Source organism: Diceros bicornis, chromosome 4 (genome assembly GCF_020826845.1).
Source record: "Diceros bicornis minor isolate mBicDic1 chromosome 4, mDicBic1.mat.cur, whole genome shotgun sequence".
Taxonomy (NCBI): Eukaryota; Metazoa; Chordata; class Mammalia; order Perissodactyla; family Rhinocerotidae; genus Diceros; species Diceros bicornis.
Window position 1 is genome coordinate 18,062,287 of NC_080743.1, and position 144,179 is coordinate 18,206,465.

The 144,179-nt window shown below is 36.1% G+C and overlaps 1 long non-coding RNA gene across 6 annotated transcripts; it reads right to left on the reverse strand.

Moving 5' to 3' along the window:
- Positions 1–32,734: 32,734 nt before the first annotated feature.
- Positions 32,735–105,739, reverse strand: LOC131404095 (uncharacterized). 6 transcript variants are annotated; one of them, XR_009219725.1, is made up of 8 exons: positions 105,595–105,739; positions 105,406–105,504; positions 103,892–103,981; positions 93,904–94,059; positions 73,448–73,530; positions 73,237–73,349; positions 38,348–38,420; positions 32,735–32,823 (listed from the first exon to the last, which is right to left on the reverse strand). It is a non-coding gene; the product is annotated as an uncharacterized LOC131404095 (long non-coding RNA). The 6 variants fall into 6 exon arrangements; XR_009219723.1 differs by adding an exon at positions 74,070–74,148 and having other exon boundaries at positions 105,406–105,739; XR_009219722.1 differs by having other exon boundaries at positions 105,406–105,739.
- Between the last annotated feature and the right edge of the window lie 38,440 nt (positions 105,740–144,179).

The following is a 144,179-nucleotide window of genomic DNA, read 5'->3' on the forward strand; positions in this document are numbered from 1 at the left end:
GTACCTGGAATATTAGGTGCTTAATAAATATCTGTGAATGAATGTGATGCCACTGATGACAGTCTAGCATTTTTTTGCAAGTAGTATTAAAACAAGGCACACAGGCTGAGGTTTTCTTCCTTTCTATAATTATGTTTTTACATAGCTTCTCCCATGATACAGGTCCTTTGTTTCATTATTTTTGATTAAAGATGAATGATCCCATACTTTGTTTCTTGTACATCAGATTGACCTCACTGATCTCATTTTCAGGTGGTTTTTACCAATGTTACACGGCTTGAAGTTGTGCTGTCGATTTCATTGAGTTTTTTCTGCCCATTGTGCTTGGGTAACCCAGCGATTATTCATACTCCACAAGAGCCAGTCCAGTGGATGTGTTTTAATCTGAATTATAGTGCATATTGCCTTAAATAGCGTGGTCAAGTACCACCTACTTAGTGCTGGGAAACTTGTGCAGCAACGTAGAGAAATACTGGGATGCTGATGAAAATGTCTGAAAGACTGGGTGTTAATGTCTGTGACCCTGCCAATACACCAGCAGTACTGAAGGATGGAAACTACCACTGCTCAGTGAACTATTCACTTAATATTTTAGAAGTGGTCTATTAATGAATCAGAAATGAATTATCTTATATTCAGCCTTTGTTCCTCTTGCCTCAATCAGAATATTACATTCCATTTTGTGAAACAATATTTGATTAGTAGTATTTCTGAAGAGATATGAGGTATTAATCCAGCGGATTGAGGTTCAAATTTTTTTTGCAAACTACTTGTAAAATTGCCTTCCATTGCAAACTCTCATCTATACTCCTTTTACAACTATATTTGAAAATTAATGCTAATTTGTAAATGGCATCATAAAAAATATATAATTTACCTCCAAAAGTAAAAAAGATATAAAATAATTTTCAGAAACGCTTTCCAAAAAAAAAACTACAAAAGATTTTTTTGCTGGCAGTTATAAATTGCCAATACTGCGTTATAGTCTCGTCGGCTTTAAAGGAATGGAGGGAATAATAGAACTTGTTTATCAACTGTGATTTACACTTAGGTTAGGAACCAAACTATATTTTAAAAGTGTGTGCATTCCACAAATTTTACTTTCACTAAACCCTTTCCTCCCTTTATGCATCAGGATAAATCTGACTTTTACCCTGAAGGGAAGCTTTACATTTCACAAAAAAGAGGAAATCAGCTGAAAACAAGCATTCTCCACACAACAAAGGAGTCTATATGTCTGAGGATTTTTACTTTTTTCAACGACTTTCTTACTAAGAAGGGAAAATTTACTGTCAGGGTGGGGGTTTTGTAGATATTTTTTAGTCCATATTTATTACACTTTTATTAGCCTCAAAAATAGTTACCATGGTAATAGCTCCATTTATATCTAATCTTAGAGCTGAATTATAGAAAACCTTCCCACTGGGTAGTATACAATGCCATTTGACAGTTTCATCTAGCCTATTATTTAAAGTAGGAATTATTTTAAATACTATCAAGTTGTTACATTCTATTCAAGACATCTCTTTGGTAACTCGCAAGTTAGGGAAATCCTTTGGTGTGTAATTTTGGAAGAACTGTGTTTAATTTCAATACGTATTCTTTAATAATTTTTTATTCCTCTTCCTTTTATGAATGCTTTATAAGCTTAGACATACATGATAGTTTATTTTCTTTCATAATTTAAAGCTCAAAGCAGTAATCAAAAAAACACAATTATTTTTGCATAAAATTTCGTGTTAAATCATAATATTAGCAACTTCCAAGGACCCTCAGATATAAAGGATCACTTTCTTTAGAAGGTAATCATAGCTTACGAACAAGAGTCATTTATAAATGAAACATGACCATAGATCCACAGGCTTTAAAAGAACTTTGAGAGGCCATACAGTTTTTTCTTCTAACTTTAGTCTGAACAGAAACGTAATCATCTAATACCACTCTTTTCTAGAGAACACTGTAAAGATGACATTTCTACCTTCCCTGATAATATATTCAATTTTTTACAACCCTTATTTTGCAGAAATCCTTCCCAGTATTTAAATGAGGTGCATCCTGTGTCAGGTTTAACTACACCTTCCCTGGCTCTGTACTGTATTTGCTCCGTGACTTCAACAAAATAATCCTTGGCAAGTCTCTACTATACTTTAAATTGAAATTTTGTTAACAATAGCAACCTGAAAATGAGGAAATGTAAAGATACAATGCACTGGCAATATGGGGTTACTAGGAAAACAAGGATAAATCTACCTCCTGCATAACCATAATATTGGTTAAAAAGACGTCTTACAAGTGTTGAAAAGCCGTATGATACATTGTAAGAGAAAGGAGACTATCACATTGCAGCGTAGTATGATTATAACCAGATTTACAAACATGTCAATATAGAAACAGAACGAGATAAATAAAATGATAATTGCTCTGCTAAGATATTGAAATGTGAGTTATTTTTAATATTCCACTTGCCAATTTTTGGCAATTTTTTTATTATTTTATACTTTTTTTAAAAGGGGAAGGAATAAAATTAATGGGGTAAGCATTATGTGAAGCTAACTCAACACCCATTTCCAACTTTTCCTCTCTTTGTTGCCTTCCCTTTAGAGGCTGAAGGAACCAAACACAACCAACACCTTCTCCTCCAGCCTCCTCAACAGAGAGTGATGACCATACAACAGAGTCTGGATAATGAGATATAAACAGACGTCTGCCGGGATATGTCTGAGAAAACACGTGCCTTCCTGCTAAAAATGACAGATGGCTATAGGTAGTCCTTCATCTCCTACTCACTCACCTATTATTCCAGGCTTGAATGGAGATTTCATGTCTAAACTGGAGCTTCTATCTAATAACCATGACAGAAAGTCTAATGCTGGTCTTAACATCATTTAGCTACTCCATCAATGCCAGCAATTTTGAGACTCTTGACGCGAAAGGAAAAAAAAACCTCTATTTCAGCCACTACTGCACAGATTTTCTGTTTCTTTCACCCAAAATAATTTCTCTTTGATCCAATATGGCACATACAATTTCAATATCACCATGAGTTTGATATCTTTGTCTCTATATAAGAAACCTTTTAAGAAATTTAATCCTGCTCCCCAAATTCTTGGATTACACAGTAACTTGAACATTTGTATTTAAATCTACTAAAGATTTGTTATTAGCTATTGTTACATTAAAAAAAAATTAAAGGAAAATAAAGATTTTCAATTGAAAAAATTAGTGTTGTCATTAGATATGAATTACATTTTACAAAGACTTTGATGATGAGAGAATAAATGAATCTCAAGTCAATGATTATCTACTACACAGTTGTACATATTCAAAGAAACAGACTTGGCAAAATGCAATTTTGATTTACCAAAACAAAGTCACTTGCATTTGAGTTTTTCTAGCTATCGATTAATCTTTAAAAAGTTTCCAAGTCTGAAATCATCAGCAAGCATGCTTTCTAAAAGAAATTTGAGTAAGTAGTAGACTATTGTTTTCGGCATTTACATTGAAAAAGTTCTTTCAGAATACACATCTCTTATAGAGTACTGGATCATGTTATCAAGTTAGCTAATGCTAACTTTAAGAATAAAATAATTAAGAGATTTTGTGCTTTCATTGATGGATCAAAAGCAGAAAGAGAACATAAGCCAAGGAAATGAGCCAAGCCTCATTTTGACACAGTCCCTTTGAACTATATTAATATTTGAGATTGCTATTTTTATTTTAACAAGTAGAAGGAGATGCTGTCAGAATGGAGATAAAACTAGGGCCCTATAACAAATGAAGTATTTTTGACTCCCAGTTCCTGTTCCTTTCTTTCTGCCAGAGAAGTAGCCAAGATACCACCCACACTGCTTGCCTTAGTGTTTTTCTGAAGGTCATTCAGGCAAAGGCTTTCCAATGGAATTCTCTCTAATATGAATCTATCTGCAACCATAGTGTTTTTCCTGGTGAAATCCAAGGGTTGTGTTTCTTCATGAGGGACACTACTGTTCACTTTTCCACATTTGTGCATCACAAAAGCAACATTTTCCTCTCCTTTTGCATCTAGCACCCATGACAATGCTGAAATCCACAATCTCTGGAAATGTTTAGAAGTTAGATCTAAATGCTTCAAAGACAAGAATCTGAGTTAAAAGCCTGTTGGTACACAGCATGTTTCCATTGGTATTTTTTGAAAATCATTTTAATACTCCTTTTACGCCATCTTTTCTTTTACAAAAGAACATATTTTTCTTCTCTCTATGCAAATGTTTCTGGAAAACCACTTGTCTTTCCATGGGAGTTCACCATTGAAGAGTAGTTTCTCAGCCTGGATGAAAAAAGCTTATCACAAGAGAAGAAAAAGGAAATACTGGGTGGACTTTGAATTTATGCTCATGGTTATACTATACAGTATTTAAAATATTTTCAACATTAAAACTACCAGCATTTTAAAATATTATTTTATAGTTACATATTTATGATCTTATTTTTATTATAAAAAATTCAGTTTGGCTGCCAAGGTCTATGAAAATCATCTTTGACTCCACTGCTATTCTCAAGGTTTCTCATAAAAAAATAAAACCAACAAAAAAGCACCATCAAGGGAGGTGTCTGAGAAGAAATGCTTCACATTTTAATATTGCCTATTTAGGTATCAAATTTTTTTTTCCAATTACAAGAGATTTCATCAATAGCATCTTCAAAGATGTTTAATGATCAAGTAGTTCATATATGATTTGAAACTCTCCTTTGTTCCTTAGTCTTTGATACAGAAAGTTTCTGCAATAGTTTCTAACCTACTGAAATGTTGATGCCATAGTAAGTATGAAAAGGCTCACATATTAATGTTTGAATTCCAGTAGACATTAACAAGCCAAACAGATTCTCAGTGTTAATAAAAGTAGAAAATATTTTATAAACTTGGCACAGGTAATTCTAGCTCAATAAGATAATAAATAATCTTATATGTTCTTATGAACAGACAGTTGGTGATATTTCACAGAAACAAATTAAGTTATAACAAGTAGTATAATTATTTCTATCAGAAAATCCTTAATCTCATCCATGTAATGGAAATAAATGCTCTCCTATAACAGGAAAAGGGAGTGAGAGGGCTAAATATTAAGATGACTTTCAGCAAGAAAAAGAATTTTAGCACTGGGCCAGCCCCGTGGCTTAGCGGTTAAGCACGCGCGCTCTGCTACTGGCAGCCCAGGTTCGGATCCCGGGCGCACACCGACGCACCGCTTCTCCGGCCATGCTGAGGCCGCGTCCCACATACAGCAACTAGAAGGATGTGCAGCTATGACATACAACTATCTACTGGGGCTTTGGGGAGAAAAAGGAGAAGGATGGGCAATAGATGTTAGCTTGGAGCTGGTCTTCCTCAGCAAAAAGAGGAGGATTAGCATGAATGTTAGCTCAGGGCTGATCTTCCTCACCAAAAAAAAAAAAAAAAAAAAAGAATTTTAACACTTGAGTCATCTACGGAATTTTTTTTCATGCTAGTCACTGGCATAAACTGGGGAGTGGGGATGCAGTGGAAGGAAGAGCACTTCAGTATATTCTAAATTCTCATTACCATGACTGGAAAGATTGTGAAGTTTAAGATAGGTCAAATGCAGAACTCTGATAAAAGGTTGCTTCTTTTGTGTGTGAAAGAAATAAAACAGCATCGGGTGAAATGGACTTTGCTATGTTTGCAAACTTTGCTAGAAATTAGCTGTTTCTAGGGAGCTAAAACATTTCAACTGGAGCCAAGAGTGCAGAAGGGAGGAGCCTTTGTATTTTGAAAGAATAATGAAACCAAAGAGTTGCAGCCAAATTTTGAAGGGGCATCTAAATGCTGTTTGGGGAAAAGATGACTGAATGAATTACCAGTGGCTGTTTGGCACCTCCCAAAGCTCTGCTGCAGAAAGACAGTACTGAATAGCTTTTATAATCTCTTTTTCTTATCCTTTCCTTTCAAATCAAGTCAAGTACAATATAGTTAAAGGCTTGATTTTCACTGAAATCTTCCCTGTGAAGTTGGACCTTCTGAATCCAACTTTTCCCAGCTGTCTTTTTTTTTTTTTAAACAGTAAGTAATCAGTGTTTAATTACTTGACTTTTACATGGTACAACCTTTGAGACTTTGCTGACTTACTGAGGCTTCAAGGTGCATTGTTCAAAATGTTCAACGACCCTGGATGTCTTGTTAGTACTAACAGTGCCAAGATTAGAATTAGGGAAAGTGGGCTGTAACACGTTCTTCTAGTATACCATTGCACACACTCTGAAAGCCTTAGATTATTTAATTTTTGATGTGATCGGACATAAGGTAGAAATGGAAAGATAATTCCATGCTTATGTTTTTACTTCTGATTGCAGTTTCATTACTGATGACAGGAGCTTGAGGCTTTCAAATAAGAGAGACTGTTTTGTGACTACAAAACAGAAAATGAAGAGAAGGGTTGGAAGAAGTCCTTCTATTCTATCAGAACAGACAAATATGTAATTCAGAACCAAAATATGTGCTTTAGCCATTAGTTTATTTATAATCCACATGTTTAGGTTAACTGTATTTTCTCTTTTATTTGAAGTTTTGCAGATGTAGGTTATGGTGAAAAATTTTTAACTGACCCAAATTTAAACTCACTACTTTCAAAATTGTTTTACAAGCTCTACCTATGTAAAAAAATCACAATATTAATATACGGTTCATTTCTTATTTTTTAATCAAATATCAAGAAATCAATTAAGCCAATTTAAGGGAGGAAATTATGGTGTGCTCTACCTTTAAATACCAGTAATGAATCAAAGATTTGTCTGTAATTTATGGAAAAATGAATCAAGAAGACATTGCGTGGTTTTAAGTATATGTAATTTCTACTCTACCCACATCAAGAAAAATTTTTTGAGATTCATTACACGCAAGCACACATATAATAAAACACATATATAATAAAAGGTCAAATAGACATTAAAAAATCAAAAAATCTTGGAAATTATGACTTTGCCTTTTATAAGGCAAAGCCTTATAAATATGGAGTTATTGGTCAGTTATTTTGATCTTTCATGTTTGATTATTACTTGTGATGAGTATGACCTGTTTCTGGTGTTTTCTTTTTATTTTTTTTTAATTTATTTATTTTTTTCCCCCCAAAGCCCCAGTAGATAGTTGTATGTCATAGATGCACATCCTTCTAGTTGTTGTACGTGGGACGCGGCCTCAGCATGGCTGGAGAAGCGGTGCGTCGGTGTGCGCCCGGGGTCCAAACCCGGGCCGCCAGCAGCGGAGCGCGCGCACTTAAAGGCTAAGCCATGCGGCCGGCCCTCTGGTGTTTTCTCTTCCAAAAAAATTTGACTCCTAGTGGGACATGGTAGTGCCACACTCTCCCATCTTAAGCATCTCTCACAACTCCACATAGACAGAGAGTCAATACACAATATTTTACAAATATTTTTCTCCATATCTTAATTTATATGTCTTGATTCAAATCTTTCTAGAATAAGTCTGAGAAAACTTTACCTTGAAATTTCTTTTCCTCAGCAATTGCAACTAGACTGTAGACTCTTTAGATGGGAAAACCATGCTATCTTGTTCATTGTTCTATCCTCAGTGACTAGGCCAGTGCGAAGTACAGTGCAGGTACACTTATGTGTTGAATAAAAAAGTTAAAAAATTAGTAGGGATTGACCACATACACAGTAAGTGGACAATGTTGGTACTTTCTTTTTTGAAGATAAACTATTCATTTTCTTCTTAGCCTTCACCTATACATACAAAGTCAAAGAGAGTAAATACACATTAGTTGTTCCTGGTTGTTGTCATATTATCATTTTGCTTTCCTATATTTTCTGATTTTTTGCAATGACTACATATAGCTTTATCATCAAAAAAAAAAAAAATGCAACAAACATGATTTAAATAATTGCTAGAACAATGTTGAAAGGAAAAAATCCAGAGAAGATAAATATGTTTTTACCTAGAATGAAGGTTGTTTATATGGACTGAGAAATTTAAAGAGAAAAAAAGTGCAAATCTACTCTTAACTAACCAAGAGGATTTGGCCACTCACATTCCAATTTTTTAGGGTACTTTTTACAGTACAAAAGATTGCCATAGTAATAGCTATTTCATAGGGTTGCCCTGAGGTTCAAATTACATAAGATGAATGCACTTAGCAGTGTGCTTGATGAGATTGAGCATCTGAAGGGAGGATGAGGAGGAAGAGAGGGATGAGGCAAAGGAGGAGGAACAGGAGAAGAAGACAAAGAGCAAGACAAGGAAGAAGATGAAGAGGAGGATGTGGAGGAGGAAGAAGGAAAAGAAGAGGAGGGGAGGAGGAAATGAAGGGGGAGGAAGAGGAGGAGAGGGAGGGGAATGATAGGAACGTGGGTAAGAGGAGGGTGGAGGAGGAGAAGGGAGACAAGGAGGGGAGGAGGAAGAGATGGACAAGGAGAAGGAGAGAGGAGGGGATAAGAGAGAGGAGGAGAGGAGGAGGAGGGAGAGGGGAAGAGGGAGGAGGATGAGGAAGAATCCTATGCTATTGCAGATATTGCTGCTTCTCTTTTCCCTTGCAGCTGTAAATTGTGCATCTGAATTATCTGTGTAATTTGGGGTGTTTTATACTTTTTATATACTCCTACTGTTTATGGATGTCTCAGATACCAAATTAGGCCTTTTACGTAGAAAGAATTTCATTTAATCATTGCAAGTGTCCTGTGAGATGGATACTTTCTCCATTTCAAAGATGAAGAAACAAATGCACAGAGTTTAACTAATTTGCCTCAACTGACACAAAGAAGAGGCTCAAACAGAATTTAAATGTCAATCTGTTTATGTTTATGACTTTTAAAATCTTAAAATAATTTGTGTTTAACTTAAAATCTCTTTTCTGCTGTTCTAAGAGATAGATAAATTAAAATCTTAAAAACACGGGGGCTGGCCCCATGGCCTAGTGATTAAGTTTGGCTTGTTCCGCTTTGGTGGCCCAGGTTTGGTTCCTGGGCATGGACCTATGTCACTCGGCGGCAGCCATGCTGTGGTGGCGAGCCACATACAAAATAGAGGAAGCCTGGCACAGATGTTAGTTTAGAGTGAATCTTCCTCAGCAAAAAAAAAGTATATTTGAGGATGTAATCTGAGCAGCAGCATAAAATTTAATTTCAAACTAGTTCTTTTCAGGTTACAGTACAGATTATTGCTTAAATTCAAAAGAAGCAATGAATCTCTTTGTAATGATTTCAGCTAAAATAAGAAACAATATTGTTTTAGCTTCACTCACTTCAAATATAACTCTCCTCTATTAGAAAATTCCTTTTAATTCTTGCCAAAAAGATTATTCTAGATTATTCCATTGTTGGTTTTGAAATGTAAACAAAATCAGGAAAATAATGAGCAAAATATTCTACATTTTTTAATTCAGAGTTTGTTAGTTTTATTAAATTCATATCAGATATACCCTTCTTCATTATATTGGAAAAATAATTCTTTTTTTTTCGGACCCTCCTTTTTCTATACCCCAAAGAATTTTTTTGGCTACCTAATTTATTTGCACTTGATGGACAGAAGCAAAAATAGTCTTTAATTTGTCTTTCAACAAAGTCATGAGTAAAATACCATTTGACCAATAAAAATTTTTAAATTATTGGACAACTTTCCCATACTATAAAAATTATTTTCACTTAATTTTAGTTATCTTTAAATTAATATAAAGTATTTTCCCAATAAAAATATACACTTTATATTATTTTATTATCTCTAATAGTTTTGTAGCTATCTGATAATTGGTTGGTCACCAAATTTGTAAAATTGCCATTTTCTCTGGGCTCTTTCCCTTTTTCAAACAAACAAACCTAAGTGACTGATATATTTTCTTGCTTTAGTCTAGTTTGAAGCTTGAAATAACTTGGAGGTAAACAACTGAGCTAACTATGTACACAGTTAAGGTATTTAACAAACAACATATGAAGTCGGCCTTGCTTGACTACAAAATAGAAGCACGAAGCTATGTTCTCGTGCTCGTGTAGAAATTAAAGCACTGAGAAGCGCTCCTTCAATTTGCATTTCTTTTCTTTAAAATGGTTAGCTTTTGGCTTCCTGATTTTGGGGGGCTTTTGTGTGTGTGTGCTTTTTCTTTTGGTTTTCAGGGAGAATGAAATTTCTTCTTGGGGTGGGGAGAGAATGGCTAGGGAGACAGCAGAGGAGGGGATATATTTACATGAAGAACAAAAAAGGAAATAATCTTTTCTTTCAGGACTACATTATAGGAATAGATATATATCAGTGACTTGAGGTGCCCCACCTGAGTGACCACAAATAAAAGTTACCTGTATCTTTGGGCTGCCAGGCTATGATAAACTATAAAGGGTTGCTGTTCAAAGATGATTTAATACCGTTAACAGGGAAAGAAGTCAGCAGGGCATATCCTTTGGAGACTAATATTCCCCATATCTGAAATTCAGCTTTGGGTAAGGACTCCAAAAGAGACTTTAGAGATTGGGAACCCGCATGTTTCTGTAGTGGAATTTGACAAGCATGGCATTTCCTGCATATCAAGCATGTCAGGTACCATGCATCAGAGAATCCTAGCTGCTGCGGTCTCTGATAAATTATAAGTTATGTTAAAATACACAATTGTCTTCAGATTTCAATTTGGAATTTGTTTTAAAGTATGCACGTGGGTATGTGTGGGGAAGGGGAGTTGGATTACAAATTGAACACTGTGAAGACAAAAAGCAGGAAGCTTTCCTCTTTTTTCTCCAAAACAGATTTTAAAAGTTAATTAAAATATTCTTCTTTTTTAACTTTACTGAGGAAACTGACAAATATAATTGTATATATTTAAAGAGTACAACAGGGGCCAGCCCGGTGGCACAAGCAGTTAAGTGTGTGGGCTCCGCTGCGGTGGCCCGGGGTTCGCCGGTTCGGATCCCGGGTGCACACCAACACAGCACTTGGCAAGCCATGCTGTGGCGGCGTCCCATATAAAGTTGAGGAAGATGGGTACGGATGTTAGCCCAGGGCCAGTCTTCCTCAGCAAAAAAAGAGGAGGATTGGCAGATGTTAGCACAGGGCTGATCTTCCTCACAAAAGAAATAAATAAATAAAAATATAAAGTGTACAACATAATGATTTAATAAACATATACAATGTGGAATGATTACCAAGATCAAGATAAGTAACACGTCCCTCACTCACATAGCTGGTTTTGTGTGTGTGTGTGGTTTTTTTTTAAGATCTGCTCTCAACAACTTTCAAGTATGCCATACTGTATCATTATTAACTCCAGTCACCATGCTGTACATGAGATCCTCAGAACTTATTCTTATAACAGAAAATTTGTACCTTTTGACCTACATCACCCCATTTCTCCCTCTCCTCAACTCCTTGCAACCACCATTATTCTAATTCTATTCTGTTTCTATGAAATCAGTTTTTTGTTTGTTTGTTTTAGATTCGACATATAAATGATATCATACAGCATTGGTCTTTCTCTGTGTGGCTTATTTCACTTAGCATATTGCCTTTCCAGATTCTTTTATGTCACAAATGGTAGGATTTCCTATTTTTTTATGGCTGAATAATGTTTTATGGCTGAATAATACCACATTTTCTTTATCCATTCGTCAGTCTAAGAACATTTAGGTTGTTTCCATATCTTGGCTTCTGAATAATGCTGCAGTGAACATGATGCGCAGCTATCTCTTCCAGATATTGATTTCAATTCCTTCAGATACATGCTCAGAAGTAGAATTGCTGGATTAGTTGGTTGTTTAATTTTTGATTTTTTTGGAACCGCCATAATGTTTTCCATAGCGACTGTAACAATTTACATTCCTACCAACTGTGTGAGTTCCTTCTTCTACACATCCCACCAACATTTGCTATCTCTTGTCTTTTTTTTTTTTTTATCTTTTGACCCCCTTCACTTGTTTCTCCCACGCACCCCCACTCTGCCTCTGGCAACCACCAATCTATTCTCCGTAGCTATTAGCTTGTTTTTTTTAGATTCCACATATAAGAGAAATCATATGGTATTTCTCTTTCTCTGTCTGATTTGTTTCACTTAGCATAATGCCTTTGAGGTTTATCCATGTTGTTGCAAATGGCAGGATTTCATTTTTTATAGCTAAGTAATATTCCATTGTATATATATATACTACAATTTCTTTATCCATTCATCCATCAGTGGACACTTAGGTTGTTTCCATATCTTGGCTATTGTAAATACTGCTGCAATGAATATGGGAGTGCATGTATCTTTTCTAGTTAGTGTTTTTGTTTTCTTCGAATGAATACCCAGAAGTGGAATCGCTGGATCATATGGTAGTTCTATTTTTAATTTTTTGAGAAACCTCTATATTTTTTTCTGTAGTGGCTGCACCAATTTCATTCTCACCAACAGTTCCCAAGGATTCTCTTTTCTCCACACCCTCACCAATACTTGTTTTTCTTGTCTTTTTGGTAACAGCCATTATAACAGATGTGAGGTGATAGTTCATTGTGGTTTTGATTTGCATTTCCCTGATGATTAACGATGTCGAGCATCTTTTCATGTATGTGTTAGCCATCTGTATGTTTTCTTTAGAAAAATGTCTATTTAGATCTTCTGTCCATTTTTTAATCAATTGTTTGGGTTTTTTTGCTATTGAGTTGTATGAGTTCTTTATATTTTTGGATATTAACCCCTTATCAGATATATGATTCTCCCATTCAGTAGGTTGACTTTTCATTTTGTTGATGGTTTCCTTTTCTGTGCAGAAGCTTTTTAGTTTGATGTAGTCACACTTGTTTTTTCTTGTTTTTGTTGCTTTTGCTCTTGATGTCAGAGTCAAAAAATCATTGCCAAGTTCCATGTCAAGGAGCTTATTGCCTATGTTTTCTTGTAGGAATTTTATGTTTTCAGGTATTATGTTCAAGTCTTTAATCCATTTTGAGCTAGTTTTTTGTGTATAGTACAAAACAGTGGTCCAGTTTTGTTCTTTTGCATGTCACTGTCCAGTTTTCCCAACATCATTTATTGAAGAGACTGTCCTTTCCTCTTTGTATATTCTTGGCTCCTTTGTCATAAATTAGTTGACCATGTATGCGTGGGTTTATGTCTTGTCTCTCTATTCTGTTTCAGTGGTCCATATGCCTATTTTTATTCCAGTCCCATACTATTTTGATTACTATAGCTTTGTAGCATAGCTTGGAATCAGGAAGTGTGATGCCTCTGGCTTTATTCTTCTCTTTCAGGATTGCTTTGGCTATTTGGGGTCTTTTGTGCTTCCATACAAATTTTAGGACAGTTTTTTTCTATTTTTGTGAAAATGTCCTTGGAATTTTCATAGATATTGCATTGAATCTGTATCACTTTGGGTATTACGGCCATTTTGACAATATTAATTCTTCCAATCCAAGAACATGAGATAGCTTTCCATTTATTTGTGTTTTCTTCGGTCTCTCTCATCAGTGTCTTATGGTTTTCAGTGTACAGGTCTTTCACCTCCTTGGTTAAATTTATTCCCAAATATTTTGTTGTTTTTGGTGTTATTGTAATAGGATTGCCTTCTTAATTTCTTTCAGATAATTTGTTGTTAATATATAGAAATGCAACTGATCTCTGTATATTAATTTTGTATCCTGCAACTTTACTGAATTCATTGATTAGTTCTAACAGTTTTTTAGTGGAATCTTTAGGGTTTTTTTATATATAAGACATACCATATGCAAACAGAGATAATTTGACTTCTTTTCCAATTCAGATACCTTTGTTTATTTTTCTTGCCTAATTGCTATGGCTAGGACTTCCAGTACTATATTGAATAGAAATGGCTATTATATATAAGTATCCTTGTCTTGTTCCTGATCTTAGAGAAAAGGCTTTAACTTTTCACCATTGAGTATGATGTTAGCTGTGGACTTGCCATATACGGCCTTTATTACGTTGAGGAACATTCCTTCTATACCTAATTTGTTGAGAGTTTTTATCATGAAAAGATGTTGAACTTTGTCAAATGCTCTTTCTGCATCTATTAAAATAATCATAAGATTTTTATTCTTCATTTTGTTAATGTGGTGTATCACATTTATTGATTTGTGGATGTTGAATCATTCTTGCATCTGAGAGATGAATCCCACTTTACCATGGTGTCTGATCTTTTTAATGCACTCTTGAATTCAGTTTGCAAGCATTTTGTTGAGGATTTTTGCATCTATGTTCATCAGGGATATTGGCCTATAATTTTCTTTTCTTATAGTGTCCTTGTCTGGCTTTGATAGCAGAGTAATGCTAGCCTCATAAAATGAATTTGAAAGTATTCACCTTCCTCTTCAATTTTTTGGAAAATTTTGAGAAGGATTAGTATTAATTCTTCTTTAAATGTTTGGTAGAACTCACCTGTGAAGCCACCTCGTCCTGGACTTTGATTTGTTGGGAGATTTTTGATTACTGAGTCAACCTCCTTGCTCATTATTGGACTGTTCACATTTTCTATTACTTCATCATTCCATCTTGGTAAGTTGTGTGTTTCTAGGAATTTATCCATTTCTTCTAAGTTATCTAATTTGTTGGCATATAGTTGTTTACAGTAGTCTTATGACCCTTTCTAATTCTGTGATATCACTTATAGTGTCTCCTCTTTCATTTATAATTTTGTTAATTTGAATCATCTCTCTTTTTTTCTTAGTCTAAAGATGTCAATTTTGTTTTAGTTTCATTAATCTTTTCTATTGGCTTTCTAGTCTCTATTTTATTTATTTCTGCTCTAGTCTTTATTATCTCTTTCCTTCTGCTAACTTTGGGCTTAGTTTGTTTTTCCTTTTCTAGTTCCTTGGGGGTAATTAAAATATTCTTAAATCCTTACAGTAGTACTAATAAGTTTTGAGTATCTGTCACATAATGAAGCTTTCTTTCTCCTCAAGATAAATTTCCAAAACTCTTTTTTTAGAATATACTGTTTTGAGCTTCCTAATTTCCTTCCACATGGATGGGAAATTTGAACTCAGAGCAGTTCAGCTTCAGTAGTTAGCATCTATTGACATTTGTATTGATCTAGACTACTTATATTATTAAAATCTTATATGTAATATACATATGTGTGTATATATATTATATGCAATATCAATCTTAATTCTATTTGTTAAGAATGGATTTTCCTAAATGATATACGAAAAGAAAATAATACATGGTGTAAAATAAATCAGTTTTCAAAACACAATGTAACTCTTTGGGAATAAAAAAATTGAAGCTGTACTATATCAAAAGATGACTTTCTAAATAAGTCCTTTAAGTAGCATAAAAATATTACTTAATTTTGCCCCAATTACCTACAAGTAAAAGGGGAAGAAATCACTTCTCATGGAGTTAGTACAAATGCAGATATGTCTATATTTTAAAACATTAAAATAAAAAATAATCATTTCATACCCATGTAATATAAAAATACAACATCCTATAGGGAGATACAAATATGAATGTAAAAAAAAAAAAAACAAAAAAAATTCTTTCTGCTTATAAATTGACAATCTGGAAGGAACTATTTTTCCTTCCAGAAGTGCACATATGAATAGGTAAAACCAGTAGAATTAAGGGCAATTTTCAAAAGTGTTTCTTAGCTGAATATCTTTAAACCTTTGCTTTCTTTTCCAGAGGCGAAATAAATGTTACTGGACATACATGAGACAAAATGCCCTGCTGAAATGTCTATTAACAGACTATACAAAATAGAATTATTCTGTAAATTGTCTGCATGCCAGCAAAGAAACATCCTGTATTAACACTTCTTCTGGACATGGAAAAAACAAATCTGATTTAGTAATCATTTAACACAACATTATATTTGGCTAATCATCTTGTGACATAAAACAATACCATTCAAATCAGAAGTTATTTTGTCTTTTTGTAAAGTATGTCTTGCAGTTCAGGCCAGTTTTGTTTGTTGTTCAGGTTTTGGTCTAAGCGTAAGTGCTTAGAGTATTCATCATGGAGGCATAAAATGATCAGCATCCGTACCTAGACTCTTCTGCTTCCAAACGGAATAAACTCAGACAGGTGCTTTATCCTAGTATAAAGATCTCCAACTTCCCTGAACCTCAGTAACAGTATCTTCTTCACAAGGTGTTTTTTTCTTTAAAGGAATTAAATAAGTTAATATACATGGAGTTTGTTAGTTTGCCTAGGACATACTAAACACTATATGAATATTAGCTATTTTATCTGGAGGCATTGATCTTTACAAGTGGTAAACACTAACATCTAATTAAATTACTATTTATGCTTAGTACTTGAAACATAATCCATTTAATAACATTTGTCTTATTGAATACATTTATTCCATATAATAAAAAGAAATATTTCTTGGCTATTATTTAAGACCTGTGCATTAATGAATTATAAGACTCAATGGTTAAGGTTTGGCCAATTTTGGTTCCATTCCCTATTCATCTTTCCTGCTCATTTTTCTCTCCTTTTTAACTATGGAAGGAAAGAGTCAATAACTTTTACCATCTCTCTGTCTGTCCATCTATTATTTATCACTCTATTTCTGGCATGTCTCTTGTTCTACTGATGTTCTATCTAGTGCATATTGCAAACTTCACAGGAGCAGGCGCGGAGAGGGAATTTGCAGAAGGCAGATCCAAAGGGAAAGAATTTTCAGGCACAAGGGGCTTTGTTGTCTAGTGAGATAACAGGACAAAGAAAACATATAGAGGATGAGCCAAGAGAGTTCTGAGAAATAGGAAAAAAATAAGATATTTAAGTAGTGCTGTCAAATTTCTGAGAGCAGGAAGAAAATTAATGACACTTCCGCAAACCAGGTTGTTTCCCAAAGAAGTTGCCTCTAATCAAATCTTTACTGGCTTCAAAGTTTTCTTTCAAAGCAATATTTTTCCATTGGTGAAGGTGTTTTATACCATATATTTATAAAATACATTTTTTGAAAGGCCCACATTTGGGAGATTTCATAGAGATGCTTTTTACCTGAACATTTTCTATAGGAAGATATAGGTTCATTGGATTAATAGAAGGATTATAAAGCAAAGATGTGACTCTCATAAAATTAGCTTAACAAATATTTTACATACTTATTGATCAGATCATTGACAAAAAATTGTATGAATTAGTTACTATTATAATGAATGAATGAACCCAGTTAACTGAGGTTCATGGAGCTTAGATAACAGGGCTGAGGGTCACAGCTAATCTACGTGCCAGAGGTGGGATTCAAGTGCAGATGTGGGGAGATAAGTGAAGAACAAGTTACACCGAAACTACAAGGTATATATGTGTGTGTGCTCAGGGGGAGGGGAGAGGGAGTTGGAGGAAAATCCAAACAGACAGACACAACCCCGGGGTAAAAAGAAGGTGGTGAACTTTTGAACCCTGCTGGTACACAAAGCATACAATGATACCCACCCACCCCACTCTGCAGGTAATACAATCACAGCTCTCAGAGTAAACAAGGCCTAATCCCACCAGTGTGTACTTCAAATAAAAGCTGTGTTTCAGTGGTATTAGTTCCTTATTTTTTCAGTTGTTTCTCAGTCCTTCAAATATTTGCATCATCAGTATTGCCCTGGGTTTCTATGCTTTTAAAGATAAGGACCAATAGTTTGATTTTGCAATGAAAAGCACCTAGTAATATACCAAGAATATAGAATTGCCTAATATATGTTTTTTAATTATAACTGCATTTTCTGCAGTTCGAATTAATTTAATTTAATGTTCATTGAATAATTTTGGTATGACAAAAATTGAATAAAACAATTCTTTTTAGGGATTAAAAACTACATTGTTACACCCTTTTACTTCACACAGCTCTGTTCAGAGAAGAGAGAAACAAACTTACCGCTTTGTCCTTCTAATATGTTTTGGTCTATCTACTGTAATTCACATGTTCACTGAGTTTTATCATTATTGTAATCTTTAGTACTATTCAAATTTGGCAACTTGTACCAAAAAGGAAGATAATCATTCTCAGAGAAACTATGAGTTAAAGAACATCTATTGTTCATCCTCTTGTCTTTGTCCAAAATATTACCAAAGTGAGAACAAAAATAGCATATGAGATATTATGATGATGAAAACCACGTACATGTGCTCAAAATGGGTAACACCACCAGCTCATAACGCTAATGTTTACCAATTGCTTCCCTGCTTACCAGCATTTGCTGTGGATTACTTAATTTCTCCTCCTCGTATCCTTTTGAGTGGTGCTATTATAACCTTTCCCCTTTACAAGTGAGAAAAAAAGAGGCAAAGAGAAGTCATGTGTCCAAGATGACACAACTAGTAACTGTTAGAGCAAAGAGGCTTACCCTCGACGTTAACTCAACATTGCCTTCCTCTGTGGAAAGTCATCCTTTGTGATTTAAACAAATAAAAAGTGTATTTCTTATTTAATGCTCTTGGTTTTCTGCTTAAGTTATTCAAAAATCAAAAATAACAGTAAACAAAACTATTAAACTGTTATACAATAAATTAAAGGATTTCTCTATACTGCATAGGATTTGCTTTTTATCACACAATCTGACTACAATGTCAGATTTACACGTATTTGTAAAATTTAATTGAAAGTACAATATGCATTGCAAAGTTGACAACTATAATTTAGAGCTGAAACAAACATAGATAATGTCTATATGGCATAAGACTTTATGCTGTATGTAGCTCAAAAATATTAACATTTAATGCACTGGCATCAATATTGAACAAATTTTATATTTCAAGTTATTAAGAAATAAAATTTGAAGAATCATGTGAAACAAATTCATTCTTCTAGATTACCAGTGTAAATTAATTACTTAGCATACAAAACAGTGCAAAGCAATTTGTGAAAGAATTTGTTATATTTCTGAAAAGTTTATTGCTGCTTTCATACACACATACACATCTAATATCTCATCCTATATAATATGTATTATTTATTTATGATACAGATAAATGTACAAATACTTTGTATACATATATTACCACTATATAATTTGATTTATATATTTTAACTATATAATAAATGCATATAGTATAAAATGAAGAGCACATTTTGTTAAATTGTGAGTTGCTTTGTTACTTTTTCATATATGTACGATACATATCACATATATGTATCATAATATATGATGGTCATAATTAAATCGATTTTATCACATAATTTTTTTTTAATTACAATAAACAATTGGCCATTTGGCATCTTTACTGGCAATATTTGTTATCTCCAAGTGTCAGAGGAAGATTTAAAAATAGTCTAAAAACCAATCAAAATGCATTTAGGGTTATCTTTAGTTGGTGGGAAAAGAGAAAGATTTTATCCACAACACTACAAATTTAATCTTTGTGGGATTACTTTTAGTAACCCCTATGTCACTGTTTGAGTTTGCAGAATTAACTCAAGTTTGTTCAGCTAATACCTAGCCATTGTAAAACAGTACAGGTCCTTCTGACTTCCACTTAACTTCTTAATTTAGTGACCTTCACTGGTGAATTCCAAAGATCAGGTTATATCATAAGTGAACCTTTTGATCTTCACTTCTAAGCACTGTACATCTTTTTGCTACGTCATAAAAAATAAAGTATGAAATAAAAAATAAAAGTTAAATAAATAGCTTTTTGGAAATTGTCAGATGTAGTATAAAAAATCTTTATCAACTATAAACCTTTATACATGTATCTTAGTCCCTAACACAGTGCCTACTTATAAATATATAATAAATATGTACTGAATAAATATCTTATGTGGATATTAATTTCGTTGGAATCTAGATGCACAGAAAAATCTGTAGGCAGAATGTCACTGTTGCTCCTTTGTAATTTTAAATATGGTTTGATAAAGAAAAGGCAAAATTTTAGAAGTGAAGCAAGCAAATAACATTTCTTAATAAGCTTCTCATTTAAAAACTTCTAAATTAGTTAATAAATCAATTAGGAACAGTTTCAAGAAGTTCAGCCCCTTTGTAGCTAAGTTTAAACCAAACTAGCTCCCATGAGAGACATCAAAGAATAATTCCCAAGAAAATCACTGTCCTTGAAAGGTAAAATCAAGGTTCTGAGTAACATATTCCATTAACACACATTTTTCTCCTCTCTTAAATCTATGAAATGTTATTCACCACTCCTTTATTTTGTATAATATTTTCTCAAGAAATTCCAAAAGTCAATTCTGCATCTCTGTAAATTCTCCTTTAATTCCATAATAAAAACCAATAAATATTTAGAATCAATATAATCCTTTAGAGTCAAATTTCTTCAACCTTTGGACATTTGTAACCTAAATGTCTGTACTTGTACAGGTCCTGTTGCCAAATAGAACGTGCTTTTTTTATTGCCAAGGACATGAAAGCCAGGAGCAATTTTCTAGGTTTCATGTTAAGTCTTTGACTTAATCCAGACATTATGTACAACTGGTAAAAATCAAAAAGGAGCTGGTGTTTTGAGTGGGGCAAAGTTAATACATTTAGCTAGAATTCTATTTGTATTGCAAACTGTATTCACTACCTGTTTTTTCCCTTTACTGTGGGCAAAGGAATATTCTCTTCATATATCTTAGAACAAATTATATTTTCTACATAACAAAACTCTATTTAAATTTTGTGCATCTCATATTTTGCAGTTGGATTCCAAATTCCAACATAAATTTCTAATCACAGACCCACAAATTACCTCACAAAAATAGGATGCTAATTAATGAAGTAGTTAAAAGTTCTTCTTTCTGTAGACAGTAGTCACTGGTTTTGCTCCATATCTCCTTTTCCAATACTATTTTTCAAAGATAATATTATTAATGTTCTTCCTCATTATGTCTTAGAGTATATTATCTTTTATTCAGATATCTTGTGTCTCAAGATTTTTTTTTTGTTTTGAAAGTTCTGATATTTAACACTTCATTGAGATTTTTAAAATTTGGTAAAATAACAACACATTCAAAACTGAACATGCTAATAATTTGCACAATGTTATGATTATTAAACTGTATGCTACTTCTTCCAAGAGAAGTAAAATGATAAAAGTTCTCTAACATTTTATTTAAAATCACCCACCAACCACAGTAGTGACATATTGTCCTTGACAGTTGATGGGTAATTTATATTTTCAAGTGAAGGAGATATCCAATCAACACAAATAAAGAGCATTACTTTTCAGAAGAGAAAGTAAATCAAGGTGATCCTTTTAGAGTCAGATTTCTACAATCATCTGGTATTTATGAACCCAAATATCTATGCTTGTGTCTATGCCATTGCTGAATGGGATATTATTTTCTTATTGCAAGAGACATGAAAGTCAGGACTGATTACCAACTTTTCATGTTGAGTCTCTGACTTAATCCAGACATTAGATTCGTCTTTTTGTCTTACCTTCTTACTAAATTTAAAAATCAATACTTTTCCAGATATATTGTTACCTTCCACAAGTTGTTGAGGTTATTTTCTGAAGTATTCTGTACTGACAGATAATAAAAATGTTCGGAAAAAAACCAAACAGTTGCATGCAAATTTACTTCTCTGGCTCTCTGGATATTTTTCATAACTTTCAGGAATGAGGCTATAAAGTACCAATTTTAAAGTAGTGCTTTTAATGAATGTCGTTGGATTTTCATTGCCATTGTTTAGATTAACCATTCTAGGAGACTTGGGATTGTAAAATGTTAATACAAATCAAAGGAAATGTAAGAATCAATAAAATGCAGCAATGACTGATATAAACAACAACAAATAAAATTCTGAAAAGTTGAAGGACTCCACAAACTGAAGGTTGGTCACCTTAATAAGCTAACATTCCTTTTATCTTGTTCTTTCATGACTGTTTTAGTTTACGTCTGGTATAAACTAAAGCAAATAAGACCTATCTAATAGTTGACTGTCTCTGGCTGTAGTTGTCTCTACAGAAGACTGTTCCAGAACAGACATTTCAACACTGTTTACATAGCTTCTCACGTATCTGACAAACTGACTGTCCCAGTCAATTTTCATGCCACCTCCACTCTTCAATAAACCTTTCTGAGATGTGACTTTATATTTTACTGTGACTCTTTCTATTAAATTAAGGGTTAAAATATTGGCTGGAAAAGTATGTATTTAGGAAAACCAGTTTAAACTTTTTGTCTAGCCTTCTTATAAAGTTGTGTTCAACTTCTTATATTCTTGTGTCATGTTTTCAAAGTCTCTAATTATTTTTCACATACAAAAAAAAAAATTGTTCCCAAAGTATTTATTTAACTCCTTGAAAATGTAAATGTTATTATTAAAATACATTACTATTTACAAAACATAGTACTTTACAAACTTTGGTCTTAGGCAAGACAAGTTATTTTCAGAATAAAATCCAAACTTAATAGCATGATCCAGAAACCCTTAGTGATTTGGATTTTCTTTCGTCTTTAGGCTTATCTCTCCTGGCTTCATCTTGAACTGCATTCTGTTCATTGTCCGGAACGATGCCTCCTCACTTCCAGTGTTTGAGAATGCTGTTTTCTCTGCATGGAACAGTACGGACTACCTCACCCCACCCATGTCCACACACTGCCTTCACTTGGCTGATTCCACCACACTCTGTGTAAGCTGACCACCCACTTTCTCCACAAAAAAGGACATTGACATTAAAAAAATGGGTTAGTCTCCTCCAAATATATCAAAATACAGAGAAGGGTATAATGAACCCTCATGTAACTGTCAACTAGATGAACAGTTATCATTCTGCCATTCTTCATATCATGGTTTTTATCAAACTATATTTTAATTGACTGTATATTGTCTGTATTATCCCTGGACTCTAACTTCAGTGGTGGGCAGGACCAAGTCTGTCTAATTCACTACTTATGCCTATTGCCCAGGAGCCCAGTGTCTGGCACAGGGCACGTTCTCTAGATACTTTATGAATTCGGAGTCTTACATTCTCAATAAGAACAGCCTACAGAATATATTTTTGATATAATTAATATTCAAAAAAATTTACAGTGCCCAACCTGCTTTTAATTAGTGACTAATTTATATTATTTATCCCCTTAAAATAATTTAAGTATATATACATATGTGTGTGTGTGTGCTTGATCAGATACAAACACACAGGCATTTGAGACAGGAGGTAAGCTTTCTCAAAAATGCATATACATATTTAATAATTATATATAATTATATTTATAAATATGTAATGTAATAGTATATAAATATCATATATTAAATTATTAAATATATATAATACAAAAAATATATATATTTTTGAGATCACTTACCTAAAAGATATCTAAAATAATTGAAGTCCATGAATCAGGAAAGAGAGCAATATGCTAAGAATGTGGCTAATATAGGTACTTTGAATGAACACCATAATTAGTTCTAAGCGTCTTGATAGCCACAGCACAAAGGAGTTCCATATGATATATACTTCTAATTATCAGAAAGAAAGATTCCAGTTTCTCAAGAAAGATAAATTTGGAAGGGGGTGGGGAGAGTCTTAAACTATAAATGTGATTTAGCTCACAAACTTTATACAGAAAATATTTGATTAACAATATTTTCAAAAGTGTGTATATTATGATTTATTATTATTGCCTATCAAAGTCAATTATGTATATTAAGAATACCATATATACCCGTATATCCATGATATGAACATTTTCTTTTGTAACAAGAATAAAGGAGGTAAGCATAAAGATACAGATTTTGATTTTAAATAAATTAAGGGACATATTTATTTTAATACATAGACTATCCTATATGATATTTAATAATATTGGACAGTTCCATATGCCACATATTTTAGGTTTTGATCTCTCTGATTAACTTGTCTATAAAAGTTGCTCTAATTACCCAAGACTGATAATTGGCATTCAAAAAGGTAGCGGAATGCACCTGCCACTCTAACCACTGCTGACCTTCACCATGAATTAACTGAAAAATCCATGTCAGGCAGCTAATTGAATGAAGCTGTAGACTTGTAAGTGGTAATTGTTATGATTAGTGTGTAACATACCACATAACAGTAATGATGTAATCTGGGTCTCAATAGACCTCAAATTGAAGTCTTAGGAGTCATATTTTAATGAAAGGGAGAATAAATGACAAGAAGAAAACTTTAAATGGACAGACAGAGCTCCCTTGCTCCTGTCTTCAAAAAGAGAAATACTCAATGGGATTTGAAAGGTTGGTGGGTTTTAGGCTGCGCTCTTGTACTTGATGGCTTGTTAAGGTAGATAGGCCTGTCAGCACTGCTTTCATTTAGGTCTGAGGAGTTATTCTTCATTTGCAGCAGGGAGTGAGGAGTCAAATTGGCACTGCTGACTGCTGCCTTTCTTAGCAGCCGGTGAATTACACGTTTCAATGAGGTGCATGCTGAGCATGGCATGTGTCTGTGTAGTGGCTTCCCAGTTACTTTTTTGTTACATGTTTTCAGAGCTATTACAGTAATGAGATTAGAGATGCACAAGCTGATCCTGCTTCTTTAGACATTACACTTGGTATACAAATGACAAATATGAAGTGAGCAGCCAGAAAATGTCATTTGGTAAGAAAGCCCGATGTGTGGGTGTTCCGGCTAAGCACACACTGTGTGCAGGATGGCAGAGCCTTTGTGGGCTAGATGAATCCTGCTGGGCTCTCGGCCTTAGTGCTCAAAGATGAAAAGGAACGCTTGTCCTGTGTGAAATTTGCTCCTGACTCCAGAGTCTATCCCAGGCTTGTTAGAATATGACATCTTGTAAATATCCTCGGCAAGACGTGTTGCCGAACCTCTAAATGAGAAAAATGAAGCTTTTCATAGCAAATGTATCAGCCCAGTGACCAGCTTACTCATGAGCAGAAATTGAACATGTGTCCAGAAATGCAAAGTGAGGCTTCAGAATGTGCTGTCAGTCCAGGATATTCTAAATGTGGTTGATGCTTCTGTGATTTAACAGTTTCCTGTGGTGTGTAAATGGGTATCTTTTCTATAGATTCATATATTTACTGCGTAAATGATACTTGAAATTAATGGTGACTAGGAAACGGCTTAATGGAACTCAAGAGCAGATCTGAGAAATGGCATCGGTCTACCAACAGAGCTATTAGAATGGTCACAGATTTGCATCACAGATGCTACATTAACCTTGCAAGTGCATCAACTGATTCCATAAAGCCTGGTGTGTTTATACCGTATCCTGTCAGTAGGTTTGCAAGCTGTCTGCAATAAAACCGAAGTCATGGTATGGGACCATTAGGGGTGCAGCATATGTCTACTATGTGTAACCAGTGTGAAAGGTGGATGTAATGTTCTTTTTCTTCCATAGGTGCAAAAGTTAAGCAGAGAAATATGTTTTCAGTATGAGTAGAGATATTGATGAACAAGGAAATTCAAGATCCTGAATTAGAGGATTAGGACTACACACAATAAGGGAAAAATGGAAAGAAACATGATTAAAGAAAATACCGTGAGTTCAAGGGTAATCTCGTCAACTCAAAATGCCCAAGTTTGTCTTTGTCTTTGAGGACATTGTTTTCACAATGTGAGTTTGAATTCATATTAAATGTTTTTGAATTTAGTAACAGGCAGCCGATTCAAACCAGAGATTTATCCAGTATCTGAAATTAAAAAAAAAAGAAAGGTCGTGGCCTGAAAATTATCTTAAAATATTGCTTGAGAATAATTTCCTGGAATTTATGCTTGGTATTGTAATTATTGATTCTAACCCAATGAATGAAGCAGATTTTTTTAAATGACAGACTTCTCTATGTCTTTAAGTAAGGTATTAGGGTGAGGTTTACATGGAAAATTGTGTATATACAAAATTTCTCTTCTAACACAGTGTTGTTTAAGTTACCTATTACTCATTTGATCAAAAATACTGAGAAATAAGATGTTTTTCACTAAAAAAGAAAATATCTTGAATCGGTATTTTACTTTCTAAGATTCTGAAATCAGAATTTATAGGAATGTCCTCAAATATTATTGACATTAATTTTACCTCATATTTTTTCTTTGTTCTGAATTCATATAACACATCTCTATACTCTGGCACATACATATATACATATACATATATATTTAATGTTATTGGTCTTTAGGATAAAGTTGTAGATAATAAATGCAAGCCAAAATTGAATAAATATTGTAATCTAATATTTCAAAAAAATATTAGCTTTTTCATTATAGTAGATATTTGTCAATATTTCAAACAATTCATAGGAGAGTTAAGTGGACGATCTTATGTATAAGAAATCAATCAGACCTTTATGATGGTTTGCAATGTTATTGATCAATATGATATAAACTGAGCTAGATGTTTGGGAAGAAAATATCGTGTTAACTGTCCATGAATTTAGATCTTTCCAGTTGTCTTTCAAACTGACAGAGACAATAAATGTAGTTTTGAAAATTGCCAAAATATATTTACTATTGCATTTAACATAAAATTTAGCATCCTTTTAAGCTCTATTATAACACACCTAAAGAAAGTCAATATATATTTAAACCTGGTTAATCCAATTATTAATTCTACTTTACCTAAGAATTTCAGAAACCTACATATGCATCCCTGGGTAATCACACCAATTGAGCCACAATATATCTTGTATAGAGTAATGCATTAAAAATGAAAAAATTGTCAGCTATACATTCTAACTTGCTTATTTGTCAGTATTTAGTTATTCTTAACGGTTTTGAGGGAGGGGAAGAACGTGCATATAAAGGCCCACAACAAAGCAGTTTTAAATGGACAGGATGGGGGTAGGAAGTACTAAAAATCCAAAAGAATTTTTAAAACAAAGCATGATATTATAAAGTTTGTATAACTTTATATCACTTAAGTTAAAGAAAAAGAAAACCAGTTTTTTAAAGGCATGGCTACAATCAGTATTAACTGTAATAAGGGTAAAAAAAAAAAAAATCAGTAAATCCAATAAAATCTGAAAACCTTCCTAACCAAACACGCTTATCTTCTTATGCTTGCTCTATTTTCTCTTGGCAGATTAATTCAAATTTAAGGTCAAAAGAGTAATAACTTTTATATTAAATGTTAGAGGATGAAAAGCAAAACCTTCTCCTTTGTAAAGATCACTTCAAGGAAAACACCTTATTTCTGAAAAAAATTGATAAAAACAACTCTATAAAGGAATATTCCAAGAGTATAAATGCCTACTGTGTTAGGAATGATTTTAAAAGTCATATCAGGCTTTAGGAATATACTTCTATAACTTGGATAGAAATCTTTTTAAAAACATTTCTCATCATTTTTAAGTTTGAAAGTTCTTAAAAAAGTTGAGTGGGTAAAAATAACTTTGTTCTTACTTAGCAGAGTCTTTGTATATTCTTAGGTGTTTGTAGTATTAATTTAATTTTGTTAGCGTTTTATGCACTAAGAATGAAAACATCAGACGTTCTTCAGAACTCATGAATGTAAAACATTAGAAAACATAAGGAAGTCATAGAAAAGAATCCACTTAAGTTATTACCATGCACCTAATCAAAAGAACAAGAAACCACAGTCACATGCTAGGGCCTGGTTGTCCACAATCCCATCTGCATGAGGGAGAGAAGTGCATTGATGTATTGTAGTGACCAAATTCCTAGATGAGACGTATCTGGCCTATGACAAATTTGGTTCCACTTCAGATCATTCATGACAAAACAACGATGTTAGTAAAAGATTGTTTACTGACAGGTTCAATATCTACCATAGCATTACTCCATTACTGTTATAATCAATTTAAATCAAATTACATGCATAAATCTAATGAGCTACTAATTTTTATAGAAACCTGTCTTTAAAGCCAAAAAACAAAAGAGCAAAGTACAATCGTAGTTTTCACGTGGGAAAATATCAACTTGAAAACCCAGGATTGTCACATGTTTGCACTTTAAATTTTTAATTTGAAGAAATTGGAAATCTTGTGGGAAATATTATTTAGTGTACTCTAAAAGAATTAAGTGATCTTTTTTAATTTTAGCATTCAGTCTGTGTCTACTCAAAATGAAAGAAATTATTTATTTGGTGAAAAAAATACCCCACCAAATTGATCATCTCTCAAGTGATTAAAAAATAGATGTTTCATTTTATTATCCAAAGCTAGAGAAACAATGTGGCTACACCTACTTGCTGCAGACCATAGATAAAAATAGAATAAAATATTCAGGCAATTGTCTATATTTTGTAAATACTTAAATTTCTGACGGGAATAATTAGTTCTTATTTCTAAATATAATGATGTTATAAAAAGATATACTAAAGATTATTTTTTCATATTTAGTTAAATATTTAAAATCTGTTTAATCCACATTAAACAAATTGAAAGAAACTCCTACATTATCTATTCTTTTGATGGCAACTTGCTTTTTAAAAAGTTTCTTTTTCTTATTTTTCCTCTTATTTTAATGTATTAGATTGCATTTCAGACTCCTTAACTAAGACTTCTTGTTGGGTAAGGTAATTTTAAACTGAAGCTTATGTTCTTCCTGTATTTTCATTTGATCTCATCCAAATTTTTACACATTTTGCTCTGTTCTCTGAGAATAATACTGTGGATAACAAGTGCAAAGAAAATTATCAGTTTATTACAACTAGAGTGTATATATTTAAAGTTCAATGTATGACTATAAAAAAAGGAAGAATCATTTTGATTTTATTTCTCCCAAAGTATAAGTATATAGAGTTGTTATATATGGTTAGTGTAAATTGTTGAAGTGAAATACATTCACCTAGCTTGCTGAATTAGTTTTGTCTTTCTTTTGGTTTTGTTTTTATTTTTGTTGTTATTGTTGTTTACTTAGCTGATAAAGCTACTTTATGTTTTAAAAAAATACCTTTCTGTAAATTTCACTCATTACATATCTCAAGGAGGTCTTTTAATAAAACTGGCCAATCTTTTCCTTTTGGTTTTCTGAATGCAGGCAGTATATGAGCTACCATTCAATTCACAAATCCAGAAAAAATTCTATTTCATGTATTTACTCAAGGTGCCTAAAACTGACACGGTACGTTTCATTTATATTATTCTCAGTTCTTTTGGGTTTGGGCCAAATCTTGCAAATTAGTTTGTCATAGCAAAACTCTAAAATAGATCTCCCTTCATGCCCGCATTTTAACTCATTCCCTGCCTTACGTCTTCAGCCTGACATTGAGGTAAACACGACATATTACTCTTAAACACTTATGTGGATGTTAACAAAACGAAATAGAGCCTTGCTCCAAAAAGAACCTTCTCTATAATGCTGCTAGCAAGGCCTTATCTTTATGACACTAACGATAATCCCCTGTGTAATTAACTGTAGAGTGGTTATGCATGCAGCATGCAGCCCATGACAAGCCTCATAGAAAATACATCAGTATTAGCCACAGGTGAATTCGTTTGGAAAGATTAATGACTGCACCTGAATTTTAATGTCTGAAAAGGGATGGAACACTGAATCCTTAATTAAAAAGCTGAATGACTGGTATGGTTTGTTTAACATCACAAATTTCAACGGGAGGGTTTTGTATTCAAATGAAGTATGCAAAAGGAAACTTTCCTCAGAAAGTGGTGAAGCCAGGGTGAAAAGCAAGAATGTTTTATGTGCTTTACTTTATGTAAATCGATACATGGATCAGTTGCTTTGATATGGATCAAATGTGGTGTAATTGTGGCTCTTTTCTGTTTACACCGAATGTGAAGCAAAGAATTCTTACAGAAGATGAGCTGGCATTACCCTCAAACCAAGAGAAAGTTCGAGTAGGGGAGCAGTAAAACCGACAAGCAATCTTATTCTTTCCTTAATGGGAAGCAGTTTTTCTTCATTATTTTACAAAGTTTTTAATGAAGAGAAAGTAACCTTGAAAAACAACTTGGCAGTGCCATTCCCAGAAGAGACTTAACTCTGCTTTGCAAACTTTTACTGAGTATGTTAAAGCTTGTCACAGACAGAAGAGTTTTCAATGACAATTTTAATCTTTTTTAAGACTTAGAAGGGGACAAGGGGAAGGATGACTTGGGTATGCTTCTATCTGGAAGAGAAAGAAACAACTCAGATAAATCATTTGTCCTTCAGGTAAGAATAGCTAAAAGCAGATGTCTTAAGAATAATCTAAAGTATTATTTTGGCCGCTGGGTTTACAATTTTTAAATTTTTCTTGTTATTTTTTAATTAGTCACAGAATCCAGTTAATAGGTTCTGGAGCTTTAACAAAATCTGATTTGGCAGAAAGAAAGGAAGGAAGAGAGAAGAAAAGAAAAGGAAAAGAAAAGAAAAGACTGACATAATATCATTGGTCTATCCAGAGTTGACAATTGACATATTTAGAGTAGATGCATGTCTAAATTACTTTTTCTTTAAAAAAAACACAGTTTTTATTGCCATAATGTGGGATTTTAAAAAAATGAAACCAAAAATATATCTGGTGGCTTTGTACTGACATAGTTTATACAATTGTCTGCATTTTCTGTTTGTTCTTTGCTTCAAAATAGGAATTCCACTGAAATTACAGTTTAGAAGATATCAAAGCACATGTAAAATTCCTTTGCCTTTTCATTTTCTAGGTCAGAATGCTGCTCACATCCATGGCAAAGTAGATTTTGATGCTCCTTAGCTTCACACATTGCCGGCTGTACCACTTTTTCTGCCAAGTAAAAGCATGGCTTTTAGTTCTGTCCGCTTTCCAAGGGAACACATTTTTAATGAAATGTCATTTAGGAGTATTTGTTACTTCCTGTAAAAGCTTCTTTCATGGTTTTGTGTGTGTGTGAAGAAAAAAAAATCAGCTTCTTAAAATGTTGTAGTTGTAACTGTTCCCAGTACTCAGAACACTAGAGAGGGGGGAGAAAAGAAACCCCAGTTCTCACAGATGTATCAGATGTTTGTAATAATGGACTGAAAAAGCATGTGTTCCCTGTCCTGCTAGTGTCTCGGAGATTATTATAAAGCATGTTTATCACTGCCGATTTCCATTAGTTATAATTACCTGTGCCATCGTTATTGGCACATGAACTATAAATATTTTTCAGAGATTGGATTTAGTTTTAAAGTAAACATTGACATCTTAGCATGAAGCCAAAACTGAAATGTAAAGAAATGCTAATGCTTTGGCAGCTCTCGTCTGCTGAATTCAGTTAATCCATTAGGAGTCAATCTGTGGGATAAGGTTTGAGGGGGCTTAAAGATCCGTGTGATTAATACCAGTTAAAATAATTTACAAAGGTGTCCATTAAACCTGTCAGCAAAGTATGACAAACAAAAATAGGTTGAGTCTGGATGCGCCCAGAGCTATTCACCTTAAATGTCAGTTAATAATGTCAATTATAATTTTAGTAAGTAAATTTCTGAAAGTTCAGTATATGGCTATCTCCCAGTCATGTACCTAAATCTTTTTCCAAACTTGTTTAAATCTGCATCACTAAAAGTTAAGCATAGTCTCAATGGCTTCATAAGCATTGCTTGGAGAGTCCTGGAATTTTCTGAAACTCCAGGGGGTCGTTTTCCATCTTAAACTAATTAAATCAGAAAGAATAAGCAAATTTCAAACTTAAAAACAATTAAAGGATAAAACCAATAAATTTTTAAAGTTGTCTCTTAAGTATTTTATGGCTATTAATTTAAAACAGTCATTCAGAGTGATTGTTAAAGGAGAAATTGGTGTTATTTATTGAAAAACTGTATTTGGACCAAAATGTGAAATAAGACTAAAACTCATATTCATAATAAGTCTTAGTAAAAAAAATATATATATCTATATATATACCCACACACAAAGTAAGCCTTTGTTATAGATATAGATATATAGATACAGATATATACACATATATATATTCCTAAGTTTACTAGATCCTGATAACTCAGAAAGGGAGACTACAACTCTCACGATACATGGAAATTCGGTAAATTCTCACATCTGTGGAATCGTACCCTGTTCATAAACCTACCACCTGTAGTGCCTTAGTAGATAGAACTTGAACTATTTTCCTTGCTGAATGAAAGGCTAATGTGCTTGTATGTGAGTCTCTGTCCCTCTCTCTCTCCCCGAAGTGCAACACTAATTTTTGACATTGCATCCTAATATATGTACTACTTCTAAACATAGTTTAGAGCTTTTGTAATATTTATAGTCTAAATGGAAGGTATACCTATATATTTTGATGAAATAATTTAAACATACATTTATATCTGTATATACAACCCATATAGTTAGTTATTTTTTAGAAATACAGTATAATTACACCAAATTGTCACTTTATATGAAAAATAAGGAAAATAGCACTGGGGAAACCAATACTAATATTTATTAATTATTTATTATTTGACATTCACTATATTACAGGCTTCAGGTGTTATCTCATTTTGACCTGAAAATATGTTTGTGATGAGTATTGTATTAGACCCATTCTGAAGAAAACAAAACTTAGGTTTAATGGCTCTTTTGGATTTAAAGTGCTGTGCTGTGCCAAATATGCGATCAAAGACTTATCTTTATATTTGCCATTTCTCTGCCCACTCTAGCTATCAATCACTGGCTAAATTAAGAGCTGTTAAGTCTTCACTCTAGAATTCTAGAATATTTGTCCTGGAGTTTGTTTGGAGACTTGTTATGCATCTTGTAGACAAACCTGTGGCAGCAAATGCACAAATAAGCAGTGGAAGAAAACCAGAACTCCTTTTGGGCCGTGATTGTGATAGAACTAGAGGTCAAGTTTGCAGCACTTGAAGCCATTCTTAAAGGGCGGCTCCTGGAAGATACCAGTAGCTGTTGACAACAGTTATGGAAACAAAGGAAATTAGTCAAATAATCAGGTAACACCTATTTTTATTGAAGAGCATGTATGGAGTGTTTGTGTTTCTTTGGTTTGGGTTTGGGGTTCCTTCAGGTAGACAAGACACACATATCACTTCCTGTCAAGCTGTCATTCTGGTTCTCTCCAAGCCTCTTTTTTCACTCCAAGTCTGAAGTCTGCAGAGAACCAGGAAAAAATATAAATGACACTTTTCTTCCTGTAGAAGGAGTCTCTTTTATTACATACTTTGCATTTCTGTAAAATGATTAAGGAATGATTAAGGAATAAGAAGCATAATTTTCTTACGTGTAAAAAGCTTAAGATACAATATAGTAAAAAGTCGATTGTAGAATCTAAGTAGTGGGTATGGGAGTGTTTACTGTACAATACTCTAAACTTTTCTTTATGTTTGAAAATTTTCATAATAAAATGTTAGGTAGTGAGAGCTTTAAATACAATTAAGTACAATCTAGAAATTACACACCAAACTACGAACAGTGGTTATCACTGTGAAGGTTAGGAACTAATAAGAGACTTTCACTTCCTCTGAATGGTTTGTATTTTACACAAAAGCTGTGTTATCTATTAGGAAAATAATTTCCATTTCATATATAAAATAAAATTTGTAGAAAAGTTACCAGTAAAACAGAAAATAGATCACTGGACTGCTTTAAAATTCTGTATCCTTTTGATGGAGAGTGAAAAGGAAAATGATGTCACTCGTGTTGGAGGGTTCTTTCTCCCCATGGGTTGTGCTAGAGGAATTACTTTTTAAATTTCATTAGGAACCAAATAATAGAAAAGTCAGGAAACAATCACAAACAGAGTATGTTGACACTCTATTATGTGCAGTACATTGTTGGAAACATAGAAATATATATATATATATATATATAACTTTTCCCTGTCTTCAAATTGCATATGATTTAGCTGAAGAGACAAAACTGACATAATGAAGGAAAAGACAATTTAAAACCAAATTCTCATCAAACAGAAATCCAGAGAAAAGGACTTGAATCAAGCGATCAGGCAGAATTAATTTAACTGAGGAAAACTACAGGGGAGAGTCTGGGGATTGAAAAATCCCCCAAACGTTTAGATGGGTCATAATCAATGATAAGATATATTCCTTTCTAGGTTTTTTTCTATGTAAAAAAAATTATACAGGGACCGCCCGGTGGTGTAGTAGTTAAGTGCGCATGCTCTGCTTAGGTGGCCCAGGGTTCGCAGGTTTGGATCCCAGGCGTGCACCGCCACACTGCTTGTCAAGCCATGCTGTGGCGGTGTCCCATATAAAGTAGAAGACAGGCACGGATGTTAGACCAGGTCCAATCTTCCTCGACAAAAAGAGGAGGATTGGCATCAGCTCAGGGCTGATCTTCCTCATAAAAAAAAAAAAAAAATTATATGTGTATATATAGGGATCATACTGTATAAGTCATTATATGTATATGTCAGGATTATACTGCATAAGCGATTTTTGAATCCATTTTCATAAATATAATATACCACAAGAACTTGCACATATCAGTAATTACTTGTCTAGCTATGACTTGAAATTGCTGCCTGGAATTTCATCATTTGGGCATATATTATTTTATCAGTCCTTATTTTGTAGACAGTCATGTTTGGTCGGTATTGAACTAATATTCTAAATAATGTTGAAGAATATCCCTATATCGAATATTTTGATATTTTCATATAACCAAATACACCACTCTTTTCCTGAATTTTTGGTTCTTTCTTTGCTTTTTTCTTTGAGGTCTGGGATAATGGGTGATTTTTATACCATAGATGAGGTATAGTAACAGGTGCTCTGATTTAAGAAAAGTCACACAGGAAAATCAATTTCTACAAGAGATAAAACTGTGAACAAGTTCTTCATTTTATATAAATGGTTTTCCATAAGGTTTCTAACTACAGATGTGCTTAAAGCATCCTTCTACTTATAGCGTTGTAATTTATATGCCTTAGTGCATAATTTTGTGTTGATACGTACATTGAGTTTGTTTCACTATAATTTAGATACATTTTTTAAAGGTAAAAATTGATACAAATACCATAAACTTTATTTTTAAGTACTTTTTAAATTGATTTTCTTAAGAATAAGCTGCAGTGTATTCCATACCAACATTAATCTGAAAACTATTTGAATATCATCCACAAGCTAGACTATTTGTATCCAGCATATCAGAAATTCAGATGTTAAGCTTTTATTGGAAAATAAATTTTTCTTATAAATGCAGAAATTAAGTAAGTATTTCCAGAATGAAAATGTTCCTCCGGCAGTGTAAGTATTCTGTTTCCTTTAAAGGTTTAATATTTTGCCAAATGTGGCTGTCTGAAGTAGCTCAAGTACAGCCCTTCCTGCGGAACCGTTTGTCATGTACCTACATTCACTGTGTTTACTGTCCTCCGTGTATTGCTAAACTTCACTTTTAACAGGAGAAAATAGGCCTTAAAAGGGAAGCAGCATTTTACTGCTGAGCAAGGAAGCTATTTGTATTCCTTTTTCAAAGCCTGCCTAGGAGCATGTAGAATGCCTCTTGACCAAAGGAGATGGTATGAATATTCATGTGTTTTCTGAATCACAGAGTTGAGGCCGTATGGTTTTCCCATTTATCAATTACTGGTTTAGGATTATCCAGCCGAAGAGTTGAACTGATTAACAACGCTCTTTTTGTTTGCTCTGTGTTGAGGTGGAGCAGCCCAGTGACAACTGTATTATTTCTTGCCTCTTCAGCTGTCCACACTTGTGCAATAAGCTTAACATCCTGTCAGGTTTCATCATGTAGCCTCTTTATTACCACATTGTGAGAATTTGTATAGTTGTAAATCAGAACGACTTTTTAAAGTTTAATTTCTCATTGCAGTCAAGACCCCATGGTTACTCTGCCTAACAAGCATGGCTAATCGTGCCCGTCATAAGTGAGCTCAGGTATGCCTGGCATCTGACTGGAAAATTAAAGTTTTAAAAGTTAATGCCACGGGCAGTTGCGAAATGCAGCTGCAGTGAGAACCGGACTGTGGTAGAGAAGTTGCAGTAATTCAGACAAACTCACCTTTGATGGACCAAATTAGCATATTTGTTTTGGTTTTGTTTTACATTTGTTGTTGGTTTTCTTTCTCTTTTTCTCTCATCTTCTATCTTAGTTCCTATTTCAACTGTCACGAGGAGATTTTTTCTAGGACTACTACTACTGTTATTAAAATTAGAAAAAAACAACAGTGAATTCTTTAGTGGTTTGAGAACTCCGTTTTTCAGAAACTCAAAATTCTAAACTCTTTTTGAAAAAGGAAAAAAGTAGTTAGTAACCTAGAGGTTGGTGTCCTTTCCCTCTCTCTACCTCTCTCTCTGCCTTTCTCTCAACCCCCCTCAACTCCCCCCTTGGTCTCCTCTTTTCCCCTCCTTCGTGTTTACTTTCATTAGTATGCAACGGTACGTTTTAATGGGACAGCGTGAAAATAGTCAAAGCCTAAGGGGCTTTCTTGAGTATATTCTCACTTTAAATGCTGAAGTAGTGATTTCTTTTTCAAGAGAACAATGAAACTGCTCAACCAGTATTTAGCAGCTTAGATTTAAATCCAAACTTTTCTTTTTGCCCTGTTCCATATTGATTCCCGCTTTATCCCCTTTTCTGTTTCTTTGTGGTTTAGTTTGCTATCTTTGACTGGGGTCATCTATTTCAGTTTGTGTGGGTATAAACATCCCCATGCTTTGTTCTCTTCTTCAGTGATGGGCAGCCAGTTTCAAATCTACAGAAGACTATTTTTACATATATATTTTGAATTATTTCTTACATTCCTCTATTATTGTGAAGGAAATCAGGCTGCCTCTACAATCTACTGACTATTCCCGTGCAGTCTGAACTAGCTGTCATTTCGTTCTTTCTTCCTGTGCACAACTTTTACTGCTAACCTGTTTGAAAAGGAGCAGGGGAGGAGAGAGAGAGACTGCCCTGCACTTTAGTTGAGTAGAGCTAACCCCTTTGCTTAGAGTGGGAGAATCTGATTTTCTCTGTGTTTCAGGGAGTAGGCAAGAGGCAAGTTAGCACCTTCCAGCCCTTAGGAATCTCTCAAACAGCTCTTGCTGACAAAGAGTCTCCAAGTGATTGACTCACTTACCCTACAAAACAAACCTGATACAAACAAGTAACTGCATATTTTAAGTGGGTATAAAAGAATTCTATAGTTTGGGAAAACAAATTAAAGTTTTTTTTGGAAAAAATATCCCTTTGCCATGTAGGACTCTATCACATCAAGACAGATTGTGTCAGTGCTGCTGAATTGCTTCTCTCAGATCCAAGCACATCATTCTGTGCAGAGTACGAGGCTCTGGCTGTCTGGGATTCTGAAAATTCTGTTTGTGAAGCAATAAACAGTGTCAAATTCTTTGTTCATCATTCTGAACACCAAGCCTCGCATTGTGAATTCTGTTTTTCTGGTTTCTAAATCCTGAGTGGTTGCATGCAATATACATGTGGAGTGGAGATTAAAAAGATTCTGTCTGTATAAGTTCTTACTCCTTCTAAAGCCTGTGCTTTATTTGGTGAGTGCGACTAGAGTAGATTCACGCTCATTTTTTTTTTCTGAAGAGTGAGTTAGATTGTTTGATTTCCATTTTATCAAATGTACTTTCAACATTATACACGCTAAGGCTGTAACACTGTGTCTCATTTCTGATTTAGATTTAGTGTCTTCCAGATCACTATATGGCCAAAAAAGATTATGTATTCATTAACAAAATAATAAATAAAACACAGGGCCGCGAAATGAACACTTAAGAAAGAGAAAAATAACCAACTGTCTTCAGTGTTGAGTTTGTTTTTCAATAAAGTTGACCTCTCACTTATTCTAGTGTCCTCCTTTCTGATACATTTTTCTCTTCCGTTCATTTCGTTCCCATATTACAGTACATAAATAAAAATATCAAAAGTAAGAATTTTATATTTCTACACTGCCATCTTTGTAATTCAAAATCTTTCTAATTACAGTCATTCATTCAGCTGTTTAGGCTGAAAAATCAAGTATAATGTTCTTACAACTTTCTGCATGGTGATTACAACTTCAGAGAAAGCTGCTTTCAGCAAACAACATTGGAAAAAGTTGGCTTAAGACTTTCAAATTCACTAATAAGTTCACCATAAACAATAAATGATGGCAAATATAAAGTCAACCTGAAACATAAAAGCAAATCTCTAAAAAAAATGCAAATATGTCATCTCCATTTATGTAAGCGGTGTGTTACTTTTTCCCCCTCCTTTTTAAATAGACTTTATTTTTTAGAGCAGTTTTAAGTTCACAGCCAAGTTGAGCAGAAAGTACAGAGAGTTCCCACTCACACTTTACGCCCACACACTCACAGCCTCCCCCACTATCAACATCACACAACGGGGTGGTACATTTCTTGTAATTTACTTTTTTATTTGTTAGTGAAATGAGACAACTCTCAGGTGTTGAATCTGTTGATACTCTGGGTAAAAAAGTTACATTTTTAGCTCAGTTTCAAGCCTTGCTGAAGTGCATTATTCCAAGGCACAAATAATACTCTGAGTGCTGCTCAATTTATGATACTAAATGAGTTACTGAGGACATACTGTGTTCAGTGTGTGACATAGAAGGGACTAAAAGTAACAGCTTGGAAAAGTTGTCAATAGATTCACGAGTTGGTTTGGAGATGTAAAGTGACAAATGCCTCACCAGAGATGAACCCTGGGGACGCAGTACAGCCATCCTTGAGACTTCTCCTCCTGCTGTTGGCAGGTGCTTCCCTCTGTGGGTGGACAAAATTCCAGATGTAATCATTCAACACTCAAGCCCTGCTTCCGCAATCGGCTTCCTAGTGGGGCTATTAAAATTGAAGCTCTACAGAGAAATTAAAATAGCAGTTGTCGTATCATCTTAGGAAGAAAAACACTAATTTTTAATCCAAAGAAACCCAATATACGAGAGCAACAAAATAAAGAACAGACTTAATAGCAGACTAAATCATCTGAAAGAGATGGTAATTAGAAATAATACATTCTTGGATAACCTGGGTTTTTTTGGGGTATCGTAAGATTATAAACATGCTTTGTCTGTAAAGACAAATGGTGGATCTTCCTAATAGCAATTCCAGTATGAAGACGGATTCTGAGCAATGAATACAATGTGCTGCAGGCACTTGCTATAAACCCACAAATCAGTAAGATATCTATCCTCTTTGGCCATCCAGGTCTAGAATATTAAATAGGAAAGCCTTAAAAACCTGGGTTCCATAAGCTTTCATTATATTGGAGACAGATGTATCTTTTTTAAGGATTCAGGACTATGAGTATTGATTCTATCAAAGAGTTCTGGGGACATGAACAGAAAAGAGATTCTCATGACTTCATGACCCTCAATATAATGTGTGCATATAATCCATGTGAGCCATGTATATTTTATAAAATTATTGATGAGAAAAGGGATCCCTTTAAGCCTTTACTCTTTACATGATGTTTCTCCACCATCCTCTTATCTTGTTGCTTTGAGGCTTTTCTAAGTGGTTGCTGGTTCGTGTCTCTACTCAGCTTTTCCACCAGCATCTTCTGTGCTTCAATAATTGTCCCAGGGGCCGGCCCCGTGGCGTAGCGGTTAAGTGCGCGCGCTCCGCTGCTGGCGGCCTGGGTTCGGATCCCGGGCGCCCACCGACGCACCCCTTGTCAGGCCATGCTGTGGCGGCGTCCCATATAAAGCAGAGGAAGATGGGCACGAATGTTAGCCCAGGGCCAGTCTTCCTCAGCAAAAAGAGGAGGATTGGCATGGATGTTAGCTCAGGGCTGATCTTCCTCACAAAAAAAAAAAGAATTGTCCCAGGGGGTGTGTCCTACACGCCTGGTGGCATAGTGGTTAACTTCACACATTCTGCTTTGGCAGCCCAGCATTCACAGGTTCGGATCCCAGGCATAGACCTACACACCACTCACCAAACCATGCTGTGCCAGTGCCCCACATACAAAATAGAAGAAGATGAGCACAGATGTTAGCTCAGGGACAATTTTCCTCAGCAAAAAGAGGAAGATTGGCAACGAATGTTAGCTTATGGCCAATCTTCCTCACCAAAAAAAAAAAAAAAAAAAAAGCGTTGTCCTAAAGCTTGCAGCCAGTTTGTATTGTCATTGCTCTGGATACTTTTGCCTCTATACCCCTTCCCATCTTACCCTAGTCCCGCAAACCATTTACAAATAATTGCTATTTAAGAGTCAATTAAGCATTCACAGTGCTCCTGTTTTGCAGGAAAATTGGCAGTGAACCAGAAAAGCTGATGCCATCATCAAATTATTATAACACTTCTGAATGGAACTTTCAATTTCAAGGCCAAAAATAAATTGTTATTTTTTTTACTTCATGAAACTGCTTTATCATCGCTCAATATTTATTGAGTACCGGTGGTATTTAAGTCATTTCTCATAACAATAACTTATATCTATCCATTTTTATCTTAATCATTTTTTAAAATTTTGGATAAAGAAGACCATTTACATATTAACCCTGACATATAAAAAATGCTCTATGAATATTTATTGTTTGAATGAATGAGGAAAACTTTTCATTTGGTATTTGAGGTTTTATTTTCACAAATAAAGTGCTTAAAGAAATAAGTATGGAAAAGCATTACCAAATTCATGGATATACATACCACAAAATACTTGGGTTAGACTATTTCTTTAGGCCTTAGATATATATATTTTTTCTCCAGTGTATATGAGACAGTAACAGGTCTTTTATAATGGCATAATGTCAAAAATAAAAGGCTGTGGACAAGAAAAGGGGGCCTTTTTCTGTAGCTGTGCTCTGACAGAAAGAAGGGAGTGGTGGTTTCAATCTGTGAGTTACACGATTGAAGGCAGTTACTCAGGGCTCATTATGTGTGGTTTGAAAGGCTAAGGATAGATATGTTCAAAGCATAGATGTCAATGTCTTGAAAGCCACTCATGGGTTAGACAACAGCTTCTTCTTTAAGCCACTTAATTTTTTGTCTCAAATTAATATTTGATTATTCCTTGGAGCACTTGACATGGTCTTTATGGTTTGAAGATGTATAGCAACCACCATACAAACTAATATTAAGCTGTGTCTTCAAAACCCATAGAGAGAAGGTGCTACAACTAAATGCTTTAGCACCTAACTGAAGTAATTAACTATAGTAGACAGATTTAATGCTATGATGGTTTATTTTAACCAAGGACAAAGGTAGAGAGAGGCAGAGGAGGAGAAGAAACGGATACAGTGGGAAAGTAAAAACTTAAATGTCAGTGTTGTCCATGTCACGAACAGTGGCTTTTGCTACTTTCTGAACTATCATGTTCAAAGCTGTTGATTTAAGCTCTTGCTGGTAAACATGCTTTTTATAACCTCAACTCATCCATATTTCACACCAGAGACTTCATAAAAGAGACAGATTTATAATTTTCTGTCACTGAATTCAAGATTACCAATTATTTCTTTATTGAAATTTTTGCATTCTTTACTAGAATAGGTATTCATAGCTTTATAGACCTTTTCTTTTTTCTCAGTCACTCAATTTAGATTTATGAAACCTAAGAGTTTTCTCCTGCAGCAACTCACAAAAACATTCCACTTCAAATTCACAGTGCCTCAATCAATGTAATTATTTCCAGGACCAAGCCACGAGTTTTAGAATTTATATGCTTTAATAATTCTATATTCTTGAATTATGTAATGATTTTACATGAATGGAAAATAAGGATTTTTTGAGGACAGAATATGTGGGAATATTTAAAGATCTCTTTGTAGAATAATTGGGCATTCATACTTAAAATTTTAATTTCTCTCTGTGTACAATCCAAGATTTAGAACTTTCCAAATCATATCAATAGAATACTTTCAGAATACTAATTATGTTGAAGTTTGCAGAAATAGCAGAGAATTTCAACCCAAATAATATACAGTGAAACTGCAAAAATGAGGATGGGGGTTTATGAAATGTGTGTGATCTTTTGAGCCTGAGAGCTTAAGGTCATTGTCCACAAAAGGATGAACAACACACCCTATCATCTTCTACAGGCACTATGCTCTCTTATTGAGAGAGTTTTGTCTCTGGTGCAGTTGTAATATGTGTGGAGTCTGTGGCGTGTTTGAAAAATATGATCAGCCAAATTTCCTGAATTATAGTCTGAGAAATGGTTAGGACCTAGAAAAAAACTATCTAAAATATGTCCTGAAGAATCTGACATTTCTTAGAGGGCTAAGAATGATCCTATTCCACGTGAAGAGATGAGTGACGATCCCAAAGGAAGAGACGCAGGGTTATCCGGTACTTAGGATTTTGAAGACTGGAAAAAGGAGCCCCCGGCTCGAAGCAGACACAGCACCTCTTGCCAAGGCCTATGCCTGAAGAGCAGAGACGAGGCTGGACTTCATCCCTCCCGCACAGGCACCTAGTGTTGACACCCCTTACACAGCCGCATGTTACAGCCCTTGATTAGGCCCCAAGTAGTCCAACACGGAGGGCTGGTACAGAAAGTGAGACCCAGACACCTCTTCTTTCCAGACATCTCACCTGAAATGTTCCCTATTAACACCTCGACCATACACTCATCACTCAGAATGGGAATTTCAATAAAGGTTTGAAGAATAAATAAATAAAATAGAAGTGGGTGTCTACAAAAGCTGAAGAGCTGCAAGTTACTCTCTAAGAACGAAGGATTATTTGGATCTAATACTATGTGTCTAGCTAAATACTGCTTATATAAACTATATATGCTTGTTTATAGTTTATATAATGTTTATGGTGATCTTCCCAATAACTCTGTGAGATAGACAGAGCTCAATATTTTTAGGCAGATTTTTTCATTAAGGAACTGTATACTGTTCAGGGAGGTTAAGTGGCTTGCCAAAAGCTACATGTCGTGTTAGGTAGTGCCACAAGTAGAACTCACCTTCTGAATGCAAAGGAGACAGTAAGTGCTATTGAGATTCACGTGAGAGAAACAGAATATTTTGAATTTTGAGAAGATTTTATGAAATGATTGTTTTCAGCTTTTGCTGAATATTGATGAAGGTAGCGTTCATGGAAAATATGGAGAAGGTCATCCACAGCTGTGTTAGTACAGTAGTCCCCCCTTATCCACCGGGGATATGCTTTAGGACCCCCAGTGGATGCCTGAAACTGTGGGTAGTACTGAACCCTATATGTCTTATGTTTTTTCCTATACATTCATACCTATGATAAAGTCCAATTTATAAATTAGGCACAGTAAGAGATTAACAACAATAACTAATAATAAAATAGAACAATTATAACAATATACTGTAATAAAAGTTACCATAGAGCTTAGCAACCTCAGCATATCATTTTTTTTTCTTTGCTTATTAAGTCAAGAACTTTCACCTTTTCACTTAAAGGAAGCACTTTACGGATTCTCTTTGGCATATCTGAATTGCCAGCATCACTATTATTGCCCGTTGAGGCCATCACTAAGTAAAATAAGGGTTACTTAAACACAAGCACTGCAATGCTGCCATAGTTGATCTGATAACTAAGACAACTACCAAGTGACTAACAGGGAGAGAATATACAGCGTGGATCCCCTGGACAAAGGGATGATTCACATCCCCAGCAGGACCGAGCAAGATGGCTAAAAGTTTCATCACACGACTCAGAACCACATGCAATTTAAAACTTAGGAATTGTTTATTTCTAGAATTTTCCATTTAATATTTTCAGACTGTGGTTGATCACCAGTAACTGAAACCGGAAATCGAAATTGTGGATAACGGGGGGGGGCTACCGTAGCTCTATTTATAGTTTTTGACTTTTTTAAAAATCTTTCAGACATTTTTAAAAATATACAGCAACTCACGTTAATTTTGGCATGTTTCTCAATTTGTTTTTTAGTGTGTGAATGTGTCTGTGTGTTGGTATGTGTATAATTTGATATTGGATGCAGGAATAACTACAACCCATTAAAGGAGGTCCAAAATAGAAGACAAGGGTAAAGAGTTAAAAAGAGATATTTTTGGTGGAAGTTACTAGTAGAGATTATTATAAGAAATGTTATAAGTAATACTATAGAATCATTTCTGATCATTCTCATAGATAGGCAAGTTTTCATAAAGTACTCTTCAAAAAACCAAAAAGCAATAAGCATCCCACATGTAAATGACTCCTCATTAAGTCATTTTGTTCTCTTGTCTTTGTCCAGAATTTTTTAAATTACATGAAAATCCAAGGTTAGGTTAGGTGGCTATTAAGGCTACATATTTTCTTGGGATGTCATGAAGTGCAAATGTTAAAAATTTTGGGATTCTAGAGCTAGGACAAGAATTGTAAATATTCTGTTTTATGAGTGATATAAGTGCACTATATATAATGTTGAACAAGTCACATTGCAAATGAGTTGCAATTGTGCAATTCGGAGTTTTTGTTTATCCTCCAGGGTATATTGTTTTTATATTTTAAAAACATAAATATAACAAAGGACAGTATCAGAGGCCCTTTGTAGAGTCACGTTTAGTGGTGCAAACTCCAAGTTGCTACAATGTCAAAAACACAGTATAGGTGACGTCAGCATCATGGCGGAGTGAGCTTTCCCGTGAATTCTTCCCCCACAAAATACAACAAAAGTAACAGCCACAGACCAACAACGGAATCCCAGACAGTCAAAAGCTGGAGCGGAGGGATCCACACTGCCGCACATCTGAGAGCGGAACGTGCTGGGCCCCCGGAGGAAGTGGGGAGAGGTAAGGAGAACTCCGCTCCCTCCCCATCAGATCAGCGATCCGGTCCGCGCGGCTCCCAGAGAGGGGGGAGGGGCGGCCCTCGGCGGGAAACTGTAGCTCTTCGGGCGCTCTCAGCCAGTGGGAAACTCCCGCACAGAGGGCTCAGAGGAGCCACAGGGCTACCATCAACATCTGAGCAACCCAGAGAGCGGATAAAGAGGGGCAAACGAGAAGCCTCCCACGTCAGGGGCCCAGAGGGCAAAAGAGAGCTCCCCCCTCCCCGCAACCCGGAGTCTGCAGCTCGACCAGATCTAGCGGTCCGAGGCAGACCTGAATAAACTGGACTGGACCCGTGGATCGCAGTGGGGAAAAGAAACAAAACAAAACAAAACAAAACTGCGGATCGCAGCAGAAAAACTGGGGCAGAGCGCAGGGGGCTTAGACTACACAGCCCTTTACCACCACACAGTGGCGGCAGGTGGAAATTGCAACCAGAGACTTCCAGGATGAGGAAAATCAAAACCAACACAGGAACCACAATGCAAAAATATATGAAATCACCAGACCAGAAACAAAATGACAAGCGCCCAGAAATCAACCCCGAAGACACAGAAATCCATAAACTAAATGACAGAGATTTCAAAATAGCTATCATAAAAACACTCAACGAAATACGAGACAACACAGACAAACAATTAAATGAGATTAGGAGTTTCTTCACAAAAGAGATTGAAATCATAAAGAAAAACCTATCAGGGCTGATGGAGATGAAGAACACAATGGAGGAGATAAAGGAGAATCTGGAATCTTTAAAGAACAGAGCTGACAATATGGAGGAAAGAATTAGTACTTTAGAGGATAGGAATACAGATATACTCCAGATGGAAGAAGAGAGAGAACTAAGACTAAAAAGAAATGAAGAAAGACTCCGAGAAATATCGGACTCTATTAGAAAATGTAACATAAGAATTATAGGTATTCCTGAGGGAGAGGAGAGGGAAAGAGGAACAGAGAGCCTATTCAAGGAAATAATAGCTGAAAATTTCCCAAATCTGGGGAAGGAGCAGGAAATACCAGTAAGCGAAGCCAACAGGACTCCTATATATATTAACAGACAAAGGCCTTCACCACGACACCTAGTGGTAAGGCTAGCCAGGGTCAACGACAAAGAAACAATATTAAGGGCAGCTAGACAAAAACAAAAAATAACGTACAAAGGAACTCCCATCAGGCTCTCAGCGGATTTCTCAACAGAAACTTTTCAGGCTAGAAGAGACTGGAATGATATATTCAAAATACTAAAAGACAAAAACTTTCAGCCAAGAATACTCTATCCAGCAAAAATATCCTTCAAATATGATGGAGAAATAGTAACTCTCCCAGATAAACAAAAGCTAAGGGAGTTCATGGCCACGAGACCACCACTACAAGAAATACTCAAGAAGGCCCTCAGGCCTGAAAACAAGAAGAGAAAGGGAACACAAAGCTTGGAGTAAGGAGAAAAGTAGGTAGACAAAATCAGAGAAATAGTAGATCTTTACCGGAATAGGTTAGCAACCACTTAAATACTAAACTCAAAGATCAAAGGAAGAAATTCACCAAAAATAAATTTAACCTCATCACTGTAAACACACAGCCACAACACAAGATAGAATAAGGTATAACAAGAGCAACTTAGAAGGGGAAGAGGAAAGTGACTGAATTGGCTTAGTATAAGGAAATAGGAGGCTATCAGATAATGGACTATCTCATACAGAAGATTTTTCGCCCAAACCTCAAGGTAACCACTAAACAAATAATCAAATTAAAACCACATATGATAAACAAAGAGAAAACTAGAAGAATCATAAGACAGAACAACCAAACTGAATTGGCAGTCCAAAACAAATGGGACAAGAAACAAAGGAAATGCAAAAGAACCAGAAAATAAGTGACAAAGCAGCAACATTCAACCCTCATATTTCAATAATTACCCTAAATGTAAATGGATTGAACTCTCCAATCAAAAGATACAGAGTGGCAGGATGGATTAAAAAGCAAGACCCAACAATATGCTGCCTTCAGGAAACACATCTTAGCACTAAAGACAAGCACAGGCTCAGAGTGAAAGGATGGAAGACAATACTCCAAGCTAATGGCAAACAAAAGAAAGCAGGTGTTGCCATACTCATATCAGACAAAGTAGACTTCAAGATAAAACAGGTTAAGAAAGACAAAGAAGGGAAATATATAATGATAAAAGGGACACTCCATCAAGAAGACATATCACTTATAAATATATATGCACCCAACATAGGAGCACCAATGTACATAAAACAACTATTAACAAACCTAAAAGGAGAAATCAACAACAACACAATAATAGTAGGGGATCTTAACACCCCACTTACAGCAATGGATAGATCATCCAGACAAAAAGTTAATAAAGAAATATTAGACTTAAATGAAAAACTGGACGAGATGGACCTAGTAGACATATACAGAGCACTCCACCCAAAAACAGCTGACTACACATTCTTCTCAAGCGCGCATGGAACATTCTCTAGGATAGACCATATGTTGGGAAACAAAGCAAGCCTCAATAAATTTAAGAAGATTGAAATCATAACAAGCATCTTTTCAGACCATAAGGCTATGAAACTGGAAATGAACCATGAAAAAAAAACTGGGAAAGTGACAAAAATGTGGAGATTAAACAACATGCTACTGAACAACCAATGGATCATTGATGAAATTAAAGGAGAAATCAAAAACTATCTGGAAACAAACGAAAATGATAACATGCCATATCAAACCATATGGGACGCAGCAAAAGCGGTCCTGAGAGGGAAACTCATAGCGATACAAGCCCACCTTAACAAACAAGAAAAAGCCCTAATAGGCAACCTTAAATTACACCTAACAGAACTAGAAAAAGAAGAACAAACAAAGCCCAAAGCCAGCAGAAGGAGAGAAATAATAAAAATCAGAGCAGAAATAAATGATATTGAGACCAAAAAAACAGTAGAAAGGATTAATGAAACAAAGAGTTGGTTCTTCGAGAAGATAAACAAAATAGACAAACCCTTAGCCAGGCTAACTAAGAAAAAAAGAGAAAAGGCTCAAGTAAATAAAATTAGAAATGAAAGAGGAGAAATTACAACGGATACCATGGAAATACAGAAGATTATAAGAGAATACTATGAGAAATTATATGCCAACAAATTGGACAATCTAGAAGAAATGGATAAATTCTTAGACTTATACAACCTCCCAAAATTGAACCAAGAAGAAATGGAGAATCTGAATAGACCAATCACAAGTAAAGAGATTGAAATAGTAATCAAAAACCTCCCAAAAAATAAAAGTCCAGGACCAGATGGCTTCTCCAGTGAATTTTACCAAACATTCAAAGAAGATTTAATACCCATCCTCCTCAAACTATTCCAAAAAATAGAGGAAGATGGAACACTTCCTGAATCATTCTATGAGGCCAACATCACCCTGATACCGAAACCAAACAAAGACAATACAAAGAAAGAAAATTACAGGCCAATATCGCTGATGAACATTGATGCAAAAATCCTCAACAAAATATTGGCAAACCGAATACAACAATATATTAAAAAGATCATACACCATGATCAAGTGGGATTTATACCAGAGACGCAGGGATGGTTCAACATCCGCAAATCAATCAACGTGATACATCACATCAACAAAACAAAGAATAAAAACCACATGATCATCTCAATAGACGCAGAGAAGGCATTTGACAAGATACAACATCCATTTATGATAAAAACTCTCAATAAAATGGGAATAGAAGGAAAGTACCTCAACATAATAAAGGCCATATATGACAAACCCACAGCTAACATCATACTCAACGGGGAAAGACTGAAAGCCATTCCTCTGAGAACAGGAACGAGGCAGGGCTGCCCACTCTCACCACTCCTGTTCAACATAGTACTGGAGGTTTTGGCCAGAGCAATTAGGCAAGAAAAAGGAATAAAAGGAATCCAAATAGGTAACGAAGAAGTGAAACTCTCACTATTTGCAGATGACATGATTGTATATATAGAAAACCCTAAAGAATCTGTTGGAAAACTGTTAGAAACAATCAACAACTACAGCAAAGTTGCAGGGTACAAAATCAATCTACAAAAATCAGTTGCATTTCTATATGCTAATAATGAACTAACAGAAAGAGAGCTCAAAAAGATAATACCATTTACAATTGCATCAAAAAGAATAAAATACCTAGGAATAAATCTTACCAAGGAGGTGAAGGACCTATACAATGAGAACTACAAGACATTATTGAGGGAAATCTACGATGACATAAAGAAATGGAAAGATATCCCATGCACGTGGATTGGAAGAATAAACATAGTTAAAATGTCTATATTACCTAAAGCAATCTACAGATTCAATGCAATCCCAATCAGAATCCCAATGACATTCTTCACAGAAATAGAAAAAAGAATACTAAAATTTATATGGGGCAACAAAAGACCCCGAATAGCTAAAGAAATCCTAAAGAAAAAGAACAAAGCAGGAGGCATCACAATTCCTGACTTCAAAACATACTACAAAGCAATAGTAATCAAAACAGCATGGTACTGGTACAAAAACAGACACACAGATCAATGGAACAGAATTGAAAGCCCAGAAATAAAACCACACATATACGGACAGCTAATTTTCGACAAAGGTGCTAAGGACATGCAATGGAGAAAGGAAAGTCTCTTCAATAAATGGTGTTGGGAAAACTGGACATCCACATGCAAAAGAATGAAAGTGGACCATGTGCTATCGCCATTCACAAAAATTAACTCAAAATGGATCAAAGACCTGAAGGTGAGACCTGAAACTATAAAACTCATAGAAGAAAATATAGGCAACACACTATTTGACATTGGTTTTAAAGGAATCTTCTCGGATGACATGCCTACCCAGACTAGGGAAACTAAAGAAAAAATAAACAAGTGGGACTTTATCAGACTAAAGAGCTTTTATAAGACAAATGAAAACAGAATCAAGATGAACAAACAACCAACCAGCTGGGAGAGAATATTTGCAAAACATACATCTGACAAGGGGTTGATCTCCATAATATATAAAGAACTCACACAATTGAACAACAAAAAAACAAACAACCCGATCAAAAAATGGGCAGAGGAAATGAACAGACACTTCTCCAAGGAAGATATACAGATGGCCAATAGGCACATGAAAAGATGCTCAACATCACTAATCATCAGGGAAATGCAAATCAAAACAACACTAAGATACCACCTCACGCCCGTTAGAATGGCTATAATCACCAAGACAAAAAACAACAAATGTTGGAGAGGATGTGGAGAAACAGGAACCCTCATACACAGCTGGTGGGAATGCAAATTGGTGCAGCCTCTATGGAAAACGGTATGGAGATTCCTCAAAGAATTAAAAATAGAGATGCCCTATGATCCAGCCATCCCACTACTGGGAATCTATCCAACGCACCTGAAATCAACAATCCAAAGAGGCTTATGCACCCCTATGTTCATTGCAGCATTATTCACCATAGCCAAGAAGTGGAAGCAACCTAAGTGTCCCTCGACTGACGATTGGATTAAGAAAATGTGGTATATATATACAATGGAATACTACTCAGCCATAAAAAAAGACAAAATCGTCCCATTTGCAACAACATGGATGGGCCTGGAGCGTATTATGTTAAGTGAAATAAGCCAGAAAGAGAAAGACAAACACTGTATGATCTCACTCATATGTGGAATATAAACCAACACATGGACAGAGAAAACTGGACTGTGGTTACCCGGGAAGTGGGGGTGGGGGGTGGGCACAAGGGGTGAAGGGAGTCATATATGGGGTGATGGACAAACAAAAATGTACAACCCAAAATTTCACAATGTTAGAAACCATTAAAATATCAATAAAAAAAAAAAAAAAAAACACAGTATACCTTGAAGGTAACAAAACAGAAAACTAAGGCAAGAAAAAAAACCCTTGCATTTTATGTAAAATATTTTGGCTTTATCCTAAAAAGGGCAAAAAAGTATGGAACTGTAACATTCACATATGGCTTATGAACATACTAACAGCAAGATTTGGGATTCAAAAAACCCATCCATTCTTTTTTCATCAGTATTTCTGTCCTTTATCCTCTAAACAATATGCTGAAAAGAGAAGACCTATAATCAGTGAAATTTTCAAGACACATTTTGATAGAAATAAAATCAAGTAAACTTGCTTACATTTACTGGTAAACCACACCATATTGTATTCTAGCTTCTCTTAATGCATTGATTTTATCACTTGTTTGTGTGGGATCCCTTTAAAGAAAAAATTTTGCAACTGCTTTCAAAGTACGAAAATTTTACATCTCAATTTTCGTCTGTTTTTGTGGCTTAAGAATATGCAGCAATTTTTAAGAACTGTTGAAATGAGACAGACCATAATGTAAAATGAACAATGAAAGAGAAACCTTTGTAGTAAGAGTCTGAAATGTCCATAGATTAAGAACTCTCTGGTTTCTAATGCTGCATTTTCAGACTTCTTTTTGAGGAGAAATCTCCTTTTACTTTCTTTCTTTCTTTTTTTCATAAGATTTAAGAAATCCTCCCAAGATTTTGCAAGCTCCTTTGGAGGCTCTCCATACTGACGGCTGCAGGCTGTTCCTTCAGGTGACTGTGAAATCTTCTTCATAGAAGTCAGTTGAAATTATGCTCGTAGTAATCATGCTGAGTTTACACCAAGAATAGATAGAGCAAATAAATATGTATAGGATCAATTTTTACATTCAATTAAATATTTGCATTTTACTCAAATAATTAACATGAGGATGAAAATGATCTTGTGAAGCACATTATACACATTTATATAGCATGCATTACTTTACCAGGGTTAAAATATTATCATTATGCCTGATATGCACATGTGAAAGCAGATCCTGGGAATGAAGCATTTATAGTAAACATCCATATGTTTTAGTAAACACAATTACACACTTTCCAGAGTAAGCAAATGTGTGAATTCCTTAAATGGTATTGAAGAATTAAAATAGTCACTCTTTTTATATCCCTAAAAGAAAAAAAAAAAAGACACTAAGTAGAATGCTTTGAGATTGTGACAAAATATCATGATGAAAATAGTAGCAACAAGAACCTATTTTGATTTAATACATATTATATATATATATATATGTATATATCCATCGTACTAAGTCTACAATTTAGGCTCTATCGTCCTCATATTTTACCAAAGGCTGACCTTAGACAGACAGGCAATTTAGTAATTTTCAGATGATAACTGACTTAGTAAAACTTAAGATCTAGTCTTAAAGAACTAGTCAGTTATAATAAAGCCAATGTTTACATAGTATTTACAAATTTGAGGCACTAGACACTTTTCTAAGTACTTTCCATATATTGATTCATATAATCTACCTTATTTGGTTGATTCTATTATGGTCTTCATTTTACTGATGAGGAAACTGAGACACAGAGTGATTAAATACCTTTCCGAAGGTCACACAACTAGTTGATGACCGCAAGAATTGAAATGCAGCCATTCTAGCTCTGAAGTATGTCTTAACCATGCTTTTGGCTTAGATGCAGTTTTGTTAGCTTTTACATGGTTCAAGATTGATCTGATTCTGATAATTCTTAAAGCCTTAACTTATAAATATCCAAAAGCATTAAATGTCTTCTTTTTGCTTTGCCTCCCTCTCTGTAGTAGCATATTGGGATTCCCAGTAGCAATAAGAGTGGTGGCACTCCCCCCTCTTTCAATTAGGGACATCATTGTCTTGAGCCCCTTCACATTTTCAGCACTTCACAATCTCATGACTCGGGGAGAAATTTCTACTCTTCATTAAAAGTTTACTGTTGGGGTAGCTGCCCCTAAGTAAGGTAATACTTTTAGGCTGTCTGTTAGGTTGTCTCTTCAAGAGAGATACATAGGAAATAGGTGGCATATGAAAAACATTACTATGAAGAGTAATGAAAGTACTTATATGAAAACGTCATAGGAAATGAGCTATGGTTAAAGCAAGGAAAAAGGAACTACATAAACTCATCCGCTTCTTAAGTATCCTCCCAGTGTCTTTCTGTTGCATTCCCAGGCTAGGAATCAGGGCCATCAGGACTCAGGCAGAAATTCAGAAATGTACTGTTAGAACTCCACTGATGCCCTTTCTGACCCTCTGTGAGCAGCGTGGTGAGGACGCAGGTCATATTCTAAACATTCACCCAATAAGAAAGGCTCATGAAACCAACCAGTTTAGGTATGACTGGGACTCATTTTCCATGAGTGTGACTACATTTATCACAGCTGTGGGGAAAAAAATTTCCTACCTCTTGCGTGTTTTCTTATCTGAAACAAAGGGCCAGAAGAAAGAAAATAACGTTTTTATACTAATGGCCAAGTGTCTTAAAACTAACCATCAGAGCCCAAGCTCTTTGTCCCTGGGTTGGGTTTCATCTACAACTTCCAGCTTATGGTTTTTGAAATGCATTTGACAACTAGCCTCACAAATCCTAGACTTGGTTCCTGATATAATCATTTCTCGATACCCCAAAACTTCTCGTTTTCACGGAAATTCTATAGTATGTTGAGCACCTTTCAGACTTATTAAAATAAGATACTAACTTTTTTATTAGTCACCCAATTTTCAGCATCAAAGAGTGATGTTTCACCAACAAATATGTGAGCCCCCCATATAAGAGCAGCACTACGTGGCGTGTTTAAAACTCTCAGGCTTATTCACTCACGCACAAATTTGTGTTAACACTGTGTGTCTTATTTAAACCTTGCCCACATTTTCAGGCTTTCCAGTTAGTGAAACAACTGCTTAGGTATTACCATTGGGATTTCCCTTTATCATCCCATTACCACACCTGTACTGATTTAGTAACTAAGCCATTTCGGGGGGAGAGGAGGCATGTGGGGTATTTGACAATCCAGGATACAGAGTACGAAGAAATAATGTGAGAGGAAAGCCATGGTCCAATTTCCTGAGAGGATTTAGCAGGGCTGGGGGAGTTGGAGAAAAACTGGACCCAGCAATAGTAAGAGTCAAGGCAATGAAATGCCATTTGCCGACTGGGACCTCTTCCCTCGTCTCTTCCCTCCTAGTCCCGCTTTAAAATTCCTTGTTACCTTGAAAGTTCCTAATAAAATGGAAAGTATTGTGTAAATATTAATAATAATCAGTCTTTATGCGCTAGGACTTAGGGAGAAATAATCTCTGTTCCATTTCTTTGTTTTCTTTCCCTTCTTCTATGCACTTTACCAGATCCACACACCCACCCCCCAGCATACCTCCACACCCCGTCTTGACAGGGAGTTTTTTCACGGTGGCCCTGTATTTCTTCACTGACTGTTGCTCATAGTCCTTCTATTTGGGGAGCAAAATTTGGTTTCCAGAATTTCTTACTATTGGCTAGTTTTTAACAAAATTAGCTGGCAGTTATCAGATAATTGCTAGATCTGTCAAAATTAATTTTTATCTCTTTTGCTTAAATAAGGGGAAAATAACCATTTGAATCAATGTGTGACTAGGATATGCTAACAGACTCATTTAGCCTTAACCATTTATATCTCCAGAAGTGAATAGATTTTACTCCACTTGAATAGACATATTCTTGATGCTAAGTTTCATCTTTAGCCATAATACATTCACTTATATGAAAGGAGTCTCTGTAATTAGTTTTAACCTGTAAATGGAAAGATAGTCTACAATATGTTTTTCTACATCAGATCAATTTTTCACTAATTCTTTTTTTTTTTGGTGAGGAAGATTTTCCCTGAGCTAACATCTGTTGCCAATCTTCCTCTTTTTGCTTGAGGAAGATTCGCCCTGAGATAACATCTGTGCCGATCTTCCTCTATTTCGTATGTGGGACACCACGACAGCGCGATTTGGTGAGCAGTGTGTAGGTCCACGCCCAGGATCCAAACCTGCAAAGCCCAGGGCCACCAAAGCAGAGCAGGAGAACTTAACCACTACACCACTGGGCTGGCCCTATTTCACTCATTAACATCCAAAAGTGATAGTTTTGATAACAAAATCCAATCTGTCAATCTCACTAAAGTTATTCTATTAGCATTTGACCAGAATAATTTTTAAAATCATTTATCGTTCCAGTCATCATGCTATAAATATTGGCTAATATGGTTATCATTATCTTCTTATTGATATGTTTACAAAGCACTTCAAATAGTGCCTGATCTATAATAAAGTTCATATGTTCCATCATCATTATCTCATTGAATCCTCTCAATAGCCTAATAAAGTAGAAAATATTATGATCCCAATTTATAGATGAAAAAATTGAGGCTATGAAGTTAGGAAACTTGTCAATGATCAAACAGCTAGTAATTAGTGTAGCCAGATCTTAATTGCAGACCTATCTGACTCTAAATAAAGCACATGGAAGATTCCCTAAATTTTGAACATCTTTCTATTCACTTGTCTTTGTACATCTGGTAACTTGCAGAAGAAAAACATATAAAAATCATCACTAAAGTGTCTCATGATAAAAGATGAAAAGTTAGAAGAAACAAAGATTTGTGTGTATACCAACAGGTAGCACTATTTCATCTAAACTGTCAACTATTTGATCATAGCAAAGACTCGATAATTCACATTCCCTACCTTTTCATTTCTTCCAGTGGACAATGAATAATGATAACAATAAAATGTCATTGCCTAAGCAAGTGGAAGGATGAGAGAGGGAAATTATGTAGACATCTGTTTTAGCAATAGGGGGTATAGATGATTCATATTCAAATCACAGTACATTGGGATTCAATGCTCTGGGGATATTACAATCTAAAAATACTATCAGATCAAATATACGTGACTACACACTGCAAGCTTAGCGAAACATCCCATAAGAAACTAAAGTGATAATGATTAAGCTAAACTAAAAATTAATTTATAATTAAAAAGCAAGGATAACAGCAATTAAAATCCTGGCCAACTGTAGACATTTCTGCTTCACCTATAACAAATTGTCCTCCCCTAAAACTGAGGGAATAGTTTCAAGAATTGTCAACACTTCTGAGTATAAAATTAAATTAGTCTTCAGGAAGCTCTAACAACTTGATATTTTTGGTATATATATACCAAATGTTAACATCATAGGTTACTAGTACAACAAAACAAAACAAAAACCTCTTAGTTATAGATACAGATAAGATAGGTCTACAGAATAAAGCCTGATTTTTCATTAATGATGAGAACGACAAGTTGTACATTTTGATCAGTTTGAGGATCTTTGGGAGATCAGTTAAAGCCTACCAATTCTTCTAGAACATTCTTCCAGAATCACTGAGATAGAAAATATTTATGTTCATCTCAAGGGAGTAAAGTTAAATGGTCTATTTCAATTTTATCTCAAATTACACTATTTTTTTAAACAATAGAAATTGTTTTTTGTGTCTTAGAAGTGTTGTGAACTTTAGAATTCTTACTCATTTGTAGTATACTTAATGTTTCCAGAGGCTTCCTGAGACCCAATGACCATATTCCAATCTAGGGTGAAAGGAGGAGAGTGGCAGGGCTGAATTCAGTTTCTCCCATTCATAGCTAACTGGACATTTAGCGTTCCAGATTTAATCTTTTGTTTAAAAAAAAAGAACCATCTCCTCACAATTTCCCCACCCCGGTGCCACTTTCAGACATCTGAACCTCCAACCAATGGCCCCTATTCATAATTCGGAATGACCACTATTGTAACCACACTCCTCCCCCTAATCTTGCTCTTCCTGGGGAAGAAAAATAAAAATGTTTAAGAGCCTAAAACTTTAACAAGCCTTTGCCTTTATTTCATATGACACTTTGACTTGCTAGCTAGAAAGATTGCAAATTGGAGCTGAATTATATTTTAAATGAGCTAACTATGTTCCAATAGGGGAAAAATATTTAAAGGACATATCCTGGCAATATCATGCAAATCTAATCCAATAAGAACTTTTCAACTTTACAAAATAGAAGAGATTGGATTTTTTTTTTAAGATCCATAACTACAGTTATAATAATTTTACTGAAAATAGTTGAATAATTAATGTCAGAATATGATGTCATAATAATTGGAAACATGATGTAGGAAATACGGATATTTTATATTATTATATTAGTTACAAAAATAACAAGGAAAATAATAACTATAATCCCATGTGATAGGCAATGTTACAAGCACTTTATAATCACTCTTCAAACCTGAGGCAAGCAGCATTGTCTCTTGCATAGATTATTGCAATAGCTTCCTACCTGGTCTACCTGCTAATGCCCTTGACACCTACAACCTATTTTTGGTATGGCTGTCCAATGATGCTTTAAAGAATAAGTCATGCCTTACCCCTTTCTTGCTCAAAACCTTTCAATGGCTTTCCACTTGTCTTAAAGTAACATGCAAAACGCTTACCCTGTCCTACTTGTTCCTATATAAGGCGGCCCCCAGGACTTCCTTGATATTATCTCCTCCTTGCTCACACTGGCTTCCATGATTCTCCTTAAACCTTCCAGGTGTGTTCCTTCCCCAGGGTCTTTGCATTTGATATTCCCTCTACCTGGAACACTTCCTCCAGATGTCAGCATGACTTCTTACTTTTCCTCCTTCACGTCTTTGCTCAAATGTCATCTTCGCAGTGGCACTTACTCTGAGCAGACAATTTAAAATTGTAGTCCCCACCTCAACATGCTTCTTTCCTCAGGTGTCTTCCGTAACAGCACTTATCACCATCCTACGTATTATAGACATTTACCCACTAATTTCCTTTCAGCCTCTACTCACTAGAATACAAGCTCCATAGAAGGCTTTTTGTCTCTTTCACTCTTCTAACTCCAGTCCTTAGAACATGCTTAGTACATGAAAGCAAGTAAATGTTTGTTTAAAAAGTAAGTATGCTAAACAACAACGAGATACCATTGCCTATCTATTAGTATGGATAAAATCCAAAACACTGACATGACAACTCCAAATGCTGGCAAGGATGTGAAGCAATAGGAACTGCAATTTATTGCTGGTGGGAATGCAAAATGGTACAGCCACTTTAGAAGACAGTTTGGCACTTTCTTACAAAGCTAAATATAGTCTTACCATATGATCCAGCAATTGTGCTGTTACTCAAATGAGCTGAAAACATGTCCACACAAAAACTTATACACGAATGTTTATAGCCGCTTTAGTCATAATCACTAAAGCTGGAAGCAACCAAAATGTCCTTCAATAGGTGAATGAATAAACAAACTATAGTAGATCCAAGCAATGGAATATTATTCAGTGATAGAAAGTCATGAGTATCAAGTCATGAAAAGTCATGGAGGAACCTTAAATATATGTTGCTAAGTGAGCGAAGCAAGTGTGAAAAGGCTACATACTGTATGATTCCAACTATATGATATCCTGGAAAAGGCAAAACTAAGGAGGCAGTAAAAAGATCAGTGGGTGCCAGGGCTTTGGGGGAGGGAGGGAGGGATGAATAGGTGGAACACAGAGAATTTTTAGGGCAGTGAAACGATTCTGTATGATACTGCATTGGTGAATATATGACATTATGCATTTGTCAAAACCCATAGAACTATATACACAAATAGTGAATCCTAATGTAAACTATGGACTTTAGATAAAAATAATGTTTCAATATTGGTTTATCAATCATAACAAATGTACCACACTAATGAACTATGTTAATAACGGGGGAAATTGGAGGTGGGGAGTACATGGGAACTCTCCATACTTCCTGCCCAATTTTTCTGTAAACCTAAAACTGCTCAAAAAAATAAAGTCTATTAAGTTAAATAAATAAGTACATTTAGTTGGTAATTTGGTAATAGATAAATGTATTAACTTTTTAATCCTCACAATGTCACTTTGATGTAGTTTCTATTATTATCTCCATTTTGAAGGTGGGGAGACAGACTCCCCAAGTTATGTGACTCTTGTCCAAGCTCACACAGCCAGTTCTTGGGAGTGGTAGGTGTGTAACCCACAATGGATCATCTCCAGAAGCAGCACTCTGAACTCTACTCTCACCAAAGGCATTAAATACACAAGAGAAATACAGTGACAAAAGAAGAGCTATAGCATGAATGCAGGCCTAAATACTTTTTTTGTCACGTGTGCAGAGGCGGCCCACGCCATGTGGTCAGAGAGTGAAGGCCTCTGTATGTAGTAGTTGTGCTCAGAAGAAAAGTACCATTCCAGAAGGAAGCTTGATAGTTTGAGGGTTTTGTTTGTTGTCATTGTTTCTTATCTTTGCTGTTGCCTTTGAAAACAATTTGATCACTGTTGACATGCATAGTCTTTTGGTGAAAATATGAACATTTTCTACATTACTGCCTTGATCTCAGTATGGATAGATTCAGAGACATCTTTTCTATGTTGCTTCTTAAACCATTTGTGGGGCTAATATGTGTGAGGCTAATACGTGCTATAGAGCGAAGGACGGGTTGTCTAATTTTTGTAAAGGATTTTTCAATATACCTGAGGTGGCATTTACGTAAAATCAGAGATATGGCAGGACAGGTCATTGAGTGTGAAACAGAATTCCAGTCGACTGATGAGCCCCCCAGGCACATCACCAAGGGCTTTATGGTTTTCTTCTTTAAAGTCGTTTTGAGATTTCCTGTTATCATGACAATCCTTCTCAAAGTCTGAATCTTCAAAGTGACGTTTTCCCTGCATTGCCCGAAATAGAAATTTCACTCCATCTCTGCCTGTGGCAGTAATAAAACAACCGTAATATTCAGCCTCTTTCCAGATTATACAGTCTGTAATAGGATATCATTATAACTTCTTTCCAAAGTATAACATCTATCCAATTAACCTTGAATATTTTTTAAGAAAGCTCACAATAGAAAAGATAATTGCATGGTTGTCAAAAATTATGACTAACTAGGTACAATAGAGCCCCGTAAAATAATTCCTATCAAAAGATTAACATTTACCATGTTCACTGATGAAACATATTGTGAGAGATTTAAAAATAAATAACTGGAAAAATAGTAAATAGTTATTGCATGCAAAATATACCACCGAAATGAACTAAAAAGGCTAGAAAAATACATTAAACACAGTAAAAAAATACATTTTCTGCACTTAACATAGGAATATGCCCCACCATATAGAAATTATTCTCTCCATATACTTGTTAAAGAAAGAGCAGATGAAATAAAATGTTTTTCTTGCCCCTTTGTGGTGTCAAGCGGGTATTCTATGAACAGGTTTCTACTGTAGCTCCTTACTAAAAGTCAAAGCCTTTAAGGTATAGTCCCTGGTAAGAAATAGCAGGGAAAACCTTTCACACATATAGAAATGGAGAAAATTGCTAAAGAAAGGAAAAAAAGCCCCCTTGACAGATAAGCCATAGCTCTGCTTACACAGTAATTTATGGTAACATCAGAAAGCTTTTGATAAAATTTCACACATATTGCAGGGTAGGACATTGGAGAAGATAAAGGACTCAAAGAGATAGGGGAAAATTAAACCATTTATAAGAGGGGGAAGTATTTTGTAAAAAAAATTTGGCAATTGGTTTTGATAGTCATAACAATTTATGTAATTTCTGTGTGCGTTAGGCACCTGCTGTCTGAAAAAGTGGCAGCCTAACATTTCCTGCATTGCTATAAAAAGTCATTTTTGAGAACAATAAATATGGGAAAGTTTTAAAAATACATATACACAAAATTATTATAACACATCCAGTAATGTTTGTGAGCTAAATTTCTATCATTTGACTAGTTTAGACCTTTATCTTTATTTTATTTGATAGCAAATCAATTTTCCAATAAAATAATTTTGCCTTTGGGGTTTATAATGAAAAAGCAATTTAAAATATATTTCTATAAATACTGAAAAGTACTGTCGTACTAGATATGCAGTAAATAAATGAAGAAATATTCACACAAGTTGCTACTTCCTTTCTTGTTATCTGGAAAATAATGAGCCTTAGTTTACATATTTCTCCATCAACCCCTGAAGCTCTTAAGGTCAAAGCTTGAATATAATATATTTGTTATTCTACAGAATTTTATATTTTGAATTTTAAAGTACTATTTGATGCTCTGATTTCACTTTCAATGTTAAAAAATATAAGTGGCATCAATGAAGAGCTTTTAAATGAGTTTTTTTTATATTCTGCAATGACCATTTTCAATAAAGTGGCTCTAGCTTCCTCTGAGCTTCAATATATCTTTGTCATTGTCATTCTTACTCACTGATTTCTCAACTCAGTTTCTGACCGCAGCCGCTATGGAGATCTTCACTTTAGGAAACATAAAAAATTCCTGTCATTCAAAAAAAGCATATTATGAGGACTCTTGTTACTTGTTTTTAAAAAATACTAACAGGAAAATTTGGAATAAGAAATACCAGTCTGTCTTTGTTCTCCCTAACAAATTTTTCCTGAGGCACAGCTTTGATGAGTAGTTCTGGAAACTTCTCAAAGAATATGTGTCACTGACCAGGAGGGCTGACCCTTTCAAGCTGGCTGATGCTATTCAATAAAGATATTATCAGATTCTGAAGTAACTGGTTTGAGTTTCTCAAGTATTTTGAGGAGATATTTTGTGAGAGTGGGAAGCGTATTTTAATGCCCTTCATATGTTTTCCTGAGAGTGAAAGCTGATCCACAGGGGCATTGAAAGCATTACAGGCTAACTTCACTGCAGTTTCATGGGTTGGGAGGGAGGTTGGGAGAACCAGGAGTTGGGTAGGGGTTCAAGAACACTGAGGTGAACACTGTTGACCCATTGGAAAATCACTAAGTGCTGGACCCTGTTCTGGAAGGCTCATGTTTTGAGCCTTCACAGCCATTGTGCAGCTCTCTTGAAAATTTACACTGTCATTTTATTTATAGCAGATGTCTCTTAAAGCAAACATTTTTACTTTATACTATACAAATCTTACGGAAAATTGCAAACATAATGTTCAGTTTTGGTCATGCTGTAGAAATCTACAATATTTTCTATAATGGATTATGAGCAAGGGGGAAAACCTGATACTGATCTAAGGCTGAAGGATAAAAGGTAATCAAAACAAAGCTTCTGCAGATGCTTTTACGAAACTTGTTTTAAAAGAAAAGGCAAAAGTTGAAATTTTGGATTAAACCGCCTAAATTAATCATCTTGTCTTCAAAATACATTCTACACTTCAGAATCAAATGACCAGAGCCAGCATGAGCCTTAAGAAATGCGCTCAGTTACTTGGACAATTCCACTGTCTCGGCTATAGAAAAAAAAAAAGTAAAGGTTTTTCTAAGTAAAACTTGTATTTGTTTCTTGTGTATATCCAGTGAAAAAGAAAATCTAAAAATGCATTTCATTTTTCGAGCTAGTTCTGAATTGTAGTTTTCTTGTAACTCAATTTTGGATACAGTAACTTAAATACATGTCCTGTGGCTGCTCAGCAATTGCTGAACTGCCTGACAGAGAAGTTGTAGCCTCTGAAATTCAGCTCTTACAATAAAAATATAATGTGCAATTAAATGAGAAAGTAAATTCTATCTAGAAAGTCACACCAGGAAATATAAATAGGAAGAAAAAATATATATTATAATTTTACAGAGGTGAACGTCAGCAACTTTAATTTTCCAAGGAATAGTTCATCCAGCTACAAATACTTACTCCCATATTTGTTTTTCTGATTAGAAGAGTTTAAAAATAGAGAATTATATAAATTTTGGAAATTGAAATCCAGATAAGTAAAACCTACTTTTCTGAGAATTCACTGTTCATTATGCATAGTTTGTAACAATACACATTTCAAAAAGTAACTCAAAAAGTAATGTGGCTATTATGTTTTCACAGCCTTTGTGAGAGTTTAACCAATACAGCAGCATAATCTCTATGGACGTTAAAAACAAATCCATGACAAGGACATGAAATTGATGGAAGTTGTAATCATATATTTTTTACTTACGTAATAAATTTATCATTTCAAGGGCATTGTTCAAAATGACCCTACGGAGTTACAATGTGTGGATTCCCATGCAGTTTTGCATTAATATGTGCAGAAAATTTTTACACTCTTAATAATCTGCTGTTGGTTTTTCAGTGGATTACTTATTATTATAATTCTGGTCACAGGTGAGGGTTAAAATATCTCTAACCTTTACAAATGTACTATGTGGCACCATTGACATAGCTTTTATTGCAGATAAAATCTATGACAAATTTTCTGTATGACAGAAGAACATGATTTCATATTAAATTCTGATGATAGAAATATATTTCTCTGCTTGTACTTTTGAAATGTTTTGGATATAGTAACAACGGGCAATACTTCTTCTTCCATTACACCAATAAAATCTCAAAATCCACTTCATTTTTATGGGTCCAGAGCTTCAGTAAATATTTCTTAAGCAGAACCGAAAAGCAGGGCAAAAAGTGTTCAGAATTCAGCTCGCTTCTAACCTTGCTGATCAAAACAGACAAAACACTTAGCTAATTAGACATAATGAGAAGCAGAAAGAGGAAGCCACAAAAGAGCCTAGACATTGAGTGTTACCATGAAGGTGTATAAGAACTCCAGCAACATTTTCTCAAATATAAGTGTCAAGATAATGGTAGGTCCCTCTGACAGTCATTTAAAAGAAAGAATAAAGCCTATTATAGTAACTTCATAGAGTTATAAAGGCACTTGAGTTTCAGAGAGCTACAGACTTGTAAAATGTTTTTGACATTCCATCAAAAACTTGGTATTATGACATTGTCATAATACATAATCATATAGTAAAGGAAGAATTGGAAGTAAATCCATAATAGATTTTTTTAAAACAAATTTCACATTGCATTCCAGACATCTTCTTTCTCCCTTCTTCTCTTAGATTTAATGATCAAGAAAAATGTAGATAGAGAAGTACATTATTTCCCCTGATCCCTTTTCTAAACAGTCTTTTGGAAAAGATGAGAATCCTGGTTGATCTATATTTTTTTCAGGTTTTGGATTGTGAAGAGCCTCAAATAAGCCCATGTCTGATGATCTAAACTGTCTAATATTGTACTGAACACCTCTCCAAGGTTGCCTACTCAGGAGAATGTGTCTCTTTAAATTGCCAGGATGCCTCACAGCTATATCAAGGGCTGCATGGATTGTGTTTAAGATTCTTGAGGATCTGCTATACTTGAGTCTCCATCCATTGCTTTCTCTGATGTCACTAGACACTGACCTAGACTATTTAGGGAATAGGCTTTTAATCATAAGATTACCTGAAACTAGACTCGAGCTTCACGTATGGAGTAGCCAACAGTCACATAAATATGGCTCCCCCCCAAAAGTAACATGTGGCTTTAATTTTATTTAATTTATTTATTCTTTCAATTTTTAAAAAAAAATTCTCGCCCATTGCCTAAGCCTTTGGGCACATGTGCATAATAAAAAACATTGCTGAGCATAAATAATGTATATTAACTCTGTCTATTAAGATTTTCCCAAAAAGTCCATCAAAATGACTTATTTTATAGTCAAAAGTCTCAATTGAAAATCTATTAGTGAAATAATTCTATTAAATTGTATGATATTTCTAACATTAATTAATTACATTTATATCCAGCTCTATAGTGTAATGACTGTAATATTAATTTTGATTTTAATTTAGGAAGAGAATTTGTAAGTTTGCCTCAAGATTTAGTATTTAATGGTTTTTCCGCGTTTAGACTGTGTCCACAAATTGAGACTTTTTCATTTTTCTAGTTGACCAATTAGTATTTCAAACCTTATCTTTACAATTATTTTTTTTTTCTGAGTTGACTAACTTAATTTGCTTTGGGGCAGTAGAGAAACTCCGTAAAATAGACAATTAAGCTAAAAGTTACTACAGAATAATGTTTCTTTTTGGCCATATACTGTTCACATTTGGCCATATGACCAGTTACATATTTTCAAAAATATTGGAATTGAAGTTTCCTGTGGCTACAGATAGAGAAATCCAATAACCTGATTTTAAAATAGAATATGTCATACCTGACATTAGTGAGTAAAACCAACTAGGATGTTTATACCGGGTCAGCACAAAATTGGTCCTTTCCCACAATCAACAAATTTTATATCTGGTCATTTCAACCAAGCAAGAAAACTGGCTTCAAGATTACCTGGGTCTGGATCTCAGTTCCTCCCTAAGGAAGTCACATACTTCTCTATGACTCTTGTTTCTTCATTTATAAGACAAAGATGGATGATGAAATGAGGTAGCAGATATAAAGTGCTTAGAACAGAGTCTCACACAAGTAATCAATAAATGTTTGCTATTATTATTACTACATTCAGTCTGATATTGTTATTCAAGCTTTTCACTTTTAACATATTATACTCCTTGCCTGAAAATGATCTCCTCTTTGTATCTTGTTGTTATAAATTCAGCTTTTATTCATGGCTCAACTGAACACCAGTCCAAGGTGACTGATCTCTCTTGTCCTGGAACTCATGTTGACCCTTTATCCCAAATCACAGTTTAAGACGTGTGTCCTTCTCTAAACATTTCTTACATCCACAAAAAAAGTACAAGGTGCTTTAAGAAGGGAACGCTTGCTATATTTCTTGGGCCCAGATTTGACATGTAATACATGCTCTACAAATGTGTCACAATCAATGCTGCACAGAATCCAAAGAGTTAACTAGCCACTGTTTATGACGTCCTTTATTCTTCCTGGTCAAGTTAGAGAACCACATTGTTTCAACAGAGATCTAGTTTGTTTTTGTTTAAAAACAATAACTCATCTTCCTTTAATGGTGACTCCATATCTGCCTTTGGATTTAAAACACATTTTTATGCACTAAATTTCTTTGGGTTGAGCCTAACAAAGTCCAGGATTATATAAAGTTTCCCTCTATTATGCAGAGCTTCCAAAACAAGTTATATGTCTTGATGTTGCATTACAGAATACAAATACAGATTCTTGGATATGTCTGTCAGGCTCCTTCAATTCCCTGAAGCCAAAACAGAGATGTCCACTATTATTGACACAATTAAGGGTTACAAATGTTGGGCATAGTATCTACATACATGCAATTCTCATTATCAACAATGGGAGTTCAAGTATTTAAGATTTATATATGAATTTCATTTGAGCCCATTAAATAGGTGTCTTGGATAAAGGGAAGGTAGTTGTTTGAATGATTAGATGCCTAGAAGATGATTATTTTGATGTTTTAATTGCCTCATATTAGTAAAAAAATCTGCTTGCATATTAAAATGAAACCTCTCGAAATCTAAATTTTATTGCTTATTTTGTTTTGTTACTTTGCTAAAAACATAGCTCTTACCTAGTTATGATTCCTTTCTTCTCATCATAAACCAGAGTTCTTTAATTCTTCCACTGTGTCATAAAAGATTCAATAAATTCTGATTTGCATTTCAAATTCAGCTCTTATTTAGAAGGGCATCAGATTCAATAACAATTACATCACTAGTCTCTTCAGCACTGACAGTGGGAAGCCACACTCAAGCTCCTCTGACTGAAGTCCCAGAGGTGGAAGGTCATGCAGTGTTCCTCTTTATCAATGAGTGATTTATGTGTGTGTCAATTCTTCATTTAATTTTTATTAATCAATATGTGCTCATTTAAACCATTTGCTTTGGTTAGGTATTTCATACTATTTGTCTTCTTCTCCTTCCTTTAAGAAATATGTATCTTATTATTTTTACTGCAGAAAGAGGCAACGTTTCAGTGTTATTGGCCACAGTAATATTATCTTTGTTATTTTGTTCTTTTAGAAATATTACTTGAGGAAATTATTTTCATATAATTTTGGAGAGGTATTTTTCCATTTTGTTTTTGCTATTGTCTAAACAATTGAAATGACCAAAATGTTAAGTACTCATATATGAGTATACATGTGTTTACACATGTGTCTGTGTAAATGACATATATAAATATTTTGACATTTAGTGCAGGGGAGAAAAATAAATCTAGCTCTTGAATAAATGTTCTGTGATTTAATCATTGCTATTCTAGATTCTATATAATTTTTTCCTCTACTTTCAAAGATTGTCACAGTTACATTTTATTTATGTTGCAGAAACTATACACAGTTACAGAAGTTATATTTCTGATAATTAATAAATTTTGCTGACTCTCTAAAGAAATAAGCAATATAAATTCACATGGAAGTCATTATAACAATTTAGTATAGATTAATAAAATGACTATCAAATATTGTGTTATGCAGATGATATGAGCAACAAACAGAAACTAAAGAGAGGAATTTTTAAAAGGAAGTAGTATAAATTTCCAAACTCTTTAGTTATGTTATATGCAAGCAAAATAATTTTATTTTCTGTGTAGAGTGGAGATTTTAATGTATGAAATTTTCTGATTTTAGTTTATCAAATTATTTGAAATCCTAATTATTGTATTTGATTCAAAATTTTAAGATGTTAGAGTTATCCAGACAAAAGCTATTAACGAATAATTATTTTTAAATTTTAAATTTTCAACAAAAAAGATATTGTATAAAAAGTTTACCTTAGAAAGCATAAGGGTAAGGTTGAGTGGAGAAGTACAACCAGATCACAAAAAACAAAAATTTGTCATTTCTATATTTTTAAATCAATATATCAGCTTTGACGGCACTAAACCTTCTAGTTAATCCAAATAGCTAGATGTACACATATTGCTTCATCGTACTTAAAATGGGGACTTAATAAACATTTGTTAAATTAGATTAAGAGGAGAAAAGTCAATAAATTATTTAACTTATTGTGGCAAAAAAATTCCATTATTAAAACAGAATAATCTGGTAAAACTAGCCCAAAGAATTGTTTGATTTGATCATCATTTTAATTCTATATAATGGTGAGTGTGTGTGTAGACACAAGTTCAGAAAATTTTAGAAACAGTACCAAAAAGAAATCCAAATAAAAAACAGATTCCACAATGCAACTTGGAAATATTTCCAGGCAAATGTAGCGTAAAATGTCTGCTCAAGTTAAGGACTGTGTAAATACTTCAGAAGTTAAGAAGGAAGGAAGGAAATTTAAAAATTGATTAAACAAACAAGTAAATATTCATTTGTCAAAAATAGTGTGCTGAGGGGCCTGCCCAGTGGCGCAGGCGGTTGAGTGCCCGCACTTCGCTTCCGTGGCCTGGAGTTCGCAGGTTCGGATCCCTGGCGCGCACCAGCGCACTGCTTGTCAAGCCATGCTGTGGCAGCATCCCATATGAAGCAGAGGAAGGTGAGCACGGATGTTAGCCCAGGGCCAGTCTTCCTCAGCAAAAAGAGGAGAATTGGCAACGGATGTTAGCTCAGGGCTGATCTTCCTCACAGGAAAAGAAAAAAAATAGTATGCTGATATCAATGATGTAATAAATTAATTCTTATATTCACACCAACATAAGATTAGGTGAATGTTTCTTTTGTCCCTCCTTTTCCTGTCTAAATCCTTTATTTTGAACATTTTATAAAACAATAAAAAATAAATGTTTCAGTTACTATTTGTTCATATATTGCTGCATGAGAAAATGAAATAAATTTTTGTTTGTTAAAACTGAATTCTATGAATTGTGTGTGTTACTTCATATATATGTAGGTATATATATAAAGACCTATTGATTAAGCGACATATAGAATTAAAATGAACTTGTGTGGTGAACTGAAACTAACATTATTATTTCTCAGAATCAGTCTGATTATGGAAAAATATAGGCAATGAGTTCACAGTGCATAATTACTCTCTAGGTGTTAAAAGCACCCACAAAGCTGTGTCTAATGAACCCAGAACAGCTAAATGAAAAAAAAAAGATATCTGTATCATTATCTAAACAATACCCACTCATTCAGATATTAACAAACAGTTGTTTGATATCTTCCAAATAAAAAATATCCAAATGTTTGGTGTCTTGTTGACAAAACAACTCAATGATTTGACTTAATTTTCCAGCAGGTGGTTTGGGTATTATGTATACACAATAATGAATTACTGTACTTTTAAGAGACCTGGATAAATTCCAGGAAGTCATTTGTATGCACAAAGACAATGCAGTTATATATGACTTTGTTACTGTATGTGATGGGAAGAAATTTAAGTCTGGGGGAGATTAAAATTTTTCTAACTTTCTGGGAAAAAATATATAAATACATTTTTGTTCCAAATTGTCTCCTTTCCTTCAATGTATGTAGCCACTGAAAGAGATCAGAAAATGTCTCCTAGTAGAAAAATAGACCAATGGGAGGACATAGTTGGGAAGCAATAGAAGAGATGGTTGACAGGGCATAAACGGAAAAGACCCCAGAGGCAAAAATTGTGTGGGAACAGCTAGTCAAGGATGAAGAAGTATGTAGGGATTATGCAAACTTGGAGAAGACAGAACTGTACTGAAAACAGACCACATCTAGTTCTCAGATCTCAAATCCAAACATTCACTTGTCCTGGTGTCCTAGAATTTCAATATTCTAGACATAGCTATTACCATGCTGTTCTGAAAAAGTGCAGAGAGATAAAGCAGAGTATGAGTTTCATTCACTGAATTAATCAGAAAGCTTTTCCTAAATAACTAGCATTATGAGTTTAAGAAAACATCATTTCAGACGTATCTACTTAGGTAGAGGCAAAAATGAAGAAGTAAAGGTTTAATTAAGATGCCACAGAGTCAAAAAACTATATTAATGCAACTCCAGCTACTCAATTTGTAATTTTTATGTACATGTAGATTTAGACAGAAAAAATAAGCAACTAGGCAAAGAGAAACCCATCAGTTGTGTCTTCAAGAGAATTTGAGAAATTAGACTCAGAAATAGATTTGTATAGCCAGACTATCTTGGTAATTCCTGTTTTTCCAAGGAAGAGTGTTGGAATTATATATGTCACTATCCACGTCATCTGTTTCACTCTGTAGAAAGATATAAGCAATAAAAGCCATTTTTTAAAAACCAGAGCTTTTACAAATCTTGCCATCATCAACTAACCACTAGGTTTTTTTCCAAAAGTACTGCCATTGATTTGTCCTTACCAAAGACTATTATATATCTCATAGGCAAGACATACATAATTTACATACATAATTGTATGTAAATAATAAAGAAACACAATGAAAACATGAAATGAAATACAATATGACAAAGTTCTATTAGGCTACCCATAACCCCCAGTAACTTGCTTTAAAAAAAAATTTAAGCCTTTCCCTTATTGTCTTACATTCATAATTTTGTGCTTAAGACACTTAGGGAAATTGGTAGACAATTGAATGTCTTAACTCAGAGAGCAGGAAATATGTGGGACCCTATTTTAGAAAGGTGCCCGACAAAATTCTGAGACATGTGGTTTATTACAGTGCTCAACAGCGTTAAATTAGATAAATTAGTTAGACAAATAATAATAACACTGAACATGGTAAACTGATTTTAGTATAACAGTTTCAAATGTTTTCAGCCAGGGACTTCTCTGACATTCAACTAAATTTCACAGATTTTGCTTTTTGTTTCATTTGCCTTTCATACTCCAAGGCCAATGCTTAAAATAACTCCAGACTCAGGTTCCCTATATCCTCCTCGTCTGTGTTCCACAACACATTTCTCCTATCCTCTATTCTACCTACATCCCTCATCCATCAAAAGAACTGTCCATCTCGTTTCCATTTGCACTATATTCTCACTATGTTATCCTTAAAATCCATTCCATGGGACCATGTTCAATGTGAAAGTGTTATAATTAGATCCTTCTGGTTTATTTGGTAGTAAACCCATCTGGATTTCATCCAACGTGTACTAGTTTTATACCAAATCTGACCTATTATGGCTAGAATTACACTAAGGGTCCATTCCACGCTCTCTCTTATTCGAATTGTGAGCAGTCATTCAAGGATTTTAAGCAGCAAACTATGAAAACTACGTTTACATAACAATAATTTAGTGAAAGAGCTCATTATTAGGTGTGACTTTCCTAGAGGAGTGCCATGGACAAAGATAACCTGCTTTGGGGTCTCCTGTGAATTAGAATAGTAGCGCTCAAACTATTTTGACCCGCACCCATTTCAACATGGCAAATAGCCCTGAAACTCACTTACCTTGCCTGTTCTTAATTTCCATTGGAAATATTACTCCATGATAGTAATCAGATGTCACTCACTGTACAATTAAATTTGAGGGAGGTGGTTAGGTTTAGGTTACATGGATGATTCATATATGATTCACAATACATGTCTTAGAGTCAAGTTATTATAAGAGTAAAGGACAGAAAATTAGTGGTAAAATTATGCCTTGTTACTCACTATAGAGTAGAGTTAAATCAACAATACACAACAAAGTGACGCTAAACTGGAAGAAACTTATAAATAAAAGCCAAGAATAATCATTGAAAATCATCACCAACGCAAGACAAGCTCTACAACATTGACACAAGCAGCCTTCCTGAGGGTGGTGGAAGTGCCACGCATCTCTAGAAGCTTCTCAGAATCGCCAAGTGCTGTGTGGCAGCCAGACTACATAGTGAAGAAAGAAAGACAGCCAGCAAATCCAGGATTATACACATTTTGGCATATAAACACTAAATCATGGTAACTATGAATAAACTACATAGCGTTTTATCGGTAACTAGGCTTTAATTGCACATGAAGATGAAATTCTATAGAATTGCTTGTCATTGCTCCAAAAGAACAAAGAAAAAACTTATCTTTGCAGCAGTTCGCAGCCCATCAGTGGACCAACGAACTTAATTTTTTTAAAAATCTGCTGAAGTTCTGAGCTCCTAAAAACCTAGATGTATGTTTGGTGTGGTAACCTAAGAACTCATCAGTAATCGTATTGTGGATCATCTGGATGACAACTCTATAACCAAATACTATAACTCACTTTTCGCTCCCAAATACACAGTTGTGTTCAAGATGTCACTGGATCAAGCTGCTGTCATTAGGTTGTGAGCAGCAGTTTAATTTCCACAAAACACCTTCATCTGTCCATTAAATTAATGATCTTCATTTAAATTTTATTAGTTTTATAGTTTTTATTGACTTGAACTTGCAAAATAGTTTCTCTTATACATAGTTATATAAAGCCGATAAGCACACAGAGTTTATACCTATTTTATGTTTAAAAATGTTTAACTAGGGCCGGCCCCGTGGCTTGGTGGTTAAGTGCGCGCGCTCCGATGCTGGTGGCCCGGGTTCGGATCCCGGGCGCGCACCGAGGCACCACTTCTCCGTCCATCCTGAGGCCGAGTCCCACACACAGCAACTAAAAGGATGTGCAGCTATGACATACAACTATCTACTGGGGCTTTGGGGAGAAAAAAATAAATAAAATCTTTAAAAAAAAAAAAATGTTTAACTAATACTATAATAAGAATAATTAAGTCAAAGCTTAGGGTCATTAAGAAACTTTGCTCTTAAAAGGGCATGTACAATAGTGCCCTGGTTTGTGGTAGAGAGAAGCAGCTATTTGGCCTAGTCACAGTTTGTCACAGCTAATCCCCAAGAGAACAAAGCATACGATGAATGGAGCAGGCTGAACCTAGGGAGAAAATGGGCACAGAGATTAGGAAACATCTCTGTAGTCAGCTGGGAGGATTATAGCAGGACCTGCTGAACAAAAAGCTTCCCCATGCCCTTTGAAGATTTCTAGAATATTATCTCCAGGGAAACCCAGGCAACTGGCACTTTCTAGTTCTTCTAAAGAATTCTATAAAGGCCCCAAAACATCTTTCTTAAACTATAAGAGATATTGCATTTTGCCAATTTTCATTAGTCCTCACAGCACATCAAATGTGTGTCCTCACAGCACATCTCCTACTGAGAACTCAGAAGTTGGAAGGCCTTTCAGAGATGTCCTCCATCTAGGCAGAGGAGCCAGGCAGGACTTTGTACCTCCGTATTGACCAGTCACTGGAAGCAGGCTGCCCTGGAAATGTGACAGCCTTTGGAAAGGCAGCTTTCTTAGGCTGAGGGGAAGAGAGATAGACGTAGCTAGCTATGAACGGTCACTGGCCAACAATCAGGCAGATCCTAAAAGCAGACCTGCATAGCATAACACACCCACTTCAGGTGACCCCTTGTGCCACTCAGGTCTATTTGCTTCATAGAGCAGGTTCACCCTACCTGGGAAAAACTCCTGAATCCTGGTTGGTCTCTTTTCCTGGGGCAACTCAGAAGAAGAAGGTTAGTGGGACAAAGTAGAGCCCAAGACTACATCTGATACTCATTATCCTTCCTCCAAGATCTACTGTAGATTCCCCAAGCCCTAGTCTAGCACCTCTGCTGGTTTAAGTAGATTACCATGTTGGGTGAACTAGATCCTAACCTCTGAAAAGTCTGGTCCCCTGGTCACCATAAATTTCTCAGACCATGACTGCTCTACCTTTTCCTTTTACCATCAAATTGCATAGGGAGCACCAAGAAATGTCCCAGTGAATCACCTGGGCACCCACTCTTTGTGTAATAGCAGCACTATCTCCCCTGATTATAAGGATCAATTAGCCTATAAGGTCACTACCGCTCTCCTTGCCTGTTGGTCTCCTGGCAAAAAGAATCTGATCTGACTAGGTGGGAGCTATCACAAAATGGAACTCATGAGACATCCTCTGGGGAACTTAGAAGTTCCCTCTCCAAGAACTAGCATTTCTAGACATATAGAGCTTAGAGTTACAGATGTGAGAAGTACAAACTTCCCAAGTAAGTCACTGCAAAAGATGGAAAGTGAAGCTACATATACTTTTACCATTTGATTCCCAGACTTATGATTCCCAGACTTATGTATTCCACCTATTGAGGATTTAGCATCCTATAATGGTCATTTATTTAACTGAATATTGCATGCCATGGGATGGAACCACACTGGGTATGATCAGCAAATTGGTACCTGCGTTGTACCTTCAAGAGACTATTCAACCAGCAACCAGGGGTGGTGCAGTATGTGATAGGACAAGTATACCCCATGACCATGTGCCCACTGTCCTACCTCCTTTGCTGTAAAGTGGCTTCTTTGATCCAAGAAAATGTCAAGCAGGATTCTATGTTGGTGGATCAAACACTCTCAGGAGGTGGTTGAGAGGCAGGCTGAGGTTCTGCAAGCTAAAAGTGGAAATCCATATAAGGAATACATCATGATATCAATCAGCATCAATCACAGTCCCTTCCAGAATAAAAGGAACTCTGTGAAATCTACTCACCATCAAGGTGGTGGTTGATCCCCTCAAGGGCTGGTGCCATATCAGGGGCTCATCGTTCGTTCCCATTACTGACATGTTGGACTCTAAGCAGCAACAGTAGTTAGATCAGTCTTGGTAAGCAGGTGCATACGTGTTGGAGCTCCACCCTTTCTTTCCACTATGGCTACTCTGTTCACAAGCCTATTTTGGCAGCACTTGAGTGGCTGGTGACAAAAGGCTGACTGATGTCAACTGGCTGAATGAAGCTGTCTACTTGCTTCTTTAGTAACTTTTCCATAGTGGATGCTCTCTGGTAGAAATCAACATGCAATGCAAAGATCACCACACTTTGTGCCCACTCACATATGTCTATTCACATGTCTCGTCTCTACACCTCCTTATTATGAATATTCCTTTCTTTCTCTTTTCAAGCCACCTAACCAATGAGCTGGGTCATTTGACACTGTCCACAAGCGCATACATATTCTTAGCTGGGACCACTTCTCTTTTGACATAAAGTGCTAACCTAGGTGCACTAACCAAAGCTGTGCTTAGTGGGAGAATTTCTCCTTAACACACTCGGTTGGGACCATCCCTGAGTGGAGCTCTAGTACACTTGTACCCACATTCCAAGCCAACCCACCTGTGAAACACATTCAGCCTTTTTTCTCTCCCATCAACTGGTCATAAGGGACATTCCTTCATGTAGTCACAGGTTTGAGCTAAGAAAAAGGTGACAATGCAACTGTGATAGATGACGTGGGATCCTGGGCAACTTGTTCAAGCCTCTTACTTGTACCCCATGGCTCTACTCACACCCCATCCCAGATGAATCACTTCCATCTTATGATGGTCTGTGACTGGGCCTGCCCAACCTTATGACTCAGTGGGTCTGCCAGAACCCAGCTCACAAAGGGCATCTCTGGCCCCATGAACATTTGATGTTTCATGGTCAGATTCTCCATATCGACCAGAGCTCAGCAGCACACAAGGAGTTTTTTGTTTGAATAGTGTATATCTCTATGCTGCAGATGGCATGACTGGCTCCAGATCGCTGCATGTCTATATTGTGATTCTCTTTTGGAGTTTTACTCACCATAGATACGTATAATACCAGAGGGTAGGCCAGATTGTATAGCCCAAGTGGCAAGGCTACTTGAATTGCAGCCTGGATTGCACAGAGCATATTTCTTAAAAGGGGCAGCCTTCCATGTTACTCAGTAAATGGGTTGATGCAATAATCCTAATATGGAATATGCTGCCTCCAGAACCTGAAGAAACCTAACAGATACCGTATTTACTTCATAGTGGTAGGAGTATGAGATGCAATCATTTGTCTTTACTTTGGAAGGGATGTCTTATCATGCACTGGACACCTAAAAATTTCACCGATGAGTCAGTTGTCTAAATCTTTGTAGGGTTTATCTCCAATCCTTCTGAGCGCACATACTTGCTAAGGCCTTTGATGTACTTGCCACTTTTTGTTCGTCTCGTCTGATTAATATGTCACCAATATAGTAGTCCAATGTGATAGTATGTGGCATCTGTAGATGGTCTAGATCCCTTCTGATTATATTTTGATAGAGAGCAGAAGCTATGGAGCAAGACAGTAAATAAATACTCTTGTCCATCTAACAAGAATTCAATTTGCTTCTGGTCCTCCCTGATGGAGACGGAAAAGAGTACATGCTCCAATTAATGTAATGTAATGTTAAGAGTTCAGAGGCCATGTTAATCTTTCTAGCAAAGATAGTACATGTGGCATAACAGCTTCAATTGGTGTTACTACTTGGTTGAGTCTGCAGAAGTCTGTTGTCATCTTCCAGGCTCCATCTGCGTTTCTGTAGAAACTAGGATGATGAATTAAATGGAAGATATTATGGGAACCATCATCTCTGCACCCTTGAAGTCTTTAATAGTGGCACCAATTTCTGCTATTCTTTCCAGGATGCAGTATTATTATTATTTCTTTTTAATTGTATTTATTTTTTCCCCCAAAGCCCCAGTAGATAGTTGTATGCCATAGCTGCACCTCCCTCTAGCCGCTGCATGCAGGACGCGGCCCCAGCATGGCCGGAGAAGCAGTGTGCCAGCGGTGCCCAGGACCTGAACCCAGGCCGCCAGCAGCGGAGCGCGCGCACCCAACCGCCAAGCCACGGGGCCGGCCCTGCAGTACTATTTTTGATCAACTATCTTGACTAGAGTTTTAAGAGAGCAGTTTCAGAGGCTGCTGTTTGGCCTTCCCTGTGATAGCTCTTACTCCATGTGGTGAAGGAATCAATGTGAGGGTTTTGCCAACTACCAAGATATCTCTTTCTCTTCTCGGACTTCATACACTCTACTCCAACAAGTACCCTGGATATCAAGATCAACTGAGACCCTGTATCCGACAGCCCTCAAAAATGTCTCAGTAATCCTCTTTTCCCAGTGTACAATGGCATAGGTACAATAGGTAGAAGAACTAAAAGATTATTTATCCTAATTATTAATTTCTTTAAAGTTGCATAGATTAACAATACCCTTGACGTCTACCCATTAACCTAGAAATAACATGTTCTATTAATCATCTCCATTGCTCTGAGCAAGTCAACATCTTCCCATATCCTGCTTACCACTCCAACATTGTTTGCATCACATCTTATCTTGCTTCCAAAGTGCCTATTATTTTGGGATGCTGCCACCCCCATTGTTATCAGGGTATAGTTCTTTTCCCCAATTAGCAAACTCAGCACTTATCCAGTGAATTTATTATTGCTATTTGACGCTATTTATTGGTCTGTTGGCCAGGAGGGAAAGTAGAATTAGATCCACAGTGTATGGATGCTGTCTTGCAAAGCAGAGACCTCTGCATCATCTTCAAGCAATAGCCTTTAAGTGGGAGCGGTGGCCCACGTTTGTAGTCCCAGGGAGTTCAGAGAATCTAAGGATTCGAGAATTTTAGAACATAAACTTAGAAGTCCTTAACCCATTTCTCACCCTGACATAGCAAATTTGCTAAAATGGAGAATTCAACTTCTTCTTGAGATTTGTTACTCTATAATTACGCCCTGGGCTGACTCAGCTTCTTCTGCCTTCCAACTAGATGAATCTTTTTTATACTGTCCAAGGAATAATTGATGATTACTCTCAGCCCTCCATTGGCTTACTCCAATGTATAGATTCCCTCAAGCAATAGCCATCCAATGCCATGACACTTATAATTTCCCTCAAACCTCTCAAATACCTGAGATATTGTGCCCACTAGTGCATTCCCTTCCACCAATGTTCTGTCCCAAGTCCAATTCACCACTGGTGAAAGTTTTAACAATTGGCCTGCTATAGCATGTCAGGAGCTATCCATACTCCAATCACCACCAATCTTCATTGCCATCTGGTCTGTCGTTCTACAAAATTCCATTTTACGGTTCATTTTCTAGCCACTCCCAGTACTGACTGATTCAAGTTGGGTTCCCCAGTTAACAGAGATTCTGAGAAACTGAGATTCTGAGACTCATATGCAGAGCTACTGAGAATAATTGTGAAGGAAGAGAAAGGGAAGAAGAATTGGGCAGGAAGGGGAGGTTGAAATGTGATATAATTGCAAGTGTGGTTTCCACTTAACCCCTTGGAAGCTCTGAAACTGAGATGATCCTTCAGAGATTACCTCAATCCAGGGAGGAGGGCCACATGTTTGTAATGTCGCATTAACTAGTCCCTGGTTGAGGGCTCCCCCTGGGAGGAGGTGTAAAATTGGAAGTGACATGGTCCTTTCAGTCAAAAGCAATTACTGAAGAGGGACAGGGCTATGAGCTCTTAGCACCAAATACTCAGAGAATCTCAGGGAATGAGTATCTTGATCAGGAAGAGAGATTTTGTTGGTACAACACAGAATTCACTACACTATCTCTGGAAGCCTACATCAAATTCCATTCTTGTTCTTCCAAAATGGAAATATTCTCATTTTTCCTCTGAACTCTCACTGAACTTTGCTGTATATTTCACATGACACTTTCTGTCTTCTCCTATATTTAAGGATAAATCTACTCTTATCTTTTATATTTAAAATTCCTTAGGTGCAGAATTTGGGTCTGATTTGTCTTTGAGTTCCTTACTAAAGCTATTTCTGTACTTTCTCGTTGTGTGATCAATATTTGTTTTATCTTGCAAACTTCTACTCTTCTTCAGATCTCAGCTTACAAATCATTTCTTCAAGAAACCTTCCTTAACCTCCCAGACTCAGGAAGGTTATTGGTGTTCACAACAACTTGTAGATGTCTATCATTGCATTAATTACAATTACACCAAATTTGCCACAGAAGTAGTTGCTGGTAGAAAAAAAAATCATGAAGGCAAGATCTATGCCTCTTTTGTTCCTCATTTTATCTACAGAAACTGGCACAGTGCCTAGTGCATAACTGGTTGCTAAATAAATAGTTATTGATGAGTGAAAAGATGAATGAATTAATGAGTGAAGAGGAGAATCCCCTTCAGATGAAAGTCACTTGATAAAGAATGGAAATTAACAGTCATTCCTGAATTGGTTCATGAGTTTGCTTTCCTCCTAAGACCTTGCCAGGATCAGTAGCACCAAAGGGCTGCTTTGATGAGGAAATGAAAGGATCAAAGTATTTCAGGCATTTTGATTGCAGGGTAGAGCTGAGTGAAAGACTCCAGAGAGATTGGTCATCTGGAAGACAACATGAGAACCTTGAGCCTCTGAAGTTAAAGATAAGATAAAGAGGTCTAAGGTACGAATGAGGGATGTGGGGAGGAAAATAATACTGTTGAAGCCAAACAGTCTTATTTGCTGTTTGACCACATCCCTCCACCAATGATCAGAGGACTGCATTTGAGTCATCTCAAAACTCTTATAGCTAAGCCACCTCACTCTGCCTTTAGAAAACAAGACCAAGAGGAGTAATGGCCCCATAGGCTTTTTATTTTAAGTTCCTTGCCCAAGTTGCACTGTAGACAGTAAGGATCATAAGTACTTTCCTTTCTAGCCCCATCATGATCAGGACTGACTTATGTGTGTGTTTGTGTGTGTGTATAATATGTATATTATATATAGTATGTATATCATGTATATTGTATGAATATATGTATGTGTATATATATATTATGTTTATTTAATTTACCTATTTATGGATAAACAGACACAGTCCATGTGTCAATGTGCCAATATGTATTTCATTTTAATATTTTTTAACTTATTATTATAGAGGATGGGCTTTGGCATCAGAGTATCTAGGTTCAAATCCTGCATAAACTATTTGTAAAATGAGCTGTCTTTGAAAACTCACTTTGGCTCCGTTTCTCCATCTATAAAACTAAAGTTAATCAGAAAAGATATCTCAGAGTTATTGTAAGGAACAAATTAAGAAATCAATGCAAGGGCACTTTGTAGGTGTGAAGTCACCACCCCTCTGATTAGCTCTAATAGTGACAGACCAGGCTCAATAAAGAATTTTGTCAAGGCATTTATCGATAAGGTTATGAGCTGCTTCTTGTTGATATTTTATTTGGAGCAATAAAAAATGCTACCATAATCTAAATGATTATTTTAAGTAATAAAAGTGCCTTAGAAGGAAACACCTAGTAATAGCAGGGTACTAGCACAGGCACTCACTCGGTGACTGTCTGCTGACTGACTGGTTGATGCTCACGACAATTAGGCCAGAAATTTGGAGGGTGCTTTCAGTTGTTGTAAAGCCGGGTCATTACCAAACATCACAATGCCTCCTTTTTACATTGTGTATTGAGATTTAGGAAAACAATTGGCTTTCTTCTCCAGGTCAAACTATACATTCAGACCTAGTCTTAGTCTTCTAATAGAGAAATATAATCTTCATGTTTATGTCATTTATTTATGAAGAAATTCTTGGAGTCCACAGGTCCAATTATGTTTCTGATGAGGAATCCTCTGAGTAAGTTTATGACCACGGGGAGCGCTTGCCTTTCTGTCAGGATGACTGAGTATAGAGCACAGGCCGGGCATCAGCCCAGCTCTCCTCCAGCCTTAATTCTTCTAAGTGGCACTATGAGTTTGGACGTGCCCAGGTGTGCCTGTGTTCTCATCTGAAAAATTAGGAATTTTGACTAACATTTATCGAGTCCTACTACAGTCAAGGAACTCTGCAGAGGACAGACGATGATTCCAGGATGTCTTCGACAGTAGCACAGAACCTAAGACCAGTGTTCTGTTTTTGGAATGTTGAGAATACTTCCTTCTACTCTCAACCCATTTTCTGCACATTTTTCCTCCTTCCATTCACTCCCTTGTAATGTATGTGTACATATCTTGTTTCGCACTCAAGTAAAAGTTCCTTAGAGTGCAGTGACTCTACTATCTTTTTATTCTTTTTTCCTCCTGTTCTTATCCTTAGCATTTGACGATGCAGTTACACATAGTAGGCACTAGATGAAATTTTAAGTATATAAAAATATTAATATACACACATGAGAAAGAACATATCCTAGAGAGAAGGATTGGAAAAGATTTCCTGAAAGTGGTGATGTTTGAGATAGAGCTTGAGATTAGATAGGATTCTAAAGAGAGATGAGACAGACACATGTCCATCAAAGGGAATAATAGAGATCAGAAGTTAGGAAGCTTGGTGTATGATTGGGGAACTAGTGATCCAGGTCAGCTCTAGGTCATAGTGTGTGAATAGTAATCAAAAAATATTATGATAGTAATACGATGCAAAATTATTTATTTATATGCTTTTGCTATTTTAAAAACGTGTATATCAAATTACGTTATGCTCAAAGGACTTCCCATTTCATTCAGAGTAAATCCAAGACCATTTCCACATGACCCCAAGACTGCCACACTGAACTCAGTAGCTACCATTCCTTCTCTTTTTTACTCAATTCCATCATACTAGCTTTCTTGCTACTTGTTCAACCCACCAAGGCCTCACTTCAGTGTGTCTACATTGGCGTTTTCTGGGTCTAGAAATTTCTTTCCATAGACAGTTCTATTATTTTCTCTCTAGATGCATTCCAGTTTCAGTTCAACAGTCATCTCCTTAAAGGTTGACTTGCCTAGTCATACTATCTGAAACAACAGCCCCTTTCATTCTACAACCATTTATCTAGCCTATTTTTCTTCCTATTACCTGTCTCTACCCAACATTAAAGTCATTGTCAAGGTCATCAAAAACAAGGAGCATCTGAAAAAATGTCACAGCCAGGAATTGCCTAAGGAGATATGACAGCTAAATGTAACATAGTATCTTGAATGGGATCCTGGGACATTAGGTAAAAACTAAGAAAATCTGAATAAACTGTGAACTTAAGGTTAATAATATATCAATATAAGATGTTAATAATAGGAAAAAATGAGTGTGAGGGCGGCTCTTTGTACTATCTTTATAATTTTTCTGTAAATCTAAAACTAATCTAAAATTGAAAGTTTATTTTAAAAAAGTTTGTGTGTGTGTGTGTCCACTGTTTGTTTGATTATTGTCCATCTCCCTAGAAACTCTTGTTCCCTGATTTATCACCAGTCTTAGAACAATGCCTGGCACATAACAGACATTTGGTAAATATTTGATTAATCAATTAATCAATTAATTGTGTCATTTATACCTCACACAAACCCTATGGTGGGCTTCAAGATCTTAAGTAATATTTGCTAGATTATACAAAGAGCGAGAGTTAGAACCAAGATTCAAACTCAATTTGATCAAATTCCAAAGTTTGTGTGTTTAACTAGAATTTAGGACTGCAAAGGGAAATTGGAGTACTGAATTTGTACTTAGTGTAGGTGCAGTAGGGAACCATGGACAGTTTTGAGCAGCGATAGTAGCAAAGTAGACCTTCAAAGTGAAGAATGGATTAAGAGGGGCAGAACCAGTGACGAGAAGGCCAATTTGAAGGTTATGACAATGATACAGATGAAAAGAAATGAGACTTAAGGCAGTGGGAATATAAAGAAATAGATAGGTGTAAGAGATATTTTGGTCTGGACTATACAGGACTAACAAGTGGTTCAAGGCAGTGAACAAGGAGAAAAAATAGAGATTAAACTGAAGTTATGAATCTGGATGACTAGAAGAATGTTAATATCATCGACTGGAACGAGGAATAGTAATTCCTCTCCGACCTCCATAGGCAGTAAATGAAACATAAATACAGAAAAATAGCAGATTCTTTGAAAAAGTTAAAAACGTTAGACAAAATCTAAATTATTTTCAAAATAATTTTTATTCATAAGATTCCTAAGTGAAAAGCTAAAACAGTAGAGTTTGTTATGCCATCTTCTATATGCTTTGCTTTACCTGACAAAACATTAGGAAAGGTTTTAATTTTTTAACATCTCAGGTGTGAAACTTTGGGAACGAAAAAAAAGCATGTTGAGACCTCTGCTCTCCACATCAGTCTTGGAGTTATTAAATGATAATTATTACCATTACTTAATTTCTATCTGACATGAACATACATACAATGTACAGGACAAATGAAAGGTGTTACCGTGGGGCAAAGTAATTTTTTATGATCAATAGTCTATCGTTAGCATAATGTTTATTTTATGCATTTGCAGACTTTTTATCACCTGAATTGTGGTTTATAAATATTAACCTATTGATCTTTGCTGGTCTTCCATCCGCCACAAGAGTTTCTGATAAACACCATCACTTCTTTTTTTGCAGGTGAAGGACAAAACAATAAAGCAAACCTCTAGATATCTGATGACTGGACATAGTTATAGAAAAATTCAGAATTCAATGTTGTTTAACCACATAAATCCCTCAAGCTATCCTAAATTTAGGCTTACATTCCAGCTTATCCATAAAATCCAAGCTGATAATACGTTCTTTTAAATAAAAATGTAGAAGGAGTACAACAACATAACATATATATTTTACCCAGCATTATGACTTGTGACTTACACATGCCTTATAAATTATCAAATAACATGCTGAAAATGTACTTGGTTTGTTTCACAAAGACCTACTGCCATTTATTTTCTTTTATATTTTCTTTTTCAAGTTTCACTAGCAATTTATTAAGCATGATTTACTGAATTCTTCCCTGGAAACATTTCTTTCCACTCTTTTCGGAGTTCATTACACAAGATAGCAATCTGATTTCATTCAGGGAGTGAAGATAAGCTCTTTGAATGACCAAAATAACGCAGCCTTAAAAATAATAAAAGAATACGTTTAGAGGAATCTAAGAAATCCATTACTTTTTCTAAACTTTTTTTTAACTCAATTTGTGTGGATTTCCTGATAGAAAGCTTTATTTGGTCCATTATTTCTCTAATTTATTTTGCTAAAGTAAACCTTACACAAGACTGAGGCCTAGGACCAGGATTTGAATTATATTTAATGAAAATTTAGCACACAAAAGCACTTCAATTATTCCTATTTCTTGATTTATACTGAAAAATGGGTGCACAAATGTGTGTTCCTTTGATAGAGTTCAAATTAGCAGTAAGCTTTTGAAATTCCGTCCTCAGTAACTTCAACCAATGTCTTTTTACCAGCTTATCTTGAGCAAAACAGAGACTTTCAAACCAAACTTCTATTTCATCTATTTCTTTCTTTATTGCTGAAATGAATAAAGTAATTTTATATGGAAACTTAAATGCTTATCAAAATTGGGAAGCAATGAGTACAACAATAAAACCACTTGTTAGAAGCCTCATATATTATTATATTATATTATATTATTAAGACTGGAGTGATACATTTGTCTTTTCATAGGGAGTTATGTGGATTTCTTAAACTAGGAAACCAGACATGTAGTGTCTGTATGAGGCAAAGGACCAAAAAAAGTCCAGTGGAACTCAACAAAATTTGTTTATACAAAGGAACTTAAGAACTAGGAATTAACAGCCCCCATTTCACCACTTGCAACACAGACAAGACTCTCGGTAACAGGTTTGATGAACCCACGTTCAGCTCCATATGGTCATTTATCCTCCCTATGTCTTTGAAAGTAAAATACTGTGAAGGCGGCATTTGAGTTTTTGGTGACAAATTACTTTTCTGAATGGAATCAAAGGCTGTGGCCATCTGCAATGAAATAGATGAGCCACAGCTGGCTTTCATAATAATTAATCCTGATTGCAACAGGACTATGGCACTTCTGGATTGATTGGGAGGACCTGCTGTGACAAATAATACTGACCAGTTCAGTCACGTTGACAGCCAGTTATTTCTCATGTTTCGATACAGACTCTACCCCATGTCATCAGAGGGAAGGGAAGAGATGGAGATCATCTAACACACTTGGTGAATAGCGGAAACCTGAAAATTCGGAAATCTTTAATCTAGATTTGGAGACCTAAACTATCTACACGATATGCCAATACTGAGACTACAGCTACAGTATATCAGTAAGATGGGGAACCACAGTTTACTAGGGACTTCTGTCATTGCCTCCTTAACCCACACATGCATCCCTAAGGGAACTGCCTTACCCACAACTCCTGCTATGTGAACAGTAAGCTACTTGATTCCATATTTTCTCTTATGTCCCCTGGGCGTAGCTGATTTGGCCAGAGGAGGACACCAATGAAAAGGCAGGCAGTTCACAAGCGTAATAGTGACTTTGACCTAAACCAATCAAATTCCTCTTTTGGAAATTTGGAATTGGGCATCTAAGACACTGAGTTAGTTAACTGTGGAGAATTAAGCTTAAAAGTTATGTAATCTCTAAGGCTGGGTAAGCTGTTACAGGTCAAACGTTAGTGGCAGAAAAGAAAAAGTAACAATGGCTAAGAAACGTTGAATACTCACTCTATGCCAAATGCTATGCTAACTATTTATCATCCACTATCTATTTTAAACCTCGCATCACTATTAAACCCATTGATAGATGCTGTTTTTGTCCCTGTATATAATTGATGGAAAATCTGAAATTTGGAGAGATTAACTTAATTCCTCCTGTCACATAGACGTAAAATAAAGACAGAACCAAAGCCTGATTCTGTTGGACCCCTCTTGAGTATTCAGCTATAGAACTGGGAATCTATGGGAGGGCGGTGGAGAAAAAGAGAAACAAAGACAAAGCAGATAACAGCAGAAATGACCTGACTATTTAACCCTGAGATACTGGCCTTCTCTCCTCATAGCTTCTGAGCTGCAGTTCCCATAGGTGTAAATCTTCATTGATTTCTCTCCTCAGGTTCTCATGCAACCCCACTGTGTCTCTAGATTGGTGTACAGTATACAATACTTTGGTTACAGCTATTGAGATAAAGCAAAGATAATTTTTGTCCTCATTTCTTCATATATTCATTTCAATGTTTGATAATTCACTTTGATTTCAGACATTTGACTTCAGCAACATGTGTTTTTCTGAATATAGGATATGCAACTATCTAGTGACTATGAGTAAATGTGAAATTTGGATTTTTTCAGCGATTTTCTACTTTACAATTTATAAAGAATACCCAAGACCAAATCAGAAAAGACTTTTATTTTTTATTAATAGTCTACATGATATGTAAATATACATGCACTTTTTCTCTTCCTTCTGGAATAATTTTCATATTGTGAGATTTTAAATCTGTTCCAAATGAGCAGGTCAACAGCAGCTTCAGCCCGTTATAATGTTTCAATCCAGTAAACAAATCTCTGATTTGGGGACAGCAGAGCCAGTTCCTTTCCCCACTCTTTAGTAACTAGTTCAACTGTTACTTTAAGGATGAGGCATTGGGGGATTTATAACCAACCTTCTCTTCTCAAAGCCGGAATAAAATTGGAAAAGACGAAGAAGGCCTGGATGATTCAGATAGCGTCAAATTTCTGAAGAATTTTGCTTTCTTATGCAGGAGTGACATTCAAAGGGGAACAAAAATTCTGTGTTATTTACAGCTTACGTTATTTGTGTATTTCAGTGCCCTAGATTTTGTTTTCCCAGGCTTTGTTTGAGGGTCGGAGTTTTAACTCCATTGCCAAGTTGGGAAAATTCAAGTTTCAACTGTTCAAAGGCAAGATTCTCCAAGGGCTCCATCACTAGTCATGTGGCTCAGTCTGAGCAGGGCCTCTATACTGTCTGGAGTCCATCAGCATTTGTTTGTTCCATGTTCCACGGGCGGACAGTACAAGCAGTGTTTCTTTTTCAGAGTCACCTACTGCTATGTGTGGCAGTAGTTAACTGTTTAAGCAAATCTAGGATACTGGAACAGCAATTTAAGATGTATAATGAGACACAGAAACGGTTCCTTAGCATTTTCCATTACTTTCAAAATGCTTCACTATCATTCTCTAAAATTATTCCTCTTTGTTTTTAAAGGGAGAAGGGAAGAAAAAGTTATTTATTGCAAAAATGTAAAGACTCCTTTATTCTCTTTGGTATTGTTCACAAATTCTGTGTCATTACAGACAAATTGTTGAGAAGATTTGCAGATAATCTTGTCTCAATTGCCTTAAACTCATTCCACCATATTTTTCCCTTAGAATAATGCCCTCACTATAATGGAATTTCAAATATATTAGCAGATACTGCCATTGATCTTTCTTCATGTTAAATAACTATTAAATCTATATGTTGTATTCATATAAATAAAATTTATTTAAATACTTATTTTTAAGGGTTAGTGATCCATTTTGCATTTCTTTGAGTTGTAGAGCTTTCACTACACCAAAAAGAAAAAAAAAAAGCCTACCTTTTTAATGTGATGCAAATATAATATATGAATTTTACATTGAATATACGTGTAGTGGAACGTTAAGTATGACATTCTCTTTTTTCTTAGCGTTTTATCCAAGATTCCAAAGTCTAAGATCAACAGATGCTAGAACATCTATGTAGGCCAGGTTAAAAGGATGTGAAACTAGTTTAGCAACTATACCTTGAGGGTGTATAGATATAAGTCAGCAGATTGATAGAGACAAGACTTCTTTGAGTGTAGTTGTAGATGGTATCAAATGAAAGAACTTCTCAACAGCTATTCAAAATTTCTGACATATGTCTCGTGGAGTTTGAAAGTAAGGCATGAGAAATCTAAAGAGAAGAGGTTGACTTAGCAGAGCAGGAAGAGGAGCAGTGCCTTCAGAGGGAGATAGTGGCTCTTGCACCAAAGAATGTGGGGGAGGGCACAGCGAAGGGCAAGAATAAAGGAGTTTTCCTCTGGGTCAAGTAGACCCATCGAGGGTAGCTGGTCTTGAGTCAATTTGAGAAGGACCTAAAGGGAAATTCAAGAAGGTGGAGTTGTACCACTGAATGCAGAAGCTGATGGGTGATTTTTTGGCACTCAGGCAGAGCTAAGGAATAGTCCAGCAGGAGATGCCCAGAGGGAGGACTTCTGAAGAATCCACAAAACTTCCCCCTAAAGAAAGAGCAAATATTTGGGTATCTACCATACCCAGAGGGCACCTTTTCCAGTTTACAGTGGCACCTGCAAACATTACCTCAATCACTCCTTATCTCACTCTGATTTGAGGAAGAGCAGGAGTGGTATGGAACAGTAAGACAGGGAAAAGGTGAAGACGCCAGCCATGACTCTCTTCCTCACTGCAGGTTACTCTGAGTCAGGCCCAAACCGATGGTTCAGAAGTTTTAAATTAGAGAAGAAAATGAACTGGATTTTAAAACTGGGGACAAAATTATGTGTTATTTAAAGAGAGTGACCTGGAATGTAAGGAGATATGCCAAAGAGCTCATATTGGTGCAGGGAAAAACAATTTGACAGAGTACGTTTAAAGAGAAACTGAGGAAAAGAATAAAATTGTGTACTACTTAAAACCCTGCAAAGTCCAGGTCCTTTAGTACACACAAACATTGACATGTCTAATCAGGATTAAATCAAGGTATGCTGGAAAAAAAAATACACACACACGCACACATACACATTTAAGAAAATGTGTCTACTGAAGTAATACTGTCTATTCACTTCAAATGTTTTCAGAAATAGTAAAATGTCTGCTTGTGATAAACACTATAAAGATAAGAGAGAATAAGAGGGCTAAAGAGTGATGGCAGCAGAGTGCTGTCATGCTATCAGGGACAGCATCTATAACACGGCGTAGTTAGAGTATAGACCTGCCAAGCTGACAAGAGTGCACGTTGAGTTTGGGGGAAGATCATACCAGGCAGAGGATACAACATGTACAAAGGCCTGAGACCCAGACATGCTGGTTGTATACAAGGAGCAGTGAAGAGGGCTGGGGGCTGGGGGCTGGAATAGCTGGAAACAGAAGGTGGTGGTGAGAGGTGTGGTCAGAGAAGTACCAGGTCAAAGTAGGACCTCACAGGCAACGGAAGGGCTTTGCATTCTACTCTGGGAGAGAGGGGAGGATGCTGGTGGATTCTAGCAGAGGAGTGACATGATCTGATGTACTTTCCTAAAGGCTCACTCTCTCATGTTTTGTTTTCTTAATTATTGTGTATGTTTTGAGGTCGGGCAGGGCATGCACTATTCAGTTGGCTGTGGTTCACTGTGCTTGCTCCACTGTCTAACGCTAGGCCCGCTTCACGCATTCACCTTACCTTCTTGGATCCTGATGGCACTTGAGTTTGTAACCCTTATTCCAGGCTCTTACAATTTCTGCCTTTCACCACACAATAGGAAAACACTTTTAAAACATAAGGTCAAGCTGCTACCCTTCCTGTTTCATTTTTTCTTTTGATGCACCAAGTCTCCTCAGACACTGCCGTGTTCACATTCTGAATCGTAAAGCAGCTCTAAAATTTCTGTCTTCTGGGACTTGCTGTGGCCTTCAGAATAGTTTAAACTTAAGAAACTAGATACACCAGAGGTCTTCAGCTTGTTGGAGACCATGTTAGTTCTAGAGATGCTTTTAATGTCTCCTGAAGAAGAACCAGGCAAAACTGGAACAGGACTCATGTCTAGACAAGTTCGTCCCTGGGGAATAAGGAGGCCAGCCACAGCACATCGCAAAATGTACTCCCTGACTCCAAAACGTATTGTTATAGAAATGAAATCAGTTGAAAATTCACCTCCAAGACAGACTTGAAGAGGGAAAGAAATCTCCAATGAGCAGCCTAAATAGGTTTAGAAGTGGAGAGAAAACAGTACCTATTTGTTCCGGTAATGGCATGTGTAAGAGTGGAGTTGAGGGGAGAAAAAAGACCTCAGGTTTCTTTTTCTTACAACATCCTCTCCCTCCAGCTGCCTCCTTGGGTATCAAGCATGGCAGGGGAGTTCAGAACTCTTACTATCAAGCACAGGACCTACTAGACACCTCAATTTAACATTGCATGGAAGATTAAATATGTCATATTTTGGCATTTAGTTTATCCTCCTATGGAATTCCCAGCACTGGCTCAACAATACTCCGGGATTGAACTCATATAGAGTCTGTAAAATTTCCCAAGCAAATTTAATTACTATTTGCTCTGCTAAATATGCATTACTAGCTAGATTTATTGAGCATGTACTATGTGTTGAGCACTCTGGGCCCTGGATATTAGGCCTTGGGTATAACGAGATTAATAAGAACTCTTCCAGCCTTGAGGAATGCATATTCTAGAAGAGTAGACAGAACTATGAATAGATAAATGGGGATGTAGTCAGTTAAGTGTTATTACTGAGGTAAAAATAAAGTGTGAATACACGGAGGACACTATCTTGCTGGAGAGAGATCACATACAGAGTGACCACCTTGCTTTTCAGTTGTCATTTTACATTTTAACTCATATTAGAATCCAAGAAAAAATAATTTCTTGTATCACAAATCGTATAAGGTTGTAAAGGTAAGACAGTAGAAGGGCCTTAACCACATCTTAAAGACCTTGGCCTGCATGCTATAGCAATGGGAATCCACTGAGCGTGTTTAAGCAGAGCGTGTTTAAGAAATGGAATTGTAATTCCATTTCCCCATTGACATCCCTAGACCAGGCTTCTCTGAGCACCTGATACCTATATCCAACAGACTACATTCTATACATCTCCACTTGGGGGTATCATGGGTCTCACAAACATAGTACGTTCAAAATTCTTCATTTCCTTCCAGTCTAATTCTTCCCCTAATCCTCACCATCTCTGACAGTGAGTGACATGGCCATCTACCCACAGCTAAAGCCAGAAACTTAAAAATCTGTCTTGAGTCTTTCTTTCTTCTCATCCCCATCACCAAATCTTTTTATTTTCCTACCTCCAGGTTGTATTTTGGATCTGTCCATTCCTATTTATTTCCATTACTACCACTCTAATGCACACCACCCTCGTGACCCGTCTTTATAATGGCTATGACCTCCTCCTTGTTTTCCCCATTTCCACTGGTGCCTTGCTCCAAGCCATTCTCTACAGCAGCCAAGGGTGATCTCGAAATGGAAACTAGATGAGTTCACTCCACCTTAGCCCTGCTCCACCCTGAGGCAACATGCAAACTCCTCCAAGGTCTTCATATTATACACAGAATAGAGGCTTTGAGTCCCAGAATGTTCTGGCTGTCTTACCTCTCCAAATATACTTCCTGTCTCTCTCTTCCTCACTCCAACTTTCAGCTGCAGCTCTCTTTTTGTTCTTAAATACGTCAAACATTTTTCCCATATGAAGGTATTGCATATGATGCTTCCCCTCCCTGCAATGTTCTTTTCCCCATCCCTCATCTGGAGACTTTTTCTTACTCTTCTGTTTTCTTTTTAAATCTGAAGTTTTCCTTGACCACTCTCTGTAATACTTTCTGGTCCCCCTTTCATTTATATCACAGTGTCTAATTTGCATCCTTCATAAAACATATTGCAGCCTGTAATTAGAAGGGTGATGATGATACATAGAAAGATAGATAGATAGACAGATAGATAGATAGAGAGACAGACAGACAGCTATTATTTGTTTACTTGATGTTTGCCTCCCTCGTTAGATCATTACACTGCAACCTCCAAGGGGTCTGTTTTGTCCACTGTAGCCTCAACATCAAAGTGCTCAATAAATTTTTACTGAATGAATGAAATATACCTTTCTCTTTGTTAATCACTTTTCTTTGAATGTATGTAACTAAAATTTGCATGTATTTCCAAGTTATTTTACTTAGATGTCTAAAAATTCCTTCCCCTGACCACTTTCTACTAGAAGCAAAGAAGAATGGAAGAGATAACATCTCTTCCACCCTCTTTTCAGTGCAAAACACTAAGAAAACAATATTGCAGGATATTTTCAAACGTGAGAATGTGTTTTTTAACTCCCATTGACCACTGAATTTCTTATATTCCCACATACGACCAATTTCTAGATTTCTTGGAATTTTTATTTAAATACATACCCGTTTATTATTTTCTGTCATCAAAATGAAGCAGATATTTAAGTCTGCTTCTCTATTGTTTGTGTCTTGAGGAAAAGAAAAAAAGAAAAACAATTCCACTCAAACCTTGTTTTAATATATGAAGTAGTATAGGTAACTTTTCATAGCAAGTACACATAAACATATGTCTTGTGTTATTTCACTCCCAGCTTCCAGCCAAAACATAAAAAAAAAAAAACTATTCTTGCAATCTTTGCAGATTTTCAAGCCTTAGTCAAAGAAGAAAGTCCCAAAAATCTTTTCAGAAATCCTGTTTGGGCGCTATTCCCAGCCTAATTTTTGCAGACCAAGATGTTTGGGCAGTCCTGGTGTGCTGGGGATAAGCAGTTGAGGATTTTATCTGAATCAAACCCAAACTCCAATCCTAATTAAAATACCACAACATTGTTAACTCCTTGACTACGTTAGACATCAGTTTAGTTGAACTAATTCCACTTCTGGAATACAGCCTCTCATTTATGTTCCTGCCGGTTGCTTATATTTTCATTTCAGCTCTCCCATTGCTTTTCAGAAGATAGAAGTATTGTCTCACTTTTGGTTGCTGTGCAAACATCTCTGGAGTTACATAAAGAAAGTAAAATTACTAAAGCCAGATAACACAGATATAGTGACAGAAGCTTCTGGAGCTTTCTGTTTTATCCGTTTTTCCCCCTCTGATGACTAAGGATGGTGCAAAAGATATCTTGTGACACTTTTTTATATTCTCATACATTTTGAAGAAAGGAATATTGATATATATATAATTATATATATATAATTTTAATTGACAAATGCATTTGATGTTGCAAAGTTCATAGTCCCCTATGTAGGAAGAGTGAAGATTAGCGCAAACTCTGTATGTGTTTATACAACCAAGTATATATGTAATCGATGCTTAGAAGCTACCAGTCTGTAAAAATATGCCCTAAATTCTTTGAAATCCCATCAAAGAAAATCAGCAAAGGACACATGTTCTCTGTCCCTCAGCCTAAGACTGCTTTACATGCAATCACCGTTTGATCCTGTTGCCTCCAAACCTTCTTTAAGCTCCTAAATTTCAACTTGCATTACCTGTTGCTAACACTGCTGCTATTCCCTCATCACTATTTCACACAGAGTTCTGGAGCCTAGTATGAAGTCAAATGTAAAGTGACAAGTGAAAACCAAGGGGCTTCAAAGTACAAATTGTATATGATCTTCTTGCCATAACAGAATAGTGTCACTGTCCTGTAAAATTAGAGCATCTATGGTCTTCTGCTCCAAAAAATTAGCAACAACACGGATTGCATTTGACAGCTAATGGGAATTCTGGAGAGATTTGGAAATGTTCCTCAGAAGTAGCAGAAGTAGGGAGTTCCCAGATTCCTCATGTAAATACTTTCCTCAAATGATAAACATATCATTTATTAAATTGAACGATTATTTACTGGATATGTCTCCTAAATTCCGGGCATAAAGCAATAACGAAAACTGAAAAATCTCTCTCTCATGGAGCTCATGTTCTAATTGGGAAGACAGTTAACAAACAAATGAGTAAGCACAATATATGTTAGGTCAGAGGGTGATAAGTGCTGTAGAGAGAAGTAAGGTAAGGAAGGAGGACACTGGGTTGGGGACGGGGGTGTTGGCCAGTGGATTGAAATTTAATAGAGTGATCAGGGAAGTCTTTACTTCATGAAAAACATTTCAGAAAAATCCTGGAAGAGTACGCAGGTAGGATATCTGGGGGAAGGGCATGCTAGTCAGAGGGAACAGAGAATGCAAAGGCCTTGAAGATGGTGTATGCCTTATGCGTTGGAGGAACAGTGAGAAGACCAGAGAGGCTCAAGTGGAGAAAGTAAGGGAGAATGTGTAGGATATGAGGTCACAGGGGTCAGGAGAAGGGGGAAGGGAGTCAGGTAGGGCCTTGTAGGGCAGTGTAAGGACTTGGGCAGTTATGCTTTACTCTGAAGGAGACAAGAAGCCATTGGGGGTATATTCATTTCCTACGCCTGTCTTAAGAAAGTACCACAAACCAAGTGGCTTAAAACAACAGATATTTATTATATTTCAGTTCTGGAGGTCAAAAGTCCAAAATCAAGGTGTTGGCAGCGCCATGCTACTTCCAAAGATGCTAAGAGAGATTCCTTCCTTCTCTCTTCCTGCTTTTGGTGGCTCCAGGCATTCCTTAGCTTGGGGCTGCAGCACTCCCATCTCTGCCTTCATGTTCACATGGCCTTCCTTTTTGTGTCACTATGTCTTCTCCTCTTCTATCTCTTATAAGGACACTCGTTATTGGATTTAGAGCCCATCCAAATAATCCAGCATGACCTCATCTTGAGATCTTTAACTTAATTACATCTGCAAAGACGCTTTCTTCCAAATAAAGTCAGATTCACGGGTCCTGGAGGTTAGAATATGGACATATCTTTGGGGGTCACCATTCAAGCTATTACAGAGAGTTTTGAGTAGAGGAGTGGCAAGATCCAACTTGTACTTAGTAAGTTCATTCTAGTTCCTGTGGTGAAAATAGACTGTAGGAAAGCAAGAAGACTGTACAGCAGAATCCAAGAGACCATAAGATGCAAAGCAATAATTCAGATGAGTATGTGGCCTGTACCTGAACAGTAGTGATGGAGGTGGTGAGAAACGGCTGGATTCTAGATACATTTTAAAGGTAGAGATGACAGAATTTACAGAAGATTTTATATAAGATGCAAAAGAAAGAGTGGAATTAACAGTAAATCCAAGGTTTGGGGCCTAAATATCTGTGAGTTACTTTTGATGTGTATGGTAGCATCATTTAATATAATTCCTTATTTTGGTGTCTCTCTTCCCTGCTAGCTACCCCACAAGCAGGGAAACCAATCCTTCTTTATTCACAATTGTATCCCCAGACAGTAAACATTGAATACATATTTGTTAAAGAAATGAATGAGTGAAAGAACGAATGAGAGAATCAATCGGTAGACAAACTAAAACACCGCTCAGCCTACAAATGTCATGGTCACTTGGTCTGCCTCTATTCTCCTGAGTTCTGCATCAGAATCTTCATACAATCAATATCTATAACCTGTATTTGCAAGTGGGGTAAGTTATTGCTTCAAATCAAAGATCTGAATTAACATGGGCATATGCAAGAAATGGCCAAAATAAGCATTATTTATTATTTTTTTAAACATAAATATTTGGGATAACTTTTTAAGGGAGCTAAATACTCATTTGCTTTATATTAACTTAGAACAATGAATTATTTTAGTTTTTTTTGGAATAGCTGTATTTGTATATGCAAGTTAGCAATATACTTACCTCTTGAGTTGTAACAGTCATTATGTAGACCCATTTTTCTTTAAGGTTCAGAGTTCTTCTTTGCATAAGTCACTTGGGTCTCTTTAGGAATGCCTTGCAGAAACCAAAGTTTTTCAAAAGGATTCTTTTCTTCCTTACCGATGTTCATCTTAGAATCTAAAATACAAAGGATTCATGAATGGCGATATGCCTTTATTGTTAAGCAACGCTATTGTCTGGGAAACTTCCAGTGTTTTACAAATGGACTACAGCAGCAAGTTCTCCTTTTTGCAGTGGAAACATATAAGTGCCTTAGTGATAGAGATAAGAATTGAATTTAAAATCCCTGTGCCTAATCATTTTCCCTAATGACTTCATTCCTGAAGCTCCATCCATTTTTCTCTGTTACACCATACACCACGAAGAATTTACACGACCTACAAGTAAGCTCCTTTTAGACTCTCTTACATCGTTCAAACACTCCTTAATGTGAACTTCTTTCAGCACTGAACCTGAATGTCTTCCAGCCTTACTGATCTCAGTACGTCAACGTGTTATTTGTGCTGCTTGCCTGTCTGTTGCAGTACGTCTAATAAGTCTGTTGGACTTTTCCATACTGTGTTTGGTAGTGTGCCTATGTTTTGTACTCAGTACACCAGAGGTATGGACACAAAGTAGTAATCTGAGAAGCAATTCAGTGAGAGCAACTCCTGGAGAACCTTTACCTCTCTGAAGAATCATTTATTGTTCCAAAAACAAGAACATCTGGGAAGCAGAAACATAATGGGGAGCTATCTGGGAGTCCTATGGATATATGAAGAGCAAGAGCTCAGTTTTCTGGACAGCAAAGGGCAGGAACAAGAAAGAAGAAAGAAAACTTGGTTCCACATCAAGTAAATATTGTTGACTGTTATAAACTTGTGTCTGCTAGGAAGCAAACACTGAGAGGAGTTAGGGGTCTAAGTATCTTATCAAGGACCTAAGCCTACGAAAGTCAAATGATTGAAGAGGCAGTGCTGGGCAGGGAAAGCCTCAGAGGAGTCCTGCACTGGGCAGAAACAGATGGGCCTTATGAGCCCCATTATACTCAGTCATTGTCAAAGGGCTGCCTGAGTAGGGGAACGTGAAGATGCTGATGGATGGAGGCTGTCAGCTCACTTCCCTCCTTCTGCAGAACCACAAGGTTTTTCCTGAAAGGAGATCCAAATGGCACACCTCCTTGGCTGCCACAGAACTTGGAGTAGTTTTAAAATACTTTAGAAAGAGCTCAACGTTGAACTAAACTGTGCTCTTTCCACCTCCATTGGGTGGGTGGTAGTGGGGGGAGAAGGACTGCAGTCAAAAGATAATTTAACAGAATCCTAATGTATTCAGTCCTTCTGTTAATCAGCATAATTTTTTAATCATTTGTGGTTTGGGTGCCCTTTTTGGAGGTTTTACTTGTCATTGTGTTTATGGGAAATTGACAGTTATTAATTGTTTCTAAGCTTGAACCAGTCCTTATTAGAATTCAAATATATTTCCCACTACTGGGTCCAATATCTATATAATCATTTATCTTACAGTGAATTTTACTGTAAGTGTAATATTTACAAGAAGCAATTTGTCATTCTTGGGTTAAGTATAGAAACTTCAATATTTTCTGGATAAATATGTCAAAATAACTAAGATTCAAGCAATGGAAGAGAGCAGGAAGCTTATAATACAGCATTTTGTATTAGAGTTGGGAGGTTTGCTATCTGGTTTGACTCTATCTTGATTGTTTTTATAAATATGATTTTCCAATTATTAACCATCATTAGTATTAATGGCATTAATGCTGGTAATCTGTCTCACTAAGGATTTCAAAGTGCTGTATTTTTTAAATGCTAAATGCGTTCCAGGGCTCTGGCAGTGATTCCCACCCCGATTTGCTATATCCCAAAGTCTCCAGACACAATTAATTTTAATTCGTATATGAATATGCCAATCAGCACTTTAGGTCAGCGAATGGGGTGGCAGGCCCTCGCAAACAATCTTGGAATACTTCAACTCCCTAAACTTAAACCTCTAATCTAATTGGCAATGCATCCCTCTTTTCTCACAACATCGTCCTATGCATGTGTTGTCTGGGCTGGGGAGCCCAGATGAACACATGCACAAGGCATACAGAGGCAGAGGAAGGACAAAGGTCCAGAGGTACAAAGGACCTGTCGTGCTTCTGCCCTATGCCTCCTTTCTGTGACCTGCTCCTCACTTCTTCCCTCGCATTCCAGTCACATCTCTCCGTTTCCCACACATCCTTCTATTCTGGGCTCTGAGCATCCTTGATTGATTGTCTCTCTCATGCTACCCTGCTCTTGTACCCCTGTTCGCTGGATCTGGAACACACCCGCAGCCTTCTCCTTCCCCGCTTACTTGCCTGAACAGCTCCCACTCTGCCTTCAAGAGCCATATCAAGCGTTGCCCAGTTTGTAAGGGCCTTCTTAATCACCCCAACTGCACTCTACCTACCTGGCCTTCTTTCCTCTGGACTCTTTCCCTTTGTACAGATGTCCAATGTTAGAATCAATCTGTTTTCATATCTGTTTCCATCATCCCCATTAGAAATGAGAACAAGGACTAGGTATTTTCACATACGTAGCCCAGGTTTTTGCTAACAAAATATTCAATGTATTTTTGTTGAGTGAAGGAAGGAATCCTCGTTCCTCATCCCAGTGCACCAGGAGCCTGCAGCTCCACGTTGCTCTCTGAGTGCCTCCTGCAGGACCCCTCACATACTGGCAGAATCAAGTGCACACAAGCACAGGGACGGCACCATCATTGCTAGGACTTCATCCTCACACACTCTTATATACCACTTGAGCCTTCTCTGCACCTTCATTGAAATCTGGCTTTTCCTTGTCATTGCTGATCTTCAGCTAGTTACTAGAAGAAAGTATCTCTGATAGAATAATTAAAACTATCAATTCATGTGTTACTCTAAGCGTAAACTTGTTAATGTGTTAATTCTGCCAGTAGTATGTGCATTGAAAAGGAGAATAGGAAGCCAGTAAAAGATAGAAATGAACCCCTAATGGTGGCATTTCAGGAAATAGGAGAGGACAGATGGGAAGATATTTCTGGACTGGGAGCTTCTGGGTGCCCTTCACATTGTACCACACAAGCCATTTCCTATTCCTTTACAGAAGGTTGGATCTGCTGCTACAACACTCTCTAGCTCTCCTGAGAATAGTATTTCTATTTCTGTCTTTTATAAAAAGGTAGAGGCACCAGTCCTTCTGGTTGTCAAGGCCCAGGAAGGAGCCCTTCTCATAAAAATGGCCAGGGAAAGCCAAGAACAAAGAAGTCATCTTTTTTCTACATTCAATAAACACCGTAAGAGCACTTCCCTGTTCAGAGAGAGACAATGAGTTCAACAGAAAGAGACTTACAATAACTATAACAATACTTTACATTGATTAAGTGTTTACCCAGGCACTATGCTAAGCTTTTTCCTTTATTCCTTACACCAACTGTATAATAAACATCATTTTCTTATCCCCATTTTACAAACAAGTTAAGCAACTTGCCCATGGTCACAAAACTAGTCATTATCCCAGTCAACGCTGGCACCAAGAGAGTTGTGACTCAAATCCTAAACATACCTTCTGGAAGGGACTCCCTGGTCTAAGGAAGGGGGTACCTAATTACTCTTCCATATCAATATACAACCCAGCACTACTGGTACTGGTATTACGATCCTATATATGGCAAGACATTCACATCATATTTATTTTATTTCCTTTTATTTCATGAGGGTATGGAAGAGATTATAATTTCTGAATCCAATTTTTACATTCAACAACTGGTATAAAGAATATAAATGCTTTGCTATTATTTCCAATATCTTTTCACAAAAAAAATTTATAAAACATCTAAAAAATATGTAAAGGACACTTTCAAAGTATTTGGGAAGATATTTTAAAGGATATTATATGGTCCCTGATTCCAACGAGTTTACAACTTGAAAGGTAATATTAAGACCTCAATAACATTCCAACTCCAACCTGTGTACAAGCTGTGTCCAAATTGACGTAAAAAACCTGAGAACCCACCCATCCACTCAGAAAGCAATCAGACTATTGGATGTCAGAGACGTAAAATAACCATTGTCGTCACCCTTTTACTTCCAAGCAATTGTTTCCTAAACACTGTTATAGTCACTAAGTCTGTACACTTCAGAAATTCCCGATCTTCACTAAATCTCATGGAAATGTGTGTTGGCATTTTCCTTGAGCTTTCTTTTAAAGTATCACTTCTGTCCATCAAATCAGAGTTCCTATAAGTATAGTGTGTTTAAATTCTTTATCTTTCCTGACAGGCTGTAGATTTCCAACAGCAGCAAAAATCTAACTGGTCTTCTTAGCACTCTCTGCAAATATCGCTCACATGTTTATGGCGAGATTTTAATGTCATTTGTTGAAACATAGTTAACCGATGGCATTTGGTTCACACCAAGTTAATACTGGCTTCCGCAAGGCTATGATCAGTTCAGTCAACCAAGTGGTTTGACTGATTTTTCCTTGGAATTGACCTAATTGCCTAGCTGTTTGGGCACCTGCAGACACCTTTACACAAAGAGACGGCAGGCTTCACGTTAACTTGTTAAATGAGGGTTATTCTTTTCTTCTCAGATCTGCCACGGACTTACTGAGTGACTGTTGGCATGTGTTACAATCATATTCCCACTCTTCTTATTCTCATTTTTAAAATGAGAATACAAATATATAAAACTCTGAAGATGTTAAATGGAAAAGCAAAGAATTATTGCATATTTAAAGATACATCTGTATTGTGTAGAAAGAGGGATTTCTTCTATTCTGAAATGCCAGCCAGAAACAATATGAAGGAAAAAAAACAATTAGCAACTTAGATTAAAAAAAAACACAAAAACTCCCTTCAGTTGTACATTTGGGTTCTTTCAGATAATTAATCATTAATAAATATCCAAATACTATTTTCTTTTTACATTACAGTATATACCACTAGCTCTTTAAAAGTTAACAAGAATCAATTTTCTTTCAAAATAAATATTCTACTTAAAAAAATTGTCTAGTTTCCTTCACTGACATGTATGCCAATCAACCGAAAGCTCATTCAAAACTCCGAGTTTTATGCAAGCTTGTTTACCCGGCTACTAGTAAAACATTTTCAATGTGCTATCTAAAATCCTGATGACAAAACAGAAAGAGTCATAAAATGTTCATAAAAATCAGATCAGATGGAACGTCAGCTAATCTGAGGATATTTTTCCCTACGATTAACCAGTTCTTAATGACAACATTTCTTATCTTACAACTGTGACATGAAGAGGGAGCTGTAGCTCTTCTGAGACACAGTTCTGCAAGAACCAGCTTATCCACGCTCTCCGATCTCGTGTCTGTCTCTCTTTCTCTCTCCCTCTCTTGCGCGTCCGTCCCTCACTCATTCACTCTTCCATCGTTTTGCCATTGTGCCAGCTCAATTTAAATGTATCTGCTCTGTATCTGTTCAAGTGGAGATAATCCATGCAAATCAGGAGCAGTGGCTTTCAGTGCTTGGTTCACAGAGAGGACTCAGCTTGAGGAGGTCACTCGTTCACAGCCGCTCCTCCCATTATATTTTTGCCCTTATTGCAGGACTGCTGTCTGTATACAGTGCCTGAAAGGACTCAATTTACTGCAACTGCTGCCTGGTTTTACTTACAACTTTTTTTTTATAAAGGAACTTACCTCCATCTGTCTTTTCAAGGTAGGAAGTCTGATTCTTCTAAAGACGTGTGTAATGCCTCCACTGTCTGCTCATTATCAAATGTCACTTGAATGCTTTATATTGTTGCTGGCATTAGGCACAAATGCTGTGATTCCAGGTGCCTCACGCTTTTGTTACTTAACCGTATAGGTACAATTGTTTAAGTGCCGGGTATTGTAATGTTTATTTTCCCTGCAGTCTGCTTCAGTTTTACAGTGCCAGAAAGACTATAGTGTCCACTCTCTAATCTAAAAATGCAATTGTCTATCAAGTTTTCCCCTGAAAAAAATAATCTCTCAGTATGTTTTAACTTACCATGTATCCTGGCCAATAACAGCCAAGTGTAAAAATCAACCGTGTTAAGATTTTTTTTTTAACCTGGAATCTGCCTGCAGCATTTTCTGTGAAAAAGAACTAACTGTTGAAATGTTTTTAACAACAGCGAGAAAAGGATAGATTTTACTTCATTCTGCTGCAAAGCAAGAAGCTGAGGCCTTATTGCTAACAGGCCTGTCAAATAGATTTATTCTTGACAATTCATAAATTGTTACTAGGCTATGCAGAAGTATTACAATTAGTTAGCATTCAGTTACTGTCATTATACATGTTGTTATTTATTGTTTTGAGATTGAAATTGCATTATGCAAAAGTTTAATGTAGCAAGGCTAAAAAAAAGGCTTATGTTTGTGTAACACTGTTTGATATCATTTTTTAAGCCTTATTTCAATAGCCAAATGGTTACGTTTGGATTAAAAATGCATGTAAGAGGCTAACAGATTTGACGATATACGTGCTGATTTATGAAGGCAATTCCTGGGCTTAAATTACTTCATGTGTGTTTCCTTGAAGTTACTTGTAATAATATGTTAATCATTCCTCAGTCATTTCAATTTTAAAACATAATAAATGTCATAAAATTACAGACTCAAAAATCTCTTTTTGATTAGTACAAATATAATTATAACATTCCAGTTACAATTTAGATTTCAATAAATGTAATATGTCTTTGAAAGCACATCTTACCAATATAATCTTGCCTTTATTACCTTATTTTTCTAAGAAAGTTTGGCATGTGGCTATGATAAGACTATTTAATCTCTTATACAGTATAAAATTGAATATAAAGAGTAAACAAAGTTGACAGTCCTGAAAAGAAGAAAAAATGATCTTCTGGTATATTGAATAGTTCTGATGACATAAATCTTAGATTTCATCTTCTAGGTAGATACTTGTAGTTAGTGGAGTTCAAGGGAAAAAATTTATTATCCACATAAAATATCTCAGTGCCAAAAATGTGCAGTTCTTTTTCTTTTTGATACAGAGTCTTCTATTGAAAAAAAATGCACTCTGATTTTTGACTACAGTACAAGGCATGAAGCCCTGTCATTGTTAGCATAAAGAAGACATCTACACAAGTATTACTGTGCAGAGGGCAATCTTTCTGTCTCTGGCATTTGTTAGGTTACTGTACATAGAATTTAACAGATAAATATGTTCTGCTTCATGGCATTTTAGTGATCCTATTGGTATGCAGGCTATTCTGCTAGGATATGAACAGAAAAAAAAAAGATATGTTTTATAGCAGTGGGTAATAAAAGTCCTTCACAGTGAGAGAAGAGGAATTTGACTTATTTCTTACACAGTAATTAGAATTTCTTTAAAACTCTTTGAAATACTGAGTGGTAAACTAAACTGAGGCTTCCCAGGAAGGGCTAATTGAATTTATCTATTCGAATCTTGTAGTTGCCCATGAATATCTTCTTCCCAGACACTGCCACTGGAGGATTCTATCCACATCTTCAGTATTACAGGGAAAGAAAAGAATTCGTCACTAATGGAAGAGGGTGATTCTCTCATATTTAAAACGAGTTTGAGAAGAGCACTCAACACAGGAAAACCATAACAGATGGAAAGGTGTATGGGATTGCCTGGTTGTGTGAACTTGAGACTAGTGTGAAACTAAAGGATGCCCTTTCAGAACAAAGGAATGCCATGTAATACTCTGTCAGCAGTCAAGCTGAGGAGAGACGTAAAAAGTGGCCAGGGAGATCTTTTGGGGACAGAGAAAATGCAAACAACTAGGCATTCTTTTTTCAACCACATTACGAGTATTTGATAGGTATGATGGTATTTCCCCATGGAATCTCAAACCATATTTTCACAGAGTTATTTCAAAAGCACATATTTTATAGACTTTCACATTTGTTTGCAAACCTCCTAGGAAACTCTCCAAAGACCTAACTTGTATGCCTTAAGTTAGGTTTCACTGTGCATCCTAAATAAAAGGGTCACGACCTTCAAATCCTGTGGGGTTTTTTTTTGCTTCATCTGTAAACTTGCCATTCCTCTGGTAACTCATTCAAGCAACTATTCAAGATAAGTTACATTTTACTCCATTTTAGTGTGCCTTCCAGCAGAATCTATACAACTGGTAAACCATGTAGCTATAAATAATACCATGTTGTTATTCTCCTCTGGTTCTTTTCTGCTGGTTTTATTGAATACACTTAAAAAGATAAATTATCATCTTAAAAGGATGCCATGGAGGGTGCTAATAAGTTCTCTGTAACTTCAGGAGTGTTCAGTGGGGCCAGAGAAACTTGCAGTCCTGCAACCCTGCTTGAGGGAAAATGATGTGCTTTATCAGCCGACATTCAACGCCCATATTAACTGTAGACAAGCAAAATGTCTCAAGGAGGATTGTCTCATACTACATATATTTTTTAAATCATGAAACTAGTTGCTGTGTATGGATTGATTATAATATTAAGTGAAATCTCAGCAGATACTAATTGCTTTATCTGTATTAATTTAATCTGCACAACACTATCAGGTCGATGGAACCATCATCCCCATTCCATAGATAATGACATTGAGGTACAGACAGGTTCAGTAACTTAGCCAAGGCTACACAGTTGTGTTAGAACCAAGATTTGAACCCATTTGTTCTGATACTGGCTTTGAAACATCACACCATAATGCCTTCCTGGTTAATTAGCTCAGATGCCTAAATACAACCAGGACATCCCCCGCCCATAGCAAAAATTTCTATTTACCCACTTATAGTCTTGATTTGAATATCTGATTCTGATTTTTTAACTCTTTTCAAAGCTCCTCACTTCCACCTGTGTTAGCATTATAGCAGAGTTTTTTAAAGTTGTTTCATTTAATGCATGCCAGGAATGGTTACTCTTGCAGAACATTTGTCTTTTACCTCAAGGAGTTAAGAACTAAATCAGATATGTAATTGACTGACTTGTCTACTGACAGCCTTTGAAGCGCTGCCCCCCCCACATACCTTTTTTTTTCTGTCTGAAGAAGAAGATTGACGTCTCTTTATGTGTTTGGAATTTTTCAGTGGTGTAAAGTGCTTGGTAATGATGGAAATTAACCTGAGGCTTTATCTAGCTACCTTTCCTTGCAACTCCATTGAAGTTCTGGTAACAATTAAAATTTTCATGCAAACAACTGTTCCCATCAGAAAAAATATATTCTTCTGTCTTGTCATATCTTTCTTCAAAATCTCCTGGGTAGTGAAAGGAAGCCCTTTACCTTGCCTTTCTTTCCATTGGGAGCATCTGAATGAAAATTTCCCCAGTTGAAATATAATAGCACATTAGAAAAACATATGAAGAAAACAAATGAAGTGAAAATGCATCTTTAAATGATCAGACTCTGAATCACTAAATATAACTATTTGTCCTTGTGTCAGAAGGTGTTATCTCCTTAAGGAGAAATGAGCAAGAACAGGTCCATACAGGGAAGCGTTTGTGGCTCTATTTCTGCTTATTTGGGATAGCTTGAACTGTCCCCCACTGTTTTTCCTCCCAGTGTGAGAAGATGAACGATTATACATGTAACTCGTAGGAATCTGATTCAAGGACTGTGTTCATTTGACCTTTGAATATCAAATATGTAATGTAAACAAAAATCTAAACAGCATCAACACATAATCAAGTGGCAGAAATGTGGGGAACATGGGTCAGCAGCAATTGAGCAAGCTACACATTTCTCGAGGAATGAATAAAAAACAATTTTGATGCCATTCTGTGATACTAGCATTCTTTTTAGATCTTATTTGAAGTATGAGGCAGATGGACTGCCCTATATATCCAGAACCCCTATCTGCTGGCAGGCAGAAGGGCTGAGAACCTATCTTTAAAGTTATTTTAATATATCAGTTTTGCCCAGGTTAGCTAAATTCGGCTTCGACCATTGGTACAGGAAAGGTTGGGAATTAATTTAAATTTGAGCTTACTCTTCCGTCATCTCTTGCTGAGTGAGTTCCTTAGCCTGTGAGACATTCCTTTCAGATTTGATTTCTCCATTACTTGGTTGATATTCCTACCTTGAAAGAAAAAAAGGGGCAGGAGGAGAAGAAGGCATGATGGCTGTGAGCTGTGTTGATATAAACATTCAAAGGAGTTAAAACTGACCTAAGACCATTTGAAGAATGTGTCCCACCTTGCTCAATTCTTCAGCTGCATAGCTGAATTTCCTATCTAAAAAAATGTCAATTTCCTGAAATTAAGAATGAAATCAAAAGATTGTACTCACTGTGGAAAGCTTGTGGTAGGAGCAAAAAATATTCAGATAACTTAATTCTCAAATGTATTAGCCATCGGTTCAGACTGAACAGTTATCAACATTCACCGCAAAGATAAAACTTCACTAGCTAATAAAGTCCACGGTTTGGAAAGCAAAGCCAAAATTTGTAAAAAGTCTTAACCCAGGATTGGAAATTCCTTTTGTTTGTTTGTTTATGGCTGTTGTTATATATATTACTTTCCTACCGATGCTACCAATCATCTCCCAGAAAAATTAATCCAGTGCCCTTCCCACAGTCTTTGAGACTTTTTGCTTACAGTTTACACCACACAAGTCAGCTTCTAATTGCATTTTTCTTCTCGTATTTCCCCGGTTGTTTTATGGGTCATATTTTTGTATCCCAAATAGCTTGTAAACTACTTGAGGGTAAAAATCATACTTGCTCTGTGTCCTTCACAGACCTTAGCTCAGTGTGGAGGCCAGAGACTATTCTTGATTAGTATTTGAATGATTGATTGAATTTTTTAAAAATCTAGTTAGCTTAGATCATATATTTTTAAAAATTTGTTTCAAGGGCAAAGAGAGGACCACCTATCTATTCAAAACATTACTTAAGACCTAGCTATATTCCAGACCCTGGGCCTATTCTCTGACAGCATATGAAAGTTGACACATGCTCAATTTTAAATATAGCAACCGGAAAGGAGATTATCTCAATAGATAAAATAATATATATATATGACTTCTCATTTTGGAAGTTAAAGGGAGAGGCACCTGGTGAATGAACTGAAGTGAAAAATGAGAGCAGAAGGAGAACGAAAGAGACCAAGAGAAAATAGGGCAGTTGGAGGAATGGGGGTGGAGGTGGTGGAGGAATGGGGAAAAGAGATACCTTGAGAGATGAGGAGAAAAGAGTTTAGAAGATGTGGAAGAATTCAGACCTTGGCATTTCTTATTAACCACAGTTTACAGCTTTTTAACTTCTATCATTAAATCTTCATACACTATAAACGGAATAGAAATAGTAATTAATCTCCAAGAGAGAGTATTCCTTGGCCTGAAGCTTCGAGCAGCGTTGGGGTCCTAAGTAAGGACGAAAGCAAAGAGGAAATAAGGGGGCTTTTAAGGCAAGCTATAAAATAGTCAATCCAATAAGAAATCCCACAGAGAGAGCCTACAGCCATAAATCAAATTCTAAAAGGAATTTGGCAAAACCAGTCTTACCCAGGCAGACATCAACATCTAAGCAGGGTGGAGATGGAGTCAGTCAGAGGGGTGGGTTTCAGGACAGCTTCAAAGGGACGACTGTCCGCCAAGGTGCTCCTGGAAAAAGGCCGGGATGTGTGGACTAAGACACGGGCTTCAGGAAGCAGTGCTGGCAGGAGCAAGAAAAACAGTTTAAGGCTCACCAACCTGGGTAGAACGCAGGGCCCGCCATCTATCCCCTTCTGGGCCAGGGCCCAGGGGAAACAAAAATCTCCCAGTTCCTCAGAAGATTCAGAGTAAAGGCACTATACATATGGCTGCCCCTCCCCGTTGGGGTGCTCTGGCCTCAGGCTAGAGGCATTTGGCTGTCTCAGCTCTCAGTCATTTCATTTTTCGGCCCTTAGCCATGGAGATGTTAAAGACTATTTGTGAAATCCTTCTGATTAGCAAGTGAAAAGCCATTGCAGATTGGCTACTGGGATTTCGCTGGATTCAGAGAGGGACAGAGCAGCCTGCAGGTGACTGTGAATGCTGATTTCTAATTTATCAAAAGAGATATAGGACCATCGTTTAAAGTCTGCATCCTTGATTGGAAAACAAAAATCAAAGGCATTTAAAATCGTGTGAACTGAATTTATAGAGGAAGCATAATGAAACAGAAAGAACACTAGCTTCAGTCACACAGAGCTGGGGCGGAATCCCAGCTGTGGGGAATATTATTTAATCTCTCTGAGTTTTCAGCTTCCTCATCTGCAAACTGGCACTAGAAATATTCGCTTCTCAGTTTTAAAATAAAAAATGAAGTAATATCTGTTATATGCCCCAAACAGTGCTGAGCTCATGAAGACCTTTGACAGTATTCCTCATATTCATTTTGTTTTCCTTCCAAAATTAAATTTACGTGACTCTGGATCCCACTCATAGACATACGTATTTAGATGTTTCATGGCTTAATTTTAATTTGTAGCTAAGAAAAGAAAAGAGATTCACGGGACAACAAAGCACTGATGTTTTATTACTATTACTAACATAGTATCCGAGGACAGTCAGATCCTTAAAATTAAAATTCTTAGGTCTTCTCATATGGCAGTGAGGCAGATCATAGCCATGAATAGCAAATCCTTAAAGAAAGATGCTTCCTATGCTGGGGGTTATATTTATAATTTTGATTAAAATTAATATTTTTACCTACCTCTGCTTCTCAGGTCCTGATTTAACATCCTTAAGGCCTGATACCTAATGGCCAACATGTGTTAATTTCTACAGCTCTTAAAATGGCACGCCTGTCAATGCTCCCAGGCACTTGGGTTGAGGGGTGTTATCTGCAGAGCTTGCTGAATTTCCTTCCAAATAGGATCTGTGCACACCACTAGAGCTTCCAGTACCCAAGTTCCAATGCCAGATTGAGGACTTTTGGAATAGTTGACTATGAATTAGTCAAATATAAAATCCATCCTCAGAGAACCCTTTTTTGGAGCTTTTTCGGTGTATGAGGTGAGCACATATCAGAAGAAAAGAAGCATCAGGACGTGAGAAAGTCAGGAGAGTATTTCACGGCTTTGTAGGATTTTTCTGATTTCTTTGGAAACTATGTAAATGAATTCCTTAAACACAGACTGTCATTGATTTTCTCCGATGTTCATTGATTCCCTCGTCATTGCTTCATGTATGTGTTCTCCCCAAACATCTAGTGTGGATATTTCTCTCCCTCAACTCTGTCCCCAATCCATTATAAGTATATCATTAAAACCTGTTTAATTTCCTATGAAAGATTATATTAAGTGCACTTTTAGTGTAATTATGTCAATAGTGGAAGATAAACATGTATTAGGCAGTGCAAAATGCTGATTATCTGTCAGGGTAAATCTGTTTATTTCAGATATAGCAATCTGACAACCCCCTGGTGTTAATCGGGAGAGTACATACTCATGCCAGGTACAGTTTGGTGGGGTTCTGACAGTGAAATGCTCTCAATGGCCTCCTGCTGTGACATAATCTTCATCACATATAAACCCGGATACATGTGTATCTGTGTAATAAAAAGCAGACGTGTGGATCATGTGTTTTAGGCATACGTAATAAACTTACATTTTGGTGTTTTTGTACATGACAGAAAATGAAGTAGAATTTGAGAAGCACCAAGGTCCAGTTTGCATCAAAGGCTCTGTGTGGGATGGAATGGCTTGAGAAAGAGGAGAATGAATTACAGGATTAGGCTGCATTTTAGTTTGTGCCCAGGGCTGGGTTTGCCCTCAGTAATGTCAGCTCAGAGCCATTTGTATTAATCCACAGAAAAAGGAAAGAGCCAATGCAAAAAAATAGAATCAAGAGAGGTAAGTCTGAGACAGGATGTCCATCTGTTTCTCAAAGCAAACATGCTTCTTTTATTCTTTTAACTTTTTTCCTTGAGATAGTAGTTTCTAAATATATCCTAGAAACACTACTGACTGCCAGCCGCTATTGGGCACAAAGTTCCTCGTTAATGAGATAAAACAGTATCAGGAAGTCAACATGCCACACGTGCCGTGGCTGAATTTCACCAGGTTGCTGTGCAGCAGAAAATGAATAGAAATGAAAATGACTTGAATATTCAGGCACAGTTTGCCAACCCCTCTGAAAAATAATTTTGTCTGACTTTATTACATTGTGATCATTTCCTGAATGCTGTAAAATGCTGAGTAGAATAGTAAAAATTGATATGTATATTGACATTTCAGTTTTCTAAATAGAAGCTGAGAAAGTATAAACAGCATTTGGTCTTTGCAACCCTTCCGACCAACCACCCGAGTGCTGACTAATTCACTTACTCTCGAATACCTCATTCGGCCTTAATATAAATGTCTTCTGAAATAATTTCTCCCCAGTAGATTATGCACATCTTCAGTTTGATTCAGAATTTACATGTGTAGTTTGCATATTTTTGCATCAGAGTGTCTGCTTTAAATTAGATAAAGGTCACTGTCATTCATAATCAAGAAGAAGGTGGATTAAAGGTCACAATTCAATAAAAAAAATCTGATTAGATGTAGAGGTTTGTTCATGTGATTCAATATCATTGGATAAGTGGAAATCATGAGTCAACAAACTAACCTTAGTATAATGGGTGGTGACTTGCTTCACTGTGATCAAAAATATTCACAGGTTTTTTTTTTCCCAATGTATAACTTGTTTGTCTTTACGTAGTAGTGACAGTTACTTCTGTTTATACTTTTACCACTAGGTGTCTTTTATAATGTCATTTGATTTTAGGAGTGACATAAATGACAATTTTATCTCCAAAATAAGGTAGTAAGTTATAATGAAATAATAACAGACAGATGTGTATTAGAATGTCCCTGAGGACTCGTGGTTACTTCTCCCATTTTTTCCCCTGAGGTGCTTCCTAGCTCTTCCTCTCTTTTTAAAAGATGGAGCTGTCACAGCACATTTCTTTTCTTACATAACTATTTTATACTTCTCTGGGACACTCAAGAGCCTCTATAAACCCTCCGGAATCTTGACATCTATTCGGTATTTCTGTCTGTGATTAGAATGGATAAGTATAAAATAAATGTAGCCAGTGGCAGACAATTAGACTTTTTCAATTTGTTGAACTTTTTAAGGTATGTTTGACAATGACTTGAATAAATGGAAAGTCGTTGAAAACAAACAAATGCTAAGTTGCCATATATATTTATTTTGTCCATAAATCAATCTGAATACCTGAAGGTAAATAATTGAGACACTTTTCGTTTGTGTTTGGAGGTTTGGCATAAGTACTGGGGTGCTTACTGTAACAGAACTCACTGTCACTACTGAAAAATAAAGTGGTATTTCCTTATCTTATATTTCTTTTCCAGTTCTCATGTGCTGCTGATGAAGAGAAATTCTACTTTCTCTCTTTAATTGTTTGCCTACTCTATTTGCTACATTGGCATCTTAGCATAGGATCACCCACCAAAAAAAAAAAGAAAGAAAGATAGATGAGGAGGCACCAGCTTTTTAAAATACATTGTTTATCTTTCCAAAGAAAATCAAACATTTTTATAGGAACTATAAAGGTTAAATGGTTTAAGCAGATTATAATTAGTTAATTTTGTTAAACATATACTGGATCAATTTTACATTATTTTAATTACCTTTTGGAATAAATGGTTTGGTGAACAAATTCACTTGATGTTCAGGATCAAACAAAATCACCTTTCCTCTGGGTAGGCTTAAGTTTCACAAAATGATTTGGAAATGACCTCCTTTGCTTTCATCTAAAAACATCTTCGGATTTAGAAAATGATTAAAGTTGGATATATTGTGTTTTAAACCAATCATACTTTATCATTTTCATAGCTTGTTCTTTCTTTAAAGAAGAATATAATGAAACTTCCTAAATAAATGTTTCCCCTTTAAAGAGACTCTTGGAATTCATGAGGTATCATGGTATTTGTAAGGCTGATTCAACTCTTATTTCTGCCAGAAGATATATATTGTATTTTGGTAATCGTATGAAGTTTTTTTCTGATAAGACATAGGAATGAAAGCTAGATAATCATTAAATATCATGGTCAATTAGAGATGTTCTGATTTATATATCTGCAGTGTATGTGTGTGTGTATGTACCTATATTAATACCTATAGATAGGCGATCCCTGAATTGTAAATACTAGATCCCAGATAGTTGAGTAGTACATGAGAAAACCACCTAACTGTGTCTCACCCACGCCAATTTGGGTCATCTAAGGAGCAACTTGGAAGAACGCGAATATGATTTGCCCTTTGTTGTCAATGTGAAGTTAGCAAGTTAATCTAGTGCTCAGAGATAGCTCTCTCTCTTTTTGCATACAGAAGTAGTTCTCAGTTAGGGGTGATTTTGCTTCCCAGGGGACATTTGGTAATATCTGGAGACATTTTTGATTTGAGTTGGGGCAGAGGTGGGGGCAGGTGTTGGTACTACTGACATCTAGTGGGTGGAGGTCAGGCATGCTACTACATGCACAGAACAGCCTCTGGAAACAAAGAATTATCCTGCCCAAAATGTCCATCGCCCCGAGGATGGAAAACCCTCTCTTATAGGAAAGATGGAGATGTTTCTTCATGATGTGTTTCAACTCTCTAGTACTTCTCTCTCCACACTCTAACTCCACATCATCCTGATGTGCATCTGGCTAACTTCTCTTCACCCCTCAGAACCCTCAGGGCACTCATCACCTCATTCTGGAAAGCTCTGCTGGTTTGTCGTCTAATTATGATGACACACTTTCCTGTTACCACACCACTGTATGCCTCTGAACTCTAATGATTGATGTGCTTTTCTGTATCCTACACTAGACTATAAATCTCCTGAGAATTGTAGTTTGTCTTGCTAACATCTAGCATAGTTTGTGGGACATAAATGTCGTATTACGATTTGTTGTTGAATGAAATCAAACTCATCTCTAGAAACAATACTGTACACGGTGTTTGATTTAGCTTAGATAGCACTTAAGACCTACTCCAGGCCTCGTGGATTAAATATATAAATTGTAGTTGCTGGCCTAAAAACATAACTATTTTTTAAAAAATTTGAAACACAACCATTTGTAAGTAGGGGGTCTGTCTACATGTTTACTTATATTTATAAACTGGATGTGTTTTAAAATTTAGTCATGTATTTGTAAAACATGGCATGATTGCATGTGTGTATATATATATATATTTTCAAGAAGGTGTAAATTTTAATGAATATACTCCAAAATAGTATCATGAATATATACACATATCTAAAGGAAGCACATTTTCACATTTACAACATTAAATTTTTCAAACTCTAATGACTGTTTATACTTAATATGTCAGGTATTACATTTGCAATAAAATAGAGAAAAGCACTCTCCACTTCTAAAGAGCATAGATGCCTGTAATGAAATCACTGTTATTTCTATGTTTTATGTTTTCTTGATCTCTGTGTTTTGGGTTATGAATACAGTCAATAACAGTATCAAATTATGAAAATACATCTGTACAATTGAATAATAAGTGATAGGCTAGCTTATTGATTGATAATGAGAGTCCAGGACTACTTTTTACATCAGTTGTTATACCTTTCAATAGTGACATTGATAACTCCGTTTTGGCAATACTGTGCCCCTTTATTATTCCACAAAGAGAAAGAAGGAAGTCCAAATCTGACATGTCCCTGATTAATAAATGTTAACGTAAGCAGCTAATTTGGGTAAATAACAAAAAATCTACTTCAATAGAGCTTAAAGATTAAGGCACAGTTTCAGAACTGGAAAGATTTATGTTCCATTTCTAGCTCTGCCATTTAGAAGCTATAAGACTTTAAGCACGTTGTTTGACCCTCTAAGCCTCAGGTTTGGCTGTAAAATGGGGACAATACTGATGTCTACTAATATTTACCTCATATGGCTGTTGTATAGATAAATGAAATGACATTAAATAAAAGAATTTTTTTCTGTGTCCATAGAATGGGCATAAGTTAGTTCAATAAATGGTGTCAGTTACTAACCTAGTAGTTGCAGAAGTAACCGTGTTAGTAATCATAGCAGTGGTAGGGCACTATAAATCCAGGGTTTCTTTTATAATCTGGGAAATATACCAAATAACATTCCTATAAATTAAAATTGGATTTATATTAGAAAAAAAATTTACAAAAGAAATTCTCTTATACGTTTTCTTCTTACTCCAGTCATAATATCCAGCATCATTCGTGCTCTTAACTACTCTAATTCTCTCTGTCTTCTTTCTCCTACTTCCATCCTTCTGTTGCATGTAATATTCATTTTATCCTCCATCAATTTTATGGTGTTGTTTGCAAGTTTGTTTGAAAGAATTTTTTTTTTTGAGGACGATTGTCCCTGAGCTAACATCTGTTGCCAATCTTCCTCTTTTTGCTTGAGGAAGATTGCCCCCGAGAAAACATCAGTGCCAGTCTTCCTCTATTTTGTATATGGGATGCTGCCACAGCATGGCTTGATGAGTGGTGTGTAGATCTGAGCCCGGGATCCAAACCCGGGAACCCCACGCCACTGAAGCGGAGCGCCCAAACTTAACCGCTATACCACCGGGCTGGTGCCTGAAAGAATTTTTGAGAGTAACTGCTGGACTTACACTTCTTTAGTAAATCCAACAGCATTTTTTTCTAGATCTCCATGTCCTACCGTGGCTCACAACAACATAATCATAAACACAAAAGTAGATTTTTTTTTAACAGGGTGCATCCTAGATAAGAGAGGCTGTGAAATATGCAAATTTTTCATAAAACTAGAATTCCGTCCATTTCTCCTCCAGTGATCCCAAAAGGCCACTGTGCCAGACCTGTCTTTGAGAATAGCATTTCTGCAGGCTGATCACAGAGGTGGGCTTAACAAATGCTTTCTGAATGGAACTGGAATAATGAGCGGTTCTAGCGAATGGTTCTATAAAGGCTAAAATGATCATGAGTCAAATTATCATGAGTTTTTTTAATTGTATTTGTTAACTTTATTTCTTAGAATGAGGCAATAATTAAAAAGGAAAATAAGATCCATGTACCATTTTGTCTTCTAGGCTTTCTAGGTCAAATTTTTCTTGGAATTATTCTTTCAATCCTCCTATAAACATATATAGCTGAAGTTCATAAGATATGGTTATTATCAGACTTTAATAATTTCAAATTTTTGCTTTAAATTAATTTTAAAACAATTGAGGCACAACACTCATTTCAAAACTTAAGGAAATAAAATACTTTGACTATATGTTTGGATGGACTACTACTCTTGTACCAACATATTTAAAAAGCAAATGCTGAAATTTAAAAAAAAAACAAAATAAGCTTAGTAAAATATATATGAATTATATTATATATACACATACATATTATATAATTATACCTATAATTGTATTTTAGATATAATTATATATAATACATAATGTAATATAGTGTGTGTATATATATGCACATAATATATGTATTATATATATATTATATATATTTTATGAGCCAAATGTGTGGATCCTTGACTCCTACTTAGGGATGAGGAAGGGGTAAAACACAGAGCTATATCTTTGGCCTTTGCCTTTTCTACAATGAATGTGAACAAAGAAAATACACTTATCCAGATTACACATGAAACAAACCTGAAAAGGACAATCAATATCATATACGACAATAACCAATAAATATAACTTAGTACAAGATAAGTGATAATTCTGTACATGAGTTAAAAATGTTAAATGCACAACTTTAAATGGGGCTCTCTAGCTAGGAACCTTAGTTAGGGAGAAAAAGATTTACGGGTTTATGTTAACCATTAGTTTAATTTGCACCAATGGTGTGATCTGGCTGCTAAAAAAGCATACCACCACTGTGGGCCAAATTAATAGACATTGTAAAGGAGGACAGTGGAAAGAATAGTCCTATTAAATTCTCTGATTATTAGATCACATTTAACATATTGCAATTAGTCTTCTATATTTAAAGGAGAACATTGAAAAACACAGTGTGTCCAAAAATATGTGGCCAAGTTGGAGAGGAGTTTAAAAACTATGTCATATGAGGAATAATAATGGAACCAAAGGGTTTGGCTTAGAAAAGAGAAGACTAAGGGGAGATATAATAAATAATTGATATGGATATCTTTCAACGTATATTTATTGACGTTCTGTGGCAAGCACTGTACCTAGGTATGAAATAAACAGAGAAAATGAAAAAGAAACTGATCTTTTACTCCTTTGTTAATGGACTTTAAAGTCAAGAGGAGGAGACAAGAGTTTAAATAAATAATCATGCAAATGAACACTTGATAACAAATAGTGATAAGAAAGGAAAGGAAAAGCTATGATGAAAAAAATAAACTGATCTGTTATAATTGGGGTGGAGTGTATTGTCAGGGAAGGCTCTCTGAAGAGGTGACATTTAAATCAAATAAATAAAGGTGGGGGGGCAGGCTTCACTCCAAACAATGATAATAGCATATGCAGAGTCTCATCATCAAGGCTCTTAAGGTGGAAAAGAGCTCAGCAAAATTGAGGAATGGGAAGAGGAGAGGGTGATTAAAGCATATCAATGAATAAGAAAGAATGGTGTGAAGAGAAAGTGGGGCCACACTTTTGTAGCCCTTTGGAGCCACATTAAGGCTTCTATTCTAAGTGCCAGGAGAAGCTATTGAAGAATTTAAGCAGAGTATAAGGTAAGGAGATTTGCTTTTTACGCAGATCCTTCTGGCGTTGTGTATATGATGTATTGGAAAGGAGCTAGAGGTGGTGAGGAAACCACTTCAGAGGCTATGGCAGCAAAAGAGGCAAGAAGAGATAGAGGTCATTTGGCCTCAAATGGAGAAGATGGAGATTGAATAAAAAAGAGAGATTCAAAGGCATTTTAGAAGTAATATCAAGAGAATTTGTTGATGGATTGAATGGAATTGTGGAGAAGGAAATCTGGTACTAAGCAAGACCCCCATTTTCTGGTATGATAACTAGATAAACTACTGAGAAAGAGATGAAGAAACTTTCAAGAAAAAGGTCAAATGCCCTGTTTTGGCCACAATAAGTTTGAGAAGCTGGATCAATTGTTTAAAAAATAACAACAAAAACTGTAAAGTCAGTTTCATATTATTTGGGTGAATATTTGAGGAACTGTCAGGCAGAGGAGAGAGCAGAATTGTTTTCTGTTCTTCAAAAGAGCAGACGCACAACCAAAATGTCAAATTTACCAGGAGATCAATTTCAACATAGTACAGGAAAGATCTGTTTTTAAGAACTAAACTATCCAAAAAAAGTGAGGACTGCCTTAGAAGGGGATAAGTTTCCCTTCATAATAGCTGTACTGGCAGAGACCAAAATCTACAGGAGATGTTGCACTTTGTGAAAGACTGGACTTGAGTCTCTTTCAATGCTCTTGTGTTCAATAGTATTCCAGATATCCAGATATCAAGTTTTAAAACTTTGAGAAGAAAACAAAGAAGATTCTTAGGTCACCATAGGTGTTGGGTAAACCATTTAATTGCTGATTGCTCCTGGGCATGTACCTGGCACCTTTCTCCCAGGTTATTGATTGCATCAAGCAGCTATTGGCTGTTTACTGAAATGTGCACCCATTTCCTCTCTGGTAAGTGAAGGTCATCACCACGCCAGAAGTGGGCTACAAAGCTGAGAGTTCTCTTCCATTATGACCCTAAACTCTCCTCGTGAACATGTCACTAATTTATTACGGCTTGCTTTCTTGGTGTGCTTAAACTTAGCCTCAAGCATCCTTCTCCACCCAGCACTCTCAGACGATCAATACCCACTGATTGGCATTGTCATTTGAGATGATATTCAACCCAGTTGTCATAAGTGCTCAACCCTGTGACTCACAGCTCTTAAGGATGTCTACACTCACAGACTCCACAGGGGATGAGAAGCTGTGATGATTTCTTCTAAGCCCAGAGGATCTCCCTAAGAATTAATACCACTTGTCAGCCAGATGAATCTTTTTTTTTTTTTTTCCATTGGTAGTGCTTTATTTTTTTCCCTGAAAAACCTTTGTAAATTTAAGAAGATTCTGCAGTATGGTCGAATATACGCAGGTGGAAAGATCACTACGTCTTTAGGTTTGTCATAATATCTTGGTGTGTGACCCTGCCTTAAACGGAGAGTGGGAGGAAGAATTGGCAACATTGCCAGGCATCCTATGATAGACACTGTGGCTAATCAGAGCCAGAGATTTGAGGCAAAACATCCCAGTACGCAAGAAAAAAAAAAAGGCTTGTTTTTCTTTTTCATAGACTTTAGTCATCAGTAATAATTGTGTGCTTTGTGATTGTGGTTCAGGGATAGTACCTATCACATTAGAGTTCAATTTTAATATATCTCGAGCTCTTTAATAAGACAGTCTGTTAAGACGAGGGCACTGACTGATTAATAAGTTGGTTCAAGTAGACTTTCATTCGGGTCTCAGGAATAAGTGCTCTGTCTAGTTGATAAATTTCCACACTAAACACAAACGTTGTTATTTGTCATGTACTAACTGTTTTAATGGGCCATTCTTCATGATCTTTAACAACTATCAATTGATCTCTAGGACTCAGATGTCGCACTGCAATCCAGCTATGTTCAAATAATCTAAGTTTAAGTGAACTATAACACAGCAGAAGAAAAAAATATTAATTTGCTCTAAGGACAGAAATATATTAGAAGCATATTAATGAAGATGTGAACAACAAGCAGTGACTCAGGGCTGTTATTCTTCTCCACAGTAGAAATATAGTAATCAATCCAGACAGTTATATCTTAAGATCTCAGGTTTTAATAAAGGTAAGTCTAAGAATTCTATTTAGACTTTCAGACCATTACATCATGAACCATCAGAAATAATCAGCTATGTTTTAAATCAGCTGGGAGATACACTGATCGATTTCATACTTGTAAAACATAAACTCTAGAGGTAGCATAATTTCCACATTCATCATTTGTGATTATTTTTCCAGTTCCTCCTTGCCTGAAACACTGCATCAAACTCAGATTTCCCTGTAGCAGACTGGCAGGCCTAGGCCACTTAATACAAATAAAACCTAAAATGCTTAGAAATGAAATGAGTTGTTTTTTAAAGAGGTTCAGGGCAAACACTTATGTCCTGAAAGTACAAAGGGATATGCCTCCTTCTTTTTCTGATAGTCTCCGGTGGCGACATTAGCACATTGATGTTTTATGCATTTCATACATAATGCTCCATGTGATTGTAAAATCCCGACTGTAGAGCTGAATTAAGTTTGCTGAGAATGGTATGGAGAGGGAGGAAGAACATGTGCTATTGAGAAAAATCATCGCGTTCCTTTATCTTCTACGATACCTGTGGAAGACTTTCTTTTGGAAAGTGCTCAAAGACAGATCAAACGTGATAATAAAGGTGCACTATCTGAACAGGTCTGCTCTAGAAATAGTGCTTTGGAAATTTGAGGTGGGAAAGAAAAGCAGCTTGTGCCAGAAACTGATTAAATTTCAGTCGTCTATCCAAAGACGTTCCTGGTTGCTTGTAAAATGCTCCATATAATTACAGTAACTACGGGTTTTAAAGGAATTTATACATTAGCCTTTATCATGGGACTTTCTTTGTGGGTGCATTTCTACTTTAAAATCAATATCCCTAAAATAAACTTTAATAAGATTTATTAACTTTATCTATGTGGACCTTTCAAAAGTCAATATCAAATATCTTTCTCCAGATTCTTCTTGGCATTTGAAGAAGCTTAGATATAATCAAATGTCATGCCCTCTGTATGTTAAATGATCATTGTTCTATGACTTTGCTCTTCTACACAACTTAGCCCTGTTCTAAACTTTGAGGGAGTTGTGAATCAATACAAAGACTGTTTAAAATGTATGGGTCATCCTGGTACAAGATCTCAGGACTGTGGACAAGGCCCATTAGTTGTTTCTTGAGCTATTATCTTGTTCAGTGTTAGATATGAACAACCCAGGGCAGTAACTTGGCAGCCCCCAGCTGACCCTGCACTATGGTGGCTAAAATCACTTTTTGGAAACAATCTACAGGCTTTACAAAAAATAAAAAGTCTTTTAGAAAGTTGTGTCTCCCCAGGGAAGAACGATACTACTACCTTTAGTTCAAAGTACAGTAAGGAGCATTGAGAGCATTGAAAAGGTGTCAAACCTTTTCCTTTTCAGAAGAGACCTGGCACCAACATTTCCTTACAGTAAGCTTCAAAAGGGAAGACACCCTACCAACTACACACGCTCAACGGCTTCCTGTTAGGTGGCTATAATCTTAATCCAAAGAAGGGTGAATTTATATTTTTCATTGGAACGAAGACTTCTGAGGATGTCAAATGTTAAGATCTTCATTGACGCCAGAAGAATTCTCTCAGTAAAACCTAAAGGAAACATCAAATTGTGTCACCCCCTGAAAATGAAACCTGATTTAACCTTAAATCTCAGACATCTGTAAACATAAAAGTCAAGTCAACCTCCCATCCCTAAAAGAAAGGTAAAAATTAAGCCTCAGTTCTAGATTAGAAGCTTATTGCAAGTAATAACTAAGTTTCCTTTTTCTATCTCTACTCCACCCTCATAATGTCTAGTTTCTTGAACTGTAGTTTCTATGTAATGATGTTTTTATACTATCCCGGAAAACTTATTATAAAATGAATTCATAATATTGAAACTGTATTGGTTAGGCATACCTTAAAAAGATAATTTAGTAGTTAGCCAAGGTAAACATCACATCTTTCCACTTGGATAAAGTGGAGAGAACAATATTCCAATACTTTAACATGGCTAACTCCCTAGGGGTGAGGATCACCTCAATTCCAATATCTATATCCACCCAATACAACAATAAGCTGTCTCTAACCACCCTACTTTCCCTCCCACACACAGAAAAATGCTATTGGACACAACATTGACTCAAAATATCAAAGAGCACAGATGTACTTAATTATAATTTTATAGTCTGCCCTTTACCTGAACTATTTAAATAAGGTTTTCATTTCCTTTATTATTTGCTAGTAAAGGATATTTTTCATGATCTATAGAGGATCTATCAATCTATATTAAGATAGATTTTGGTTGCTTATAATGTAAAACCCAATTAATAGTGGCTTAAACCAGCTAATATATTTTTTTCATGCAAAAGTCTGGAGGTAGTCTGCCCAGGAGTAGTATGGCGGCTCCATAGTCATGAGTCATCCATGCTTCTGCTGTCTTTCCGCTCCGCCACCCTGCATACTGGCTTCCCTTCTTTAAGGTTGCCTTATGTTTGCAGAATAGCAGTAATGCTCTAGCCATTACGTTCTTTTTCCAAACACCAGAGAGTGCAAGAGGAAAAGGGCCTGTAGAATCACCCTATTGCATTCTTCTTAGAAACACCACCACCACCACCACCACCACCACCACCACCACCACCACATACCCAAAGACTCATATTTGTATCTCATTATCCACCCTATTTTGAAAAGAGGCTGAGAGATAGTTTTGTAGACAGACACATTGCTGTTCCCAAAAGTGTAGGGATTCTGTTAGGAAGAGGAGGAGAATATGTATTAGGTGGGCAGTTAATAGTCTCTGCCACACGATCTTCAAATTTGCTCCTTAAATATGCTTCCAAAGTGGCTTATTTGGAGGACCTGTAACTTCAAATCTAATGCAAATTATTTCTCCAAAAGCTAGATGGAGATTCTGCTATGATCTGTTAGCTACATAAACCCTCCTGAACAGCATTGTATTTTAGAAGTGAAAGCTCCAAATATAAAGCACAACTTTAAAATAATGTGATTTCATCAAAACTGCCCAAACCACCTGCTGTTTTTGAGGTGCCAATTTATTTTTCATTTCTGAAACTTTGAGGTGAAAGGTGTCTATGGTTTAAGCAACTGTTATTTTCAAAGCTTAGGAGAATCAGAGAGAAAAATTGTTGGTTTCACACTATACAACTGTTCCTATTCTGTTTCGCTTGAAACATTGCAGTTACCAGCACATTATTATATTGCTCTAGAAATTGTGATCTTTACAGATTAATTGTCATCTGACAACTCTGCTGGTGCGAATTTCCTTCTTTTCCTTTTCACGTTTCTGATGATCAGTTTTCAATTTGAGTCAAGGTGAAGTAGAAAGAAAATTGTCATTTTGATTAAATTGCTCTTAAATAAATGGCAATATATTTACTCCTCCAAGAAGCTTTTTAGTTTCTAGCTGGTATTTTCCATCAGCTAATAAACTAGAACATCACAAGATTAAAGACTATTAAAATATGAATTTTCCTGACCATGTTTAGCATCTCATCATCATGATGAGGACGACCAAAAATATCTGAAATATGCTGCTGATGTTTTACAGAAAAATAAGGTCAGAAGATAATCTCAAATACTGACCCAATGGGGATTAATTCAAACAGATTTCTAAAGCTGTCACGTGCCGTTGAATGAAACACATGTGATATGCTGCCTGGCCCATGACATGTGTAGGTCATAGCTGATTAAAGAAAAGAGAAGTCACACATTTTTATATTAATGTGTATGCATACTTCCTTGGAGAATATTCTACTGCTGGGGAACATACAGAGAATGCAACTCTAATTTATCTAACTTCCATCCAAAAATATTTAAGGAATCTTCCTTGATCAGAGTCAAAGTACGCTACAGGGGTTAGTTGTCTGGAGAATTTGAGAGTCCATAGGTTGTAAATTATTATTTTAAGCTGCAATATCTTTAAAATTTAGTCAAATTAATAGATCTTTCCTACTATACCATGCCATTATCGTGTAAGTACACAAAAGCTGTTAACGCATGGCATACCTGATCATCATCACTACTGGCTGCCAGCAGATGTATCAGTCAACAGCAAATGTATTCTAGTCATGTCCTGGAAAGAACCGCTTCACACCTTTGGAGGCTGGCATCTGCACCATGTAGAAGTGCAAAAAAAGTGTTTAAGGTCTGCATTATTGTTACCTGCTCTGTGCATTTGAGAAAACATGTAAGGGTTGCTCAGGGGATGTTTTTGAGGAACTCAGAACACATACTAATAACTGCTGTTGCTAACATTTTAAAGTTTAACATAGATTAATTTGTGGTTGATAAGCACATACATGACTGAATCATACATTTCATGAGTGCTGGAACCATGTCGTAAACTTATTTGCATGTCCCATGGTGCCTGGCACAGTGCCTGGTGAACTGTATGCTCTCAACCAATATTGGATGATAACAAGTATTTTACTTTACATCTAAATCAAACCAAAGCATCAATTGAAAAGGCAAAGATTTTGGACATTTAGATTTCTTTACTCCCCTATACTCATACCTTATTTAATTTCTTAAAAAAAAAAAAATCAAATAGTATGGAACTGCCCTGAGTAATAAGAAATATGCAAGAGTGCTACAGACAATAGATAACTTAGAAAGAGATTTCATATTTGCAAGTAAAATAGATGATTTTGGAATTAATTCATGTTACTAGTTAGGCTCTGAAATAATAATTAGGTAAATTTTGACCCTTTGTGGGTATGTTATTTTTCTTTATATCTTGGGACCTTGGTAGCCAGGCAGTAGAAATACAGACAATAATATATCAAGTTACGAGCATGATGGAGCAATGAATAAATGCTCGTCTTTTCACGATTATTGCCTCCATGTTATATTTATTTTCCCCAAATAATTATTAGCTTTATATAAATAATACACTCAATTCCCTTGCTAGTGGAAAATAATGTTTGACATTAAGGAAAGGTCAGGTATCATGAATGGGAAACCACAATGAGCATTGCCTTTAAGGATTATTGAATTAAGAGGTACATATATTTGACAAAGTATAGAAATCAAATAGCTGCCATGTTAGCAGTGCCCTTTTACGTGCCATAGATTTATTGACATTTACTAAATATAAAAAAAAAAAGTAGAAACTGTGAGTACTTAGTATGCATTATGATGAAAAACCTAATATCACTTCCCTGAAGATTATATGAGAGCATTTTAACCAGGATAAATTCACCAATTGATTGGAAATCAGATTGGAATATAATTAAACAGTATTTAATTTTAGAAAATACACACACACACATGCAAAAATTAGTTCAGTCACTTATGTCAGTTAAGTTGTATCTGTTGACCTAGGTGCAAGTTAAATCCATATGACACCCACACGCACACAGCAACACAGACTGTCTATGAGCCCGAGTCGTACCTGAAGTTGTGATGTGATAAATGGATTCTGCAGATCACAAGAGTGCTTACTGCCATAGATGTCATGGTTGTAACTTTCCAGCTGAAACAAGAAGAAAAAAATTGTCCAACTCCACGCCTTTCATTTAAGTGCAAAATCACAATGTAGACTTTATATTCAGATCTCTCAGGGGAAAAGTCAAAATAAACATATGCATTGAAAGTTCTAGAATATTTACTCTCACAACTTCATTTTCTTTTCTGATAGACAACACAATTTCTGCCCTTAATTCTGGAGGCTTCCATTTAATTATCAGTATATTTGATCAGTAAAAGAAATATTTTTTTGCAGAGATTGGAAAAAAAAATCAAACCCATAAGAATCTTTATAGTTTTCATAGTCTTTCATATGCCTGTCAAGTTAGGTAGTATCTTATGGGGCCAAATAGATTTATATTCATCAGATTTAGTGATATCCACATTCCGAGAGTTTCAGAAACATTAAATTTCAAACCTCCTCGTGGAAATACAATTTAATCCCAGGTAAATGTTCTTGTTTGCCATTACCTGAATGATGGCATGGCCTTTGAAACTTACACAGGCTTGAAATGTACCCAAAATGTTGGACTCCTCTGAGGAAATATATATTTAAATGTATAACAATAATACTTTATATGAAATTGTACCAGATACCTGTAACAAAATTGCCTTTACCTTATTTTCTCTAGTAATACATCAAAGCAATAAAGTTGGTTTTAAAAGGAGGGTGGGGTCCTGGCCCTGTGGCTGAGTGGTTAAAGTTCCACGTGGTCCACTTTGGCGGCCCAAGTTCATGGGTTCGGATCCCAGGCGCAGACCTACTCTACTCATCAGCCATGCTGTGACAGTGTCCCACATATAAAGTAGAGGAAGATTGGCACAGATGTTAGGTCAGGGCTAGTCTTCTTCAAGCAAAAGAAAAAAGGAAGATTGCCAACAGATGTTAGCTCAAGGCAATCTTCCTCAGGGAAAGAAAAAAAAAGAGGGAGGGAGGTAGACTTATATGAAATTTGAAAACACTGAGTTAAGGAGTTTTTGTTTTTGTTTTTTCATTTTTTAAAACTATATGTTTGTCTCCAGTTTTGTTTGGGTTTTTTTCCTCAGAGAAACATGAATCATCGTGGGACTGTAATATTTCACAATGAAGTAAGCTTAGAGTTTATATATAAGAAAGAACAGTGGCCTGAGAATTAAGAAACTAGTTTCTGAAATGAATTCTACCATCATCCAGTTGTATAGCTTTGGGCAAGTCACGAAACTTCTCTAGACCTTGTAGACATTGTTCATGATGCTGTGAAGGGAGGATATTGGAATAAATCATTTAAAGGCATTTATTATGTTAGAGCTTTGCTTAGCATCTGCCAGGTACATAGTGGACTCAAAGAGAGATAACCTAAATGCACAGTTTTTATTACCAGCTGGGGCTCCTATTCTGAATCTGCTCTTCTATTTAGAGAAAGTAAGCTGAAAAAAATGGAGAAATACCAGGGAGCCCTTTTTTGTTTCATTCTTTGAGCCTAAGCCAGCATCCAACCGGAGGATCCAGCCCCTTAGCTGCCTTTACGCCAGCACCTCCCTCACGTTCTTAGCCTTCTAGAGCTAAGGGCTCTCCGTGTCATCCCCCTCTCACCCAAAAGATGTCATTTCCAATCTAATGGAAAGTGATAGACAGGATATTGTTCTGTGGCAGTTCATCCCCTGTGACATTTTGACTGAAATCTATCAGGTATCTTTCCTGTCTGCTTTATGTCCCAGAGCCCCATTGGAATTTGGATAGGAGTTTCTCAATATTTACCGCTCTAATGGCATCTTTAAGCATTTCAAAATCAGAAAAGAATGATTAGTTACACAGCCCTAGAATCAGCCTGTGTCCTGGTCTCAGCTTTGCCGTTTACGGACTGTGTAACTGAGCAAGTTACTTGATTTCACCAAGCCTCACTTTTCCCTCTTGTGAATTGCAGATCATACAAGGACTTTTCTCATGGGGTCTTCTATAGCGTATCTGGGCTTTTACCCCATGCTGCATAGACTCCATAATCCGTTCTCTTTAACACTACACTGCTTCTCACCCTACTCACTGTGGCACACTTCCTCCCAATTTCCATAAAAATGATTATCTCTTTAACTTTATTATCTCTTTGATACTTCCTAGAGCAGAGTATAGGGGCCATATGGAATAGGACATTTTTTCTTTAAGTATATGAAAACATAATCTGGGTTTGACGTATATTTGGTACTAAAAAAATGTTAGTTAACTTTCCTGCCTTTGACAGCACCCAGCATAGCACCTTGCCCAATACAGACATTTAATATACATATGGCCAGTGAATAAGGTCTTTACTTACTTATTCCCTCGAAAGTCCCATGCACAGGGTGGATAACTGCTGCCCTTAACCACAATGGCTTGCAAGAATCATTGTGGTGGGAAGTAGGTTGGCCAGTCATGTGGTCAGGAATGCAAGAAGGTAGACTTGGAAAAGACATGGGCTTCCAGCGTGCATTCATCCACCACCCCTTCATTCATGCAATAAAGATTGACTGTGATACTACTACAGGACAGTGAACAACACTTTGCTCTTACAGACATTCTAGTTAGGGGAGATATTCAATAACCAAGGAAACAAATAAATGAGCCAGTCAATATCGGGTAGTAAGGGCTTAGAAGACAGTTTTTAAAGGGCAATGTGTTGGAGAGTGGCTGGGGTAGAGTGGGAGGCTACTTCAAGTGATCAGGAGGGCCTTTCTGAGGAGGTAATTTTGAGCTGAGATCTCAGTGACAGGGAGGAGCTGACACAGGAAGATCTCAGGGAAGAACATCCCCTTCAGAAGAACAGCAACAGAAAGAACAGTCAGAGAACAGAAAGAAGTTCCGGATGGCCAGGGCTCGGTGATCCAAAGGGGAGCGTGTGTGTTACCAGATGACGTCAGAGAAGTGGGTAGAGCAAGACCCGCTCGACAGAGGAGTAAGTGAGAGGCGGAAACGAGGAGAAGTCGGTCTAACCAAGTGGCCGAAGCCACGTTTGAGCACATTTGGTTTCAAATCTCTGCTCTACCCCTTGTTAATTGTGAGCCCTTGAGCAAGTCACTAAAGCTTTCTGAGCATCAATATCAGTCAGTAGAATGGAAGTGAGAATAACTACTCCTCACAAGTCTTGTGAGTGTTGAATGAGATAGTGAAAGTAAAGAACCTAACTCAGCACCTCACATGCAATAAACACTCAACAAGTATGGTGATATATCGTTATAATTCTTATTGTGATGATACAGTGGTGATGGCGTCACAGTACTGGTGGTGGTGACAGTGATCTCCAAATTTTTTTTTTTCAGTCTAAGATGTCTTTCCTTGAAATAAGGTTAAAGTTTGTATGGCAACTTAACCAAACTACAAAATGATTTTACTATCTCTATACATTAAAATATGAAAAATAAATCCCTTATGCTAGATTCTGGTCACTTAAAAGAATACTCAATACATTATTAGTAACCCCCATCCAATTTTGCCTGGATAGGAGTTTGCTTGCAATCCCAGCCGCCAGATCCAGCTTTCATAACAGGATTAAAGGAGCAGCAGGTACAGGACCTTTCCCAATATTCCCAGAACAACACCCAGTTACCAGCACAAGTTCAGGAGCCAGCCAGCCTATGTTTCACTCTGGCTCCACCACTTGTCAGCTGTGAGCCTGCGCAAGTTGCTCACCCTCTCTGTGTCTGGGTTTCCTCATCTCTAAAAACAATACTTAGACCTTGGCAATCTTGTGAGCATCAATTAGATAATGCACATAAAGTGCATATTACAGTTTTTTACATAAATTCTCAAAAATGGTAGCTGTTATTAACTTTTACAGTGACCCATGAGCCAGTCTTTCTGCCACACTAGTTTCATTCCTTTTAAACACTTTACTAATTTTAGCATGAAAGGTTAGAAAATTATTTCCGTGTTGCAACTTCCCCAAATGTATCCAGATATTACCATTTTACTGGCTTAAAGGAAATGCTAATTTTACAGGTATGATTTTCTGGCCAATACGTTGATAAGTTACATGAACGTGTTTTTTTCTCAAGGCCTTAACAAAACAAAAAAAACAAAGACAGTAGTTTGTTATCATTTAAATGGAACCATCAATGGGTAGTAGGATTTCAGGTGACTGTTACTGTATTCTATTTTTCACATGGCCTATTAACACATTTATTTTCCCAGAATTGGCACATGTCAAAAATGGTTGCTCACCTTTGCCGAAAGTCACTATCACACATTGATTATCAGTCAGCACCTCAGAGGGATTAGTCGCCAGTCAGAGACCATAAGAATTCTCACAGGAGGGATGTGTGGAAGACAGTGGGAGCTGAGGGGCAGGGGAAAGTGTTCTAGGAAAAGGAAAAGAAAGCCGTCTATGGTAATGATTAAATGTAGTGGGCTATGTCAAGGGTTTAACATGTTCCTTGGCTCGCAGTGTGTTCTCTCATCCCTGTTCAGACTTCCTCACTTGTGACTAACCATCATAAATTCCTCCTTATAGAGATGAGGAGATTAAGTAACTCGCCCAAGGTCACATGTATGGAAGAGCCAAAATATGAAACCAAATTGTTTTGAATCCAAAGACTTATGAATGCTGTGATGACAATAAGATAGATATGTTTTTTTTAATATTTGCGTATGCTTCTGCATTAAAAAAAAAACTTTTTGTGAATCATTTCACTTGATCCTCACTCACACACACAAAAACTTGTTAAATATCATTGCTCCACTTTGCAGATGAAATTGCAAAGCTCGGAGTGTGCAAGTAATTTCAAATCACATAGCCAGAGCTGGATATTGAACCCACAATTTCTGACTCTTATTCCAGTTTCTTTCCAGTATACTGCACTGTTTTCATTCACTAATTGATTACATGCATAAAATATCAAAAAGAAGTCTAGGTAAGCCAGTCCCTTACCCCCAAAACCAAAAACTGTGATTCTTGTTCACAAATACACACAATTTAGTGGGAGAAATAAAACCTGTATGCACAAAAGAACTTTGAGATCCCTTCCATAGTACAGATGAGCAAATATAGGATTAAACAGAATTTATATGTATGATTCCAAATGCCCCTCATGCATTCCTCCCAACTCCATTTTCCCCTAATATTGGTCATTCAAAATCAATTTTGGAAGGAAGAATATAATGCCTGTATTTCTTCCACCCTCTGTCCCAGTTTTCACTGATTTTGAGATTCCTTCTTTCCTCTACATTTATTAAATCCCGCTAATAGCCAGACTCCTATACCAAGCCCTGGGCCTATAGTGTTAAAAAGACACCACCTTTCCCTCAAGGAATTTACCAATTCTTTCAATTTAGTGGAAAACTTTTAGTTCAGTCAATAGTAAAATTATTTGGAGTCTAGATCCCAAAATTTCCTGAGACTTCCTTCTCTTCAGCAAGTCCCTGGTTTAAGGGCAAGGCTGCTTTAAGTGTGGCTGTTTGTGAGACAAGAGAGATTATTATCATAGTCTTGTTGTGATGACCTTCACTTTAACATTCCTTTCAGTCCTGATGAATGTTTAGTGGCCTTGTCAGAGCTTCTCCTCTACTGTGCCAATCTGCCACTTCCAGACCTGTTTCACCTCTCTTTCTTGCCTGTAACATTCAAAGCAAGATTTCTGAAAATCATTTGTGCAAGCTATAATAATGCTGCTTTTTATAAATATACTCAGAAAAATATGAACATGACTGATTGTCATACTAATCAAAGATTAGAAAAGGGAATAGTTCCACAGTAGCTTATTGTAATCCCTCCCTTCACAGTTCATGTTGATAAGAAATAGTTTTCTAGTTTCAAATATTAGCCTAATGTAAAGCCAGGTGAGACGGGAAATCTTGATGGAGCCGGTTAATTGTGTTCATCTCCTCGATCTTCCATCTGAGTTGGGAATACTCGTTCAATGCCCTGGTAATTTCCTTGTGCTCATTGCCCAGGTCCCTGAGGGTTGTTAATGTAAAGTACAGCTGGACCTATATATCTACGGCTGTCAATGCACAAGGTTACTCTGTTAATACCATAATCCCCGTGAATGAGGAGATGACTCATCCTCATTTGGAGTGTCTTGATGATCTGATCCTCCTCTGGAAAGAGTTCATAATCTTTCCCATGTGTCATCCTAACACTATGAGATCTCTCAGAGACCATTTGCTTTAAACTAGAGAAGACCCAGTCTTCCTTGTGTTTCCATGGCTGCTAATATATGGTCTTCTTTCAAGTTCATCACCAAGTTATTCCACTGTCCAGATCTACTTTTTCTTAAGATCTCCATTAGTCTACAGGATTTAGTAGAAAACAAAACAATTGTTCATGAGAGTTACCATATATTTTATACACTGGCACATTCTTTTGTTCACAGAGATTCTTAGAATATTAGACTGTATCAAATGGTCAGTCCCAGTCCTCTGAGGTTCCATTATGTTCATTATGAATTCTGTGAGTGCTGAAGTCTTCAGTCACATAATTTGCAAATGGATATCCAAACAGGGCCAGAATTCTTAGGTCTGTGAAATATTACTCTCAAATTTCAATTCTTATATTTTTCTGGTAACCTTCTCTAAATAGGAAAAATAATGTACATGTTTATTTATATGATTATTTCAGAAAGTGTCTACTCTGAAGGTGGTGTTGAGTTATCACAATTAACATTGCTCTTAGCATACAGTCAACAAAGGTTTTCTTGGCATCTAGTCTGGGCCAGGCACTAGGATATTAACTGAGAGTACAAGGGTCAATGATGGCATGGTGGCCAATTTTGAGTTCAGTGATAGAGTAAATGACATAACTAAGAAAAGACAAATAATGCTCAGAGCTCCAAGAAGTTCCTTCACAATTCCAGATGTTACTTTGGCCTAACACTACCAGAAACCTGGAAATTTAATAACAATAGTTAATAATTCCAAAGCATTCACCATGTGCCAGATGATGTTCTAAGTAATTCCCAACTCCATCCATAGGAAATATTGGTGTCTCTCTTTTTCAGATGAGGAAATTGAGGTACAGAAAGATTATGTCGTTGACTGAATTCAGACAGCCTCCAAACAACATAGCTAGAAGTTGAACCCAAACAGTCTGACACCAGTGTCCAAGCTCCTAACAAGCACATGGGACAGCTTCTCATTGAACGCGGCTCGTGACCTTCAGATCTTAAAATGCCCTCCTCTTCCTCTTGTTTTGAAGTTTTACTCTTTTCTTATTCTCCCATTTCATTCTAATGCCTAGAATGCTTTCCCTCCACCTTCTTTGTGGCACTAATTCCGACTCATCCTACAAACCTCAGCTCATGGTTTACTCTCTCCCTTGAATCTTTAGTCTAATTTAAATGTACCCTCCTCGGTGTTCCCAGTGTGCCTTATCTTTATGTATCTGTGTGTGTATAGTAACTAATATTATTGAGCACTAATATGTGCCAAGCTTAATGCGTTGCCATGGATTATTTTGTTCCATCTTTACAACTCTATGGAGAAGGCACTCCATTTCACAGAAAGAATATTGCGGCACAGCGATAATTAAGATATTTGCTTAAGATTAGAATTAATTAATTAATGGTAACTGAGAAAGCCAGGATTCAAACTCAGACAATCTAATTTCAAATACTTTGCTCTCAAGCACCGTATCCATATGTATATTGCACACGTGAGTGCACACACACAATCATAATCATAATACTGCTATATTGTGTTTCTTGTCTTCCCTGAAAGCACCTTGAGAGTCAGAGCCATGGCTTATTTGGGTTTGAATCCACAGTCCCTACCACAGTGCCTAGCAGATAAATAAGGCTTGAAATTTTAACTGCTGTAAGTCTTTTTGATTCTTCCTCGTTTCCTCCATTTTGTCCTTTCATCCTACACTAGCTACTTACTTCCTGGTGTTCCCCTGGGCTCCAATTCCTGGTCTTCTCACTCTAGGTGAGATTCGTTGCTACGGCTTTAGCTCCCGTCTGTATACTCGTGATTTCCTCATTCAGAGCACCACTACTGATGTCTCCTGGAATTCATCTTTCTCCGTACCTTTGTACGCACTGATCCTTCTGCCTGGAATGTCTTTCTTTCCTTTCTCTGACTTGCAAACTCCAAGTTATCCTTCTGTATTCAGCTTAACCATGAGCTTTGTTGGATTCATGTATCCTTTCCTCCATAAATTTTTATCCACATTTCTAAGCTAACAGGACTTATGGTTTGCATCATGTTACAATTACATGTTTACCTGTATCTCTTCCCCCTAGGAGACCATCAAAAAACACTGTGCTATATTCATTTCAGTATCCCCAGTGCCTGGAAGAGTGTATCACAGAAAGTTTGCTCAAAAAATCATTTAGTAAATGAATGAATGAGAAATCTGAAGAATATACTTTGAGTAATGCTATATTTACAAGAGGACGCTTTTTAATGGGAAGTTATGTGTTAGCGTTCTGTCATTTTATAATGAAAGTAATTTGAAGACATTGTCACAAATAAATAGTATATTATTAACTCTTTTATTTCAAAATATAGACTTAATGTAAGGAGATTCATATTTTATTCTTTTTTGTGCTTTTTCAGTGTATAATTAACAATAGGAGGACACATTAACCTTGTCACGAATATCCAAGCCTCTGCTTTTTGAAGAGTCAAAATCCTTTGCTTAACTTGTGTCTGCCCCAGGTCACAAGTCCACGTCAATGCTTCTGGTACAGAAGCAATTTTTTTCTCGCTACTGGGGTAGCAGGGTCATCTGATTGGACTGTCTATGGTCCTGGCTGAATAGGAAGGGAATTAAATTGCAGTGTCAAAGGAAATTACTCATTCTAAGAAGCATTCACATATTATCTATGGCCAAAACCATCTCTGACACTCATTTATGATTAAAATTGAAAGTAAGAAAGAAGAGGCAGTTTGGCAGCACTTCTATGACAATAAAAATGTGAGGACCAAATTAAATCGATGGTAAAAGTCTGTGGCACACCAGATAAGAAAGTGGTTTTCTCGGTGATGTTTTAGAGTTTAGAGGCATTGCCAGGGAGACAAGGAGAGAAAATGTGCTCCCTGATGTGAGATGATCTAGACACAACTTCATTCTAGAACAAACCTCATTTAGGTTGATGCCTGATAAATTCATGTAACCCAGGCATTCTCTCCTGGGAAGTTTTTAAGGAGCAAAGCTCTTTTTAAATGGAAGCCTAAAGATCTTAATGCAGAAACCTCTAAAACAAGCTCATTCTTCACATTGTCAATAAACATGTACTGTTCTGCTTAATTTTATTTTTTACCATAGTCCAAGTCATATATTTGAAACCTGTTTGCATTTTCTAAGGTAATGGGTGGTTACAATGAGTGGTGGAAAGATAATAATTTCTTGATAATGTATCCCTGAAATAACATGGAGTTGAGGTAAAATGCATGCTTTAAGACATTTCAAAATTATACTGTGTGGCTTAAAAATTGTGTTGAATTCTATGGCTGTAGAGGAAATAAAATTAAAATGTTAAATTTAAAAAAGAAATTCAAATTGATTGTTAGAAGTAAAAGTGCTTTTTTTGAAAGGCGAGAGAACTATTTTAGTTCCTGGAATAAATATAGCAGCAAAGATAGTTTAAACAAGAAAAGCTTCTAGATTTATTTAAAACACATGTCATCTCTTTGGCCTCTTCACACAGGGCATAAAGAACAAAAATGATTTATCAGCTGGGCTATTTGGCTTTTAGAAAACTGTGACTTGTTTCTTATATAGACCTATTTTTATACATTTATTTTATTGCCTGGAATTTAAACACTTAAGAGTCTTTTTTTCAAACATCAGTTTTCTGAACCTAGTGAACATTTATATTCTCCTTGTAAAAGTAGGTTCTTTTCAAATTTGAAGTAACAGTTTACTATTTGTTTTATTCTGGTTCTTAAGCATTTTAATGGAAGTGATACTTATGTTACTTTCATGTGATCACACTACTAGATGATTCTATATTTCCATAAAAATATGTTTGTGGAGCTCACAGGGAGCTATATACATTTACGTATCTATTATGTACCTAGCTGCTAAAATCTATCAACACTGATGGAGAATTTGTCCAAATGACTATAGTAAATGTTAGTAATTGTAGCTATTTTAGATCAAAATTTGAGCTAAAACAAATGTAAAGTCAAATTTTAAGTTTTTATATTTTCCTTTAGGAAGTGTGAATCTTCTGAAAACTGGTTATTTACTGAAAAAAACTGACATTAGCCGCTGCTCATAGGATATGAGTTCAGGCAAAAGTGTTAAGCTCAAACTCTGTTGCCCACTGTCTCTGGGAGGGGAACAGGACTTTCTGAGTTAGTGACAGTCAGGTTTCCCGGACATTGAACTAGTAAAACAAAGATTGTTTTGGATCCAGCTACAGGGCTGGAATTATAATATACCAAGTATAAGTATTTAAGAATAGACAGCCATTTTAATAACAACCAAAATTTCCTGCAGAAATTTTTCCCCTTGGTAAAATCCTTATTATAAATACCCAAATTAATCTAATTAAAATATCACTTAACTGTCCATATGTTTTAGATCCTATATTAAGAATTCATAGAAATTACAACAAATATTGAGGAATTAGAGTTATATTGGGATTGATCAAACCAAATTAGATCTGTATTCCAATTTTATCACATGACTTTTGGCAATTTTCTGTTTATTTTATGATGATTTTGGAAGAAATTGATTGGTTTTGTCTGAATTTGGCTATGCTACTAAATGATATCAAGCTATACCTTCGCTATGATTCATGGGTCAATTCACCATTTTACAACAAGTGATAGCTGGAAAAAGTTTCCATATGGCAATTTGGATATAATTTTTTTTTAATAATTTTATTTTTTGTTTATTTTTCCCCCAAAGCCCCAGTAGATAATTGTATGTCATAGCTACACATCCTTCTAGTTGCTGTATGTGGGACACGGCCTCAGCATGGCCTGAGAAGCGGTGCGTTGGTGTGCGCCCGGGATCCGAACCCGGGCCGCCAGCGGCGGAGTGCGCACGCTTAACCACTAAGCCACGGGGCCGGCCCTGGATATAATTTTAAATTGATGTCAGTGGAATTCAAATTTACTTGGGTCAACCACTTCAGCAGGCTGAAAAAAAAAATTAAAGTAATCTAACAAATTTTAATTTTCCATTAAGTAACTATTTTTTAAATTGAGTTCTTAATACATGTATTAAGTACTTCACATTTAATATCTCATTTTATCTTTATAACAGTCTAATGAGGTCAGTATTATTGTTCTCTACCTTATAGATATAAAAATCAAGGTCCACAAATGTCAACTTTTCTTCTCACAGACAGCTAGTAAGTTATGGAATTTAGATTTGAGCTCCACTCTTTCTGTCTGTGAAGTCGGCGTCTTTATCACAACATCAGTGTTTTCCAAATTGTGTTCTGTGTTTTTCTAGAAATGTTAACAGGTACTCTGCGAAAAAAAAATGCAAGTAACGTGTTTTTTTCAAAAATAAAAAATTTTTAATGAACATGTAAAGAAAATAATAAACTACATAATTATTATCACACAATTATCTTCCTTTAACAATAAATTGTTTGGTATATTTATAAATGTGTACAAAAAATATTTTTTTAAAGGTTAGCACAAAAATCAGAACTGTCCCTTCCTCATGTCTTAGTCAGCTCAGGCTGCTGTAACAAAATAGCATAGACAGGGTAGCTTGAACAACAGACATTTATTTCTTACGCTTCTAGAGGCTAGAAAGTTAAAGGTGAAGGTGCTGGACGTTTCGGCTCTTGGTAAGGGCCCTCTTCCTGGCTTGTGATGGCCATCTTCTCGCTGTGTCCTCACATGGTGGAAAGAGCGAGCTCTGGTTTCTCTTCCTCTTCTCATCAGGGCACTAATCCCGTCATGGAGAAAATGTAAATTGTTGTCAATAATATAATTTTGGGGTTTGGTGGTAGATTGACATGGGGTCATCATATTACAAAGAAAAATAGTGAGGGTCATACATAGATCAATGATGAGGGTGAGTCAAGAGTTACCATTTGGGTGATTTATGATTGATCCAATTTTGTGTGCTTGAGGTGAGGGAGGTTGGGGGAGAGGGGAGAGAAAGAAGGAGAGAAACAAACCATTTTCCATATTGAAAAACCCAAATATTCAAATGAGACATAATCCGCTTCACAGAAGAATGGTGTTCAATCCTCATATTTAAGCTTAGGCAGCCTTTACCAATGAACCGCCACATTAATTTCTGGACTATGTTATATATTTTGTCTTATTACTTCAATAGGTATTTTTTATTGTTAATTTTTATCCTATGTTAATTATACAACTTAAATTTTCCCTAAGAATTTGTGATTGATAGAACACTTTAAGCAAAAAGAGTATTGTGTCGGAATCAAATAAACAAAATTGGAACAATTCAAAATAAAAATGAGCAAACTTAGTCTTTAAGGTCTCAAAAATCATAAAGCAGTTGTTCTACATGAAACAATTATTTTTGAAGCATCCTAATTTACTGGTGCAGATCATGTAATTAGTGATTTTCTTTTCCTTAACACTCCTTACTCATATCAAACAGCCAAACGACATTTGTAATCATTTTCTCATTTGACAGACCAGTTTTCCTTGCATGTAAAATTTTCCCAAAAATATAAAATTAATTATGTTTTATGTTTTATTTTACCCTACAAGATTTGTTGTTTTATTCTTTAGAAAATAAAATTATTTAGTTTTTCATGCTTTACTGAGTTTGGGGCTAATATCAAGTTTGAATGTATATTAGCTATCTAGTGCTACATAACAAATTATCTCAAGACTTAGTGGTTTAAAACAACAGTAAACATTTCTATCCCTCACCGTGTTTATGGGTCATGAATCTAGGAGTGGCTTAGCTAGGTGGTTCTGGATGTCTCCTGGGGTTGCATTCAAGATGTCAGATAGGCTTGTAGTCATCGAAAGCCCTGACTGGGCCAGCAGCAGTCGTGTCTGGAGCTGGCTCACATGGCTTCCAAGAGAAGATTCTTAAATTTTCAGGAATTTTGCAACCTAGCTGTTAAATCTAGTCATTATTAAAAATTAAATTACTAAAAATTATATTAAATTATATATAAATAAATTATGTTAAAATCAAAGATAATAAACTAACCACTTTCTATAGTTTTACTGTTTTACTACAATCAGTGCTTTTGAGATTATTTATCTCTTTTATGGCTGTGTAGTAGAAGCACTATAGAGCTGTGTGCTGCTGTGCATCTCTTCCCAACTCCGCATTTTGTCACGTAGATTGGTGGGTTGAAATTGGTCATTGGGTGAGTACTCATACAATAGAATTGGGTAAACACTATAAATCGGGGCTTGATTTAATGTTTTGTTAATTGCCTAGACTTAAGAATGTAATGCAGAAGATGTTAATAATGCAGAGTATATTTAAAAGTGTGTCATGTCCATAGCTATCATGTTATCAATAGCATAAAAAATTGAGAAAAAATTTTTTCCAGTATTTGAAAACTGTTTTCCAATTTAGCAGAGATGTCACTCACGCTATTGATGAACAAGTGAAGCTCCAGTATATGAGTTTGTTTTTCCACTTTCGTTTTATTTGTTAATATAAATTAAAATATCAACTAGCATTTACCTCAAAACTATACTCTTTCATCAAAGACAAGTGACTTCTTTGTTGAACTGATTAGTAATCAAGCATTATTCAAAATCTGATTTTGCAACACTCTTGTTGGCAATAAATTACAAAAACTGATATTGGATTTTGCAAGAAATCGGACATCATACTGAAGTATAGGTATATGGAATTTATAATAAAGAATATTATATATTTTATTATTGTTGGTAAATTTTATGCTACAATTCTTTATAATAAACTAACATGTGTGCGTGCATATGTTGATATAGAGATATACACATTCTTTTTCAGAGAACAAAAACCATTTACCAGCATCCCACTGAGCTGATTGAACTTCCAATTTGGCTCACTCACATGGCTGGGAAGTTGGTGCTGGTTGTTGACAAGAGGTCTCAGTCCCTCACCATGCGGGCCTCTCCACAGGGCTGCTCAACAAGACATCTGACTTCCCTCAGAGTGAGCAAACCGAGAAAGGAAGAGCTAGATGGAAATTATACATTTTTCATGACCTAGCCTTAAAACTCACATAGCATCTTCTCTCTTTCTTGACATAAACCTAAATTGAGGGCTGTTCTCAAAAAATGGTTAGTTAGATGTAAGTCCTGCTATTAATTGACTGAATATGTGTGTTCCCCCAAATTTCATATGTTAAAGCCCTAAAGCCCTAGTGTGAAGATGTTAGGAGGTGAGGCCTTTGGAGGTGCTTAGGTCAAGAGAGTGGAGTCTTATAAAAAGGTTAGAGCCTTATAAAAGAGGTTCCCTTGCCCATTCCACCACATGAGGTTACAGTGAGAAGATGGCCATCTGTGAACCAGGAAACGCTGCCTCACCAGACACTGAACCTCCTATGCCTTTATCTTGGACTTCTCAGCCTCCAGAACTGTGAGAAATAAATTTCTGTTGTTTATAAGCCACCCAGTTTATGGTATTTTTGTTATAGCAGCTGAATGGACTAAGTCAGTCACTGAGTTCCGGCCACATCTAAGGCAAGGAGAGATCTCTCTCTCCTCTCTCTTCCTCTCTCTCTCTCCCCGCTGCCCTTATGCAAGGTGATACATTTGATCTCAAGAACAGCTGTCAGTATTCCATTGACATGTAATGGTTTTGAAAGAACAACACTGGTCAAATAAGTTTTGAAAGCCATGAATCTTGCTACATTGTCCCATCTATGCCTATCCCCACAAGATGACTTCCCGGAAGTAATTGAAGAATTAATAGTATTTTTGCTAAATATTAGAAAGAGAAGTTATAGGTAAATTATCTATTAATGCCAGAATAAAAAATACACATATAGACAATTCTCTCTTTGTAAATATTAATACCTCAGAATCTGTACAGCACCTGGAAAATTCAGGTGAACTGCTTTTGGCCTACTAGCCATAACTGTGCTAGATTTAGAATTATTTAATAAAAGAATGAGAAAGAGAGAGACAGAGAGAGAGGAAGAGGCAGAAAGGAAGGCAGGAAGGAAGAAATTCTACGTAAAATAATGTAAAATCTAATGCTTAGGAAACTTTTTAATCATATTCTAAAATTTGTTAGTAAAAATCCAGATACTCAATTGAGATTATGAAGTTTGGAATACTCATTATATATTCTATTCACTTACCTAAATACCATTTCAAAAGATTTGAGCTTTTGTTGGATCTGCTCTTGGATTCTGAATTTTATGAATAAATAATTTTTTATATTTCTAGTCTCTACTGTTTCACATTTGATTTTCTGTGACAAGATATAATACAGCAACAGTAATACTTCGCTTTTCCATAACAGTTTCTGCAGCAAGTTTATAAAAGTATTGTCTGTTAACCCAAAGTTAAATTGCATGCTGAGAAATATGACAGATATTTGGGGCAGGGGAGGGACGTAGAAGAGGATGAAGCGGGGGACACTCACCTGGGAATAAAAGGCTTCCTACGCAGGCTTGCAAAATATTTGCAAAATGAAAGTTATCCATCATACTTATGTAGAAATAGGTCACAGTCACATTTTTTGCAATTGTTATAATCCTTTTGACTAATGTAAAACCCACTCCATGTTTGTGGCATTATAATCTCATAATCAGAAGGAACAATTCGGCAAACCATCTTTACCTCAAGGATAGATCTTTGTTCAAACTCTCCATGCTCCACATCCCAGCTTCGATTACAGCAGCATCAGAGACTGCTATGGGTAGAATTATGGCCCACCTCCCCCACCCCCAAATTCATATGTTGAAGCCCTAATCCCCTATGCAACTATAGCTGGAGATAGGGGCTTTAGGAAGTAATTAAGGTTAAATAAAGTCATAAGGGCTCTAATCCAATAGATCTGTGGCCAGTAATAAGAGAAAGAGATCTCTCTGTCTTTTTCTCTCTCTCTCTCTCATTCCCCACTATGTAAGCACACAATGAGAAGGTGGCCATCTATAAGCCGGAAAGAGAGGTCTCACCAGCAACCGAATGGCTAGTACCTTGATCTTACACTTTCCAACCTTTAGAACGGTGAGAAATTTCTGTTGTTTAAGCCACTCAGTCTGTGGTATTTTGTTATGGCATCCGGAGATCCTGACAAAAACAGGTGTTGGTATGGAGAAGTGGCACGATGCTGCAGCGTATACCTAAAAATGTGGCAGTGGGTTAGGATCAGGATGGTGGGAAGAGTGTTAAGATGCATGCCAGAAAAAGTTGAGATTGCTTTGTAGGGACTGTTGGTAGAAATATAGATATTAAAGGCAATTCTGATGAGGGCTCAGAAGGAAAAGGCGAGAGCTGTAAAGAAAGCTTCCATCTTAGAAAATACATACCTAATCATAAACAGAATGTTGGTAAAAATATGGACATTAAAGGTCATTCTGGTGAGGTCTCAGATGGAAATGAGGAACAGGTTATTAGAAACTGGATTATAGATTATTGGAAAGGCGATCCTTGTCATAAAGTGGCAAAGAACTTGACTGAATTGTGTGTTAGTGTTTTGTGGAAGTAGAATTCGAGAGGGATAAAATTGGATATTTAGCAGAGGAGATTTCTGAGCAAAGCATTGAAGATGTTGCCTGGGTTCTCCTTATTGCTTATAGTAAAATGCAAGAGGAAAAAGATGAGTTGAAGAAGGGATTGTTACGCAAAAGGAACCAGAACTTTGGAGATGTAGAAAATTTTCAGCTTATCCATATTGCAAAAAATGAGAAAGTTTGTTCTCATTGTTTCTCACTTTTTTCATTTGTTTTTTGTGTTAGTGTTGAAGAGAATACTAAGTGTGTGACTGAACAACAATTTGATAAAGAGATCATGGGTGCAGCTCATGGACTTAATTAGCCATCTCAGCAGAAGCCAGGAACAGAGAGATTACGCCAGCAGAGCCACGGCCAGTTTGAAATAAAGGGCACAGAGTAAGTAGGAGAGAATGAAGGAAGGATATTGGACTTCTTGGAGTACATAGGACCAGACCACAGAGCTATTCGACTGCAAACATATGCTATTTTTCAAGAAAAGGGAAAAATGACCTCAAAGCATTGAGGGATCATCCAGTCTGCCACTCCCAAGACAGATCCTAAGGATTGGGGCTGCCCTGCAGAGCCATGAAGTGACACTGCCACCCCAGTGGGCCTGGAGAGCAGAGCATAGAACCAAAGAGGAGTATAGCCTTAAGACCTAATGGATCTTAGCTTCTCTGTAGCTAAGATTCTAAAACACATCCCTCACCACCACCACTACCAAACACACACATCACTAATAAAGCTACTCCTGGTGTTTTAAAACAGGATCATGACAAAAGCATCCTCCGGGATTGCAATGCTTCTTAACACTATGCAGAATCTAACTTCTTAAAAGTCGCCCCTCTCTTGTACATCTGTTCCACTCCACGGACCACAGAAGGTACAATTAGTATGTTAGGTCTACAGCAAGGGTGGGGATGAAGGGGGAGCAAAGACAACTTTATTAAAAACTTGGGATAATTTTCTTCAGCCTGGCTAAAAGAAACGTGAACTGAGATGCAAATTCTTGAGTTTGAGAGCCAGATTTTAGGGACATCCAAAAATAAAAGAAAACAAAACCCAAGAATAAACAACAACAACAAAAGTTCACAATGAATTGCTTTCAAAGACTACTCTTTCTTGCTGTCATTGAAAAATAAAAAAAATTTTTAAATTAGAACAGTGTGAAACATGAGGGGGCCCGGGCAAGCCATCCCAGTGTAATACTGAGAAACAGTAAACAATTACATTATATAAACCAACCATCTGAGCAGAGATGATAATTAAAGTAATGCATCTGTGTGCTTCATTGATTTATGAATTTGTTTAATGATTCTTGTTTGGAGTAGCAAAAACTATTATGCATTCACTGATTTTAAGAGACAATATATAACTGCATGACCTTTTGCTGCACCAATGGAAATAATCTGCAGTAATACTCCAAGAGATTCAAACGGCCACACTCATTTTTGATTACACTTTAAACCATATATATTTTTTTCTTGAAAAAGTTTTATGGTTGTGTATTCATAACTATTGATTGTTTTGGAAAGAATCATGGCACCAGAGCAAAATTGCCTCCCAAGAGCTAGAGTTAGGCTTAAATCAATGCAAGCGAAGCCATTAACCGTGGTGGGGATCTTGGCACCAGGCCCCACTGCAGGCCTCACTCTACAGCCACTAAAGAGGTGTCTGCTTGTAAGCAGGTGCTGCTAGACAAATGCTAAGTGAAGGATGGTTGTTCTTATCAGGGAATTTCCTTGTTTATATGGTGTTCAGTCACAATCTGATCTTTCTATTCATGTCTTGTAGTGTAAACTTCCTTGTTTGTTTTCATTTCTTTTTAACCTGGGAGCCAGAGAACCTTAGCACACAAGCTAACCTGAGAAGGAAAAATAGGAACTTAAGAATAAGCGATGACAAGAATGGCAGGAATGTAGGAACGGTGTTAGCGCTCTGAATTTTGAACTCTTTAAAAGCTTCCTTTTCTCTCTCTCTCTCTCACTCACACACACACACACACCTTGCACCAATCTCTCCAAAGATCTGAAGAAAGAGATGTTAAAGAGAGACCTGTTCTGCAAGCTGCATACACACACACATCTGCATTCATTCATTCGGTAAATTCAAGCATTCTTTCGTCAGCATGTCCATGCTTGACTGGAAACAAATACAAGAAAAATATAGGGACAGACAATTTGCCATATCAGATCAGACCACACATTTATCTGTTTCTGTACTTTGCCCCTGGGAGTGACCAGTTTCTGATGCTTTGTAGGAAGGTGGAGGAAAAAAAATCAAACAAAAGAAAAAATGCTTTCTTCAAACACACTTTCAATACTCAGTCCGTGGCAAGGACACTTTACCATCTTCTATTCTCACGCACTGTTATCTTTTATTTTTCCCTGTATCTTCCTATCCTAGATCAAACTTAAAATGGTGACTACACATGTCATTTGAGTATTCTGTGAAATATTTTGGCAACCTTACAATTTATCACGCACCTTTCTTTCATTCTTCTCATTTTGAGATTTACCACTGTTGTAAAGTTCATTGTTTTTAGGGATACATTTTTTTGGAGTGGGGTGAGGAATATTGGCCCTCAGCTAACATCTGTTGCCAATCTTCTTCTTTTTGCTTGAGGAAGATGTGTCCTGAGCTAACATCTGTGCCAGTCTTCCTCTAATTTGTATGTGGGTCGCCGCCACAGCGTGGCCCCCTGACGAGTAGGGTAGGTCTGTGCCTGGGAACTGAACCCAGGCTGCTTAAGCAGAGCTTGCCAAACTTAACCACTAGGCCACAGGGCAGGCACCTCATTATTTTTAGTGGTAAATTTTTAAGGAAAAAAAAATACTAAGTGACAAATAACTCTCTTTGATTTCCTCAGTGCAGAGCTATAATTATGCCACACTCACTTTCTCATTGGATGTGTTGTATTGAATGATGCAGTGATTCAACCTACCAGAGAATGTTCTAACAGTGATACATGTGCTTATTGCTCTCAGAAATTTGCACAGAACAGTGTATGCAGAGGTTTGAGATTGATTCAAGTAAATATTTATAAAAACTTTTTGTCCTGTAAACCAAGATTAAACTGGATACTCAAGGATTTCAGTAAAAAGTCCCCAAAATCATTTTGGAGGCGATTTGAAAAGAATTGTCAAAATTTGAATAAAGAATAATTGGTAAAGAACTAGTGTAACAACATGAAATATTGAAGAGGAACCAGATGAAAATATTTGGATATAAAATTTCTTTCATAACTACAGAATAGTTTGGACTCCATTAACAGAATTTTGGGGCCAGACTGCATGGAAGTATCACAAAAGCACAGAAGCATAGTCTACGAAAGTAAGATCTTTCAGTAGCAAAATTTAATGACAATAAAGCAGGGTTAAGATATTTGACAATTTCAGTGCTTCATATTGTAATTTAAAAATTTTAGGTTTTTTTTATGTAGGCCTTTATTTACACATGTGTATGTGTAACGACTGTGATGGAGCATTAGACAATGTGACTTACATGTTGATTTTGTAGCAATAGCATAGATTTTCTATCAACATATCTCTGATCATAGAAAGAAAAATTTTGCTCACTTTTATTGACTTATGACTCAAAAAGATGGTTCAAAATAAGCAATGTCCATTATGTTTTCATTGATTCTCATGAATAAATGCAAAGTTACAAAAATAAAAATATTTAAAATCTGGAACACATTTCCCACCAGATTATGACAATTTAAAACTTGGTCAAAATTTGACCCTAAATTATTTGACAGTGTCCCTTTAAGCCTTTTAAGGGTCACTTAGCATTTCCATTACAAATCTTGACTTTCAGAGGTTTAAGGCTTGGCAGTTTAAAGTTGCAGGAGTCTGGAATTTATACAAGTTGTCAGACCAGATGTTTTTTATTTATTTGCGTGAGATTTTTTTTTACCCTTTCTTTTCTTTTCTGTTTCACTAAAAGTGTTTCTAAAACTGCTGGTAACTTCCAAAGTATGCAAAAACTAAAAACTTTAAGTTTTTTATTTTTCTTCACCAGAGCTATAAATGTTTTCATTTAAAAATATGATTATATGTAGGGAGTTACTCTCCACTCCATGACGAAAATAAGTCCACCTGATTCCGGAATCACTTATATGTATTATGACGAGGACAATAGGTAAAAATAAATTTTAAATACCAATGAGAAATAGCCATCTGGAGAGACTAAACAAAATGAAGAAATTCTATAGAATGGACAAGGTATTTGACAAATGTTCAAAGAAAAAAATGATCTCAGATTAATTGTGGAAAAGTCCTGGATGTCTTTTATTCAACATAAAACCTGCACGTAGGTGGAGCTGGTTTGCATCCTAGAGGGAGGATGCTGAATGTTCAGAACTGTGTTCAAGCTAAATAATGTTTTTAGTGCTTACATTTTCTGCCAAAAATGTATTCCTGTTACCAACTGTACTTGCTTTTTAAGAACCTGAGTGACTACATAGATGACAAAGTTCTAAACCCCTTCAAATAACTGACAAGTGTCTAAGTCAGTTTAAAAAGATTAAGAGTGGTTCCCTTGTTCTAAAATTACACAAAAGTGCCATTTCGCTTTTCAAGCAATTTGAAAGCCATTCATTTCAGTGGCAGGTAGCCAAAACACAAAAGCCAGAAAATGGCAGCAGAGATGTCATACAGGCATATACACAAGTTGTCCAAAGGCTTGTGCTGCTTCTAACCTCAAAGGCACAGCCTCAACAGGTTACATAGAAGAAAGAGTCACAGCAAAGATCTGCACTAGGTGCACACGTCGGTGCTGGGTCTGGCTTGCCCTGATTCACCTGCGCTGATTGTCCTTCCTTAACTGAACTCCTGAGCCTGGATGGCAGCGTGAAGGATGCCACATTGTAGATGCCTGGAGGCCAACGTGAAGTTGCTGGCGGTGGAGCAGAATTGCATCATCTCAAATATTTGATGGACAAAGTCTCAAGACTCCAGTGGATGTTCTGAGGTACCATACCTGAGTTTCGGTTTCTGAAATCTTCTTGCAGTTTCTTTACCTGCAACATATCCACTAGAATGACACAAAATCTAGCAAAATACATACAAGTAAACTCTATTTCTCCCCCCCACTCAATGCAGTTGAAATATAACTTTGCACAACAAGAGTAAGCTCTAGCTGTAAACATTTGAGTTTGAATAGCCTGAAATACTGTAAAGAATGTTTTAAGTTATAGGTTAGGCAGTGTGCTAGTTCTGGGGGTTGCGTGGAATACTAGAACTGCCAGTGAGGGTTGGGAAACAAGACAATCTTGGAAAACTTGGAAAATTCTGTTGTATCTCAAAGTTCTACCTTAAAAAATTTCCACCAATAGTGGTTACGTAGGATTGTATGTTAGTATTGTATGGCCTTTCTCGCAATTTAAGATGTGCCATGTGACAAAGCAGAGTGATATTTTTTTAAAGTTCTTTTGGTGAATCTTATGCCCCTGTCTAGTTCATAGCCGGTCTTTTTAGTCATCTAGACACTTTTAGTGTACAAAAGGAAAAATACATATAAATAATTTGGTAGAATTAAAGCAGCAGCAATGGACGTAAAGGAAAA